Raw genomic sequence first — 144,179 nt, forward strand, 5'->3', positions numbered from 1 at the left:
CCCAAACACAGTTTGTAGGTTCTCTCTTTTTCTCTTTGTATTTCCAGGTCTGGCCCCAGCCAGACCTCAGAACAAAGGCTCATAATTCTTCAAATAAAAGATTGGATTACTTCAGCCTGATCACAGCAGCTAGAAGTGTTCAGTAAAGCATATGCTGGGGCTTCAGTTCTTCCTTCCCATGGGCCTCCTTACTTTCAGCCTGGCCCTGTCTTTTAAACTTCCTATGTATTGACTCTACCCATCCCAGAACACTGGTGGGATCAGTGTTCTTAAGGTGGCCCAGGTTATTATGAGAGGGACTTTTCTTAAGGGTGAGGGCAATGTTCTGTAAACCCCATCACAAGGTGCTATATTCCAGGTATTATAGGCTACAGATGTTTGGCCAATTAGCTAATGTGACTCACTTGAAGTGTTCATTTAATAACTTTCCATCATTGAGGAAATTTTATTATATTCTAGTTTTGTTTTCATTTAAGACTGTCACAACACTCCCATTGAAAGCTCTTTATTGAATGCACAGTCTGTTAAGAATAAGGCCATATTAATATATGATCTTATTCATATGTTGTTAGATTTGACTTTGTATTATCGAATTGTGGCTGTGCTCTGCTGATATTATACTTGCTAAAAAATGTTGTCCTATAAATCTCTGCTGGGATTGGATATATACAGATGCTATGCAGGAAGGGGGAGGAGTTTTTAAGTCTCAGCCTTCTTTAGGTTTATGTAAGATAACAAAAGTCATGTGGGTAATGCACACATAATTGTCTCAGGAAATTCTTAATTTTCTTTGTTGTTTGCTTATTGTCCCTCACACATTTCAGTTGGATAATTCTATATTTCTTGTCAGCTGATTTTTCTAAACTATAAATTTCTGGTGACTTTCATTTCCCCCTTAATCCTGTGGAGGAACAGAACTGTGTTTTACTTGATGCCTTTTCCATTCTAGGTTACACACAAAATATATACTTATCTAATTCAGCGAGATATTTTAGACCTGGGTTATGCTCCTACTATGACTGTGCCAAATTCCTTTCAGGACGTCAGACACACGCACACAAACAGATTGCAACTTGATCAGATGATTCGTCCACGCCGTGCAGCCGAGAAGAGGACTTTGGCTGGCGGGGGTTGGGGTCCCCCGCCAGCACAGGTATGTCACATACCTGTGCTGGCGGGGGAGGGTTGGCGGGGGAGGGTTGGCGGCGGGAAGGGGGGCTCGAGAGGGTCAGGTCAGGGGGGGTCCAGGGGTCAGGAACTCGGAGGGGGGGTCTGGAAATCGGAGGGAGGGAGGCAGGGAGGTGGGGTCTGGGACTCGAGGGAGTGAAGGAAGGTGGGTCTGGAACTCAAGTGGGAGGGAGGGAGAGGGGTCTGGAACCCGGGGGGGAGGGAGGGAGAGGGGGGCCGGAAATTGAGAGGGGGGAGGGAGGGAGGGGGGTCTGGAACTCAGCGGGGAGGAGGGGGCCAGGAAGGAGGGAGGGAGAGAGGGGGCCTGGAACTCGGGGGAGTGAGGGGGTGTCTGGAACTCGGTGGAGGAGAGGGATTTGGAACTCGGGGGAGGGGACGAGAGGAGACGAGGGATGGAATGCACTACCTGTAAAAAAAAAAAAAGCGGGGGGGGGGGGATGACCCTGGAACTCAGAGGGAGGGGGGGGGGGGGGTGACGGCGACCCTGGAACATGGAGGAAGGGGTGACACTGGAACTGGGAGGAAGGAGCGGGTGCCCCTGGCACACACTCTCACTCTCACACACACACTCTCTCTCACAGACACACTCGCACCCAGTCTCAATCTCTCTCTGTCACACACACACACTCGCACATTCACTCTCTCTCACATAGTCACTCTCACACATACTATCTCAAACATACACACTCCGAGGAAAACCTGCTAGCGCCTGTTTCATTTGTGTCAGAAACGGGCCTGTTTTACTAGTAAACCATAAACTACAAATATTTGATGTCAATCACAAAAAAAGTGGTGAGTGGACGTCAGTGTGTGCTATACTTTCTTTGTCACAAATCTGAATGAAATTGGATGAACAGTTCAAAAGTTATTAGAGCTGACGGGAGGCACAGAGACACAATAGATTTATAAAGTCCGATTCACTGAAGGAAAACCAGGCAACAAAGCAGTCAGGTTTTAAATATTCCAAGTCCTGAACTTGGTTCAAACTTTGTCAGAGATTGGCTCCTGCCTTTCTTTCCTTTCATTTAATAATGGGACTGATTCAAGTAACTTCAGAGGATGCATCTGTCATAAATAGTGGTAAGAGGAGCAATTTAAACACATTTTTGAAAATGACTTCTTTGTCCATTTAGTCATTTCACCATGTGTATTTTCCTTCTGTGTGGGAGATAAAGTATGTTCCTGTGGCAGACATCTGAGTAAAGTCACTCTCCTAAACTAAATGGCCTGTCACGCTTGTCCCCCCTCCCCCTCCCAATTAGATTTATATTCAATTTGTATAGCAATTCAATCTGTACAGCAATTTCCATAGCCTCAGCGTAAGACTTTTCTACCAGTTTATAGTCCTTAAAGAGGGTTGTCTGTGGTATATTCAGAGGAAGGAAGACATTGGAGCTGATAGTTGACATTTGGGTTGAATGAGCTTTGTAATTTTCTCCCCCGACATCATACATTCTGGAATTTCATTTTGTGGATTGCCAAATGCCTTTGGTTTTAATGTTTTTAGTCAATGAATGCTGTCCTGGTTTTATTTCCCCACCCCCACCCCCTCTGTTTGTTATATTGCATAGATATGAACATATGTAAAAAGTGAAATCCATCTGAAATCAGTTTGAGTGGCACATTCCATCCTTAGAAATTATAGATGTGAGCTAGACCTTGCAGTTTAAAATACATGGTGATGATAAACCACAATGTTCTCAGCAAGATTTGAGCTGCATATGGACCAGGTTCTTTTGTTCATGAGCTGTTGAATCCATCCAACAGTTTAATTGCTTGAGTCTTCTGTGAGGTTTAATCTCACATCCTTGGTTAAGGATTTCTTTTTTTCAATTGCTTATGTGCTGCAGCTTTAAACTTGCACATAAGCAATTGAAAACAAAAAAGAGATGGGTTTACAATTTTTTTCAGAGTAAATATCTGCTAACAGTGGATAAGAGGCCATTTTACTAAGCTCCACTAGTAAATGAGCTTAGCACATTCTAAAGTGGTACTTGCTTGTGTGCTAAGCCCACAACACGGGCATTCGGCACTCACTCAGTCACACCCCTTCCATATCCAACACCACACCAGAAGCCAATTTCTTTAACGAATGTGAATTTTATTTAGGACGCAGCCAGGTCCACAACAATTTATTTACCATAAACCTTCACATAAACAATCATTGATAAACATCATTGATAAACATCTCACTCCGAGTACACAGCCCTTCTTTCTTATATTACCACAGGCTGTGCCGTCCAAGCACCCTGTTCCTCCTCAGTGCTGTCTGCTATAGCACACACTGTCAATTCAAATGCATCCCGTACAAGGATGCATTTACCAGTTTAACCAAAGCTATTGGCCCCCTGGCCGTCCAAGCCAGGAGACTAGCCGTGTCCATCTTGTTCTGTAAGCCTGCCCGCATGCAGGCATACCATTTCGCTCAGTGTTGTTACTTTCAACAGCTCATTAACATATATATTGTAACTCACTTTTCCATATTATCCGCTGAGGTGCTGTGTACTCGTCGCTAATGTTACCTAACTTCCATAGCTTACGTCACTGCCCACGGCAACGACTCCTCGTTTGCCGCGGGCTCCCCCTGAACCCTGACTGCGACCTACCACTTTCTGGCCATGTGCTAATGTTAGCATTAGTGTGTGGCTACTGAATAAAATGAATGTGGGAACCCTTAACATCTTTATGTAAGAGGTGCTAAGGGCTGCTGCATTAAGGGGGCCAATGATTTGAAGCAAATGCGGGTGCTAGAGGCCAATAGCGTTGTACTAGCACCCATGTTTGCTACCACCTCATGATCAGAGCTACAATGCGCTTGTGGGATCTGATCGCAAATTGCATGCAAATGCATGCTAAACTTATTCCTCCCCAGTGCTCAGTGAGCAGCACACCAGACATTGATGTTCTGCTTACAGCAAACCCTACGCCAGCTTGGAGCTGGCATTAGGGTTTCTGGAGCATCAGGGAGGAATGAGGTGTCAAGTCCAGCATGCATTTGCATTCTAGCAGGCCCCCCCCCCCCCATCATCCCTCCAATAAAATCAAAGGCCCCTCTCAGGAGCCCTGACCCCCACCCCAAGCCAGTGACACGAGGGCTGGAAGTCTGACGGACCTCCAGTGCCCCCCCTGACATCCCCCTGACGCAAGCTCACAGGGGGCTAAGAGATGCAGTGGATCTCCAGCCCCCAACCCCCCTTGCACCAATAAAAAAAAGCCCCAGAGGCCAGTGGGCTTCAATCGCAACCCCCCCCCCCAACTGATGATCTTGCTGCCCCATTCCCTTCCCCCCCCCGTACCATAGCGATGGAGGAGGAAGTAACATACTCCCTCCTCGCTTCAGTGCTGCCTTGAAAATGGCAGCACCCAGCCCTGCCCAGTGCCTCCTGAGATACACTGGTCAGGGCTTCACTACCATATAAGCATGGGCGTAGACTGGGGGGGGGGGCGAGGGGGGGCAATGCCCCCCCAAACGCAGGGCCGACAACAGGCAGCTCTCCCTTCACCCCACCCTCTCCCCGTTCCTTCTCCTCCACCCCTGCCCCCCCCCCCGTGAGCCGGCTCTCCTCCCTCCCTCCGTATCCGTCCCTCACTGACCTGATCTTCGAATCCTTTGCCTGCCCGCTAGGCGCTAGCGCTCTCTCCCCTGCTGGTTCGCGCCTTAAAAATGGCCGCCGAGACTTTCAGAGGCGGCCTCGCGAGAAGTCTCGGCGGCCATTTTGAAGCGTGAACCGGCAGTGGAGAGTCAGCGCTAGCGGGCCGGGCAGGTGAAAAATTCGAAGATCGTTGGTGAGGGACGGATCCGGAGGGAGGGAGGAGAACTGGCTCGCTGGAGGGGGGGGGGGGAAGGAACGGGGAGAGGGCGGAATGAAGGGAGGGGAGAGGAGGGTCACTGCTGGACTAAGTGGATGGAGGGCAGGGGAAAGGAGGGCCATTGGGTATGGGGGCAGGGGAGAGGAGGGTCACTGCTGGACTGAGTGGATGGAGGGCAGGGGAAAGGAGGGCCACTGGGCATGGGGGCAGGGGAGAGGAGGGTCACTACTGGACTAAGTGGATGGAGGGCAGGGGAAAGGAGGGCCACTGGATATGGGGGCAGGGGAGAGGAGGGTCACTGCTGGACTGAGTGGATGGAGGGCAGGGGAAAAGAGGGCCACTGGGTATGGGGGCAGGGGAGAGGAGGGTCACTGCTGGACTGAGTGGATGGAGGGCAGGGGAAAAGAGGGCCACTGGGTATGGGGGCAGGGGAGAGGAGGGTCACTACTGGACTGAGTGGATGGAGGTTAGGGGAAAAGAGGGCCACTGGGTATGGGGGCAGGGGAGAGGAGGGTCACTGCTGGACTGGGTGGATGGAGGGCAGGGGAAAGGAGGGCCACTGGGCATGGGGGCAAGGGAGAGGAGGGTCACTACTGGACTAAGTGGATGGAGGGCAGGGGAAAGGAGGGCCACTGGGTATGGGGGCAGGGGAGAGGAGGGTCACTGCTGGACTGAGTGGATGGAGGGCAGGGGAAAGGAAGGCCACTGGGCATGGGGGCAGGGGAGAGGAGGGTCACTACTGGACTGAGTGGATGGAGGGCAGGGGAAAGGAGGGCCACTGGGTATGGGGACAGGGAAGAGGAGGGTCACTGTTGGACTGGGTGGATGGAGGGCAGGGGAGAGAAAAGAAATGCTGGACATGGATGGAGGGGAGGAAAGAGTGAGGAAGGAGATGAGATGAGGGAAAAGGAAGAGAGGAGAAAAACTGCACATGGATGAAGAAAATAGGCAGAAGCTGAGGACCAGAAATGAAGAAGAAAGGAAGAAATAAATAAATGGAAAGGAAGCCCTGGAAATGGAGTTAAGAGGACAGATAGCAGCAGAATCAGATACTGCACCAGCATGATCAGAAAAACAGTCACCAGACAACAAAGGTAGAAAAAAATCATTTTATTTTCATTATAGTGTTTGCAATATGTTCACTTTGAGAATCAGGTGCTCAACATTAAAAGTTTATATTTACTTATTTATACCCCCCCCCCCAGGCTCTCTCCCCGGCTATAGCCAGCTCTGCAATTTGGGGGGGGGGGGCGCAGAGGGGGACTGGGGGGAGAGCCTGTTGTTAAACATTTGCCAGCACACCACTGCCTGTCGCCAAACCCGCTGCCTCTCTGATTCAGTGGCTATCCATTGGCAAACGAACACTGGTTATTCCCAAAAAAGCCAGCTCTTGCTCCCTTCCTTCCTCCATATTAGCATAATTTGCATATACATATATGCAAATGAATATGCTAATATGCCCCGCCCCTTCCTTTGCCCCCCCAAATGAAACAGTCAAACTACGCCTATGCATACAAGGGAAACAATCCTCCCATACTTTTATCCTATTTTTTTTTTGTTACCTTTGTACCCCGCGCTTTCTCACTCATGGCAGGCTCAATGCGGCTTACATGGGCCAATGGTGGGTTAAGTGACTTGCCCACAGTCACAAGGAGCTGCCTGTGCCTGAAGTGGGAATTGAACTCAGTTCCTCAGGACCAAAGTCCACCATCCTAACCACTAGGCCACGTCCACCATCCTAACCACTAGGCCACTCCTCCACTATGATCAGAGATAATAACGTGCTTAAATTTGCATGCTATTATCTCTGATCATAGGGGTGGTAAAGCTCCGCGCTGCTCCCGTGCTATTTTTGGAACAGCGCAGGGCTTTTGATCATCTGCACCTAAGTCAGTATTATTTAGTTGGTGCATGCTAATTTCAGCACAACAGCCAAATAGAACTTCCATGCCCATTCTCTGTCCTTCACAGAGTTGAAGAAAAAGCACAAATCCAACTGACCAGCAAAACACAGTGGTGCGAGCTCCAAACAAAGTTTATTGGGACATCCGGTTTTCACGGATTTCAGTGATATTATATTTGTGCTTCCCTAGCGCACATAGTCGATTATACATGCTGCAGAGGATTTATCGACCCCTGTGGAAGGCTTTTGGCCGAAACACGGACCGTTTTGGGTCCCAATAAACTTTGTTTGGAGCTTACACCACTGTGTTTTGCTGGACACTTGGATTTGTGTTTTTTCTTCCACTCTGTGTTGACTTCTGCTTGCGAGATTCTGGAAGGAGTGGATCCCCTTTTCTTGTACTTTCCATTCTCTGTCCTTGACATACTCCCTCTCAAATAAATAAATATTGCTTCTTTAGGAGCCCTTTTACTAAGCTGCAGTAAAAAGTGGCCTGCACTAGTTTAGACACATGAAAAAATTGGTGTGCGCTGGGCCATTTTTTACTGCGGCGGGTAAAAAGGCCTTTTTTTTTACCCACTCCTGTTTGAAAATATACATGGGGTGAACAAGCAGACCAAGACTTTCTGGTTTTCTCCTTTTCTTACTGTCCTGATTCAGAGTGTCTACCCCTGCCACAGAATCAGACTTTTGTCCTCTGCCTCATGGGGGGTCCCTCAGGGCTCTGTGTTGTCTCCTGTTCTTTTTAATACATTTCTGTATCAATTGGCAACGGGTATCAGATTTTCATATTTATATCAATGACATTTTGTTGGTCTCAACACAAGATCCTTATGGCCCGAACCTCTCTGGTCCGATTGCTGTTCCCTCACTAAGGGATGCCCCTCTGTCTTTAGTACATTCTTTCAAACATTTTGGAGTCACCTTTGACTCTCAACTTTCTTTCATATCTCACATTTCCTCTGTAGTGCGCTCTCGTTTTGTATCTTTATAAACAAATTGTTCATTTCATTCATTTATTGATACTGAGGCTTGTGTTGCTCTTCTCCACATGTTTGTTATATCCAGGCTATATTGTAATATAGGTTATACTGGTCTGCCTCAGTTTCTTTTAAAAAAAAAAAACTTCAAACAGTTCAAAATACTGCTGTTCATGTCCTCTCTGGGGCTTGGCAGTTTGATCATATTACACTGCTTACGATACAATTCCATTGGCTTCCACTGATATATCATGTACAGTTTCAAATTGTAACCCTAGCACACAAGGTTCTTTATACAGGAACTTCATCCTACTTGTCAATGCTTATTGTCCCTCCCACTTATTGTGTTCTACTGTGAATCAATGATCTGTTCCTCCTGTAACATGCTCCAGGATTGAGTCTACAACTCTACATTCCCTTTGGAATTCCCTTCTTCCTAAATAACATACTGAGGCCTCTTTTCTTGTTTTAAGGCCTCTCAAGACACATTCATCGTGTTTATTTTGGATGGCCTGTGTTCAGTAATGCAGTGGTGCTCACTTCTCATGATTTTCTTCCCTTACTTTTCTTTTTCTTTAATTTGTTGGAGTTCTTTTATGGGGTTTTAATATTGATTTTATTTTGTGAACCACTCTGATTTCTATTTTGAAGAGTAGTATATCAAATGCTAATAAGATAAACTTGCTTTATTGAAACTTATGCGTTTATCATATTGATGTATTAGAATATATGATTCCTAATACAAGCATTTTTTCTGAAACATGGCCATGTCGAGTCTTTTTATTTTTCCCCCACTGAGTGCTTTGTTTCTCCAGTTCATGGATGCATGAGCTTTTCCTCTACTTCGCGGATATATATGTAGAATTTTCAATGGAAGTGGTCTTGAATTCATCCTTGTACTATCTTTGTGCTTTTTTTTTGTCATCTTCACTCTTTTGCTACATTAGGCCATTTTTCCCGTATTAAGCATGTTAGCCCTTAATGCAGTTTAGGAAAAGGGCCCCTAAAATCAAAATTCACTTATTAAGTATAGAGCTGTACAAAGAAAGGTAACAATAGTAGACAATAATTAATCAAAGATTTAAAAACTTATATTACAGAATGATAATAAATTAACCACACCTAAAAGGCTTGCAGTGTAATGAAACAGTAATAGACATGGATGGTTCGCATGGGAATGGGATTAGAAACATGATGGCAGGTAAGGGCCAAATGGCCCATCCAGTCTGCCCTCCTCAGTAACCACTAACTGCTCCTTTTCCTAAGGGATCCCACATGCATGTCCCATGCTTTCTTAAATTCTGACAGTCCTCGCATCCACAATCTCCAATGGGAGACCATTTCATGCATCCACCACCTTTTCCGTGAAAGAGATTCCTCCTAAGCCTATTTCCTCTTAACTTCATCCTATGCCCTCTCAATCCAAAGTGTTCCTTCATTTGGAAAAGGCTCACCTCTTGTACATTAATGCCACAGAGGTATTTAAATGTCTCTGTCATATCCCCTCAATCCCACCTCTCTTCCAGTGTATACACGTTGAGATTCATGAGCCTGTCCCTATATGTTTTATGACCGAGACCACTTACCAATTTTGTAGCTGCCCTCCTGTGAATATCTTTCTGTAGGTGCGGTCTCCAGAATTGTACACAGTACTCTAAATTGGGCCTCACCAGAGACTTATTCAAGGGCACTATCACTTCTTTTGTCCTGCTGTTCATCCCTCTCCTTATGCACTCAAGCATTCTTCTGGCTTTCACTATCACCTTTTCTACCTGTTTGGACACCTTAAGGTCGTCAGACACAATTACCACCAAGTCCTGCTCTTCTTTCATACACAGAAGCACTTCACTCCCTATATTGTACTGTGACCTTGGATTCTTGTAACCCAAGTGCATGTCCATGAATTTCTTATCATTAAATCTTAGTTGCCAATTGTCAGACCATTTTTCAAGCTTTGCTAGATACTTCCTCACGCCATCCACACCCTCTGGGGTGTCCACCCTATTACAGAGTTTGGTATCATCTGCAAGGAGACAAACCTTACTGGATAGCCCTTCTACAACATCACTCACAAGTATGTTAAAAAGAGCCAGCCCAAGAACCGATCCCTTTCAATGTCTTTTGGTAGTTGCAGAATTAAGGGAGCCATTATTACTGTTCTAGACGAAACCTCAAGGTATTGCTGCATTCAAGTGTGATAGAATTCCACTCTGACAACAGCAAATAACTCAGCTTTCGCTCTGAAGCAGCAGAAGAAAGATCAGAAAAGTTATTGTTCTAATTCTGTTTTTTCTGTCGATGCTCCTTGTAACCTTCAACAAATCATTTCGCCCTCCTTTGCCTCAGCTAAAATTGAGGTTGTAAGTTGCCTCGGAAAGAAAATGACCAACTGTATCCAGATATGTAATTCACCTTGAACTTCTATTTGGCAATTACTTAAGGGACCCTCCTATTAAAATGCAGTGGCGTTCCTGGCCTGGATGGCACCCGGGGCGGAGCGCCGATTCCCCCCCCCACCGGGTGCAGCGTGCCCCCCTGCTAGATAACACCTCCCCCCTTCGGCAAAATGACATCCCCCCTTGGTGCACACCGCTGTGGGGGTGCCGCGGCGCGCGCCTGCTCCTCCGAGTTCGCTAAACTTCGTTCGTTCGCTGCAGTTCCCTCTGCCCCGGAACAGGTTATTTCCTGTTCCGGGGCAGAGGGAGCTGCAGCGAACAAACTAAGTTTAGTGAACTCGGAGGAGCGGGCGTGCGCCGCGGCACCCCCCAGCGGCGTGCACCCGGGGCGGACCACCCCCCCTTGCTACGCCACTGCTAAAATGTGTTAAGTTTTGGGTTCTATAATGAAGAATTTTAACACGTGGCAAGCCCAAAAGTAATGCTGCATCAAGAAGGGGCATTCCCACTATTTTTTGTTGAGGGTTGTACATTAATATTCACATTAATGTGTGGTACCTGCTCCAAGTTAATGCAGAACCACTTAGTACCTCCTATTTATCAGGCAGTAACTGGTCTCGCGTTAACTCAATGTCAGCAAGTTAGCATGTGGTAAGTGTAATATGCTAGATGGCTAATGTTTCCATGCCCACTCTCTGCCCCTGACAGAAACATTCTAAAACATTCAGTAATGGACAGTTTAATGCATGGAAACAGGCAAACTGCTGTGAAAACCCCTTAACTCAGTTGCACTCTAGCCTGTTTCCACACACTAATCACAGTTTAAGTGTTTAACGTCTTTTAGTTAAAAGGAACCTAAATCTAAAATCTAAGATTTGGGTATTCTGGGGGTTCAACATACTTTGATTAAAGCAAGAAGAAAGGAGGTCTACTACTACTTGAGCACCAATCCCTGCTGGCAGAAAGATTCATGGGGGGAGTTATTAACATGAGCTGAAATAACCCAACGTAACAGTAACCAACATTGATAACTTTCCTCCTTATTCTCAGATAAGTTTCTTGATTTCATCTATCAAGAGGAAACAGAAAAGATAATAATTACAAAGAGAAAAAGAAAAAGCCACTTCACAATTACACCAATTTTAGTTCAATGTTTGAAATTTATTTTTGGTTAATAAATACTAGTGTGATGCTGTTTGTGACTTACCAAGTAGGTGATGCCTTTGGAGTACACCTCTTGGCTTCAATATGCCCATGATGCGGTCCTTATAAGGGCAAAACATGACTGTGTCAGGCTTCTAGTATTTCATTTATTGCTTATTGTATCAATAGAAATCAAACAAAATAAAACATGGAAAAGAAAATAAGATGATACCTTTTTTATTGGACATAACTTAATACATTTCTTGATTAGCTTTCGAAGTTTGCCCTTCTTCCTCAGATCGGCTTATTTCCGATCTGACGAAGAAGGGCAACCTTCGAAAGCTAATCAAGAAATGTATTAAGTTATGTCCAATAAAAAAGGTATCATCTTATTTTCTTTTCCATGTTTTATTTTGTTTGATTTCTATTGATAACCTTAAGAGTGGACTAACACGGCTACCACACTCCTTTGCTTATTGTAAAAACTCTCATAGCCCGCACATCACAACAATCCTGTCAGGTTCTCAAGGATAAATCTAGAATCGTGAGCCCTTGGGCTGCTGACGAGGAGTGGCAGCAGCAGGCACAAACCCACCAACTAGGACTGAACAGGATACAGGATACTCAAGCAGGATACAGGAACAATACTTCACCTGCACTTGACCGCCATTCCCTAGGGGTTGAGCCCCTAGGTGCAGGCAGCCGGCAGGACTTACTGGATGGAATGGATCAAGACAAACTTGACTAGACAGGGTACAGGATACGGGGTCTCAAACAGGCAGGAAACAAACACAAGCTTGGCTAGAACAGGGTACAAGGTACAGGATCTCAAACAGGCAGAAAACAAACACAAGCTTAGCTAGAACAGGGTTCAAGGTACAGATCTCAAACAGGCAGGAAACAAACAAACACAAGCTTGGCTAGAACAGAGTACAAGGTACAGGATCTCAAACAGGCAGGAAACAAACACAAGGTCACAACCAGAAGGGAAAGAAAGCCAAAAGCAGACAGGGAGGGAGCAATCAGGACTGGATTCAAGACAGGATTCAGGAGACTCAAACAGGCAAGGAATACAGACTAGGGACACTAAGAATCAAGGCTAAACAAGATAAGGCAGAAGTGCACTAAGCACAAACACCAACCTGGACCTTTGGCATTGCAAAGGCCATGCAGAAAGTTTCCAGGTGGCTAATAAGCCCATCAGCAGCTGAGACTCAGCTGCAGTAATCTCAAGGCAGCTAAGGGTGAGGCTAGCTGCCAAACTTCCAAGCAAGACTGGAGGGCTACAATATCTGGACCGGACCAAAAAGAGAGTCTGGAAAGTCTATGGCAGCCACCAGTTCTGACCACCAGAGGGAGAAAGGAGCACAAACCAAGAAAATAGTCACAATCATGACAAATCCTATGCAGATAACAAATTTACATACAAATCAATTACACACACACGTTGCACAAACATACGTAATCATTCAAAATAAAATTACTTTAAAATTATACACTGTAAAATAAATATGACATTCTGCAAAACAGCAAACAATAGTCTGATCTGCAACCATTGTTCAATTATCTAACAAAAGGCCTACTGAAGTAGTACTGTCTTTAACATGCTATAGATTTTATAGAATGCATTTGGGGCTCCTTTTACAAAGCCTTGCTAGCGATTCTCGTGTGGCAAATGAGAGGAAGCACAATGGAAATACTTTTTAAACAAATAGGAGGAAATATTGTTTCACTCAAAGAATAGTTAAGCTCTGAAACATGCTGCCAGAGGATGTGGTAACAGCAGTTAGTGTATTTGGGTTTAAAAAATTTGGACAAGTTCCTGGAGGAAAAGTCCATAGTCTGTTATTGAGATTGACATGGGGAAGCTGCTGCTTGCCCCGGGATTGGTAGAATAGAACGTTGCTACTAATTGGGTTTCTGCCAGGTACTTGTGACCTGGATTAGCCACTGTTGTAAGCAGGATACTGGGCTAGATGGACCATTGGTCTCACACAGTAAGGCTACTCTTATGTTCTTAAGGCCACTCACTGTCCTGGACACAGCAGATTGAATTCTACCTTTGTTCTTTCCCCATCTTCATAAATCAGTACAGCCAAGATTTTAATTTCCAATAAGATCCATTAGAATACAGCTGTTACACCACTTTTCCTATACAAGTGCTCCAATGGAGCTCCAAAGGGCATGTCTTTCCCTTTTGGGCACACCCCTTTGGGCACATGCCTGTGAAGAATTGAAGAGAAAGTCAAAGATTGGGGGGGGGGGGGGCTTTTACTAAGCCGCGTAGGTGCCTATGTGCGCCCAATGCACGCCAATTTGGAACTACTGCCCGGCTACCGTGTGGCCCGAATGGTAATTTCATTTTTTACCTGCATCCACTACATGCGCCTGAAAATATATTTTATTTTCCGGTGCGCAGCGCTAACCAGGCGGTAATGCATGCGCTGACAATTACCGCCCGGTTAACACATGAGACCGTACTGCTAAGTTAATGAGTGGTGGTAAGGTCTCAGGTCCAAAATGGATGTGCACCAATTTTTATTTTGCCACATGTCCATTTCCAGCCAAATAAAAAGGCCTTTTTTGCAGGTGCACTGAAAAATGACCTGTGCGCATCCAATACATTAATCTACACCAGCGCAGGACACTTTTCAGTGCACCTTAGTAAAAGGACCCCTGGGTGAAGTCTATGGAATTGCAAAAGGAAGTAAATCTGACAAAGTAGAAGGATTTTGCAATCCTTATCTGCTTGTATTTTCTGTTTCAGTGTAAAATTGGATTAGTTGTTAAATATAAACCTACAATTAACTATTGAATATATTGTAGAGTCATAAATAGTTTCAATTAAACTGAAATAAATCACCTCATGCAGTTGAACATATGTAGAAAAGATGAAAATGAGAAATGCAGAGATTAGCTCATTATATGTTTATATTTCGCCCATGTGTGAATACCTATGAGTTATGAGCTCTTTTTTTGTGCTTGTGAAAGTAGCTAAGTAGTCCTCCTGGTGTGATATGCTATATTTATTGTATTTTTCCACACTGAATCCCAAAAGCTCCTTTAGTTACATAAACATCAAATGAGGCAACATCAGACATTCAGAGACAATGTGAAGTCAAAGCAAAAAAAAAAAAAAAAAAGAATAGAAACCCACTGTACCCACATCTAGGTGCCCCCCGTTACCCTTTAAGGGCTATGGTAGTGTTGTACAGTTGTGGGTAGTGGGTTTGGGGGGCTCAGCACACAAGGTAAGGTAGCTATGCACCTGGTACCAATTTTTGAAGTCCACTGCAGTGCCCCCTAGGGTGCCCGGTTGGTGTCCTGGCATGTGAGGGGGACCAGTGCACTACAAATGCTGGCTCCTCCCACGACCAAATGGCTTGGATTTGGCCGGTTTTGAGATGGCCGCCATTAGTTTCCATTATCGGCGAAAACCAATGGCAGCCATCTCTAACGCCGGCGATCTCTAAGGGCGGCCTAAATGTTGGGATTTGGCCGGCCCCGACCATATTATCGAAACGAAAGAGATGGCCACCCTTATAGATGGTCGCTCCCATTCATTTATGCCCCTCCATATGACCCATCCAGTCTGCCCATCCTCTGTAACCCCTAATTCTTCCTGTTCCTAAGCAATCCCACATGCTTATCCCATGCCTTTTTAAATTCTGGAACAGTCCTCGACTTCACCACCTTCACCGGGAGGTTATTCCATGCCTCCACCACCCTTTCTGTGAAATAATACTTCCTTAGGTTACTCCTAAGCCTATTCCCTCTTAACTTTGTCGTATGCCTCCTCTTTCCAGAGCTCTCCTTCATTTGAAAAAGGCTCTCTTCCTGTACATAAATGCCCTTGAGATATTTAAACGTTTCTATCATGTCTCCTCTCTCCCTCCTCTCTGCCAGCGTATACATGTTTAGGTTCATAAGCCTGTCCCTATAATTTTTGCATTCAAGACCACTTACTAATTTCGTAGCCGCCCTCTGGACCGACTCCATCCTGTTTATATCTTTCCGTAGGTGCGGTCTCCAGAACTGCACACAGTACTCCAAATGGGGCCTCACCAGAGACTTTTACAACGGCACTATCACCTCCTTTTTCCTGCTGGTCATGCCTCTCTTTATGCACCCAAGCATCCTTCTGGCTTTGGCCATCACTTTTTCTACCTGCTTGCAAGCTTTAAGGTCACCAGACACAATCACCCCCAAGTCCCGCTCTTCCTTCGCACACTGAAGCACTACACCCCCTATACTGTACCGTTCCCTCAGATTTTGGGACCCAAGTGCATGACCCTGCATTTTTTGGGATTAAACCTTAGTTGCCAAATATCGGTCCATTCCTCTAGCTTCGCTAGGTCTTTCCTCATGTCATTCACACCCTCCAGGGTGTCCACCCTGTTGCAGAGTCTAGTATCATCCGCAAAGAGACAAACCTTACCAGACAGCCCTTCCGCAATATTGCTCACAAAGACGTTAAAAAGAGCCGTCCCTAGGACCAATCCCTGCGGTACTCCACTGATGACATCCTTTTCTTCAGAGCAAGCTCCATTTACCACCACCCTCTGTCTCCTACCATTCAACCAATTTTTTTAACCAATCAGTTACTCTAGGTCCCACACCAAGGGAGCTCAATTTATTTATCAGTCGCCTGTGCAGAACCGTGTCAAAGGCTTTGCTGAAATCCAAGTATACCACATCAAGCGCCCCTCCCACATCCAACTGTTTGGTCACCCAGTTGAAGAAGACAGTCAGATTCGTCTGACATGACCTGCCACTAGTGAAGCCATGCTGCCTCGGGTCTAGCATTCCATGTAGTTCAAGAAAGCTCACAATCCTCCTCTTTAGAAGCGTTTCCATTAGCTTACTCACCACCGAGGTCAGACTGACAGGTCTGTAATTCCCAACCTCTTCTCCGAGTTCCTTAAGCACCCTCGGGTGTATCCTATCAGGACCCATCGCTCTGTCTACTTTTAGTTTGGCAAACTCCTCACGAACACAGTCCTCCATAAACGGGTCTTGGTCTACCATACATCCATCCCCTTTAGCCTTTGTTTTCTGCAGCCCTACCCCCCGGTCTTTCATTTGTGAACACAGAGCTAAAATAATCATTAAGCAGTTCAGCCTTTTCCTTATCATCTTCCACATATTTCTCTCCCTCAGCTTTGAGCCTCACAATGCTATTATGGCACTTCCTCTTGTTATTTACATATCTGAAAAAGGTCTTGTCCCCCCAATTTTACCATATTAGCTATCTTTTCCTCCATGTGCTGCTTCACTTTCCTGATAGCTTTTCCAGCTTCTCTTTGCTGATTTAGGTATTCTCTCCTGTCTTCATCTTTCTGAGTCGCCTTATAACATGCAAAGGCTAGTCTCCTTTCCCTTATCTTTTCAGCTACTACATTAGAGTACCAGAGAGGCCTTCTTTTCCTCTTACTTTTATGTACTTTTCTAACATAAAGGTTAGTCGCCTTTAATATAGCTCCTTTCAGTCTTGTCCATTGCTGTTCTACATCCTTTAGCTGTTCCCATCCCGCTAACTGTTCCTTGAGAAATTCCCCCATCCTTTGAAATCCAGGACCTTTAATCTCGAGTGAGCCCTCTCTTCTGTTTTAATATTGAACCATACCATACGTTGATCACCAGATGCCAAATGGTCTGCCACCTTGACATCAGAAACATACTCTCCATTCATAAGCACCAGGTCCAGAACAGCTCCAACCCGCATCGGTTCCGATACCCACTGCCGGAACAATTCTTCCTGTAGGGAATCTAAGATCTCTTCGCTTCTAGATGACCCCACAGCCGGGACACCCCAATCAACATCCGGCATATTGAAGTCACCTATCAGTAGTACTTCCCCCTTCCTAGCTATCTTGCGGATATCTTCAATTAAGTCTCTATCCATTTCCTCTGACTGTGAGGGAGGTCTGTATATCACTCCGATATAGATACATTTTCCTTTCCCTCTTTCTAGTTTAACCCACAGCGCTTCTTCCCTACCCCACATGTCCTGCAGTTCTGTCACTTGGATATCATTCTTAGCATACAATGGGTCAAGGAATTGTGGAGTCTGTTTTGTTTGGGGACTTGAGTGAAAATGTGTAGCTTGGTGGCACCATGACCTGAGAAAGTTTGAGAACCACTGCCATAAGATGAGGGTATAAGAACTATGGCTGTTTTTCTGAATACCTTTCTTTGTATTGCTCCTAGTGTTTTGTTTTCTTCTCTCACCTTTTATTTTGTGGGCTAAATTTTGATGGTGTGTACTTATTTGTGTTTCTTATATAATTCCATGTTTGATGTGAGTTCCTTTCTGTAGTCATCTACTTGCATGCATTTGTTGTATGATAGAATAACATTCTTAATTTTAAAATAATGGTAGAGAAGGAGTAGGACTTCCAGGTATGACTCTACAATGCAGCTGCCACAATGAAATGGATTCATGGAGCTCAGAAAGAATAATAGAAAACTTCCTCCAAAAATGGATTGGAAGAATGGTGCTCCCTCCCCATATCATTTCTTATAAGCTAGGAAAACACATTGCTTTTAGAAAATATGGCCTTCTCACATCTTTACTGGATGGTGGAGGACTTTATAAATGGTGGAGGACTTTAGAGCAAAGGGAAAGGGAAATTGCCTTTCTGTGGTATTTTGCCACTACATTCAAGTTGACTTACATGTATATAGATGCTTATTTTGTACCTGGGGCAATGGAGGGTTAGGTGGCTTGCCCACAGTCACAAGGAGCTGCAGTGGGAATTGAACCCAGTTTCCTAGGATCAAAGTCAGTTGCACTAACCACTAGGCTACTCCTCCCCCTGGAGTCTTTGACTAGATGAATTTTCCCTAGCTTTTTATATCAGTAATTCCACCTTGGACAGCCTTAATGTTCCCTCCAATATTTTTTTATAACATTTTTTTCACATATTCAGTATATCATAAAAGTAAAGTATTTTCATTTTAAGCAACAATCATGATCCTTTCCTGCCTATTCATGTACTATTTATGATTGGATTTAAGCTGTTACTCTGTCATGTTTCTTGCAAATCTCTACATTGTTGGATCCTTTCTTTCATGTATTTCAAACTTTTTAGTCCTCCTTGATTCATAATGTTTCTACTCACATTTCTGTTGAACTCCTAGGAAACAAGAATTACCATGAATTAAAACAGACAACATGGAAAATATTACTTATACATGGTAATTCATCAATTGACATTTTTATCTGTAAGGTTACTTAATCTCTGCTCATTCTTCGTACACTGAATCCAAATTCCCCAACTCCCAAAACATCTGTAAACATTTCACATATCATCAAGAAAGACCAAACAGATTGCTGGGATGCTGTGAAGAGAGACCATTAGAACACAGTCAAGTACATACTAAAGCAGAATGGGGTAATTTTATGAAGGTTTTTCCATTTGTGAAGCCAGTTTTAGGTGCAGAAAAGGCATTTTCTGAGGCTATTTGCATATATATGTATCAGTGCCTACAAGACTGCATAGTCTTATGTGCACTCCATGTTTATGAGCAGAGACAGAGTTGCAAAGTTCACAAGTATTTTATAAATAAATGAGTATATACATATATAGCACTCCCTTGGGAGAGTCCCTGGCAGGAGTCCCTCTTGGGTAGGCTTTCTTGGCCCCTTAAGTGAATGGCACCTGTCCTGGGGAGAAGGGAGGGGAATCTTATGCATTAAAATCTTTCTGCCCCTACACCTGGGGCAGAAAGGTGTTAGTGGATAAGAGTTTTCTTCTCTGCTCTTCAGGACAGTCCAAACAAATATCACTGTGAGTTTAGCTTTATTAGGATTTCAGTCCTCTGTCATCTGACCTGCACTGTCAGGTTTCCCAGAACAGAGAAATCACTCTATATTGACTCCTTTAGAACCTGAGCCCTCCTTTGGCCAAGTCCTATAATTACATCATTTTTAGCACTGAGAAATCCCTCCAGCTCCTTTAGGATCTGAACCTTCTTTTGACCAAGACCTGAAACTGCACTGAGGAAGAAACTGCAGGGAGCCTTCTTTTGACCAAGACCTGTAATTACATCCTTTTCAGCACTGAGGAAACCCCTCTCCTCTCAGGCCGAGAAAGAGTGAGAAACTTTCCCTCATTTAACTCTTTTTGAATTCCAGCCCTTCGTAGGTTAAGATTTTTAATTGCAACCTTTCGGTTAAACCTTGCTCCTATGTTTCTTTTCTTATTTTCTTTCCAATCCAAAATCTTCTCTAGTAATAATATAATCCAATCCACCCCCATTGTCTTTCTACCTCTTTTCCCTTCAATCCCTTTCCAACCAAAACCCAAACAGATCCCCTACCTAGGGCCACCTCAACTGCCTTCTTTATCTTTCAGGGTGAGGCATTTCTCTTATCACCAACAAATGCTTCTGTTTCCACTGCACAATGTCTCTCAAATTCTATAAATGGTGCCCAAAGTTAGACACACAATTATAGAATAGGGTTGGTTACACATGTAACTTAATTAGCTAATCTTCAAATCCTTGCTCAAAGCCCACTTCTTCAATGTCGCCTTCGGCACCTAACCTTTTACCTCTACTCAGGAAATCTAGACTACCCAGCTTGACATTTTGTCTTTTAGATTGTAAGCTCCTTTGAGCAGGGACTGTCCTTCTTTGTTAAATTATACAGTGCTGCATAACCCTAGTAGCGCTTTAGAAATGTTAAGTAATAGTAGTAGTAGAAGTAATTAGCTAATTGTCACTTAATTGGTGATAAGCACCAATAATTGGGCTTAACATGTACTAACTGGCACAAATTTCTAGTTAGGTGTATAACTGATTTTATGCCCCTAATCTATAAACTGAGTGTCTAATTTCTATGGTGCACAACTTCAAGGTGTATAGGGGGGTAAAAGCCCCTGCTACAATATAACTATTGGATTACAGAGCTTAATTATGCCAGACCTGTGGTACAACTTATACAGATCACAGAATATACAGTGCTCTATGCTAAAATAAAGAAACACTTTTGGCTGGGCATGCCTTTCTGAAGGAAGGAACCTGTGACCCTGTTAGAATTGTTGAGATGGCAATCTGGCTAATGCAAGACAAAGTAATGTGGGTAACTGTAATATGGACACGTGGAGGGGCATAATCGAACGGGGCGCCCAAGTTGTCATGAGGGTGTCCTTGCAGGACGTCCTCGCAAAGCGCGGAGAAACCCATATTATCGAAACGATAGGCATCCATCTTTTGTTTCGATAATACGGTCGGGGACACCCAAATCTCAACACTTAGGTTGACCTTAGAGATGGTCGTCCCCGGTTTTTGACGATAATTGGTTAATCTCTGTTTTCACTCCCCTATGCAGCCGTCATTGGTATACACTGAAAAACAAGCAAAAAATTGCAGCTGCTTCACATTGTCATTTAAAAAACTGTTGTTCCATCTGAAACAAGTCTAAAGCTCTTACAACTGGATAGACAGTGCCTTAAAACTTGCAGGACAAAAGGAGGGGGGGAAGACAAACACACCCTGCAACTGGGAGGGAGGGAGGGGGGACCCTGTAACTGGGAGGGAGGGGGGACCCTGGCACATACTCTCATTCTCATACACACACTCGCACACAGTCTCACTCTCTCTGTGTCACACACACACACACTCGCACATTCACTCTCTCTCACACAGTCACTCTCACACACACTCTCTCTCAAACATACACACTCCCAGGACAGAAACGGGCCTTTTTTACTAGTAACTTAATACATTTCTTGATTAGCTTTCGAAGGTTGCCCTTCTTCGTCAAATCGGAAATAAGCAAATGTTGGTAGATGACAGTATATATGAGTGAAACATCAAAGCATTTCAGTGACAGTCTATATGCATGAAGACAGGAGGGCAATGACAGTACATCTGAGTGAAACAACAAAGCATTTCAGTGACAGTCTAACAGGATGGGGGTGGATAGGTGAGAGCCAGGGAGATAGGAAGGTGACAGAGCAATACAATTTACAAAGCAATACAATTTTATGCTTTATAATGACATACAACCCAGAGCTAGAAAAGTTAAGAAAAATCATAAGAGATCTGCAGCCTCTACTCGAGGAGGAATGAATTACTGAAAGTGATATTCCCATCCCCACCAGTGCTGGCCTTCCGACAGCCATCCAACTTAAAACACAAGCTAATTAGAAGTAAGCTCCCAACACAGACTCAAAAGGAAAAGAATGGCACACAATCTTGCAATATATCCAGCTGCAAACTATGCCAAAATATCTTACAGGACCCCACGGTCATTCACAAAGGAAAAATATTCAACATTAAGGAATCTTTCACATGCTCATCTTCCAATGTAGTATATATCATTCAGTGTAAAAAATGTGATGAAGGCTGCTACATTGGAGAAACAAGTCAGATGCTAAAGAAGAGATTTAATTTGCATAGACATAATATGAAAAATGCCAGTACCAACAAAGATGTCACGCCTGTGGGACAACACTTTACAAAACCAGAACACTGTACCAGTGATTTTATGGTAAGGATCCCAAAAGGGAACTTTAAAACAATACAGGAACGTAAGACATTTGAATCAGAATGATCAAATATTTTCTACCCCATTATAAAGCATAAAATTGTATTGCTTTGTAAATTGTATTGCTCTGTCACCTTCCTGTCTCCCTGACTCTCACCTATCCACCCCCATCCTGTTAGACTGTCACTAAAATGCTTTGATGTTTCACTCAGATATAATGTCATTGCCTTGAAAATTGTCAGCCTCCTGTCTCCATGCATATAGACTGTCACTGAAATGCTTTGATGTTTCACTCATATATACTCCGACCAGGAGTACCGAGTTAGCTTCCCAAATTGTCTCTAGACTAATCGTGCTCCCTTCCTTGGAGCACAAACTGGCAGTAAGCTTCTCTCTCTCTCTCCTGCAGTGACTCCTCGCCACTCATCCACCTGGACTAGCGATGGTGAGAAGAGAATTCTCCCCCTGAGAACCGTACAGCAGCCACACACCTCATTAACCCAGCCTCATTGAAAGGAGGAAAGACAAAGAACTACAGAGCGGGAACTCGCTTGAAAGACTACCACGGCCGGAATAAAAGACTCTGCACCACTCGTGCTTTCAGAAACAGTAAGCTATCTGCTTATCTAGGCTCTACTCATACTTATTTACAACATTAAGTTACCACCTAATCCTGATATGCTCATGCTATGAGCCGTTTACTTCCTTCTGATATGCTTCCAAACACAACACTGTAAATGCTACATTCATGCATATCTTTGAAAACAAACTATTTGCTATGCTCATGCTTAATAGGACAATATGATACCTGCGTCCGTTTGAACTGCTCTCCTTATATAACGGCACACATCTGCTAATCCTAAACACAGTAAAAAGCCTTGCAGATGTTCTACCTCTTAATGCCTTCCATTGCCTGCCTTTAATGATCTGCTAAACATAGAAGTCCAAAAATGCATTCTAACAGCCTATTAGATACAATGCTTTTAATTGCTGCTGAACGCTATGCCCTAGAAATGATTGCTACACTCTGACTGTATGACTACTATGTTTGCTACAATCACTGTATTAAGTAACCCAAGAATTTGTCTAACCTATATGTCTCAACTCCATTGCTTTCAGCACCTGCTTACAATTGTTTCTAAATGTATTGCTTTTAATGCCTGATAATAACTGTTTCCAAGTGCATTACATTACATTATAAACATGAATACCAACCAGCTACTGATAATAATCTACCTCATTCCCATAATCTACCATGCATGGACCACCTTCAACATCAACACCAACCCAACCACAATTCACCAGCTCTATGTACAACCCATTAACAATTCACCAGACCAAAAACACAATAACCAACCAAAAGGAAAACCCCCCACATACGAACACCACCAACAGAAAGAGAAAAAAAACAACAATGACAAACTCAACCGCCGAGGAGGCAGACAACTAATAAAAATAAACACATCTAACCTCCCAACAGAACCATACCGCTCAATCCGCATAGGATACATCAACGCAAGATCAGCAGTAAGCAACTCTGTAGACATACTAGACTGGATCACCACAGAGAAACTATTCATCACGGAAACATGGTTCCACAGCCCAACAGACCCCGCCATCATAGAGACATGCCCACCAGAATACAAAATTTCCCACTGGACAAGAAAGGGAAAAAGAGGCGGCGGAATAGCCATAATTTACAAATCCGAGTTCACCATCGCAACCACTGGTGAATCCACCTCACCACAACTTGAAATCGCCTCGACAAGAATCATTCATCCGAACCTATAAGGACACCTCAGCGCAATCTTATTCTACAGACCACCAGGAAAATGGAAAGACTCCCAAACGCAACTCATGGACTTCATTTCCAACACATGTGTCTCTGCCTCAAACATTCTCATAATAGGAGATATCAACCTACACCTCGAAGACGACACCTCAACAGGCACACAAGAATGCAAAGAATTCTTAAAACTCTGGGATTTTCACGCACCTAATATTCAACCAACACATGTAAAAGGACACACACTAGACATCATTACACACAAATTCGACTCAGACTCTAATCTCCTAATTACAGACACAAGATGGACACCCACACCATGGACTGACCACCATAAAGCAAATGTCTCCCTCCACTGGCGAAAAATACACAGAAACGCAGTCAACAAACATGAACGAACAACATACACCACGAGAGGAAAAATAGACCCCACAACATTCTGGCAACAGGTCTACCAAAATGAATGACCAACAAATACAGACACTATACAATTCCTCCAAGAATGGGATGACATATGTAAGACAACATTAGACACAATTGCCCCAATCCAAACCAGAACATCACATAGAAAAAAAACAAATCCATGGTTCACCGAAGAGCTGAAAGAACTCAAAACGCAAGTCAGAAAGCTAGAACGCGCATGGAACAAAAAGAAAGATGAACACACTTTGAATGCCTGGAAATCATTCCGGAGGAAATACAAATACACCATAAAACAGACTAAAAGACTACACTACAAAACAATGATTGGACCAAACTACAAAGACACACACAAACTCTTCTACCTTGTAAATAAATTGCTAGACACCACACCAGTTACAAACAACAACAAAGATACACCAGGGGTCGACGACCTCGCGAAATACTTCAAGGAGAAAATTATACAATTACGACTTAAAATACCCACCAGCCCTATTGAATACGCCACACTCCTAAATTGTCTAGACCCAGAAGACGGAATATACCCAGCAGACAGGATCTGGACCGAATTCGAATTACTGTCAGAAGACCTCATCTCTAAAACGCTCAAAAGATTCGCCAAATCCCAATGGAAACTAAACGTCTGCCCAAACAACCTCATGAAATCAGCTCCTCAACAATTCATAATAGACCTAATGAACCACCTGAATTTCATGCTACAAAACGGACTTTTCCCAAAGGAAAAAGGAAAAATTTGACTCACCCCTATACCCAAAGACACAAAGAAAAATGCAAACGAAATAACTAACTACAGACCAGTTACATCTATACCACTAATAACCAAAATAACAGAAGGAATGGTAACCAAACAACTCACAAACTATCTCGACAAGTTCTTAATACTGCATGATACCCAATCAGGATTCCGGTCTAATCACAGCACAGAAACAGTATTAACTACCCTAATATCCAAATTTAAGCAAATGATCGCAACTGGCACCAATATACTCCTCTTACAATTCGACATGTCAAGTGCCTTCGATATGGTTGACCACGGAATCCTATTACACATACTTGAATATTTTGGCATCGGAGGCAATGTCCTAAACTGGTTCAAGGGGGTTCCTAACCTTACGCTCATATCAAGTCACATCAAATTCAATTACGTCAGCCACATGGACACCTGAGTGCGGAGTACCGCAGGGATCCCCCCTCTCGCCAACTATTTTCAACCTACTGATGACTCCCTTGGCAAAACTTCTATCAATTCATAACCTTAACCCTTACATATATGCCGATGATGTAACGATATATATTCCTTTTAAACAAGACATTAATGAAATCTCCAACGAAATCAACCAAAGTCTACACATCATGAACACCTGGGCAGATTCATTCTAACTGAAACTGAATGCAGAAAAAACTCAATGCCTCATACTTACCTCCCAATACAACACGAAGAAATTTACCGCTATCAACACACCTAAACTAAATCTGCCAATATCAGAAAATTTAAAAATCCTTGGAGTCACTATCGACCGCCACCTAACACTTGAGACTCACGTGAACAGCATAACAAAAAAGATGTTCTACTCCATGTGGAAACTGAAAAGAATAAAACCATTCTTTCCAAGATCTGTCTTCCGCAACCTAGTGCAATCACTCGTACTCAGTTATCTGGACTACTGCAACTCACTATACACAGGCTGCAAAGAACAAATATTGAGAAACCTTCCAACAGCCCAGAATACAGCAGCCAGACTCATCTTCGGAAAACCAAAATACGAAAGTGCAACACCCTTACGTGAGAAACTACACTGGCTCCCACTCAAGGAACGTATCACCTTTAAAGTATGCACGTTAGTTCACAAAATCATTCACGGTGAAGCCCCTGCATACATGTCAGACTTAATAGACCTGCCACCCAGAAATGCCTAAAGATCATCCCGACCTTTCCTGAATCTCCACTTCCCTAAGTGCAAAGGCATAAAGTACAAAGTACTACATGCATCAACCTTCTCCTATATGAGCACGCAATTCTGGAATACACTACCACGCAACCTGAAAACGATCTACGAATTAACCGACTTCCGCAAACGATTGAAGACTTATCTCTTTGAAAAAACTTACTGCAAGGACCAAAACACATGAACTCCATACACACTGATAGAAATGCATCAATACACTCTCTTCTGAATTCTCTTTCCCTGTATTCTCTCCACACCTAAAATCTACCCACAGATAAAGTTGTCATACCCTAATGCCTTCTTACTATTATTCGATCATCTTATCATTTCCCCAATGCCACATTCCATAATTTCTATGCCCCAAAGATGTTCTAACTTGACTTTACTTTGGAAGGCTAAGTGCTTTGAAAATATGCCTGTTTGTCTTCCATAACTCTTCACAATGTAACTTTGTCTTCCATAACTCTTCACAATGTAACCTATAATCGCATTGTAACAAACTGTATTTCCATCATTCACAATGTATTGTAAGCCACACTGAGCCAGCAAATAGGTGGGAAAATGTGGGATACAAATGCAATAAATAAATAAATAAATACTGTCATCTACCAGCATTTGCTTATTTCCCATCTGACGAAGAAGGGCAACCTTCGAAAGCTAATCAAGAAATGTATTAAGATATGCCCAATAAAAAAAGTATCATCATATTTCCTTTTCCATGTTTTATTTTGTTTTATTTCTATTGATTACCTTTAAAAGTGGACTAACACGGCTACCACACCTCTCTACTGAAAAACATCCAAAACCCAGTAATGAACATGGCCATTTTCAAACCAGAAAAATGCCCATATTTTTGTTTTGAAAATGGCCATTTGTTAGACATTTTTGTGCTCAGTCCCCCTGTAATTCAGCCAGCGGTGGTCAGAGTTTTATTTTTAAAATGCTGATCATTTCCGGCTAAAATTATACCCCAGTATTCAATGCCAGACCATTTCTGGGCACCAGCACTGAATATCAGGGTATAATTTTGGGCGGGCTGGGTGTCAGAACTTATGTGAGCCCAGCTGATTATCAGGCCAGGACCACATAAGTTTTTAAAAATTTAAGCCCCCCCCCTCCAGAATCCCCTCCCCACCCCCAACAATGCCCCTCTTTCCCTCCCTCCCCAAGCCCAGAGACAGAAGGATCCCCTGGAACCTCAACCCCCCAGATGTCCAGGTAGGCCCCCCTGTGCCGATCCAAAATGGCTGCTGTGACCTCTCGTGGCAGCTCATGGTACTGATGAGTAAGAGTTTGTGGGGTGGAATGAAGAGGAACAAGTATGGTGGTGGGATTATATAGAAGAAAGAAGGGAAGTGGCTGCACTAACCCAAAATTACATCTGCTCCTGAGTAGGCCTAAATGTCTACAGCTTCAGTCTATATATGGAAAGTCTCAATAATCTTCAAATATGGCAGGGGTAATAATACACATCAACAACAGCAACCCAGTGCTCAAAGTAAAACTTTTAAATTCCAAATATGTGGATGCAACACCTCACAAGCCATGAGAGAGCCTCAGCAGCGACTTGTTTCACACAAGGAGTAGTAACTTTCTTGTGACTCGCCTAAATTGTCATCGGCTCAAATATATCATGACATTTTAGAAAATTCCATATATTCTTTATTATTCCATTAACTTTAAACTCCATCAAAACTTCTTACATGTTTATAAAACTTATCTGATTCATATTCATTGACTGAACTCTCGCCAACATGGACCATGTTTTGCCATACTGTTTCAGGGCAAATGGTCCTAAAACACAATAATGTAATTAAAATCCACTCATACTAACTTAATAAAATCACTAAGATATTGATGGAAATGATAGCAACCCACATACCTTACATATGATGCCACTTTGTCTCGGAGTCTGCATTGCATACTCAATATATAAATTAAAAATTCCACTCCATTATATAATGATATTGGCTCTGAAATCATGTCCCCTGACACTCAGACCCCCTTTTACTAAGGAGCACTCATGTTTTTAGCGCGTGCCAAAAACGTGAGCGCACCTTAGTAAAAGACTCCCACAATCTCCAATCCCCCTACTCAAGTTCACATTAGAGATGCCTAATCGATTTCCAAATTTAACTTCTTAAGGAAAACTGTTCCCAAAGAGAAAATCTCAAACTGCTCTCTAAAATTTAGCAGCTTTTCCATATCACCACCTTCCTACATAACATACATACATCACAACTCTGCCCAACTCATCAAAACCTCTGCCCAACACATATACATTGATCGCACAAAATGGTGTGCCCACTTTTTATGCACGTATACCTGCAAACAATTTCCATAGGCCTATTACCACACGTAAAATTTTGTGACATACCGAAAATGCTTTATACAATTATCCCCACATTTTTTATTTATGTCATTCAATAATCTAAAGTGCTTTGTATGGTTCTAATACAGCAAATATTCACATAAATCTAAATCAAAGAGAATAAATCTGATTTTTTTTTAATTAAAAAAATATGAGTCTGATTCAAACCAGGTGTATGCAAGTTTTATCATGAACACATTTGCAAAATGGAAAGCATGTAATCTCCTTTAGGTCAAAGAGTGTATGTTCATAGAATAGGCTAAGGCATAACAATGTGTTAAAAAACAAAACATTTTTCTTACTTAAAAAAGATACTTTTCACTGGGTACTAATAGGTATATCAGCCATATTTCAGTTTTACCAAACTGCTATCAAGCAGTTGTTTATGAATTTTATGGGGAGTAGCCTACAATATAAATGGGTGTCTCATGCAACAGATGATGTATGTGACTTGCCCAATGTCAAAAGAAACATTTGTGGGAAAGGTAGATTTGAACTCCATTTCTCAGCCTGCTGTTCTCACCACCTTACTAGGCCAGTTCTTCCTCAGAAGAGTATTACTAGATGAGACTTCGGCACTAAAGGCCATGACAGATCATCCAGTCAACGTGTAAAGAATTTTTTTCTTGACTGTCTTGCTCTCCTTTTAAAAACCACTCTCTGAAATTTAGAACTGTGTCCCAGTAGGAGATCCACCCATATAAAGGGAAGATAGCCTGGGCTTTATTTGTATTTATTAGATTTGTATTGAAACATAGAAACATACCAAAATAATTGCAGATAAAGACCATATGGCCTATCCAGTTTGCTCATCCATGCCATCAACTATCCCTTCCTCTCAAATAGGGATTCTATGTACTTGTGCCAAGCTTTCTGGAATTCAAATACAGTTTTTGTCTCCACCATCTCCACCAGGTCATTCCATGAATTCACCACCTATTCCATAAAGTAGTATTTCCTTACGTTACTCCTGGTTCTGTCCCCTTTTACCTTCATCTTATGCCCCATCATTCCAGAGCTTCTTTTCAATTGAGAGTTGTCTCCTGTGCATTTATGCCATGGAGGTATTAAAATCTATGCTATCTGCCCTCTCCCGCCTTTCTTCCAAAGTACACATACTGAGATCTTAAAGTCTGATTCCAATTAAGAGCACTGATCATTTTAGTAGCCACCCTCTGGCTCTATATTGTTTATATCTTTTTGAAGGTGCAATCTCCAGAACTGTACACAATACTCTAAATGAGGTCTTACCAGAGAATGAAACACCTTCTTTTTCCTGCTGGGCATTCCTCTCTCTATGACCCTAAGCATCTTTCTGGCTTTTGCCTGTACCTTTTTAGATCACCATGTAGGATCATACCCACCAAGTCTTTCTCCTTTTTTGTGCACAAAAGTACTTCACCCCTAAACAGTACCAATCCCTTGGGTTTTTGTAACCCAAAGGCATGACTCTGCATTTTTTTAGCATTAAATCTTAGCTACCAAATTCAGAGCTATTCTTTAAGCTTCACTGGGTCCCTCCTGAGGTTATACACACCATCATGGATATCTACCTTTTGTAGATTTTGATATCATCCACAAAGTGGCAAACCTTTCCAGACAGCCCAGCAATATTGCTTATAAAAAGTATAAAAAAGAACCAGCCCAAGAACTGAACCTCGTGGCACACCACTGGTAACATCCCATTTCTCAGAGTGTGCTCCATTTACCACTACTTTTTGTCATTTTCCACTCAACCAGTTACAAACCCAGTCAATAACATTAGGGCCCAAACAGAGGGCACTCAGTTTATTTTTAAGTCATCTGTGTGAAACTGTGACAAAGATTTTGTTAAAATCTAAGTACACCATGGGGCTTATTTTCAAAGCACTTAGAGTAAAAGGGTTCAATAGGTTCATATTGGGCTTATTTTCAAAAGAGAAAAATGTCCAACAAAAAATAGTCTAAAAAGCAGATAGACGAATATCTCTCAGAAAAACGTCCAAAGCTTATAATCAACCAAAAGATAAAAATTGCTAGTTCTTTGAGAGTAAGACATCTCCACATGTGGCATTTCAGAGGCGTGACTTGGGGCTGTCTTAAGGAATGAACGTCTCCAGCACATAACGGAGAGCAAAATGGTTTTCCTGTAGCAGGAAAGAAAAAGGAATTAATTAGACCTGACATAAAAGCATCTGGGGAAGAGCAAAACTGTCTTTAGATCCATTTGTCAAATGATGGAGTTGTACAGTGGAAGAACTGTCAGTTTGAAAGTTGAGAGTTCCTGAGTGCTATGTTACCATTTGTCTGTTTGCCCTAGTCTAAACTTTGTCACCCTTACATTCCCTGACTTGCCTCCTCTGTATCTCATCTTTTCAGTTCCTTGCTCACCTCCGCTAGCCCCCCAGCCACAACTACCCCTTCCTCTTCATATTCTCCCTCCCCCAAAACTCACTGTCCCCGAGTCCACACACCTTTTATTATACCCCCTTACCTGTTTGGTGTCTCTCTATTCTTATTGCTATTTTTGTCCCATGTGCTGCTGCTGCTGTGTGTGTGCGAGAGGAAGGTATTAAGGTAGCATTAAGTGAAGCAGTATTAACAGCTCATTTGCCAGTTAGTGCACATTATCCACTGTGCACTGACTGCAATGTACATGCTACACTCAGTCTCTGCTCATTCTCCTCATACTCCCCACCCCACCTTGCTAAACAGTTAGCACCAGACATGTGGAGGGGCATAATCGAAAGGGGCGCCCAAGTAGTCATGAGGGCGTCCTTGCAGGATGGCCCCGTAAAGGGGCGGGGCAACCCGTATTATTGACACAAGATGGGCGTCCATCTTTCATTTCGATAATACGGTCGGGGAGGCCCATATCATTAAATTTAAGTTGACCTTAGAGATGGTCGTCCTTAGGTCATTTTTGAGATGGTCGTCCCCGGTTTTCGGTGATAATGGAAACCGAGGACGCCCATCTCAAAAACAACCAAATTCAAGCTATTTGGTCGTGGAAGGAGCCAGCATTCGTGGTGCACTGGTCCCCCTTACATGCCAGGACACCAACTGGGCACCCTATGGGGCACTGCAGTGGACTTCACAAATTGATCCCAGGGGCTGAGTCCCCCAACCCCCCCCAAAACCCACTCCCCACAACTGTACACCACTACCATAGCCCTAAGGGGTGAAGGGGGGCACCTATATGTGGGCACAGTGGGTTTGGGGGGGTTTGGAGGACTCAACATTTACCACCACAAGTGTAACAAGTAGGGGGGGATGGGCCTGGGTCCGCCTGCCTGAAGTGCACTGCACCCACTAAAAACTGCTCCAGGGACCTGCATACTGCTGTGCTGGAGTTGGATATGACATTTGAGGCTGGCATAGAGGCTGGAAAAATGTTTTTTAAATTTTTTTGGGTGGGAGGGGGTTGGTGACCACTGGGGGAGTAAGGGGAGGTCATCCCCGATTCCCTCCAGTGGTCATCTGGTCAGTTCGGGCACCTTTTCGAGGCTTGGTCGTGAAAAAGAATGGACCAAGTAAAGTCGGCCAAATGCTTGTCAGGGACGCCCTTCTTTTTTCCATTATTGGCCGAGGACACGTATCTCTAAATCACGCCCCAGTCCCGCCTTCAGTACGGTGCCGACATGCCCCCGTGAATTTTGGTCATCCCTGCGGCGGAAAGCAGTTGAGGAAGCCCAAAATCAGCTTTCCATTATGCCGATTTGGGCGACCCTGAGAGAAGAACGCCCATCTCCCGATTTGTGTCGGAAGATGGGCGTCCTTCTTTTTCGATAATTCACCTGATAGCACACCAGCCATTTTAATGAACACACTTTAGTAAACATACCCTTAGGCAGTGTTCTATAGTAACTGTTTTTAGGCTTTTTCTACCACCCCAAAATTATAATATACCAGCCACCCACAATCCGGGATGAAGAAGCCTAAAAACATAACTAAGATGGAGGATCATTTTCAAAGCACATAGAATTACAAAGTTTCATAGATTACTATGGGGCTTCTTTTTGAAATGAAAAAAAAAAAAAACATTTGAAAAGTGCCATAAAACAGCATTTGGATGTTTTACTTGCCAAAAGGTTCAAATCGGCATTTTTGAAATGTTTTGGTATATGGTTCATTGGCACTGCATGCAAATTACAAGGGGGTGTGTTGGGGGTGGGATTTTGGGCATCACTAAAACTTGGATGTTTTTCTGCCATAATGGAACAAAATAATCTAAATGTTTTAGGTTAGACCTATTTTTATAATAAATAAGGAAAGGTGCCCTAAATGACTACTGGAGAGATTAAGGCATGAGCCCCCTTACGTCCCCAGTGGTCACTGAGCCCTCCTACTCCCCCAAAATGTGAAAGAAACAGTACATAGCAGCATCTATGATAGCTTCAGATGTTATAGCCAACACTATTAGAGCAGCAAGCAGGTCCCTGGAGTAGTCTAGTGGTCAGTGCAGTGCACTGCAGAGAGAGGGACCCAGGCCCATATACCACTCTTAACTGTTACACTTGTGGTGGAAAGTGTCAGCCCTCCCAAAATGACCTGAAAAGGTAAAGACACAGAGCAGAAAAGCTGGTTACAAGCGGTATTTCTGAAAATGATGTTTTGCGGTTTCAAAAATGGTCACATTTTCTATTTGGATTTGGGACATTTAGCGCAAAACGTCCAAAGTCTGACTTAGATGTCATATTGAAAATGCCTCCTCATTATTTATTTATAAAGACAAATAGATGCCAGTGTTGCCTTTATGAAATAGGCACATGTGTTGCTGCTATATATTCTTATAGACCACATCAGCATTATTCAGATAGGGCTGGGCAGGTGCATGGGAAGCCCCAGCAGTTATCTGGGTTACTGGCTGATAACCATCTAGGGATCCTTTTACTAAGGTGCGGCAAAAGGGGGCCTGTGCTGGTGTCAGTGTGCTTTTGATGCGCGGTAAGGCCCCCTTTTACCACCGTGGGTAAAAGGCTGGATTTTTAAAAAAGAAATAGCCACGCAGCAAGTAAAGCACTTGCCATGTGACCATTTTGCCAGGCAGTTCTTACCCCCACCCAGGGACATAGCCAGACTTCGGCGGGAGGGGGGTCCAGATCCCGAGGTGAGGGGGTACATTTTAGCCTCCCCCGGCGCCGCCGACTCCCCCTCCATTGCCGACACCCTCCCGCCTTTGCCAACACCCCCCCCCGCCGCCACCGACACCACCAATATCTTTGACCCCCCCTGCTGACGACCCTCTCGACCCTCCCTCCCGCCGCCAACACTCCCCTGCTGTCGCCATCGCGAATCTTTGCTGGTTGGGGACCTCAACCTCCCGCCAGCTGAGGTCCTCTTCTTCCTTCATTCTGTAGGACGTCAGACTCAGAAACAGAACGAAGGACGAAGAGGACCTCGGCTGGCGGAGGTTGGGGACCCCCGCCAGCAAAGGTAGCAGACGGCGACGGCAGGTTGGCGGCGGGAGGGGGGTCGAGAGGGTCATCGGCAGGGGGGTCCAGGGCCAAATCTACAGAGGCCCAGGCCCCCATGGCCCCACGTAGCTACGACCCTGCCCCCACCCATTGAAGTGGTGGTAAGGGCTCCCAGGGTAATCAACTGCCTGATTACCACCAGGTAAACACTGGTGCTATAAAAATAAAAATATTTTTATAGCACTGGAAATGGCACGTGCTAGGGGTGGGAACTAATGCCGGGCTGCTGCGACTGGTTCAGCGAGCGGTAAGCCCGCATTGGGCTTACCGCCACTTAGTAAAAGATCCCCAAGATAAGGTAAACAAAAAATTGCTCTCCCAATTTTACCTGGTTTGCTATGCAGATAGAGGTTTGACTATTGCTTCTTTCTGGATAGCAGTACCATTACCTGCTCTGCATGGATACCCAGCACTGCCTGTAATCTGCTGCAGCTAAAGTTTAAAAAAAATGCTGACCATGGTGGTTGAATACTAGCCTGAGAGAATTTATACATATAAATAATGTCAAGGATTCTAAATTTCACTCCATAATGTTTTAATTTCTCATTGGATTGTAGCCCTATTGCGAGGGATGGAACTAAAAATAATTATCATAATACTCATAAACCAATATCCCCTCACAAAATGGAATTTACAGAAAAATAGAGCACTGATGAGAAATGTGAATTCTTGATTAGCTGGCTTCCTAACTGGAGTTTCTGTTGTCCTATCATCAAGCACCTTTTTTTTTACATAGATTTTTTTTCATGTATTTCTCAGATCTACAAGACATACATTCTAGAATGAAAGGAAAACAAAAGTTTAACTTAAAGCATGAAAACATGATCTGGAATTATTCCAATTCACTACCTATCCATAATCGGTTTGGAGGTAGAATCTGGACAGCTATTTAAGACATATTACCACATTAGGGGCAATTATGGCCTGTTCTTAAGGTAAAATATCCTCCTGGACAGGACATAAATTATTTTATCTAGGAAGTTTGTGAATGATACCTGGGGGCTCTACTACATGTTTCTGGTTTGGAAATTGTCAAACAGCAGTACCAAACCCATTGGGTTTTGTTATATATTAGGAACTTAAGGGGAGAGGGATTCAGTAAATACTCAAACTTGACAAACACTCAACTGAAATACCATACAGCGATATCCTTCCTAAGAGAAATGGGAATGTCATAAGTCTTTCATTTATTCTGACCATAATATACTGCATTAGATTGCTGTGTTGGAAGTGAATAACTCAGCAGTGCTTTTTCTGGTGCAGAACAGACTGCAAACTTACAGAATGGAGCCCAGATCAAAAAACTGCAGTAAACATTAAAAACTAGAAAAATAATGTTTGCAATGTAACATGGAGGGGCATAATCGAACGAAAACGTCTATCTCCATGGGCGTTTATCTCCGAGAACGGGTCCGTGAAGGGGCGGACCGAACAGTATTTTCGAAAAAAAATAGACGTCTATGTTTTATTTGACAATTTGTGAGCTGGGCGTTTTTGTTTTTCAGTGATAATGGAAAATGAAAGCACCCAGCTCAAAAACGAATAAATCCAAGGCATTTGTTCGTGGGAGGGGCCAGGATTCGTAGTGCACTGGTCCCCCTCACATGCCAGAACACCAACCGGGCACCCTAGGGGGCACTTTTACAAAAAAAAAAAAAAAGTTAAAGAGCTCCCGGGTGCATAGCACCCTTCCCTTGTGTGTTGAGCCCCCCAAATCCCCCTCAAAACCCACTGCCCACAAGTCTACACCATTACTATAGCCCTAAGGGGTGAAGGGGGGCACCTACATGTGGGTACAGTGGGTTTGGGGGGGTTGGAGGACTAAGCATTAAGCAGCACAGTTGTAACAGGTAGGGGGGGATGGGCCTGGGTCCACCTGCCTGAAGTCCACTGCACCCCCTAACAACTGCTCCAGGGACCTGCATACTGCTGCCAGGGAGGTGGGTATGACATTTGAGGGTGAAAATAAAAAGTTGTGAAACATCATTTTTTGTGGTGGGAGGGGGTTAGTGACCACTGGGGGAGTCAGGGGAGGTCATCCCTGATTCCCTCCGGTGGTAATCTGGTCATTTAGGGCACTTTTTGAGGTCTTATTCGTGAAAAAACAGGGTCCAGGAAAAGTGCCCTAAATTCTAGCTACAAACGCATACTTTTTTTCCATTATCGGTGAAAGGCGCCCATCTCTGTTCGGGTGATAACCATGCCCCAGTCCCGCCTTCACCACGCTTCCGACACACCCCCGTCAACTTTGTACGCTTCCGCGATGGAGTGCAGTTGAAAACGTCCAAGTTCGGCTTTCGATTATACCGCGTTATTCGTTTTTGTGAGATAAACGTCCATCTCCCGATTTAGGTTGGAACTTGGGCGTTTTTCTCGTTCGATTATAAGCAGGATGGTATCATATAGTAACATAGTAAATGACGGCAGATAAAGACCTGTACAGTCCATCCAGTCTGCCCAACAAGATAAACTCATTTTACATGGTATGTGATACTTTATATGTATACCAGAGTTTGATTTGTCCTTGCCTTTCTCAGGGCACAGACTGTAGAAGTCTGCCCAGTGCTGTTCTTGTACTAAGTTCTGAAGCTAACATCGAAGCCCCTTAAAATTTACACTCCAGCCCATCCCTATCTATTCAGTCACAATCAGGGTGTAGACCATAGAAGTCTGCCCAGCTCCCGTTTTGTTTCCAATTACCGGCGTCACCACCCAATCTCTGCTAAGATTCCATGGAACCATTCCTTCTAAATAGGATTCCTTTCTGTTTTTCCCATGCATGTTTGAATTCCATTACCATTTTTATCTCCACCACCTCCCGTGGGAGAGCATTCCACATATCCACCACCCTCTCCGTGAAAAAATACTTCCTGACATTAGTCCTGAGTCTGCCCCCCCCTTCAACCTCAATTCATGTCCTCTAGTTCTACCATCTTCCCGTCTCCGGAAAAGGTTCATTTGCGGATTAATACCTTTCAAATATTTGAACGTCTGTATCATATCACCCCTGTTTCTCCTTTCCTCCAAGGTATACATGTTCAGGTCAGCAAGTCTCTCCTCGTACAGTTTGCAACGCAAATCCCATACCATTTTTGTAGCTTTTCTTTGCACTGCTTCCAGTCTTTTTACATCTTTAGCAAGATATGGCCTCCAAAACTGAGCACAATACTCCAAGTGGGGCCTCACCAACGACTTGTAGAAGGGCATCAACACCTCCTTTCTTCTGCTGGTTATGCCCCTCTCTACGCAGCCTAGCATCCTTCTGGCCACAGCCGTTGCCTTGTCGCATTTTCTTCACATTCAGATCCTCCGACACCAACACCCCAAGGTCTCTCTCCTGAGTCGAGCTTACTAATCTCTCCCCTCCTATCCGGTATCTCTCTTTTGGGTTTCCGCACCCCAAGTGCATCACTCTACACTTCTTGGCATTAAATTTTAACTATACGAAAAAACTAGAAACCTCAATAGATTGACTTACTATCCAATATGTTACTTCTAAATCGCATGTGCTCTAAAGTAGTGTACAATAATATATAATAGTGCTCAGAATTAAGTGGATGAGTTAAGCCATTAAACAACTTCTAACATCACACTGATAACACCATCACCGCACTATCAATCCCTCCCTTCCTACCTACATAGAGAGCTGGAATGTGTGAAATGCATAAAATAATAGACGTGGTATCATATCACCCCTGTTTCTCCTTTCCTCCAAGCTATACATGTTCAGGTCAGCAAGTCTTTCCTCATATGGTTTGCAACACAAATCCCATACTATTTTTGTAGCTTTTCTTTGTGCCGCTTCCAGTCTTTTTACATCTTTAGCAAGCATGAGAGCGTGAATGAATTGGCAAAGGGTTTACCACTAACATTAAGCACTGCTTTGTAGCATGAGCACCAGCAAAGAGAAAGAAAAAGAAAAAAAGAAATAAGAAAAGGAACAGACGGGCAGCCATTTTACCCGCTGGTACACCTAGCACCTGCAAAGGAGTACAACTGATACAGAGGAGCTAAGTATTACGTATAGTGGTATACCGCTCATATTGGGACTAGAGAATATTCACCACGTTCATTATTTTATGCATTTCACCCATTCCAGCTCTCTCTGTAGGTAGGTAGGAAGGGAGGGATTGATAGTGTGATGATGATGTTATCAGTGTGATGTTACAAGCTGTTTAATAGCTTAACTCGTCCACTTAATTCTGAGCACTATTATATGTTATTGTACACTACTTTACAGCACATGTGATTTAGAAGTAACATATTGGATAGTAAGTCAATATATTGAGGTTTCTAGTTTTTTCGTATACTTAGAATACAAGAGAAACCGATCGATAAGGGATCCCCAGTATATCCTGATTAATTAAATTTTAACTGCCAGACCCTCGACCATTCTTCTAACGTTCAGAGATCCCTTCTCATCATTTCTACTCCTTCCAGGGTATCCACTCTATTGCCTATTTTCGTGTCATCCACAAAAAGGCACACCTTTCCTTCCAACCCTTCAGCAATATCTCCCATAAATATATTAAGCAGAATAGGCCCCAGCACCAACCCCTGAGGAACTCCACTGCTCACCTTCCTTTCCTCCGAGCGGATTCCATTTATCACCACCCTCTGCCACCTGTCGGTCAACCAGTTTCTTATCCAGGTCACCACTTTTGGTCCTAAGTTCAACCCTTTCAGCTTATTCACAAGTCTTCTGTGGGGGACCGTATCAAAGGCTTTGCTGAAGTCCAAGTAGATTACATCTAGTGCACATCCCTCATCCAGGTCTTTGGTCACCCAGTCAAAAAAGTCAATAAGATTTGTTTGGCCGGATTTTCCTTTAGTAAAGCCATGTTGCCTCGGGTCCTGTAACCCATCGGTTTCTAGAAAATTAACTATCCTTTCTTTGAGCAGCAACTCCATTATTTTTCCTACCACTGATGTGAGACTTACCGGTCTGTAGTTTCCCACTTCTTCCCTGTCTCCACTTTTGTGAAGAGGGACCACATCCGCTCGTCTCCAATCTTGCGGAACCTCTCCCGTCTCTAAAGATCTATTAAATAAATCTTTAAGAGGTCCCGCCAGGACCTCTCTGAGCTCCTTCAGTATCCTGGGATGTATCCCATCTGGCCCCATAGCTTTGTTCACCTTTATATTCTCCAGCTGTTTATAAACTCTTTCTTCCGTAAACGGCACAGTATCCACTCCATTCCCAGACATTTCCTCGGCAGCCAACCGCAGTCCTTCTCCAGGATTTTCCTCCGTGAACACCAAAGAGAAATAATTGTTTAGCACGTTCGCTTTATCTTCATCACTCTCCACAAATCTACTTTATAGAGGAGTCTATTCAGCACATTTCTAGCATTTTATTAACCTGCTGGGAGTTCTTCCCTTTCTACATAACAGTATGCAAATGTTATTTTACTGCAAGATGTCTAGCTGATAACATGCCTTTGGTTTCTTTAAACTTTTCATGCTCCACAGCAATTAACATCAAAGTCAAGTGAGGGCAGCAGTTTGTTTTAACAATACACCTTCCTTCAGCTCAAGCAAAACCAAAGGACAAACACTGCTGGGACATAAGCTTGTTTGTATAGTAATGCTAATGAATAATTCTATTTCCCTACTTGGTGGTTGTGGTGGAAATACAGTGTACAGAGCTAAGCTGATAGCTTATTATCAGATTTCCATCAGGTGGTTTCACTGGAAAATGACTGAGCTTGGTTTTTCCATAGCCTCTTTGTAAAGCTTTTATAAGTGCAGCTTCTATATATGCATGGATGATGTTATTTGACATTATAACATAAACAGCAAATTGGAAAAATACTTCTCACTATTATTTCATGAATATATATCATTCTACTAACAATTATACTATACAGTATCAGTATGCACACTCTTCTCTCATATAGCTGTCTTCAAATCTAGACTAAAAGCCCAACTTTTTGATGCCACTTTTAACTCCCAACCCTTACTCCTTGTTCAATATCCATATTTTGTCATTCCCACCTTAGTAATTCCCTTATCTCTTATTTGTCCTGTTTGTCCTAATTAGACTGTAAGCTGTGTAGAGCAGGGACTGTCTCTACATGTTCAAGTGTAAGTGCTGCGTATGTCTTGTAGCGCTATAGAAATTATGAGTAGTAGTAGTATCTGTAGAGATTGGCAGATTCCTAAATCATATACTTTAATAATAATAGGTGAACCTGTGGGAGGATCTTTATTGGACTCAATCATGGAGAAGATCCAGTGATGTCTACAAACCCACATGCTGACCCAAAGTGAAGGGAAGGGAAGTGGGAAGAGCTTTCACTTCTTACGCTCTGTAGATGGGGGCTACAACCACATTATAAGAACAAAAGAATAGCCATACTGGGTCAGATCGGTGATCTAGCTAGCCCAGTATCCTGCTTCAAACAGTGGCCAATCCAGGTCACAAGTACCTGGCAGAAACCCAAACAGTAGCAACATTCCATGCTACCAATCTGAGGGCAAGCAGTGGTTTTCCCCATTATCTCAAGAGCAAATTATTGCCGTTTTTTCCACAAATTTGTCCAAACTTTTTTTTAAACCCAGATATGCTAACCACCGTTACCACTTTCTCCAGCAGTGAGTTAAAGAGCTTGACTATTCTTTGAGTGAAAAATATTCCTTCCTATTGTTTTAAAAGTATTTCCATGTAATTTCATTGAGTGTCCCCTGGTCTTTGTACTTTTTGAAAGAGTAAAAAATCAATTCACCTTTACCTGTTGTACACCACTCAGAAATTTATAGACCTCAGTCTTATTCCCCCTTAGTCATCTCTTTTCCATGCTGAGAAGTCCTAACCTCTTTAGCCTTTCCTCATATGAGAGGAGTTCCATCCCCTTTATCATTTTGGTCGCTCTTCTTTGAACCTTTTCTAATTCCGCTATATATTTTTATGAGATAGATGACCAGAATTGAACGCAATACTCAAGGTGAGGTTGCAACATGGAACCATACAGAGGCATTATAATATTATTGGTCTTATTTCCAATATCTTTCTTAATAATTCCTAGCATCCAATTTGATTTTTTGGCTTCTGCCACACACTGGGCAGAAGATTTCAGCGTATTGTCTACAATGACACCTAGATCTTTAGGTGCTACCTCTCAAAGTGGACCCTAGCATCAGGTAACAATGATTTGGATTTTTCTTCCCAGTGTGCATCAATTTGCATTTGTCCACATTAAATTTCACCTGCCATTTGGATTCCCAGTCTTCCAGTTTCCTAAGGTCTTCCTGCAATTATTCACAATCCACATGTGTTTTGATAACTTTGAATAGTTTTGTGTCATCTACAAATTTAATCACCTCACGTGTTCCAATTTCCAGATCATTTATATATATGTTAAATAGCACCTTTCCCAGTACAGATCCCTGTGGTACTCCACTATTCACCCTCCTCCATTGAGAAAAATGGCCATTTAACCCTACCCTCCTATCCCATGACTTTTTAATTTTCTCAGGAGTCTCCAATGAGGAAATTTGTCAAAAGTTTTCTGAAAATCTAGATACACTACATTAACTGACTCAACTTTATCCACATGTTTATTCACACCTTCAAAGGAAGCAAATTGGTGAGCAAGACTTCCATTAACTGAACCCATGCTGACTCTGTCCCATTAAACCATGTTTGTCTATGTGTTCTATAATTTCATTCTTTATAATAGCTTCTACTATTTTGCCTGGCACTGAAGTCAGGCTTACTGGTCTGTAATTTTTACTGGATCACCCCTGGAACCCTTTTTAAAAATCAGCGTTACAAGGGCCACCCTCCAATCCTCAGGTACTATGATCAATTTTTTTTTATTGTTTCAATTATAATTAATAAACATTCTTATCAAGCCGACACTTGTACAGAAAAGTATACAATTCAATAATAATTAATAAACAAAGGAATATTATGAATAGATACACTCAAGTCATTAAGTCTTTAGATCCAAGATTGTCTTATAATGGAGTTATTTTGTAGAAAACATTTCAAGGAAGTTAGAAAAACCTGTCTAACATCAAAGCGTCTCATATTAACAGAGCTCAAAACAAATGTCAATAAACATTAACATTCTCTTAACTCCATAGATCATTTGGTTACAAGAAATTCTGTAAGCTGTGATGGCTCAAAGAAAACATATTTTACTGACTGGTACCGGACTATACATTTACATGGATACCACAAATGGAAAGTAGCCCCAATCTGAAGAACTCCTAACTTAAGCAATAAAAACTGCCTACATCTTTTCTGAGTCTCTTTAGATACGTCTGGAAATATATCAATGAATTCTTTATCTTTATTCTTAAAGAACATTTTCATGATCCATACTTTATCCGAAGTTAGCGCCACAGTTGCCAATAAAGTAGAAGGAACTGCCAAATCAGAGTCAGAAGACTCCAAAATTGCTGACACATCCAAAGGGGGTTCAGCCTGTTGAGTGGACAATTGTGCTCCTGTTGGCTTACTTGGTAAATAGTATACTTGAGAGAAAGAAGGAATAGCATCATCATTTACACCCAAAATTTCCTTTATATATCTGTTCAACATTTCCCTAGGTGTAATCGATGGCACCCTGGAAAATTTCAAAAATCTTAAATTGTTAGATCTCAGGGAATTTTCCAGGGATTCAATTTTCCTTCGCATATTCATATTATCTTTTATCATAGTTATTTGAGTTTCTTGAAATTTTACAAAGTCCTTCTCCTGGGTCTCTATTTTCGCTGTAATTTTCTTCATGTCAGTACTATGATCAATTTTAGTGACAGGTTACAGATCACTAACAGCAGATCAACAAATTCATGTTTGAGTTCTTTTAGTACCCTAGGGTGTATACCATCTGGTCCAGGTGATTTATCACTCTTTAACTTGTTGCTTTATCTCAGTATATCTTCCAGATAACCCCTTTCTCTCTATCGAAGTGGAAGCACATGTTCAGGTCAGGCAAGATCCACTCTCCTTGCACTATCAGGTAAAGGTATCGCATTGGTTCAACAATCCCAAATCTGTCTGTGTAATAGGGCTCCATCACCATATCTACTTGTGCACATGGGGGTTCCTATTCCATGACCTCTGCACCAGCTTCTATCTATTCTTTGGGACAAGGGTTTCACGGGTCCAGAACATAAAAAAATTATAGCTAAAATCTGCTCTGAAGATTTGCACAGTCTGTTAACTTATTGTCACGAAATGCCTAGCTATCGTCCTGGGGTTAAGCCACAGCCACTTAGAGGGTCTATTCCCAGCGAAGCTCAGGTCCACCTGCACCTATTGCTCATGCTGTACACTAGCACCCTCCTCCCACCAACTGGGTCACAACCACCTCTGGGTGAGTCTCTCGCTCTCATATTATCCCCAGTGATTTCTAGGTCAGTCTGAGTATTGGCCAGTGCCTGGTTAACTTCCAGGTCAGTGGAAACACCTGGATATTCAATGCCGTGAGATGCACATGCCCCAGCATTGAATATCTGGGGTTAGTTCAGGTCACAGCTGTCAGCGCCTTACAAGCTGCTTACTGCCATAAGCCGAATATCTGCCCCTACATGTCTATTCACTATTTGATTAATTGAATTTATGTACATTTGGAACTCTGCACATCTGGGTTTACTCCTGCCCTTTTGCATGTACTGTACATGTTTTTCTGAAGTTCACATTTGGGCTGGCCCTTTACAGGAGGGAATGAGGGTGATACCTCCTCCCCTTAATTCTCCATTGTTTATGTTCCTCTCCAATGCAGAATTATGTGATGATTGTGTCCACCATGTCTTATTAGAAACATTTACACATGTAGGGTAGCAAAATGGATGACATACCCTCATATGTGCCGACACTTACACATGTACATTGATATTTTATAATTTTGTGCCATCACCAGTGTACGTTGATTTTTCAGAACACACATATATATCTGTTCTTACACATGTAAATAGCCAAGTTTCCTTCATTGTTTTTTTTTCCACATTTATCATTGTGAAAAAGGTGCTCCTGACACACGCATCACCACATGCATGTGCATTCCTGCATGTATTTAAGAATAACTCCGGATGTGTCAGTTCTGATTTCTGTGTTCTATCTAAATTAGAGCTCCACATCAATTTTGTGCATTAAAATGTTAAGATGTCTCAACAAATCAAATCAAATACTGATGAACGTGCATCCCTTCTTTCTACTGTAAATGTTTCTACAGTTCAGTGAATAGAACTAAAAATGTATTATAGGGAGGGGTCAACAAATTTGACTTTATTATGGCATGTATAATCATTACCAGTCATTAAATCTGTTTCTTTAAACACACTTCTGCCGTTTTGCATATCAAGGTTCACAAAGCATTTTAATGTGGTGGAGTGCCAGGATCAGATTCCACTGTACATGTGACTTTTATTTAAAAGACACATACTAAGATGAATCAAAGTCAGAATTAGAGCTAAACATGTAATTCTACCAGTTAACTCATGGCAAAGTATTTCATTTACTAACTATAAACAAATTATACATGTTAAATAAACTTTTCCTCATACCAAACTAATTAACGTGAAAAAAAGGACCTGTTTCTAATAAAGTGTTGTGTAAAATGAGAACGTTTCACATGATCAGACTTACTCTTGTTTTTTAGGGCTGCTTTAGTTTTGCTTGTGACTTTGCAATTTCTTGTTTGGTTTCCCAATGAGCTTTGGTCCAGAAACAACAAATGTTTCCCATGTGGTGTACTCATGCAATCAATTCTGAAGTCATTTATGGAAGTGCTCTGGTGGGTCTTGTACAGTATTTCACGGAAGCCTTTTAGATGTATCTAGGAAGCATAGGAAGACCGAGGAATCGATGGCCTGATTCTCTCAGGATATTTTCCCATATTATGCAATAAAAATGTAGTGCATAGGTTCCTCAGTGTGCAATAATTCTACAGTTGATACATTCTAAAGGAGAACTACCTGGGAAATGAATTTAAGTGGGCAAATAATGGCAACCTTTTATATTTACATAAATATCAAACTGACTCATATTCATTCATTTTTTTACATTATAATACCCTTGCAAAATCTTTACACCCTTGCACATTTTTCACATTCTGCTGTCTAAAAAAATACAATTCAAAATGCATTACATTAGTAGATTATTTCACTGATCTATACAACACTTCCAATTTGAGGGAACAATTATATTCATAAAGTAAATCAGAGTTAGTAGTCAAAAAGACTTGATTGCCTAAACCTTCACACCCTATGTCTTAGCAAACCCAAATTAGCTGTTTGCAAAAGTTGCCTTACCAAGGCCTATAAGTTAAGCATAACCCACTTCAGTCCAGTCACAGTGGTTGAACACATTGGATACTTCTGGATCAAAGTCAAGCAGTTTCTGTGGTATGAATTGAATCTGAAAGCAAAAGTCTAGAGATGCTGAGTGAATTTTGAGTCAGTGATACAATAATTGAAAGGTACAGATTGGAGGAACTCTATAAGAAAATTTTCAATCACCCAGATATGCAATGCAGTTTGCACTGAGCTAACCATTTAAAACCAATCACTTGTCTATATACCTACATTTTAAGTGCCAAAAAGATGGCCAGATAAATCAACCAAACCACAATAATGAATATCAGGCTTGCTGACCTGTTGGGTGTCTACCTTTGAAAATATCTGACTGAATGGCAATATGGTGCCCAGCTTGCTTTGAATATTGCATGGGATAACAAGGAGCTATGCAAGAGATAACATGGTCACACTTTTGAACCTACTCAGGCAACAGGCCCAAAATAGGGCAAGAACCAATATAGGCAAGGACTGCCACCCCCATGTATGTGGGGCAGATAACATGATACCCAAATTTCAGTCCTCATGTCTCCAGGTTCCATCACCATCATACCCGGGTACATGGTGTATGGTAGCCAGCTCTCTGTAAGATTATGGTAACTGGCTACATATAAAACTGGATATATCAGCTACATAACCAGGTATGCACTGCAGAACCTGTTTGCCTTTTTGCTAGCTACCTCTGTGGTTAGCAGCTGCAGAGCAGAAAGATGGCTGGGAGGAAGAGGCTCCCAAATTTTACTCAAGAGGAGGTAGTGGAGTTGTGCAGGATAGTCCTTTGGCATGAGTGGAAATTATACCCCAGAAACCGGAGGGCTGGCCTGCAAACCTCCAATAGAAGCTGGATAAGGTTCTAGAGCCACCTTGAGAGGTAAGAAATAAGTACATAAGTAATGCCATACTGGGAAAAGACCAAGGGTCCATCGAGCCCAGCATCTTGTCCACGACAGCGGCCAATCCAGGCCAAGGGCACCTGGCAAGCTTCCCAATATCCCCACACTCTTTGCCTCTGGTGTGTATGTAGGCCTCACAATGCCCTGGTTGTGGAAGTCATGGTGGACCAATTAATGAAGAGATTTTCCTTCCCAACTTCCATGATTTCACTTTACATTGTCACTATAGAAGATTGTCTGATCCTGAGTGCACAAACCTCTGATGAAAACAAATTATGACACTCTAACTGTGGAGCTTGAACAGTGGGTCACAAATGGGCTGGGAAGAAAATGTAAGATTTCAGCACAGATGTGTACAACTTAGCTCATCAATTAGAGTCAGAAATGTAGGCTTACAAATGGCAGCTGATAATTTAGGATCCTCACCTCTCTTCTACAACTAAGATGAAGTGCAACAGAAAAGTCAGGCACCAAAATCAGCTTCCTAATGATGGAGTTCCTAATGATGGAGGCTAGCCTGGGTGCTAAAATGTTCAATCCCAGCTGTTTCTGAATATTGGAGCCATTGTGTGCAAGTGGAAGCCATCGGCTAACTGCTTCTGCCCCACCATTATGTCCCCTCATTTGTGTGGCTGGACAGGCATCCTTGGCAATGATCTAATATGTTGTACATGCTTGCCAAAGCCGTGTGGATCCCAAACATGTGTGTCTGCCTTTCAGCAGAGAGACCACCTTAAACCTTATGACTGCCAGAGGCAGGCATACATGCACAGATAGAAAGGGTACAGACCAGGAATGAGAGTGTGCTGCAATGTGCAAATTAGCCACAAGCACACTAGACATAACACTAAGCTCTTCTGTACAGCCTTCGGCTGATGGGTAGAATATCATAAGGGATGCATGCTATTGCTCATCAGTGTGGGCCAGCAAACATGGATGAGAGGTGGTGAGAATAGAGGTCATGGAGGCAGACAGGTGACACAGGATTCTGGACACAAGGTGCAATCTGTGCTGTTCTGTCCCCAAAGACAATATGGTATGAGGTGCAATTTGGAGGGACTGCAGTCCATTTTCACTAGAAGAACCCCAGCTCTGGCAAGAGGTGACTGGGGAGAGAAGTAAGGGACTGATCATGTATGTTTGCTAAAGGGAAAGGGGATGGGATCTCATATGCTGCATTGCTGTAGTTCCAGAGTCTTTATATATTATATGCATATACTTATTTTCTACCTAGGGCAATAGAGGATTAAGTGACTTGCCCAGATTCATAAAGAGTTTATGGTGGGAATTGAAACCAGTTCCATAGGCACGCCATATAAAAGGTTTAGGGAGGCTTTCAGGCTTATTTTCGAAAGAGAAGGGCACCCCTCTTTCGACACAAATCAGGAGATGGGCGTTCTTTTCCCAGGGTCACCCAAATCAGCATAATAAAAAGCCAATTTTGAGCGTCCTCAACTGCTTTCCGTCGCAGGGATGACCAAAGTTCACGGGGACGTGTCAGAAGCATAGCGAAGGTGGGACTGGGGCATGCTTAACACATGGGCATCCTTGGCTGATAATGGGAAAAAAAGGGCATCCCTGAAGAGCACTTGGCCGACTTTACTTGGTCCATTTTTTCTTGTGACCAAGCCTCAAAAGGTGCCCGAACTGCCCAGATTACCGGAGTGAATCAGGGATGACCTTCCCTTACTCCCCCAGTGGTCACTAACCCCCGCCCGCCCTAAAAAAGAAACTTTAAAAATATTTTTTGCCAGCCTCTATGTCAGCCTCAAATGTCATACCCAGCTCCCTGACAGCAGTATGTAGGTCCCTGGAGCAGTTTTAGTGGGTGCAGTGCACGTCAGGCAGGCAGAGCCAGGCCCATCCCCCCCACACCTGTTACATTTGTGGTGGTAAATGTGAGCCCTTCAAAACCCACCACAAACCCACTGTACCCACATGTAGGTGCCCCCCTTCACCCCTTAGGGTTATGGTAGTGGTGTACAGTTGTGGGCAGTGGGTTTTAGGGGAGGTTGGGGGGCTCAGCACCGATGGTAAGGGAACTATGCACCTGGGAACAATTTGTGAAGTCCATTGCAGTGCCCCGTAGGGTGCCTGGTTGGTGTCCTGGCATGTGAGGGGGACCAGTGCACTACGAATGCTGGCTCCTCCCACGACCAAATGGCTTGGTTTTGGTCATTCTTGAGATGGGCGTCCTCGGTTTCCATTATTGCTGAAAACCAGGGACGACCATCTCTAAGGTCGACCTAAATGTTGAGATTTGGGCGTCCCCGACCATATTATCGAAATTAAAGTTGGACGCCCATCTTGTTTCGATAATGCGGGTTTCCCCGCCTCTTCACGAGGACGTCCTGCGAGGACGCTCTCTGGAAAACTTGGGATCCCCGTTCGATTATGCCCCTCCATGTCTCCCCAGAAGCAAGAGGGTTGTCCACAATCTTTGTTCAGCAGCCCCACCACATAGCAGAGCGAAGCACTAAAGAGCCCACTACAGACACTGTCTTGGGCTGCGGTCAGCTCTCCTTCCCTCCTGCTCCCCGGGGTCCGCTGGAGCTGCTAATCTGCATAGATCACTGCCGGTAGAAGCACTGCAGCGATTGAAAGGAGCAGCCTCAGTTCTTCCCTGTGATGTGTCCTGCCAACGTGGAATAAGAAGTTGCATCAGAAGAGGCGAGATGTGTCACAGGGAAGAACCGAAGCCCCGAGGCTGTTCCTTTTAATCATTGCGGTGCCTCTACTGGCAACAAAAAATGCAGGTTAGCAGCTCTAAAAGACCCCGGGGAGTGTGATGGAGGGAGGGAACTGGAACTGTGGGGGAGAGGGGAGAAGGAAAGGGTAGAAATGCTGGACCTGTTGACAAGAGGAAGGGCCAGAGAGGTTTTGACTGGGGAAGGGAGAACTAAGGACTGCTCTGCTCCATGGGGTGTTAGAGGAGGGAGGGAAAGAAGTGGTACTGAACTAGAAGGAGGGAGGGAGAAAAATAGATGCTGGACCAGCTTGGGGGGGGGGGGAGTAGAAGAGAGAGAGAGAGAGACACTGGAAGAGGGGAAGAAAGGGAGAAAGATGCAGGAGGAGGAGAGACATTGGAGACACTGAACTGATGGGCCAATGATCAGAAGCAAAAGCAGGTGCCAGAGGCTGTTAGCCCCATACTAGTGTCTGCATTTGCTACCACCCCATGATCAGAGCCCCCAAGTGTGTGAAACAACATGCTCGCGGGCTCTGAACACAACTAGCATGCAAATGCATGCACAACAGGGCTCTTAGCACAAGTAGCATGCAAATGCATGCTAAACCTATTCATCCTCAATGATCAGCAACTAGCGCACGAAAGATTGGCTCACTGGCCGCAGCAAACACTACACCAGCTCGGAGCTGGCTTTAAGGTTTGCAGACCATTAAGGAAGAATGATGAGCCCTATCCAGCATGCATTTGCATGCTAGCAGGCCCCCATTCCCCCCAATGCAGCAGCAGCCCCCTGGCCCAGAAACCCCCAGCAACAGGGGGCTGGAGGTCCGGCGGACCTCCCAGAAATCCTTAACCCCTCCCCCCAGGATGTAAGGCGTCAGAAACAGCTGATCACAGCAGGAACATCCTTGAATGAAGGCGCTACTCCGGCGCTGAACTAAAGAAGACTCTCTTCGGCTGCAGCAATAGAGGTATCTGATGCGGCGGCGGGGTGGACGTGGCGGGGGAGGGTTGGTGGCGGGAGGGGGGTTCAAGGGGATTGTCGCCAGGGGGCCAGGGCCAAATCTACGGGGGCCCAGGCCCCCTCAGGCCCCATGTAGCTACGCCACTGCTTTGGTCTGTCCCAGTATGGCAATACTTATGTACTTATGGTGTTTTAGGACCTAGAGATTTATTTACAGTGCTGCCTTTTCAAAAGTACAGTTATTGCTTTTGAGTCCTGGGAGATAGTGCTATTCTAGTATGGTGTGGGAGTTAGTGCTATTCCTTTATGAGTGTGTTTTGCACAAACTTGTGTGCAGTTTTGCAGTGGAGGGGCTGTTGGTTGGCCTTACTGAGATGGCATAGTAGCAAAGTATATGACGGCAAATCAATGAAAAATATAATTTTAGTTTGTCATTACATTATTCAGGGTTTTATAATTTAAATTATGAGACACTGCCTCTTGAGGGAATTGTTTTCATAGCTGTCTTGGCTGAGGGCAAATGGGATTTGAGAAGAGAGGCAGGCTGACTGCAGGCCTCTATGGAAGCATAGGCATCATCAACGAACACTTTTTTTTTCAATCCACTTGAATTCAGTTGCCTAAGAGATCTATATATATCTACTGAAGTTTACGCTGTTTAATTTTCTTTCCACTTTATTATTTGACATTTACTACATCTATTTTGCTGACCTTTCTTTCTGCTTGAAACTATGGAGCTCATTTTAAAAAAAGAAAAGTATCAAAAAAGTGGCATAAATCTGCATTTGGATGTTTTTTTTTTCTCACAAACCAGTTTTTAGATGTTTTTCTATGAAGTCCATCAAATCACAAGGGGGCATGTCAGGAGTGTGTTGAGGATGAGATCTGGGCATTCCTAATACATGGACTTTTTTCTGCCATAATGGAACAAAACAAACACATCCAGGGCTATAAGTTGAACGTTTTGGTCTAGACCTGTTTTATTAATGAATAAGCCACAAAAAAAGTGCTCTAAATGACCAGATTACCACTGGAGGGAATCAGGGATAACCTCCCCTTACTCCCCAGTGGTCAATAACCCCCTCCCACCTCCCAAGAAATGTGATTGAAAACATTACTTACCAGCCTCTATGCCAGCCTCAGATGTTATAATCAAGTCCATTAGAGCAGCATGGAGGTCCCTGGAGTAGACTAGTGGTGGGTGCAGTGCACTGAAGACAGGTGGACCCAGGGACCCTACATCTACTCCTACCTGTTATAATTGTGGTGGAAACTGTGAACCCTCCAGAGATGAGCAGAAACCCACTGTATCCACATATAGGTGCCCCTTCACCCATAAGGGCTATCGTAGTGGTGTACAGTTGGAGGTAGTGGGTTTTGGGGGCTCAGAAGACAAGATAAGGGAGCAACAGTGAGATGTGTACCTTGGAGCAATTATTTGAAGTCCACTACAGTATCCCCTAGGTTGCCCCATTGCTCTCCTGGGATGTCTGTGTGGCCAGTCTACATTCCAATGGCTTGATTTTGTGCGTATTTCATTTGGACTTTTTTTTTTAATGGACCAAAAAGATAAACGCACAGAGCCCAAACACATCTAGCAAATAGACATTTTTCTGTTTTGAAAATGGCTATATTCCACACTTGAATTTTGGACATTTTTAGCAAAATATCCAAAGTTGGACTTAGACGTCACGTTGAAAATGTCCTTCCATGACTTCCAGCAGACAGTTCGATGTCAACATAATCTTTATTAAACAAGCACCAATACAGGACCCAACACAGGACTGTGTTTTGGTGGATGAGACCACCTGCCTAAGGGGTCAACAGCACTGTATATAAAAAGCACATAAAAAAAAAAAATAACAAAAGATGACCAATAAATAACATAATACTTAAGTCATCACTAACATTGGTATAAAATCACGTCAAAGCTATTATAAGCATAAATACAAATATCTAAAAATGTAAAAAGGTATTGCATGCAAAAAATAAATACATACATCTCATCCGCCAAAACATGGCCCTGTCTTGGGTCCTGCATTGGTGCTTGTCTAATAAAGATTGTGTTGACATCAAACTGCACACTGGAAGTTATAGTGTCATTCCCTAATTCTTCCTTTGCACTTTGGACATGTTGCAGGGATCCTTTTCCTGTTTTTGGTTTTGCACCCGATGATTATAGACTTGGGTGCTGCTCCTGGCCCAGCCCAATTTAGCCTCCCCAAACAGCTGAGCCACCAACTGCCTATGCCCAGTTCCCCTGGTTATCAGGTGAAAACACTAACCATTAGGCTACTACTCCATTTGGGTATTGTTATAGGTTTTGGTTGGTTGTCACTGGAAGGGTATGTGTAGCTGGATGTCCACTGGCACAAGTGGCTGCCTCATGGCCCACAGATGTCTCAGCTACATTGGGGATGTGGTATATGGTTTTATGTGTCAAACTTGGTAATCTAAGAATGTGAAAATATGCCACACTGCGTGCATGTGATGAAGTTAGGCCCTGCCTATTTCTATGTTTGTGCAGCGCTGCGTACGCTTTGTAGTGCTATAAAAATGCTAACTAGTAGTAGTAGTAGTAGATGGATCATTAGGCTAGGTCAGCTGCTTTTAAGGAGCCATCCTTCAGAGAAAGCACTATATCATATGCAAACACTTAACATTTTGTTCTTTGATGTTTGTCCACAGAGGCTATAGGTGAGCAGCGGGGGTGGCGAACCAGGCAGAAGTATAAATGCAAAACCATATTTAAATCCTGTTCAAACACAAAATGTACAAAGTAGCACAATCTGAGACATATTCCGGAGAAGAGTCCAAGATAGCAGATACGTCTAAATTAAATTGTCCATTATCAGCCAATACTTTAGCTGGTCAGTAGAACAACTTATTAACTGGTGGAATTGACTCTGCTAGTAAACTCAAAACCTCAGTCATATATTTTTTAAGGTATCCAAAGGTATACCCTTTGGAAAATTAAGTACATGAAGATTCAAATGCCTAAATTGGTTCTCAAATTGCTCCAGCTTACGATGAATCACAATTTAGTCTTTAACCAAAGTCTGTACCACCTCTGAAGATAGGTCACATAAATAGCAGGCCTATCTTAACTGCTAAACTTAGCTGGTTAGCGCTGAATATTCACACTTAACCGGCTAAGTCACATGACATAGGGGTCCTTTTACTAAGGTGCGCTGAAAAGTGGCCTGTGCTGGTGTAGACGTGTGTATTGGGCGTGCGCAGATTCATGTTTTAGCATGCCTACAAAAAATGACTTTTTTTTTTCTTGGCTGAAAATGGACGTGCGGCAAAATGAAAATTGGTGCGCATCCATTTTGGGCCTGAGACCTTACTGCTACCCATTGGCTTAGTGGTAAGGTTTTATGTGCTAACTGGGCGGTAATTGTCAGCATGCATACAGTGCCAATTACCACCCAGTTAGTGCTGTGTGCCAGAAATTTTCCAGGGTGCATAGTGGGCATGCATACAAAATGAAATTACCACCCAGGCCACTTGGTATCTGGGTGGTAGCTCTGAACTGGTGTGTGTTGGGCGCACATAGGCGCCTGTCCAGCTCATTTTTGAAAAAGAAGGGTGCCTATCTTTCGACGCAAATCGGGAGATGGGCGCCCTTCTCGCAAGGCCGCCAAAATCGGTATAATCAAAAGCCGATTTTTTGACACCCTCGACGGCTTTCTGTCGCAGGGATGACCAAAGTTCACGGAGGCATGTCGGCATGGTAGCGAAGGCGGGACTGGAGTGGGACTGGGACGTGATTTGGAGATGGGCGTCCTCGGCCAATAATGGAAAAAAGAAGGGCGGCCCTGACGAGCACTTGGCCGACTTTACTTGGTCCATTTTCTTTTCAGGACCAAGCCATGAAAATATGCCCGAACTGAGCAGATGACCACTGGAGGGAATCGGGGATGACCTCCCCTTACTCCTCCAGTGGTCACTAACCCCCTCCCACCATAAAAAAGCAGGTTAAAAATATTTTTTTGCCAGCCTCTATGCCAGCCTCAAATGCCATACTCAGGTCCATCACAGCGCTTATACAGGTCCCTGGAGCAGTTGTAGTGGGTGCAGTGTACTTTAGGCAGGCGGACCTGGGGAGGGGGTTTGGGGGGCTCAGCACCCAAGGTAATGGAGCTATGCACCTGGGAGCAATTTCTGAAGTCTACTGCAGTGCCCCTTAGGGTGCCCGGTTGGTGTCCTGGCATGTTAGGGAGACCAGTGCACTACAAATGCTAGCTCCTCCCACGACCAAATGGCTTGGATTTGGCCGTTTTTGAGATGGGCGTCTTTGGATTTCATTATTGGTGAAAACCAAGGTCGGCCATCTCTAAGGTCGACCCAAATGTTGAGATTTGGGCGTCCCTGCCCGTATGATTGAAACGAAAGATGGACGCCCATCTTGTTTCGATAATACAGTGAGGGACGCCCCTTTACAGGGCCGTCCTTAGAGATGGGCGCCCCCGTTCGATTATGCCCCTCCACGTGGCTTAGTAAAAGGGCCCCATAGTCGGTTACCCCTGGATTCTATATAGCGCATTTAGAGATCTGCGCTGAAATCCAAGTGTATTCTGTAACAACTTAATTAGCTTAACAAGCCAATCAGTGTTGATAACAGCACTTAACAAATAATAATGAATACTAATTGGTAATAACTGGAATTTATACACAGAACTCGCTAAGCATATACTGTAACGCACCGCACCTAACTTCTAATAAGTGCAGCCCAAAAGGGGCACGGTTATGTAGGCGTGGAAATGGGCATTCTGTGGACGTTCCAAAATTTACATGCATAGTTATAAATTATGGCCCAGTGTGCCTACATCTACCTGATGGGATTTACACCATATTTTTGTTGTTGTAAATGGATGTTCATAGTTTTAGGTGCTGGGAAATAGACTAAGCTTATTGTATATACCGCACCTAAATCTAGGCACCACTTATAAAATACGTTTAGGTGAAAATGTTTTCTACACGTATCTTTTAGACACAATATATAGAATCTCTCCTCCCCCCCCCCCCCCCCCCCAACAGAGATAACTGGCTATCTTGTGCTGAATATTCGTGGCTAGCCATCTAAGCACTATTTATCTGGCCAGGAACCATTCCTACCCAGTTAAATAGCACTGAATATCAGGCCCTGAAATTATAGAATTAAGGGTTTGCATATAGATGTATATTTGCAGGGTGAGTATACGTAGAGATGGAACAGTAGTTGGACATAAGCAGGGGCTCCCACTTACTTGTGTAACTTACAGAATAATTTGAGGTCCATACAGTGCAATTTTTCTAGCAAAAAAGGTGCCGGTACTCAAGTGCCAGGCCACCCTTCAGGGGTGGGATGATCACTGAGGGACTCACTCCACAATAGCCAGACCCCCTGCAACCAGTCACAGAATCTATGACCAAGGCAGAATTGGTGTCTTGAGCCTGAGCTCTTTCATTAAAACTTGTGGTCCATGGGTCAGTTTTCGGAGACACTGGAAAACGTGCCAGTACTCAGTACCCCCGAGTACCCCCTCAAAAAAGTCCTGGGTACATATGTCTCTATCACATGTAGGTGCCTGCACATACACATTCTAAGACTGTTAAAAGTACAGGCACCTAGATGTAAAGCACACCAATACCGGGTTATACGAGTATTCTACAATGGAACCTAGGCACCTTCATTCTGTTATAGAATAGCCATACTGGGTCAGACCAATGGTTCATCTAGCCCAGTATCCTGCTCTTAGTACACCACCTCAGGGCACCTAAATGGAGACACCTAGTTATACAGTTGTGTACGCACAAAAACATTATCAAAGTTACCCCCTGGTATGTTTGAAACTCTCTAAATAAAACAACGAAGAATGTGGTAAACAATGAAGAAATAGTTCCTTGATTTTTCCTAGTTCCCAAAGTCATTTCCAAACAGTGCAACACTATTTCCTACTACTATCAGCCCTTATGGTCAGAAATGTTTGTCTCATTTATACATTTTTTTAACACCTATTTCAAATACTTTGGGGAAATGCATTATTATGGAGTTGAGCATGTGTCATTGTTATGCCTTCCATTCCCTTTGGTATTCAATAGAATTGTACATCTACTTTGGCTTTGACTCATGCTGAGGCAAGATCCCATCACTGTAACTGGAAAACATCTGCAAGGGTGGAGAAAGAGAACCATAATGAAAGACAAGAGGGTGGATGATGGAAAGAGTGAGGGTGAAATCAAGTGGTTTAATAGTGAACATAACTCTTCAACACAACATTCCATTTCTAATTGTCTTAAATTTTCCTTCTGTCTTGCCAGTGTGATATTATCCCAGGTCCAGAGTATTGTTGCCATAAATGGGAATGATGAGGTAATTCTTAAATGCACAAAGGAAATAGAGCTTAATATCTATATGGAAAGGCACTTGAAAATGCAGCCATTGCAACCTCACCCACGCTCACGGGATTCGATAGTTACAAAGATTGTATGCACGGTGATGCCCTCAGATTGTCTTAAGATATTTTTCTATACCAGTAAAGCTTTCTCAGCTCATACATGGGGTTATCTTCAAGCAACATATTCATTTTATATTATTCTCTTAAAAGTTCAAAGATTTTTCCTGTTAATTATGGAGGGTCATATTTCTAATTTATTCACAATTTTATTTTGGCACTCTGATACAAAAAATTAAATTACTTTTTGCATACAGTGATTGCTTATAGATTGCAAGTATAACTCCTCTTGGAGCTTATTAATACCTTTGAAAAAAGTCAATATAATGATGAGAGAGTAAAAGGAAGGATTCAATTGTGAAGTATTATGATGGTAGACTTAATTGTCTGTTTAACTTCCAGAAGCTCAAAAGAATAAAGCTCATGTAATTACCAGAATCACACATTAAATGGAGGCAGTCAGGACAGTAAGAAAATAAGGAGAGTAAGGAAGGCTGATATGAATTTTTCTCAGATGTGTGAAATTATGACACTGAGAGGTGAAAAAGGGAAAGGGAAATGGGACTTGATATGATGCCTTTCTGTGGTTTTTGCAACTACGCTCAAAGCAGTTTACAAAATATATACAGGTACTTATTTGTACCTGGGACAATGGAAGGTTAAGTGACTTACCAAAGTCACTGCAGAGGACAGTGACCCAGCATTAGGCGGTCACAAGCACAAACGGGCGGTGGCCCAGCACAGCAGGAATAGGAGGTAGGGGGAGGGTGAAGGGAAGTATAGAAGAGCTGCAAGCACAGGCAAATTAGGAAAGGGATAAGTAAGGGGGAGGCACTAAAGAGTAGAGCTCCTATAGGGAGGCAGGTAACAAGACAGGAAGGCTGGGAGGTGGAGAAAGGGGTGACCTCTGGGAGCAAGAAGGACAGTGTCTGCAAGGTGCACTCACCATTTTAGCCTGCTGCTCCCACAGCTCTCCCACCCCACCCTCCCCATATCAAGGAGGTACGGACTTGTCGCAGCATTCCACCGGCGTTGGGTCCTAGCCTGAAAGAGTACACAGCACTATGTTTCAGACCAAAGCAAGGTCAAAGGTCATATGGTTGTTGTCCCATGCTAGCAGTGGCATGGATGATGTCTAAGATCAAGGGCAGTTCCCCTCTTGTATGGAGGGGGGCCAGTGCTAGATTAACAGATGATCAGCGGAGCCTACCTCAGACTTGGATGGAATGGGGAGGCTGAAGGCATCAAGAAAGAGTGTCAACGGGTATGAGAGGGAAGATGCTTTTACGGGAATCCCTTGAGCAAAGCTGTGATGTTAGCGCCTGGGCATGTTGGCGGTATATGCCCTAGGTGGAGCAAAAAGCTATAGCATGATTATGACAGAAAAAGAGAGATCTGTGTGACTCAAAAAGGCTAGGCCACTTGCCTCAAATGCTCTAGATAGAAATCAAGTCATATATTTGATTGTTTATTACTGTAAAATGTATGCATGATTGGAAATTGCTTGCTATTGTGAATAATTCATAGATATAAATTGTAGAATGCAGCGGCCACAATAAATTCCACTCTTTCGGATAGCTGGTCAAGTGTGAATATATACTGTGTATGGTCTGGGCTGAAAGGAGAGTGCTGAAGTGCCACCTGCCTGATTTGTGGGAATTGAACCCAGTTTTCTAGGATCAACATCCACTGCACTAAACACTAGGCTACTCCTCCACCAGAAATGGTCGGAGAGTGAGAAAGAAGAAACACATTAAAGGCTAGATTCTATATATGGCGTCTAAAGGTCAGCGCTGAAAAAGCACTATTCTGTTGGCTGTGCATAAAGTTAGGCGTGGTTTATAAAATAGAGCATACGCCTGGAATTCATACCTAACTTTAGGCAAGGCCATTTTCACCAATTGAAACATGGTTGAAATGTGCGTGTCTAAATTAGGCAGTATCCCCATTATTGTATAACAATGGGCATAAATGATAAGAATGGCCCCGTTCTGCCCATGACCTTCCTATTTCTGCTTCCCTTTTTTTTTCACTCACGCCTAAAAACTTAGGCATGGACCCCAAACCTAAAAGCCAATTATTGGCACTAATTGGCTAATAATTGAATTAAATTTCACATGCAAATTGGGTACGTGGCCAAATTTGCACAAGCAATTTGTGGTGAATTAGGAGGCAAATACATTTTTGGTTTGGTGTTTTTCAAATAAAGAAATAGAAAGGACCATTGATAGTTGACAGGGGTATAGGAGGCAGACAAGTTTAGAAACGAAATAGTTTGCATAGAATTAGCTAAACAAAAAGTGGATGCAGTAATACAGGTGCTCTTTCACTAAAGTGTGGTATGTTTTGCGACATTTATCACAGAAAACATATAGTAAATGCAGAGGGCATGTTCAGCATCTGCCCTGCATTTACCACACAGGGCAGACACTTCCTGCACTACCACTGCATGTAAGACAGTACAGAGCCAATCATAAATAAATAAAAAGGTGTGGTGAAGTGGTGTTCTTCCCCATTTCCGCATCTATCCCCCCTATCCCCCAGTCATACTTCCAAACCATCCCACAGCACCCAATTCCAATCCCGTACCCCTAATCACTACATCATAAGCCCCCCCATACCTCTGAGACAACATTAAGACTTCCACACTCCCCAATCACAACATCAAGGCTCTCCCCCCCCCCCCCCCCAACATCCCAGTCTCCTGACACACTAACTCTGCCCCTGCTAGGAAATCCTTGCCCAAGCCTACCCTCTTACTACCCACCAACACTACCCCCCCCCCCCCCCAGGTCTCACCCTGGGGTCCGCATTGGTGTCTTAGTGGTCCCAGGTGGCAATGATCCTCCTCTATCTCTGCCCTGGTCAGCACTGAATCCAAACTGGTGCCGATGATGTGGGATATTTTTTTTTTAGTTCCAAACATTATTTATTGATTTTCGTACAGATCTGAAAATAAGAATCTTACAAGAGACGGTCAAATTATATTTTCTCCCAAACATCTTACTTAAATTCACTAACTTTAGCAATCTCCTCCCTAACATATACCTTATATGCATCCCACACCACATGATAGAAGAAAGACTCATCCATATTGACAAATAGTCTACTGTCCACTTCATCAGAGACTCGACATAAGAACATAAGAACAGCCATACTGGGTCAGACCAATGGTACATCTTGCCCATTATTCTATTTCCAGCAGTGGCCAATCCAGATCACAAGTATCTGGCAGAAAACCAATTAGTAGCAACAGTTCATACTACAAAACCTGAATCATCTAGGAGGGCACTTCTATTGGATCCTTGAGGCAATCTACTTCTCACGTTCTTTTTTCCAAACAAATTCCTTTTACCACCACCCTCTGTTGCCTGTTAGTCAACCAATTTCTTTCTGCTGGTTATACCCCACTCTATGCAACCAAGCATCCTTCTGGCCTTGGCCACCGTCTTACTAAAGTGGTTTTTTTTTTAACCATGAGATCCTCAGATATTATCACTCCAAGTTCACTTTCCTGGTCTGTGCACATTAGCCTATTACCACCTATTGTGTAGAGCTCAGTTGGGTGTCTACATCCCAAATGCATCACTCTCATTTCCTCACATTAAAGCTTAACTGCCAGATCACTTCTCAGGATTTCCACTCGCTCCTAGGTGTCCACTCTGTTGCCAATCTCCATGCCATCTGCAATACATATAGTTTTCCTTCTAACCCTTCAGCAATAATGCTTATAAAAATATTGAACAGAATCATCTTCAGAATGGATCCTTAAGGCAATCCACTTCTCAACTTTCTTTTTTCCAAATCAATTCCATTTGCCACCACTTTCTTTTGCCTATTAGTAAACCAATTTCTGATCTAGTTAAACTCTTCAATTTATTCATAAACCTGCTATGATGAAGTATGAAAATCTTTGCTAAAATCTAAGTAGACCACATCAAACACATGTCCTCATTCCAGTTTGTCATCCAGTTAAAAAAATGAGTCAGATTCATTTGACAAAATCTACTTTTGGTAAAGCCATGTTGCCTTGGATCTTGCATCATTGGATTGTAGAAAGGTCACCATTCTTTTCTTTAGCAGAGTCTCCATTATCTTTCTCACCATCAAGGTTAGATTAACGAGCCTGTGGTTTCCCACCTCTTCTCTGCTACCACTTTTGTGATGAGGGACCACATCAGTCTTTCTCCAATCCTGTGAAGCATCCTGTTGTTTAAGAATCTAATAAACACAACCTTTAGAGCAGAACTTCCCAAACTGTGGGTCAGGACCCCCAAATGGAGTCACAAAATGTGCATTTGTGATAAAGAACTCCATGGCTGTCCAAAGGACATCATTGACCCACCCCACAGGGGGACGGGGAGAGATCACTTACTTTCTACAGCTGTAAGAATGGCATCACAATCACAAAAAGATTGATAAGCACTGCTTTTGAGGATTCACCAAGACATTTCTGAGCTATCTCAGTATTCTAGGATATAGTTCACTTGGGTCCCATGGCTTTGCCAACTTTCAGTTTTGCAAGCTGTTCATAAGCACTGTCTTCAGTGAACAGTTTGGTATCTCACGTCATCTCTATAGGTATTTTTGTCAATCATCTACAGACCTTCTCCAGGGTTTTCTACAATGAACACTGAGCAGAGGTATTCATTTAGCATTGGACTTCAGCACCTTTAAATCTCATAATTCTACCCCTGTCTGTGTTTTTGCCATCTTCACTTCTTACTTGGACTCTTTCTGCTTTATGTGGTCTTCTCATTGGTGTTCCTCCCTTTGTGATTTGTGTTTTGTGAACGCTACCTTTTTTGCCTTGATTTTTGCAGCCACTTCATTGGTAAACAGTAATAACCCCCTTTTCCTCTTGCTTTGATGTACTTTTTTATATATATAAAGATCAGTAGCCCTTTTTATAGCCTGTCAGTTTAGTCCACTTTTTCCCACTTCCTTTTTTCCATTTTACTTCCCGTCTCCTCTTTCAGGTACTTCCCCATTTTACTGAAATAAGTGTGTTTGAAATGTTACTAAACTCCATCTTAGTTTTTATATCTATCCACACTGTGTAGTAATCAATGCCAACTAGATGGGGTGCCCACTCAGACATTAAACTCCATTCATGAGTACTAAATCCAGTGTTGATCCTTCCCTAGTGGTTTCATCATCAGTTATCTAAGCAAAACTCCTTGTAAGGTGTCTATTATCTACTTCTTTCTAGATTTTCAGGTGGGATATTCTAATCTACCAGATGTGGATTGAAGTCGCCTCTCCTTTCATTCTTACTTTTGCAATGTCACAGATCAGATCTCTGTCCAGTTCTTTAGTCTGAATCAGAGGTCTGTAGAATACATCACTGTGGTTGAACTTACAATCTTCTCTTTCCAACACATTCCACAGGGCTTCTTCTTCCCCCACCCCCTGCATTTCAGTTGCCTTAATGTTGTTGTGATGTAAAATACTATTCATTCTCCTTTTTTTTGCCATCCCTGTCTCTCCTGAATAGATTATACCAGGGTAGGGTGATATCTCATTCTTGAGACTTATTGAACCATGTCTCCAAAACAGCCACAATGTTCACGTCTATTTCTATATTAAGACTTCCAGACCAGGTATTTTATTGCCAAGACTGTGAGTATTTGAGCTCATAACCTCCTTCCAATTTTTAGATTGTTAACTTTTATTATGTAAAGTTTTTTTCTGGATTCCTCTTCCCTTTTCTCACTGCTAAGTGTATTGAGATCACCTCTCTTGTTATTTTCCCACCACCATGATGGGGTGACATCTTGAAATTGTTTTCACCCACCTGCCAATAACTTCCTCTAATGTAAATGCTTGTCCACATATTATTTGGAATTTTCACTTAGGATTCTTTATATTAGACCTCTCCTCAAGTCACTTCACTGGCTTCCTATCTGTTTCTGCATACTGTTCAAACTCCTCTTATTGACCTATAAGTGCATTTGTAATGGTATCAGTTCAATTGTCAGAATTAAATATGCAGCAGAATTATTGAAATATATGTAGCATGATGTTGTGTTGGATCAGATACATACATACATATATATATATATATATATATATATATATATATATATATATATATATATATATATATATATATATATATATATATTTGTGCAGCTTTAAAAACATATTGAAACTGCAGCAGAAACTGGCTTTCACTCCAAGCTCCTTCCTCCTCCCTTTTTTTCTGGGAAACCTTTGGGAACACTTAACAGAGACAAAAGGGCACTACTTCACAGAAATATAAAACTTCCTTCTCCTCCCACTTGAAGGAAGGTGGATACCTGAAGGCTCATCAAGAAGCCATAAACCACTTGCCACAGAGGACTCAGTGCTCCCCCTTCCTCCCCTTTAACAAAAGACTAAGAGACTATTTCAAAGTTTTAAATTGACTCTCTTCCTCTGATCAAAAAAGCCTAGCTGATCAACAAAACAAAGATCAAAGGTAACCAGTAGAGGCAAAGAGACAGGCAGGTGGGAAAGGTGTGAAATCCAGCTACTAAAGACAAAGGACACCTGCTAGCCGCCCCAGACAAATCTTATCAGAGTATCTATCACAGAGATTCAAGCAGGAAACCTTGCACTTCAATAAACCATTTGTCAGCAAAATCCTGACAGCAAGTCTTGTGATGTCATAAGACATGAGACCAAGATACCACAATGCTTTGCAAATGCCCAGGGGTCGTGTGCAAACCAGGAAGCCAAGACAGAGATTCACGTGGCATGTCTTCCTGCAGCTTGCAAGATATAAAAGATAGAAGCTGTTCCAGACAAGCAGATGCTTCCCTTCAACTGCAACACAGATTCTTCTCTACAGCTTCTTCTCTCAGACCCATCTCTGCAGAAGTCCAGATCCCTGCTATGAGGACCTCTCCTAACCATGTGCTTACCTCAAGCTGCTCATACTTTGTAACCAGGACTTGTAAGTAACATAACTTTTGATCTAGATTTGCTACTTTATTTAAGCACAGATTATCTGTAAAGATCCCTTAAAAAATTATCTCTTGTTTGTAACCTTATTTATATGATTGCATTAATCATATTGTAACTTAATAAACCCTTTTGAAGCTAAATATATATATGGTATGTTCTTTCTTAAACCTGGTAATGCAGGTTAATGCAATCCAATAAATATATTTAATTCCTTTCATTCAGTGTAATTGTAGATCTTGTTGCTTTAATTGGCAACTGGTGGAGAATTAAAAAAAAAAAATATATATATATATATATATATAAAATTATAAATATTAGTGACTGCTCTAGCTATCCCCAAGATAAATCACTTTTTGTAACACATTCACCCTGCAGCTCCTCAGTACCTCTCCACTCTCATCTCTCCCTACATTCCTCCCCAGGAACTCCGTTCACTGGGTAAATCTCTCTTATCTGCACACTTCTCCTCCGTTGCTAATTCCAGACTCTGTTCCTTTTATCTTGCTGCACCTTATGTCTGGAATAGACTTCCTGAGCCGGTACATCAAGCACCATCTGTGGTCGTCTTCAAATCTAAGCTAAAAGCCCACCTTTTTGATGCTGCTTTTAACTCCTAACCCTTATTCACTTGTTCATAACCCTTATTTTATCATCCTCACTTTAATATTCCCTTGTCTCTTGTTTGTCCTGTTTGTCTGTCCTAATTAGATTGTAAGCTCTGTCGAGCAGGGACTGTCTCTCTTCATGTTCAAGTGTACAGCGCTGTGTACGTCTAGTAGTGCTATAGAAATGATAAGTAGTAGTAGTAGTACTTTTCCAGTCACAGAAAGTTGTCATCCATCATTAAAGTAAGGCATCATGTTGTTCCATCAATTTCCCCAGCCACATATATATCTAAAACCTTTTTGCTTATACCAGGGTTTGAACCACACGTTAATGCTGACTGTGTTCATAACACAAACAGCTAAAACTTCTGAAAATGCTATAGAATTGACTGTTGGAGTAGCCTAATGGCTAGTGCAGTAGGCTGCAAACTATGGGAATAGGATTTGATTTCCACTGTGGCTCCCTTGTGACCCTACAAAATGTAGATTATGAGTCCACTGGGAAAAGATAAAGTATCTGTATATAATATGTAACCAGCTTTGGCTCTACCCCAAAAAACATTATATCAAGAATTTTATTTTTATTTATCTATTTATTGCATTTGTACCCCACATTATCCCACCTTTTTGCAGGCTCAATGTGGCTTACAGAGTGTTGTTATGATGCAGTCATTACATGATCTTAAATACATAAGCTGAAAGTAAATGAATTAGATGCAAGGTCATTACATGATTTTAAACACATAAGCTGAAAGTAGATGAATTAGATGCAAAGTGCCAGAAAGGTGTTGTGAGAGGCATTTTTGATGCACCTGAGTGATCTGAGGAATGATTTAATAAGGATGTCTTTCGTAGGCTTTGTTGAAGAGGTGTGTCTTCAAAGATTTGCGAAAGCTGGTTAGATTGTCCATATTTTTCAGGGCCATGGGTAATGCGTTCCAGATCTGTGTGCTTTTATACGCAAAAGTGGTAGCGTATGACTGTTTGTATTTAATTCCTTTGCAGCTGGGGAAGTTCAGATTGAGGAATTTGCGGGCCGATCTTTTGGCGTTTCTAGGTGGTAGGTCCACTAGGTTTAACATATAGAGTGGGGCGTCTGCGTGGATGATTTTGTGGACAGTTGTGCAGATCTTGAACTCGATTCGTTCCTTGAGTGGTAGTCAATGTAGTTTCTCTCTTAGAGGTTTCGCCCTCTCGTATTTAGTTTTTCCAAAGATGAGTCTGGCTGCGGTGTTCTGGGCTGTTTGGAGTTTTTTAATGGTCTATTCTTTACAGCCTGTGTACAAAGTGTTACAGTAGTCCAGATGACTTATTACTAATGACTGTACTAGGGTATGGAAGATGTTTCTTGGGAAAAAAGGTTTTATTCTCTTGAGTTTCCACATTGAGTAGAACATTTTTTTTCATTGCATTCTTCACGTGGGTATCTAATAATAAGTCTCTCTCCTATAATGTGAAAATTGATTTGCACTGAAGATGTGCTTTTTCTAGTCAAGCCATTTGTTCTCAAATAATATCAGTTTTATAGTCCTTACTTTCATCTCTAATTTCATTCACAATTTGATTTGTGTTTCTGCTGCCTGAGGATCCAGGGAGGCATTTAACCTTTTTAACTGTGATTTACAGTTGATTCCTTTCATGATGGAGTCTCCCAGCAGTAGCAGTTTTCTGTTTAGGGTTCTTTCGACATTACTTGAGAGATTTCTGGTACATTGGGTACAGCTCTTCCTTAACGAGATCACTTCAAAATCTATTCTTGGAGCATCAATGTTTTCCAAGGCAAAAAATACATTTTTCAGTAGTATCCTTTGTGGGCTGGTTTTTCTCTGTAACAGGTCATACTCTGCCACAGCCCACAGTAATCTGTTTATTTCTGGGTTATTTGATTCTTTGAAGGAGTAGGGGTGGCTTACCTTTGTGTTAAATCCTGGGAAAGGCCCTTTTTATTTCAAGCAGTTCTTCCTTCATTTGACTCAATTATTTTTTTCAACGCAGAGAGTTGGAGACAGATGGAACAAGCTCTAAGGCTTCAAATAGACTGCTTTAGGATTAAGGCACCACCACTATTGCATTGAATAATAGTCATTTTTAAAAATACATTTTTATTAGATTATTGGATTTGATACTGAGCATTTATATTAGTAAAGGAGAACCATTTAATTGAAAACAGAATGGCTATATGTTAGGAAGAATATATAAGAAAATTCAGCAATGGGGTGGGTGGGTTGAGGTGTAAGGGTGGGTTTTTAAGCAGGGCTTTTTTTGAGGGGGTACTTGGGGGTACTGAGTACCGGCACCTTTTCCATTGTCTGCTAAAATTGACCTATGGTCCCCAAGTTTTAATGAAAGAGTTCAGGCCCTACACACCAATTCTGCCTTGTCATAGATTCTGTGACTGGTTGCAGGGGGTCTGGCTATTGTGGGATGGGTCCTTCAATGATTACCCCACCCCTGAAGGGTGGCCTGGCATTTGAGTACCGGCACCTTTTTCTCTAGAAAAAACACACTGTTTTTAAGTGACCAAAACCTGTAGACCTTCTCTGGACTGAAAGCAAATTTCTTATCTATGAATGCCAGTGGAAAGGTAGATCAGAAATTTTCAACAATTCAAGAGCCAAGAAATTTAGCAGTTCGCCAACAGATTGCAGTGCAGAGGACAAAAAAAATAGTTAGAAGGCTTGTTCTCTCAAAGAAAAGCAGGGGAGAGAGATATTAGATGACTAGCAGACTCAAAAGAGTCTACAGGGAGCAGAAATCTGAAAGCCAAACTTAGCAGTGTGGAGATCAATTGTCTTCTTGTAGTACACCATCCCTCGCATTCTATAAATGGTGCTAAAAATTGCATGCATAAATTTGGATTTGTGCCCAATTTGTTCATGCAATTTAATTATTACGGGGTCCTTTTACTAATCTGCAGTAAAAGAGGGACTGTGCTAGCATCAGTGCGTGTTTTTAATGCACACTGAGACCACCTTTTACCACAACAGGTAAAAGGCTGTTTTTTTTCTGGAAAAGAAATGGCTGTGTGGTAAGTGAACCACTTGCTGTGTGGCCATTTTTGGGGAGAGCACTTACCGCCACCCATTGAGGTGGTGGTAAGGGCTCTCGCACTAACCCAGCGGTAACTGGATAGCGTGCGGCATTGCACAATTACTGCCGGGTAAGCACCGGCACTATAAAAATAGAAAATATTTTTGTAGTGACAGAAATGACACGCGCTGGGGGTGGGAACTACTGCTGGGCTTCTGTGGTAGATCGATGGTAGTTCCAGATTGGAGCACAGCAAATAAAAGGGCCTCATAATGAACCAATTTAGCTCTGAAAATTTGGCCCTAGCAATCAACTTTTGGTGCTAATTGGCATTAATGAAAATTGATCTGAATAAATTTACATGGCCAGATCCACCTATAAAATGTATACGTGGCTCCAAAAAGGGGGTGTGGCCATAGGAGGATCATGGGTGGATTGGGGGTATTCCCACAGTTTATGCACGCTGTTATAGAATAAAGGAGATGTGTGCCTAATTCAGGCATGGGGAATGACACTAGGGTTTCACTGATGTAAACAGTGACATCTAAAAGTAGTCATGGTTCCTGGTGCTACTCTATAAAAAGCATCTAACTTTGAGCGTCATTTATAGAATAGCTCTTTTTTTGCTCCAATTTTTATAGGTGCCATTTACTGAATTTAGTCCCATATGTGTGAGAAAGATCTCCAAATCAGATTTAGCTTCTGTGTGTAGAGACCATTCCCTAGGGATATGGAAATGTCATCAGAATGAATACATACCATTATTTTCTGAGACCTGTTTACTCTGTCAAAATTAAGGCACAGTAACTGCAAAATACTCTGCATGTTGGGCATGCCTCAGAATTTCCCTATTAGTTAATGCACAGAATTGTATTTTGATGCATGTTAACTGAATAGCACCTCTTGGGGTGGTATTAACTATTCTGCATTATCTTCTGCATTAACACATAATACATAACTATTTCTGTGTCTACACTCCCCACCTCTACCTTGCTCATTCCATGCCCCCTTCCTCTTCAGTTGTTACGCAGAAATTACTACACTCTAGCATGCATTAAGCCTATGCACAAATGTCCTTAACTACTCCTATATCCAACGAATTATTGAACAGAATTTTTTTTCTTTTGTTAGGCTGCCAGAATTGTTTAGCTTATCTAGAGGCATGGAAGTACAGCGCTGCATATGTCTAGTAGCACTATAGAAATGAGTAGTAGTAGTAGTAATTTTAGAATGGGAGGCCAGGCAGATGTCTATATTAAGCCTATTTTATAAAGACACCTAGGCACACATGTATCTATCAAATTGCCAACCAAAAGCAGCCACAAATATTTATTCCTGCAGAAAACTACATACAAATGTTCATAAGTTATCAAGAATGACCGAGAGGTAAAAGGGGCACTCATGGAAGACAAAACCATACCAGAGAGATTAAATTAATTCTTTGCTTCGGTCTTCACCAAGAAAGATTTGGGAGAGACACCAGTGCCAGAAATTGTATTCTGAGCTGACCAGTCAGAGAAACGGAATGAAATCTCTATAAACCTGGAAGATATAATAGTGTAATTTGACAAATTGAATAGTAGTAAATCACCAGGACCGGATGGTATTTATCCAATAGTACTGATAGAATTGAAAAATGAATTTGCAGAATATATAATTTATCTTTAAAATCAAGCACAGTACCGGAAGATTGGGGGACGGCCAATGTAACGTCAATTTTTTAAAAAGGTTCCAGAGGTGATCAGGGAAAATATAGACCTTGAGCCTGACGTTGGTGCTGGGCAAAATGATAGAGACTATTAAAAAGAAAAGAAATTACAGAGCATATTCAAATAAATAGATTAATGAGAAAAAAAAACAACATGGATTTAGTAAAGGGAAACCTTGCCTCAACTATCTATTGCATTTCTTTGAAGGGGTGAACAATCATGTGGATAAAGGTGAGCCAGATGATATTGTGTATCTGGATTTTCAAAAGGCATTTGACAAAGTACCTCTTGAAAACTCCAGAGGAAATTGGAAAGTAATGGGATAGGAGGTAGAATTTTAAACCTATTGTGGATTAAAAACTGGTTAAAAGATGGAAAACAGAAAGTAGAGTTAAATGGTCAGTATTCTCATTGGAGAAGGGTAGATAGTAGGGTTCCCCAGGGGTCTGTGCTAGGACTGCTGCCTTTTGACATACATATAATGATCTAAAGATGGGAGTAGCTAGTTAGGTAATTACATTTGTTGACGATACAAAGTTATTCAAAGTTGTTAAATCACAAGAGGATTGTGAAAAATTACAAGAGGACCTTACAAGACATTTAATGTGAGCAAGTGCAAATTGATGCATATGGGAAAGAGGAGCACGAATTATAGTTATGTAATGCAAGGTTCCACATTAGGAGTCACTGACCGGGAAAGGGATCAAGGCGTCATCGTTGATAATACCTTGAAACCCCTTGAAACCCTCTTCTCAGTGTGCGGTGGCGGCTATGAAAGCAAATAGAATGTTAGGTATTATTAGGAAAGGAATGGAAAACAAAAATGAGGATGTTATAATGCCTTTGTATTGCTCCATGGTGCGACCGAACCTTGAATACACTGTGCAATTCTGGTCACCATATCTCAAAAAATATATAGTGGAATTAGAAAAGGTACAGAGAAGGGCGACAAAAATGATAAAGGGGATAGGACGACTTCCCTAAGAGGAAAGGCTAAAGTGGCTAGGGCTCTTCAGCTTGGAGAAAAGATGGCTGAGGGAAGATATGATAGAGGTCTATAAAATAATGAGTGGAGTGGAATGGGTAGATGTGAATCGTTGTTTACTCTTTTCAAAAATACTAGGACTAAAGGGCATGCAAAGAAGCTAGAAAGTAGTAAATTTAAAATGAATTGGACAAAATATTTCTTCACTCAACATGTATTTAAACTCTGGAATTCATTGCCAGAGAATGTAGTATAAGCAGATAGCTTAGCAGGGCTTTAAAAAAGGTTTGAGTGGCTTCCTAAAAGAAAAGTCCATAGACCATTATTAAAATGGACTTTAGGAAAATCCACTGCTTATTTCTAGAATAAGTAGCATAAAATATATTGTACTGTTTTGGGATCTTGCCAGGTACTTGTGACCTGGATTGGCCACTGTTGGAAACAGGATACTGAGTTTGATGGATCTTCGGCCTGTCCCAGTATGACAACACTTATGCACAGAAACATTGTGGTCTCTGAACTAAATTAGGGACATTTAGGAGTCCTTTTACTAAGCTGCAGTAAAAGGGGGCCTGCTCTAGCATCAGCATGTGTTTTTGACACACGCTGATGCCCCCTTTTACTGCAGCAGGTAAAAAAGCTGTCCATTTTTGAAGGAAAGAAATGGCCGAGCGGAAAGTTAACAACTTGCTGCATGGCCATTTGCGGGAGAGCTCTTACCGCTACCCACTGAGGTGGGTAATGCTACACTTCTTAGCATTTTCAGACCATTCTTCAAGCTTTGCTAGATCCTTACTCATGCCAACCACACCCTCCGGGGTGTCCACCCTATTACAGAGTTTGGTATCATCCACAAAGAGACAAACCTTACCAGACAGCCCTTCCACAATATCACTCACAAAAAATGTTAAAAAGGGCTGGCATGAAAACCAATCCCTGTGGCACACCACTGATAATGTCCCTTTCCTCAGAGCAAGCTCCATTTACCACTACCCTCTGTCTCCTCCCATTTAACCAGATTTTTAACCCAGTCAGTCACTTTAGGTCCCATAAGACATAATCGCCGATTTTGGGTGCCCTCCACTGCTTTCCGTCTCGGGGACGACCAAAGTGCACAGGGGCGGGTTGGCAGCGTAGCGAAGGCGGGACTGGGGCGTGCTTAACACATGGGCATCCTCGGCCGATAATGGAAAAAAGAAGGGCGTCCCTGACGAGCACTTGGCTGACTGTACTTGTTCCATTTTTTCTTGCGACCAAGCCTTAAAAAGGTGCTCGAACTGACCAGATGACCACCTGTGGAATCAGGGATGACCTCCCCTTACTCCCCCAGTGGTCACCGACCCCCTCCCACCCAAAACTTTTTTTAAAAATGTTTTGCCTGCCTCAAATGTCATACTCAACTCCATGACAGTAGTATGCAGATCTCTGGAGCAGTTTTAGTGGGTGCAGTGCACTTCAGGCACTCGGACCCAGGCCCCCCCCCCCCACCTGTTACACTTGTGGTAGTAAATGTGAGCCTTCAAAACCCACTAGAAATCCACTGTACCCACATGTAGGTGCCCCCTTCACCCCTTATGGCTATGGTAGTGGTGTACAGGTGTGGGGAGTGGGTTGTTTTGGGGGGTTTGGGGGGGCTCAGCACACAAGGTAAGGGAGCTATGCACCTGGGAGCAATTTGTAAAGTCCACTGCAGTGCCCCCTAGGGTGCTCGGTTGGTGTCCTGGCATGTTAGGGGAACCAGTGCACTACGAATGCTGGCTCTTCCCACGACCAAATGGCTTGGATTTGGTCGTTTCTGGGATGGGCGTCCTCGGTTTCCATTATCGCCGAAAACCAGGGACAACCATCTCTAAGGTTGACCTAAATGTTGAGATTTGGGTGTCCCCGACCGTATTATCGAAACAAAAGATGGCTGCCCACCATGTTTCGATAATACGGGTTTCCACGCCCCTTCACAGGGCCATCCTGCTAGGACGAAAACTTGGGCACCCCATTCGATTATGCCCCTGCACGTGTAATTAAAATCTGAAATTCGTTGCCAGAGAATGTAGTAAAAGTAGTTAGCTTAGCGAGGTTTTAAAAAATGTTTGGATAGCTTCTTAAAGGAAAAGTTCATAGACCATTATTAAAATGGGAAAAATCCACTGCTTATTTCTAGAATAAGCAGCATAAAATGTATTGTACTTTTTGGGGATCTTGCCAGGTACTTGTAACCTGGATTGGTCACTGTTAGAAACAGGATGCTGGGCTTAATGGACCTTCGGTCTGTCCCAGTATGGCAATACTTATGTACTTATGTAAATATATACCCCAGGTTTTCATGCAGCTAAATATAGCCTACTACTACTACTACTTATCATTTCTATAGCGCTACTGGATGATCGTAGCGCTGTACACTTGAACATGAAGAGACAGTCCCTGCTCGACAGAGCTTACAATCTAATTAGGATAGACAAACAGAACAAACAAAAGATAAGGGAATATTAAAGTGAGGATGATAAAATAAGGGTTCTGAACAAGTGAACAAGGGTTATGAGTTAAAAGCAGCATCAAAAAGGTGGGCTTTTAGCTTAGATTTGAAGACGGTCAGAGATGGAGCTTGACGTACTGGCTCAGGAAGTCTATTCCAGGCATATGGTGCAGCAAGATAAAAGGAACGGAGTCTGGAGTTAACAGTGGAGGAGAAGGGTGCAGATAAGAGAGATTTACCCAGGGAACAGAGTTCACGAGGAGGAATGTAGGGAGAGATGAGAGTGGAGAGGTACTGAGGAGCTGCAGAGTGAATGCACTTATAGGTCAATAAGAGGAGCTTGAACTGTATGCGGAAATGGATAGGAAGCCAGTGAAGTGACTTGAGGAGAGGGCTAATATGAGCATAATGACCCTGGCGGAATATTAGTCGTGCAGTAGAATTTTGAACAGATTGAAGAGGAGAGAGATGGCTTAGTGGGAGACCAGTGAGAAGCAAGTTGCAATAGTCTAAGCGAGAGGTGATAATCTCTAAAGCAGAGCTGAAAATCGGTGGATAGCTGGTTGGCTATCAGTTAGTCACAAACCAGCGATATTCAGTGGGATATAGCAGGCTATCCCCCCCACTGAATATCACTGGATAGCTGGTTGTGAGGCATTTAACCAGCTATGTGCCGATGCTGACCAGTTAAATATTTTTGAATATCGGGGGAAGGATATTTTTGTAAAACATCCTATTGAAGATGACCTCTTCAGGGTATAGTGTACTATACTATTTATAAATTCTTTTGGCTATTCTTGTATATTATATTTTTTTAAATCACCATAAAAGAACACAAAGAGTATCATAGAACATTTGTCTAACCCAATTTAACCTTAGGGCTGTCTTTCTTGAACCGACAAGACAAAGGGGAGCAGAATAATTGAGAAGTTCAACAAAAGGAAATTGCAGGAGTTAAAAAGTTCCAGTGTCTACGAGTCGCTCTAAACGTAATAGTACACAAAAAAGGTCAGCCTGTGAGCCAAAAGGAAAATTGGACATAAAACACACATTTTCATGAAAATACTTGTTAAATTGGTAACATCCCTATAATCAGAGACTGTGATTACATTATCAACTTGAGGACTGAAGACAGGGTTATTTGTTTTGACAAAGGCTGGTGAATCGAAAGATACAAATTGAAAAAGGAGCAGAACTGCATAGCCTGACCTTTCAAACTAGATCCGTCTGAACTAAGAACTCCCCAAAAGTTTATTTAAACTACTCAGGGTAGAGGTTTTTGCCAAGAAAAGAAGACCTTTAATAACATTTGCTATTCCAAAATTATGAAAGACAATGGTTTGGGAATTAGAGTCTGCCCCTTCCATCCTAAACTAGAGATAACCTGGAATGTCTAGAGATGTATTGTTAACATCCAAGGAATGAGCAGTGTATAAGTTGACCTCATTTGTACCTGTTCTTATTTAAGGTAATTAAGAATGAAGTGTTGAGAACTTTATAAACCTGATGACATGATTGTTTCCAAGTACAAGAACCATTACAAGAGGGATTAGTTTCTTGTGCGTGGAGGATGATTTCACTGCTATTTCAGTTTCAACAAAACAGATTCAAGCTGCTCAGCTTCAAATTCATTTTTAGCCTGCCAAATGAAACACCGACTACAATGAATGAATATTGAGTGTGCTAACCAATAGCAAAATGAAAGGGTCTATATAATACATTTGCAATGAATATATTCACAAACCCATGTGGAGATGTATAAACATCTTCAAAGTAGTTACACACTGATCCCGGGTAAAGCTCCAGATTTTGTCCAATTGGTTTCATGAGCAATACTTTTCTTTTTGAAGTTGATTTTGAATGTTTGAAAATCTGAATTAGATTTCGTTAAATACTGCAGGTAGATTTACTTCAGAGTTTTCAGACTTAAGAATAAAATATTTGTAGAATTTTCCCAAATGTTCTCCCATATCTCGTAATAAGAATCAAACATATCCTCAATTTGAAGTCTTTTTTTAGAAACTATCTCCATCTGTCAAGTCATTAAAAAATGTTTGGCTCAAGTTCTCAATAAAACTGTAGAAAAAGCCACTTCCCAGACTCTTAAACTTTTATTGAGGCCCCAGATATCTAAAGCTTCTCCCCCATAGCGCCTAATCAGCACAACACAGGGACTGAGCAATGAGGGGCCAGTGTCATGTTATCGCCTCTTTCTGACTCCAAGTCAGATGCAGACCCTATACAATTTGTATTCTGTTTAATTTTACCTTGAAAACATTTCATTCAGGATGAAAATGCAACTTGAACTTTGACAAGGCCGATTTTATATTGAATGAAGTTTACCAGGATATGATGCTGCCTGGATTTTCAAGTGAAGCCTTGTTTGTTTGTTGACAATTCCAGATTAGTGCCTGTTCTGGTTAGAAGATATGAGGAAATGCATCATTTCTTTTGCTGTTCCTAAGGAGTGGAACAAATTACCTGGACCTCTGAGGACACAGAAAAATTCTAGTTTGTTTAAGAAATTGCTGAAACAGAATTTGTTGGCGCAAGCTATACAGTGATCTGGACAGCAGTGGACATGTTATGCTGATCTGCTTTGTTGTTTTGTTTTGTTTTTTTTCCAAATATTTTATTGAATAATTTTCAGTAGTAACAATAGAAACAATGGAACAATTAAGGAAGAAAGGGAACGAAAGTAATACTGATAGTATGCAATAGCAAATAGAGAGCATTAGATGCAAAACTTTTCAGTCAAAACAAGTAGACAACAAGTCAATTAAAGAGATTGTAGATAATGTTCAAGTGGTTCCCATAACTGCTTTTGGGATAACACAATACGCTGCTTCTCCGCTAATGCAAATTCCATTTTTTGATATTGTAGAACTGAATTCCACCAAAAGTGAAGGTTGAGCAAATGGACTGCAAAAAGTACAAATGAGATTGAAGTGGATAGAGCACCATTCACGGAAGAGAGTGTGTATGAACAGCTTGAAAAACTAAAGGTGGATAAAGCCATGGGACCGGATGGGATCCACCCCAGGATATTGAGGGAGCTCAGAGAGGTTCTGGCGGGTCCTCTTAAAAATTTGTTTAACATATCCTTGCAGATGGGAGAGGTTCCGAGGGATTGGAGAACGGCGGAGGTGGTCCCTCTTCACAAGAGAGGTGATAGGGAAGAAGCTGGAAACTACAGGCCGGTAAGCCTCACTTCAATTATTGGAAAAGTAATGGAAGCGATGCTGAAGGAAAGGAAAGGATAGTGAATTTCCTGGAAGCCAATAAGTTGTAAGATCCGAGACAACATGGTTTTACCAAAGGGAAACCGTGCCAAACGAATCTCATTGAGTTCTTTGATTGGGTGACAGGAGAATTGAATCAGGGACGAGCTATGGACGTACTTAGATTTCAGTAAAGCTTTTGACATGGTTCCCCACAGGAGGCTCTTAAATAAACTGGATGGGCTGAAGATAGGACCCGAAGTGGTGAACTGGATTAGGAACTGGTTGACGGACAGAAGCCAGAGGGTGGTGGTGAATGGAATTCGCTCGGAGGGAAAGGTGAGTAGTGGTGTGCCTCAGGGATCGGTGCTGGGACCGATTCTGTTCAATATATTTGTAAGTGACATTGCCGAAGGGTTAGAAGGTAAAGTTTGCCTATTTGCGGAAGATACTAAGATCTGTAACAGAGTGGACACCCGGGAGGGAGTGGAAAACATGAAAAAGGATCTGAGGAAGCTAGAAGAATGGTCTAAGGTTTGGCAATTAAAATTCAATGCGAAAAAATGCAAACTGATGCACTTAGGGAATAGAAATCCTCGGGAGATGTATGTGTTAGGCGGGGAGAATCTGATAGGTACGGACAGGGAGAGGGATCTTGGGGTGATAGTATCTGAGGATCTGAAGGCGACAAAACAGTGTGACAAGGCGGTGGCCGTAGCTAGAAGGTTGTTAGGCTGTTTAGAGAGAGGTGTGACCAGCAGAAGAAAGGAGGTGTTGATGCCCCTGTATAAGTCGTTGGTGAGGACCCACCGAGAGCATTGTGTTCAGTTTTGGAGGCCGTACCTTGCGAAGGATGTAAAAAGAATTGAAGCGGTGCAAAGAAAACCTACGAGAATGGTAAGGGATTTGCGTTACAAGACGTATGAGGAGAGACCTGATGACCTGAACATGTATACTCTGGAAGAAAGGAGAAACAGGGGTGATATGATACAGACGTTCAAATATTTGAAAAGTATTAATCCGCAAACGAACCTTTTCCGGAGGTGCAAAGGCAGTAGAACGAGAGGACATGAAATGAGATTGAAGGGGGGCAGACTCAAGAAAAATGTCAGGAAGTATTTTTTCACAGAGAGAGTAGTGGATGCTTGGAATGCCCTCCCGCGGGAGGTGGTGGAAATGAAAACGGTAATAGAATTCAAACACGCATGGGATAAACATAAAGGAATCCTGTTCAGAAGGAATGGATCCTAAGGAGCTTAGCCGAGATTGGGTGGCAGAGCCGGTAGCGGGAGGCGGGGATAGTGCTGGGCAGACTTATACGGTCTGTGCCAGATCCGTTGGTGGGAGGCGGGACTGGTGGTTGGGAGGCGGGGATAGTGCTGGGCAGACTTGTACAGTCTGTGCCCTGAACAGGACAGGTACAAATCAAAGTAGGGTATACACAAAAAGTAGCACATATGAGTTTATCTTGTTGGGCAGACTGGATGGACCATGCAGGTCTTTTTCTGCCATCATTTACTATGTTACTATGTTACTATGTTAAATGAGCAGATTTCCAGTTGAGTAGAATATGCTTTTGAGCAATAGTGAGTAAAATATGCAACAATTTTGCTTGAGAAGACAACATATTTACTTGTTGCGCACACGATTTAAAAATTACTATTGTTGATGATAGAGTGCAGTCTGTTTGAAGAATTTTCTGAATTATGGGCCAAATTGCCTGCTAGAATTTGAGTACAAGGTCGCATTCATATAACATATGAAGTAGAGTTCCTGACTTTTGATGACAGTGCCAGCATTTATCTGAAGAGATTAGAAATACTCTTGCTAGTTTACGAGGAGTCCAATTGACCTTATGATATAGAAAATACATAGACTGAAGAACAGAAGCTGCAGACAATGGCCTCATAACTCTTGACCAGAAAAAGGACCATTTCACATCGTCTAGAGATTGACCCATGTCCAGCTTCCAGTTGGCTTGAAGAACTGTATTGAAATTAAAGGAGTGTTTTATCAATATCTTGTAGATCCATGATGCAGTATGACCTTCAACAATTAGAGATTGTGCAGTGTTGAATAGTGAAGGCTGTAGTGCAGACAATAGAGGAAATAATGGAGAAGCAGCAATACTATGAGTTATCTGTAACCACTTGAAGTATGCAGAGGAAGGTAAGGAAAATTGTTCCTTAAAATCAGTAAATTGTCGAAAGGACTTATCTGTGTGAAGTATATCAGAAAGAGTCCTTATTCCCTTATCAATCCATTCTATCGAAAGGAAGGGAAGTTTGTTAATTCGTATATGCGGATTGTACCATAATGACATATATAAAGAGTTCGAGACTGGCACAGCAAACAGTTTATCTAACTCAAGAAGTGAGTGCCACTTCAGGCACAGGCAGCTCCTTGTGACTCTGGGCAAGTTACTTAACCCTCCATTACCCCATGTAAACCGCATTGAGCCTGCCATGAGTGGGAAAGCGCGGGGTACAAATGTAACAACAACAACATTTCACAGTAGCAGACAGTATAGGATCTATATTCTGGGAAGGAAAAGAAGAAGAGGATGGTAACATTGGAAGTGTGAATGGATGCATCATAGCTTCTTCAAATAATAACCAAATTGGTGTATAATCATTTTTTTTGAAAGATCCATTTACAGCCCTGTTGGGATATAAAAGATCTGTGGTAACTATTAAAATCTGGGAATAGAACACCCCCAGTGTCCCTTTTACCATTAAGTTTTTTAATAGCGATTTTAGGGGATTTGTTTTTCCATTAAAAAACAGATAGCAACTTATCTAGCTGGGAAAAAAAATGAAGAAGGAAAAATTAGGGAAAGCATACTAAGAATGTAATTAATCTTAGGAGATATCATCATCTTAATTGTTTCTAGACGGCCCCACCAAGACAGAGAGAGAGAGGGTGCCAAGAGTGTAGTAGCTGTTTTAGGAACTTTTAATATTGCTTCCATATTATAATGAATGATGTCTCTCAAAGAGGTATATAAATCTATTCCTAGATATTTGAGCTTAGGTTTAGCCCAAATTAATCCAAATGAGCTTGCAATATGTGGGAGAGCATATGAATTTACTGCCAACAAGGGAGGCTCAAGCGCTATATTGAAAAGATACGGAGAGAGGGGACAGCCTTCTGTAGTTCCTCGTTTAAGAAAAATGTTTTTTTGATAATGAATTGTTGATAACTATTCTAGCAATGGGATAGGAATATAGAATTTTATTTATAAATTCCTGGGGACAACCAAACCAATCTAAAGCAAGAAACAAATATTCCAATTCTACCCCGTCGAAAGCTTGTTCTGCATCAAGAGTTAAAGCCACTAAGGGTTCATCATGGGAATTTGCCAAATGAGAAATGTGAAGAAAGAGGCATGTGCTATCACTAATAAGCCTACCTGACATGAATCCAACTTGATTGGGACTTATAACATTGGAGATAATTTGTTTAATTCTATTGGCTAGAATTTTAGCATAAATCTTATAATCAACATTTAGTAAGGACATAGGGTGATAGTTAAATACTAGCATGGGATCTTTATTTGGTTTTGGTATGACAGTGATAATTGCTTCAGAAAAACGACAACCAGAGACATTATCTGGAGTTAGAGCATTAAATAGTGAAATAATCAAAATTTTAAAGAATTCTATTGGAATTCCATAGGGACCTGGTATGTTTTTTTGAGGGGTTTCTTTAAGTTCTTTATAAAATTCTTGTTCTGAGATTTGTTCCTTAAGCTATTCTATATCAGTATGAGACCATTTGGGACCTTTGAGAGTAGATAGGAATTCAAATGCCTTGTGTTGAGTGTTCATTGATTCAGATTGATAAAGATTAGAATAAAAATCATGGAAGGCTTTGGAAACCTCAGTATTAGATGTAGTAATAACTTGATTGGGTAGTTTGATAGCAGAAATTTGAACTTTAAGTCTTTTTCTTTTGAGGTAGTTAGCCAATAGTGTACTACTCTTCTCTTTTTCAGCATAATATTTAGAATGCATATCAACAATTTGTTGTCCAGCTTTAAGACTAAGTAATTTATTCAATTTGTAGTTTAATTTATACAGAGAATTGAGTAAGGAGGCATGTCCTAATTTTATGTAATCAGTTTCAATATTTGTAATTTGTGATTCAAGTTCATCAATAGAAATCAAACAAAATAAAACATGGAAAAGAAAATAAGATGATACCTTTTTTTATTGGACATAACTTAATACATTTCTTGAGTAGCTTTCGAAGGTTGCCCTTCTTCGTCAGATCGGAAATAAGCAAATGTGCTAGCTGACAGCGTATATAAGTGAAAACATTCAAGCATTACTATCACAGTCTGACAGGGTGGGAGGATGGGAGGATGGGGGTGGGTCGGAGGTATGCATGGGGACATCAAAGCATATCATTGATATTCTAACAGGATGGGTGTGGATAGGTGAGGGGTGGGGTGATCAACAGAGACATACAGCTTTATGGTTTATAATTGGTTAGGAACCCAGATCCTTGTTAAGTCCTTTCTGTTGGGTGTTAAAATATTCAATCATTCTGACTTCAAAGGTCTTATGTTCTTGTATGGTTTTAAAGTTACCTTTCAGTATTCTCACTGTGAAATCACTGGTACAGTGTCCTGGTTCTGTGAAGTGCTGTCCCACTGGGGTGGCCCTACTGGCTGTATTGTTCATGTGATGTCTATGTAAATTGAATCTTGCCTTAAGCATCTGGCCTGTTTCTCCAATATAGCATCCTTCGTTACATTTTTTACACTGAATGATATATACCACATTGGAAGATGAGCAAGTGAAAGATCCCTTTATGTTGAATATCTTTCCTTTGTGGATAACTGTAGGGTCCTGTGAAATATTTTGGCATAGTTTGCAACTGGATAAATTACAGGGACGTGTGCCCTTCTGTTCCTTTTCAGTCGGTGATGGAAGTTTACTTCTGATTAGCTTGTGTTTTAAGTTGGGTGGCTGTCGGAAGGCCAGTACTGGTGGGGATGGGAATATCTCTTTCAGTAATTCATCCTCCTGGAGTATAGGTTGTAGATCTCTTATGATTTTCCTCAGTTTTTCCAGCTCTGGATTGTATGACACTACAAGAGGGATTCTGTCTGTGGGTTTTTTCTCCTTGTACTGTAGCAGATTCTCCCTGGGTGTTTTGAGGGAGGAGCAGTGGTGTGCTGGAGCCGGCTCGCACCGGCTCGCAAGAGCCGCTTGTTAAATTTTGACAGCTCTTGCGAGCCGGTTGTTGTTGGGGGCGAGCCGGCTCCATTGCGGGAGGTAAGCATGGCAGGAGGGCGCCATCACTGGCCATGCTTACCTCCCCTGCCGCTCCGAAGCATGCACAACCATGTCCTTCGCCCCCCTCCGTCTTTTTTGAATTACCTCCGTCGAAGCGCCGCCATTTAAAGCCCTGCTGCGTGCTGGCTGGCCATCTCCAGGCTTCCCCTCCTTGATTCAGATGATGTTCGTTCCTTAGTCCCGCCTTCGCGAAAAAGGAAATGACATCAGAATGAAGGCGGGACTAAGGCACGAACATCATCTGAATCAAGGAGGGGAAGCCTGGAGATGGCCAGCCAGCACGCAGCAGGGCTTTAAATGGCGGCGCTTCGACGGAGGTAATTCAAAAAAGACGGAGGGGAGGGTGGGAACGAAGGAGCGGCAGGGGAGGGAGGATAATCGCTGGATGGGTAGAGGGGGGCAGGGGAGAGACCTGCTGGGCATGGGTGGGTAGAGGGGGGCAGGGAAGAGACTTGCTGGGCATGGATGGGCAGAGGGGGCAGGGGAGAGATTTGCTGGGCATGGATGGGCAGAGGGAGGCAGAGGAGATAATTGCTGGGCATGGATGGGCAGAGGGGGGCATGGGAGAGAATTGCTGGGCATGGATGGGCAGAGGGAGGCAGGGGAGAAAACTGCTGGGCATGGATGGGCAGAGGGAGGCAGGGGAGAGAATTGCTGGGCATGGATGGGCAGGGGAGAGAATTGCTGGGCATGGATGGGCAGAGGGGGGCAGGGGAGAGAACTGCTGGGCATGGATGGCAGAGGGAGGCAGGGGAGAGAATTGCTGGCCATGGATGGGCAGAGGAGAGAATTGCTGGGCAGAGGGGGCAGGGGAGAGAAGAGAATTGCTGGGTATGGATGGATAGAGAGGGGCAGGGGAGAGAGGAGAGTTTCAGGACATGGATGGCAGGAAGAGCAAGAGAAGTTCTGGACATGGATGGAGGGGAGGGAAGGGAGAGAGAAGAAATGCTGGACATGGAGGGAAGATAGAGGAAGGAGATTAGATGAGGGAAAAGGAAGTGAGGAGAGAAACTGCACATGGATGGAGAAAATAGGCAGAAGCTGGATCCACTGTACAGTCAAGTATGTGGAGGACCAGAAATGAAGAAGAAAGGAGGAAAGAAAAGAAATAAATGGAAAGGAAGCCCTGGAAACGGAGTCAAGGGAACAGATAGAGAGCAGCAGAATCAGATACTGGACCAGCATGATCAGAGAAACAAAGTCACCAGACAACAAAGGTAGAAAAAAAATAATTTTATTTTCATTATAGTGTTTGGAATATGTCCACTTTGAGAATCAGGTGCTGAATGTTAAAAGTTTATGTTTATTTACTTATTTATGGCATTTTATCCCATATTAAACATGAATTAGATTGGAACCTGGGATCATTTAATTTTTTTTCCTGGAGAGAGTAATGTGTTGGCCGCTGCCTCCCCACCCCCCCACTCCCCCCCGGGTATAGCCAGCTCTGCAATTGTTTTTTTGGGGGGGCACAGAGGTGGACGGGGGGCGCAGGGGTGGACGGGGGGCACAGGGGTGGACGGGAGGGGCGCAGAGGCGGATGGGGGAGCGCAGAGGTGGACGGGGGGGGGCGCCGAGGTGGACCAGGGAGAGAGCCTGTTGTTAAAAATTTACCAGCACACCACTGGGGAGGAGGCATTATTCTTGGAGATTATTTTGGGGTTGTAGCCTTTCTGTTTGAAGGATGCAGTCAGGCTTTTAAGGTGTCTGTCTCTGTCCCCTGGGTCAGAGCAGATACGGTGGTATCTTGTGGCTTGGCTGTAAATGATGGATCTTTTTGTATGTGAAGGATGGAAGCTGGAGTTGTGGAGGTAGCTGCATCTGTCTGTGGGTTTCTTGTATATAGATGTTTGTATACAGCCATCACTGATTGAGACCGTGGTGTCCAAAAAATTGACTTTTTCTGGGGAGTAGTCAATTTTGAATCTGATTGTAGGATGGTATGTATTGAAGGCAGAATAAAATTGTTTCAGAGTTTCTTCACCCTCCGTCCAAATCATAAAAATGTCATTGATGTACCGGTAGTATTTTAGAGGTTTGGTCTGGTGTGTATTCAGAAATGTCTCTTCCAGCTCAGCCATAAAAAGGTTGGCATATTGGGGTGCTGTCCTGGTGCCCATCGCAGTGCCCATTATTTGCAGATAGATATCATTGTTAAAGCAGAAGTAGTTGTGAGTTAAAAACTGACGAAGTTAGCTATTATACAAGCAAGAAAACACTTTTAAAAAACCTGTTACTAAACATCAGCAATAGAGAAAAACTCGATTTTTAAAAAAACCTATGAAAAACACAAGCATATCACAAGAGGTTAATACACTTTAGATATACGTGGAGGGGCATAATCGAACGGGGACGCCCATCTCTGAGGACGTCCCTGTGAATGGGTGGGGCATCCCGTATTATTGAAACAAGATGGATGTCCATCTTTCGTTTCAATAATACGGTCGGGGATGCCCAAATCTCAACATTTAGGTCGGCCTTAGAGATGGTCGACCTAAATATTCAGATGGTTAACCTTAGAGATGGGCGACCTCGGTTTTGGCCGATAATGGAAACCGAGGAAACCCATCTCAAAAACGACCAAATCCAAGGCATTTGGTCGTGGAAGGAGCCAGCATTTGTAGTGCACTGCCCCCCCTCACATGCCAGGACACCAACCAGGCACCCTAGGGGGCACTGCAGTGGACTTCACAAATTGCTCCCAGGTGCATAGCTCCCTTACCTTGGGTGCTGAGCCCCCAAACCCCCAAAAAACCCACTCCCCACAACTGTACACCACTACCATATACCTAAGTGGGTTTGTGGTGGGTTTTGGAGGGCTCTCATTTACCACCATAAGTGTAAGAGGTGGGGGGGGGGGGGCTTGGTTCCACCTGCCTGAAGTGCACTGCACCCACTAAAAACTGCTCCAGGGATCTGCATACTACTGTGATGGAGCTGGATATGACATCTGAGGCTAGCACAGAGGCTGGCAAAAATGTTTTTAAATGTTGTTTTTTGGGTGGTAGGGGGTTGGTGACCACTGGGGGAGTAAGGGGAGGTCATCCCACATTCCCTTCGGTGGTCATCTGGTCAGTTTGGGCACCTCTTCGAGGCTTGGTTATTTAAAAAAAAGGGACCAAGTAAAGTCGGCCAAATGCTCATCAGGGATGCCCTTCTTTTTTCCATTATTGGCCGAGGACGCCCATCTCTTAACCACACCCCATCCCACCTTCAGTACCCTGCCGAAACGCCCCCGTGAACTTTGGTCATCCCCGCGACGGAAAGCAGTTGAGGACGCCCAAAACTGGCTTTCAATTATGCCAATTTGGGCAACCCTGAGAGAAGGACACCCATCTCCCGATTTGTGTCGAAAGATGGGCGCCCTTCTCTTTCGAAAATGCCCCTGATAGTAAAGTAACTTAAGTGTAGTCGTAAACCATACTAATTTAGAATGATACAAGAATGACTCAGTGTATTTTAAATACTATCTGATAAACTACAGAAATTAAGTGATTTTTATAAGAAAAAGGAAAGAAACAAAGTACGTGTCCATTCCTGTAGATTGGAGGTGGTCCAGAAAAAGCTGAAGTTGATCCGGGGAATTGTAAAACTTTGTAGAATTATATATAGTCACTGCCATTCTGCTTTGTTGTTTTGTTTTAAATGAATCTGTATTATTTTTGTCTTGAATTGTTTATATGTTTTATTATGTATGTGTTGAATTGTTCACTGCTCTGGTTAAGGGTGGTATACAAATGGAATAAAATGAAAAATGAAGATTTCAGCAGCATCAGGTTTCTCATAGGGGTGAATGTATTGATTTTTCTCATTAAGCCTACTGACATCTGCGAAACTGTGAGAATACTGAAAGTCAATCTACTTAGGATCCCCTTCTTCATAAATCAGCTTATGATTCTGGCATTCCATACAACCCCAGTTCTTCCATAGACAACATGAAGGGTTAATGACATGCAAAAGCCAACCACGAAATAGAAATTAGGTAATACCTGCTTCTATAAAGACTGAAGCCCATCTGACACGGGCCCTCGTGTTCCTGCATTGGCAGTCTGGTTGCAAATTCAGCATTTCCTGCAGCCCAGCTCCTCCTGATGACATATTAAAGTGGTTAATGGTAAGAAGATATACTCTGTGGGCGAGGATAGCATGTTGATGCCTGAGAGCCCTGTTTACTAAGGTGTGCTAGCGTTTTGGTATTTAAGGGGTCCTTTTAAAAAGACGAGTTGAAAAATGGCTTGCAGTAGTGTATGCGTGGGTTTTGGGTGCACGCTGATCCATCTTTCAGCATGCCTGTGAAAAAGGCCTTTTTAAAATTTTTGAAGAAAATGGACGTGCGGCAAAATGAAAATTGCCGCGCGTCCATTTTGAGTCTGAGACCTTACTGCCAGCCATTGACCTAGCGGTAAAGATTCATGCGGTAATGACCTACGTGTGCCAAATGCCACTTGGCAAGTGTCCGTTACGCGTGCCTGAAAATAAAAAAATATTCTCAGACACACGTATCGGACGTGCACCAAAAGTGAAATTACCGCAAGACCCACGTGGCAGTCGGGCGGTAACTCCCTTTTGGTGTGCGTTGGGCGCATGTAGACGCTCACGCAGCTTAGTAAAAGGACCCCTAAGTAATTAAGCTAAATGAGTAAGTTAGGGGTGTGTGTAAGATGGCAAGCAATGTAGCTTGTTTCACAGCTTGCGATTCCTATCTGACCTTACAAACTTTAATTTAATAGGAGATGACAACCTGAGTGTAGGCACAATTACTGACATGCACTCCACCTAGCCAATAGACAGTGCACCATATCTCCAAATATCTTGAAACACCACCAGACACCACTTACATACTCCTCTGGAGCTTGTAAAGGTTCGCTTTCCTGAAGATAGAAAAGCAGTTGAAGTTCAGAAAAGCAAAGATGCTACCCAGAGGCCCGCTGACATTTTAAGGCAACTAAAGCCTTTTGGGGAATTGTATATGTAGCAAACACAATCAGGTTTTTATTGAGAGCAACACGTGTTGCCAAACAAGTTGTAAATTGTCTTTTCCCAATAATTAATTAAACGAAGAACTAATCATCAGTTCTGCGGTGCTAGAGTTAATGTATCGTGACAGTCAGACAGTCCACTGGTCCAATCATATTTCTGTTCAGGGGAAGTGCAATTCAGTCCAGATGTGATTTTGATTAAAAGCTTACAGAAGATGGTGGGGCATCATTAAAGGATAAACTCCCGGGACTAAAAAACAAAGTCTTTTATAATTTTATTGAAAAAAGAAAATGAAAAACATCTGCTTGGAAAATGGTCATCTTTCTTTTCTTTTTTTTTTTTAATTTGCAAAGTCTGCAAGTAACTATTTATTTATTTGAATTTTTACCAACAGAGCTGTTTAAGTCTCCCAATGTCTTCAATACAACTTTACCAGACAGTGTTTACTATGAGACAAAACCATGTCATCTACTGCATGAAATAAAGAGAAATATTTTTTTTCTAAAGTATTTTAACAAAACCTCGTAACAGAACCAGTACTAGGCTCTGGTAACTTCATGTCTCAGGGGTGTAGGGAAAAGCATAAAGCGAAGTTGATGTTGACTACCAAAGAAGTGTGATATCTAAACAAAAAAATGTACATCTAAGAAGACCTTGCAGTTGATGTTAAAGGGATCTGAAACTTTAGAAGTATTGCTTTACTGGATTAGTCAGTAAAGACTAATAGACTTGAGTTTGATTCTTGGGCTCAGCTTCTGCTCATACTGGGGCTGCTAATGCTGTATGCTCAGTGCTCACAGGCCTTAGGTGAAGGACATGATAGTAATTTTTTAACAGACACACCTAAAATACACATTTTTAAAATAAACAAACAAACAAATAAACAAATAAATAAATAATATCTGTTCCCCAGATTCTGTCTACCCTATCATAAAATAACAATGAGAAACAAGAACCTGAATGGGCCTATTTATTAAGCTACCCTAGCTGTTTAACACTGAGGATACTGTGCCTTTGCTGTTCGAAGTTGAGAAGTGACTGTGAGAAAGATATCGTTTTGTTTGCTTTTTCTATTGGCGGCAGACATTGCTTTAAGTAGATGATACAATCTAATATCCTTGAGAATTTTACTGCCAACAGTCCAGGACACTCCTGAGGCAGCCCTTATTGGCCGAAACACAGCTGTGCCAAGTCTTGGTTGTTGTACAATAAATTCATGGACCCTTTGAAGCATTGTCTATTCATTTTTGAGTCATCTTCACTGTTTTCCTGAGTGCTGTTTAGACTTGTTTCTTCTGTGTGTACATTGACACTTAAAGTTACACATAAGTTCAGACTTAAATTCTACACCAGCAACTGTTCACATGATTGCCATAATAGAATTTGCGCAGTGCACTGTCTCGTGGAACTCAACTTCAGGCACCCTTTTGAGAATAATTTTTATTTGGTGGCTTTGATAAACCGCCTCTTGTCAAGGCAGCAGGGCAATGTACAGAACCAGATAAATTTGAACAGACAGAGCACAATTCAGTCATAGCTAACAAGGCACATGTGTCCCGTAAAGCCTAGGGTCCAATCCACAAAATAATAAGAACTCGTAATGGTCACTACCTAACTCTTCCTTTCTATGATTCCCTAATGTGTCTATAACACATTCAATATATTTGCGAGTGATATTGCCGAAGGGTTAGAAGTTAAAGTTTGCCTATTTGCGGGTGATACTAAGATTTGCAACAGAGTGGACACCTGGGAGGGAGTAGAAAGCATGAAAAGGGATCTGAGGAAGCTAGAAGAATGGTCTAAGGTTTGGCAATTAAAATTCAATGCGAAGAAATGCAAAGTGATGCATTTAGGGAGTAGAAACCCACGAGAGACTTATGTGTTAGGCGGTGAGAGTCTGATAGGTACTGAGGGGGAGAGGGATCTTGGGGTGATAGTATCCGAGGATTTGAAGGCGACGAAACAGTGTGACAAGGCGTAGTGAGAATGTTGCTAGGCTGTATAGAGAGAGGTGTGATCAGCAGAAGAAAGGAAGTGTTGATGCCCCTGTACAAGTCGTTGGTGAGGCCCCACCTGGAGTATTGTGTTCAGTTTTGGAGGCCGTACCTTGCGAAGGATGTTAAAAAAATGGAAGCGGTGCAAAGAAAAGCTACGAGAATGGTATGAGATTTGCATTCCAAGATGTATGAGCAAAGACAGGGGTGATACAGACGTTCAAATACTTGAAAGGTATTAATCCGCAAAAAAATCTTTTCCAGAGATGGGAAGGCGGTAGAATGAGAGGACATGAAATGAGATTGAAGGGGGACAGACTCAAAAAAGATGTCAGGAAGTATTTTTTCACGGAGAAGGTGGTGGATGCTTGGAATGCCCTCCCACGGGAGGTGGTGGAGATGAAAACGGTAACGGAATTCAAACATGCGTGGGATATGCATAAAGGAATCCTGTGCAGTAGGAATGGATCCTCAGAAACTTAGCCGAAATTGGGTGGCGGAGCAGGTGGGGGAAGAGAGGTTGTTGGTTGGGAGGCGAGGATAGTGGAGGGAAGACTTATACGGTCTGTGCCAGAGCCGGTGATGGGAGGCGGGACTAGTGGTTGGGAGGCGGGAAATACTGCTGGGCAGACTTGTACGGTCTGTGCCCTGAAAAAGGCAGGTACAAATCAAGGTAAGGTATACACCTATGAGTTTATCTTGTTGACAGACTGGATGGACCATGTAGGACTTTTTCTGCCGTCATTTACTATGTTACTATGTTACTATCCACCTTATAATTGAAAGAGAAAAACGCCTAGATTTCGACCCAAATCGGGAGATAGACGTTTATCTCACAAAAACGAATAAATCGGTAAAATGGAAAGCCAATTTTGGACGTTTTCAACTGCACTCCATCGCGGAAGCGTACAAAGTTGACGGGGGCGTGTGGTAGGTGTGTTGAAGGTGGAACTGGGGCGTGGTTATTGGCCGAGGAGAGATGGGCGCCTTTCGCCGATAATGGAAAAAAAGTATGCGTTTGTAGCTAGAATTTAGGGCACTTTTCCTGGACCCTGTTTTTTCATGAATAAGGCCCCAAAAAGTGCCCTAAATGACCAGATTACCCCCAGAGGGAATCGGGGATTACCTCCCCTGACTCCCCCAGTGGTCACTAACCCCCTCCCACCACAAAAAAATGATGTTTCACAACTTTTTATTTTCACCCTCAAATGTCATACCCACCTCCCTGGCAGCAGTATGCAGGTCCCTGGAGCAGTTGTTAGGGGGTGCAGTGGACCTCAGGCAGGTGGACCCAGGCCCATCCCCCCCTACCTGTTACAATTGTGCTGCTTAATGCTTAGTCGTCCAACCCCCCCAAACCCACTGTACCCACATGTAGGTGCCCCCCTTCACCCCTTAGGGCTATAGTAATGGTGTAGACTTGTGGGCAGTGGGTTTTGAGGGGGATTTGGGGGGCTCAACACACAAGGGAAGGGTGCTATGCACCTGGGAGCTCTTTTACCTTTTTTTTTGTTTTTGTAAAAGTGCCCCCTAGGGTGCCCGGTTGGTGTCCTGGCATGTGAGGGGGACCAGTGCACTACGAATCCTGGCCCCTTCCACGAACAAATGCCTTGGATTTATTCGTTTTTGAGCTGGGCGCTTTCATTTTCCATTATCACTGAAAAACAAAAACGCCCAGCTCACAAATTGTCAAATAAAACATGGACGTCTATTTTTTTTGGAAAATACGGTTCGGTCCGCTCCTTCACGGACCCGTTCTCGGAGATAAACGCCCATGGAGATAGACATTTTCGTTCAATTATGCCCCTCCACGTATAACACATGAACCTTATTTGACCACAACATCATTTTGTATTTGTTTCTCTACCGAAGCTGGCGAACGCCTTTACGGTACTATGTAAGCCACATTGAGCCTGCAAATAGGTGGGAAAATGTGGGATACAAATGCAACAAATAAATAAATAAAGTAAATAAACTTAAGAACATAAGAATTGTCATACTGGGACAGACCGAAGGTCCATCAAGCCCAGAATCCTGTTTCCAACCATGGCCAATCCAGATTACAAGTACCTGGCAAGATCCCAAACCAGTACATTTTATGCTGCTTATCCTAGAAATATAGGAGGAGCAATTATTACTCTGTCAGCAATATATACTATATATAAAAGGCACTACCAACGTTCTAAATGAAGCCTCCAGCCGGAAGTGTGAAGGGGGAGAGATATCCGGTTTCCCCATGAGTGTCTGCCCGCCCTCGCTCTCTGTGTAACGCAAACAGTGAAGGAAAACACAGCAAAGCACAAAATCAAATAGCTCTCTCTGTAACAGTGAAGGACTCAGAGGGGGGAGGGGAGAGAGGGCAGAAGCCCTCACCATCTCTGTAACACAAACACAGCAGAGCAGGAAACTTAACACTGAAGGACTCGACTCCGAGGGGGGAGGGGACAGAGAGCAGAGGGAAAGAGAGAGAGGGCAGAGGGCAGGGACACACACACTCCCACATGCACACAGAAGAAACCCTTGCTAGCCCCCGTTTCATTTGCATCAGAAACGGGGCTTTTTTACTAGTTATTTATAAGGGGACGTCTCATTTTGTCACGCAGGCACTTAATGTCATGCTTTTATCAAGCCTCTGCAATTGTGACTGTTTATAATCATAGACTGCCCCCAACCTCCAACAGTGCACTAAACTTACTTGCTATAAATATCCTTTACTGTGCTTTTAAATACACATTGAGTGAAGAAATATTTTCTCCAATTGTTTTAAATTTACTACTTTGTAGTTTCATTGTGTGCCCCCTAGTCCTAATATTTTTGGAAAGGGTAAACAAATGATTCACGCCCATCCATTCCACTCCACTCATTATTTTATAGACCTCTATCATATCTCCCCTCAGCCATATTTTCTACAAGCTGAAGGGCCCTTGTCCTCACTAAGCACGCCGGAAAATAATTATTATTTTCAAGTGCACGGCGCTAAAGAGGCGGTAAGAGGCATTTTAGTTGCGTAGACATTATCGCCCGGTTAATGTGTGAGACCTTACCGCTAAGTGAATGGGTGGCAGTAAGGTCTCAGACCCAAAATGGATACGCACCAATTTTCATTTTGCCGCTCGTCCATTTTCGGCTAAAATTAAAAAAAAAAAAAAAAGGATTTTTTACAGTTGCACTGAAAAATGGATCTGTGCTCGTCCAAAAACACGTGTCTACTCCAGCACAAGCCATTTTTCGGTGCACCTTAATAAAAGGACCCTTGAATCTTCTACAGACAAAGTACCTGCATGTAATATGTACACTGCTTTGGTTGTACCACAGAAAGGCAGTATAGCAAAATTCTAATAATAATTAAAAAAAAAAAAAAAACTTCTTCTTGGCAGCAGACATGCAAGATGGTGTATAAAGTTTTTAAACAATATTAAGATAACAAGTAATAGTGGATGATTATTGCTTCTATCTATAAAACCTTAGGTCCAACCTTAGGAACTCAACTGAACCCCTCCTCTAGATATATGGATGCATTTTAGCAATATATAACAAAGGGAACTCTGCACTACTGGTGCCTTTAGCAGTTCTATGGTGCCACCCCCTGTACCGCTGATATTTTCCAGGTCCTGCTTCATTACAAAAATGGACATAGGAGGAGATTCTATATATGGCGCCACTGTGCTGAAATCAGTGCTGACTAAGCATATTCTATTATCGGTACCTAGATTTAGGCGACGACTAAAGAATATGCATAGTTGATATTTCAGCGCCAATATCTGTGTGCATCCATTTATAGCAATGAAAACCTGGTGCAAACTGGGCCATGTTCTAAAACTAGGTGCGTAAGTTTTGGAACGTCCATGAGAAGCCCTTCTTCCTGCTTATAACCACAACCCTTTTTGCCTCCTTGCGTTAGACGTTCGGTACACAATGTTACAGAATATGCTTAGCGAGTTGTGCACCTAAATTCTAATCAGTGCCAATTAGTGCTCATTATTGCTTCAGTGCTAATATCAGCGTCCATTTGCTTGTTAAGCTAATTAAGTTACAGAGGGGCATTTTCGAAAGAAATGTCCAAGTTGCAAGTTGGACATCTTTGTAAAACGTCCAAATCCGGGGGTGGGTAAAACCGTATTTTTGAAAAAAGATGGATGTCCATCTTTCGTTTCAAAAATACCAAGGATGTCTTTGGATTTGGACATCCTTAGACATGGATGTCTTTGACTTTCGGCGATTTTCGAACCCAAAGAATTCCATGTCTAAAACGTCAAAATGCAAGTCATTTGGACATGGGAGGAGTCAACATTTGTAGTGCACTGGTCCCCCTGACATGCCAGGACACCAACCAGGCACCCTAGGGAGCACTGCAGTGGACTCCATAAATTGCTCCTAGGTACATAGCTCTCTTACCGTGTGTGCAGAGCCCTCCAAACCCCCCCAAAAACCCACTACCCCCAACTGTACACCACTACCATAGCCCTTACGGGTGAAGGGGGGGACCTAGCTGTGAGCATAGTGGGTTTGTGGTGGGTTTTGGAGGGTTCGCTGTTTCCTCCACAAACTTAACATGTGGGGGGGGGGGGGGTATGGGCCTGGGTCCACCTGTCTGAAGTGCACTGCAACCACTAAAACTGCTCCAGGGACCTGCATGCGCTGTCATGGACCTGAGTATGACATCTGAGGCTGACATAGAGACTGGCACAAAATATTTTTAAAGATGTTTTTTGAGCGTGGGAGGGGGTTAGTGACCACTGGGGGAGTAAGGAGAGGTCATCCTCAATTCCCTCCGGTGGTCATCTGGTCATTTCGGGCACCTTTCTGTGCCTTATTCTTTAAAAAAACACGTCCGGGTGAAAACGTCCAAGTAAGCTCCTTTGAGCAAGGACTGTCCTTCTTTGTTAAACTGTACAGCGCTGCGTAACCCTAATAGCGCTTTAGAAATGTTAAGTAGTAGTAGTAGTAGTTTTACTTTAGGACGTCTCTGCTTTTTTCGATTATGGCTCAAAGATGTCCAAGTGTTAGGCACGCCCAAGTCCCGCCTTCACCATGCCTCTGGCATGCCTCCTTGAAATTTGGACGTCCTTGTGACGGACTTCAGTTAGAGACGTCCAAAATTGGATTTTGATTATACTGATTTGGACGTCTCTGGGAGATTTATGTCAGAAGATGGACCTCCATCTCTTTTGAAAATGAGCCTGACAGTATTATAGAATCCATGCCAATTTTGGCACCTAAATTTAGGCGCACTATATACAATCCAGGGGATGGTGACTGATGGCTGATTTTCCTACTTTTCAGCTAACAGTACGTGTCCTGCTTTTTTCCTTCTAAAGTAGTCATGCTTTATCTTATCTGGGATGGCTGCTGGTAATCCTTTTGCTAGTTCCCACAAGTTCCTGGCTGCTACTGCCAAGTTCAGTGCTTTCTCCCTGCACAGTTTTTCATTCCTTATTATATTCCCACCTCTCCCTTGTAATATGATGGATAATGTTACAATGTACAGTGCTACAACGTAGAGTCAGTTTCGGCACCACACCTTTACCCAGGGATCAAGACGTCAGCAATCTGAAGTTCTCACGATGCTTCACACAATAAGAAAACACTGACATAATCTGTCAGACTTCCTTCAGATACATAAACTCTGAATAATTACTTGCTTTCTGTAGCCCTGTAGTTTACTTTACACTAGCTTAATTAAGCATTTGGTATTACTAAATTTTGGACCTTGTTTACAAAGGTGTTCTAGTGTTCATTAGAAGAAAAAAGCAACACTGGGCCTTCAGACCTAGGACAACAGGAGTACTTTATTAATCAATGACCCGACACGGGCCGTGTTTTGGCGCCAACAAAGGCGCCTGCTTTAGGGGTCGATGTGCTGATGCAATGACGTGCAGATGACAAAACACGATTGCCTTAAGGCACTGAGAGGTTATCTGCGATCGTTTGCAATGGCGAAAAACGCTGATAGCGCTAGCTTCAACAGAAGTACTTTCTCCTGTGTTCTAATTAATCTCAGCGCTTTCCAGCGCAATAACACAAGATTAATTAGAACACAGGAGAAAGTACTTCTGTTGAAGCTAGCGCTATCAGCGTTTTTCGCCATTGCAAACGATCACAGATAACCTCTCAGTGCCTTAAGGCAATCGTGTTTTGTCATCTGCACGTCATTGCATCAGCACATCGACCCCTGAAGCAGGCGCCTTTGTTGGCGCCGAAACACGGCCCGTGTCGGGTCATTGATTAATAAAGTACTCCTGTTGTCCTAGTTCTGAAGGCACAGTGTTGCTTTTTTCTTCTGATTTGTCTAATTGTATACTGTAGTGCCCTCTCTGTCTGTATTGTACTTGCTAGTGTTCATTAGCGCATGCTTACTGTAAAGGCACCTACCATATTCCTATGGATGCCTACACAGCATGTGATAATTTTTAGCATTCACTAAAGCTATAATGCTATTGGTGGCTTTGTAAACAGAGCTCTAAGGCTTTTCAATCAACAAAGTGGTTTAAAATATTCAATCATTAGGAAAAAAAAACATATTTAGAAAGACGGAAATAAATTAAAAAGGAAAGTGTACAATTCTGCCTCGAGAGAAAGGAGAAAAAAAAAGAGGAAAAAAAAATGAAAGCAGAGACACCAATTCGATTCTCAATTCCCTAAGCTAGGATGGCTCAATGAATCTCCAAAAGCTTGGCAAAATAGCAAGGGTTTCAATTCTGCCTTACAGGTTTCCTCTCTTAAATCTGGGGGTAAGGGGTTCCAGTACTGAAAGATGTAACATGTATAGATAACTTATCTAGGTGTGTTTGAAAATTGGTTTCGAACAAGTCTGAGGCACCAAAAATGATGGGAAATGTTTCTGTATTTTTATGCCACATTTTCTTGGTCTCAGACTGCATTTCTTGATACTTGAGGATCTTCCCTCTCTCTCAACACAACCCACAGAGCATAATCGCTGGGGACTGACACTAGGTCCAGATTTCTTGCATATAGCTTGTCATCTGTCAGGATGGGGTTGTCCCAGGTGATCATAACCTCTTTGTTTATTTTCTTAGGGCCACGATCCCAATGCTTTTTGGTACATGGATGCTATAATGTTTACAGAGTTTCCAATGAATGAGATATGCTTAAGAGGAGTCCTTAGTGGAGTGTCTTATGTACTATTGTTAAGATACACAGCAGCACATAGCACTGATATTCTTGATCAGTGAAAGAATCTTAACACTGTTCGCGTAAAGCCCCCTGTAAGAAGCACCAAGACAGCAATGATTCAACAACTGTTCTCTTTATCTCAGTTGTCTTCTTCTTAATGCTTTATTTCTCCTTGAAGTCTGAAGAGCTCAAAATAGTGCATCTGCCATGTCTGCACACAAGTGACTGCAAAAAGGTGGCAGTGCAAAATTCTATTTTACTTTCAGTTTAAGATAAACTGAGACTGGCTGTTTGGGCACTTATTTCCATTTGCAGAATGAAACTGCAGAGCAATCAGGATAAGAAAAGTATTCTCTCCAACAGATACACTGGCAGAAGCAACTTCAGTAGCATTCTGCACTCTTTAGAGTTGTGTTTTCAATAGCACCCACTTGGTTCACCAGCCTGCTTATTTTCGAAGGAGAAGGGCGGCCATCTTCCAACACAAATTGGGAGATGGCCAGCCTTCTCCTAAAGCCGACCAAATCGGTATAATCGAAAGCCGATTTTGGCCGGTTTCAACTGCATTCTGTCGCACGGCCGGCCAAAGTTCAAGGGGGCGTGTCGGCAGTGTACCGAAGGCGGGACGGGGCGTGGTTAAGAGATGGCCATCCTCGGCCGATAATGGAAAAAAGAAGGTCGGCCCTGACGAGCATTTGGCCGGCTTTACTTGGTCCCTTTTTGTTCATGACCAAGCCTTGAAAAGGTGCCCAAACTGACCAGATGACCACCGAAGGGAATTGGGGATCACCTCCCCTTATTCCCCCAGTGGTCACCAACCCCCTCCCATCCTCAAAAAACATTTTTCAAAATATGTCGTGCCAGCATCTATGCCAGCCTCAGATGTCATACTCAGGTCCATGACAGCACATGCAGGTCTCTGGAGCAGTTTTAGTGGGTACTGCAGAGTACTTCAGACAGGCGGAACCAGGCCCATACCACCCCTACCTATTACATTTGTGGAGGAAACAGCGAGCTCGCCAAAACCCACCACAAACCCACTGTACCCACATGTAGGTGCCCCCCTTCATCCCTATGGGCTATGGTAGTGGTGTACAGTTGTGGGGAGTGGGTTTTGGGGGGGGGGGGGTCTCAGCACCCAAGCTAAGAGAGCTATGCACCAGGGATAATTTTGTGAAGTCCACTGCAGTGTCCCCTAGGGTGCCCAGTTGATGTCCTGGCATGTGAGGGGGGGGGGGGATCAGTGCACTATAAATGCTGGCTCCTCCCATGACCAAGTGGCTTGGACTTGGCCAGGTTTGAGATGGCCGCCATTAGTTTCCATTATTGGCGAAAACCAATCGCAGCCATCTCTAACGCCGGCAATCTCTAAGGGCGGCCCAAATGTTACATATCATGCTTCAAAAGCACTATTTTAGAGATGGCATCAGAGAAGGAGTAGGACATCTCCTGCCTAGAGTACACTGGACCACCAAGGACACTGGTGGTAGGTCTTAAATGATAGTGGGGGAGGAGGGCTTTTTGGGGTTGGAGATATCATTGGGGTGGGGAATGACTTGATTGAAGGCGGCGAATTTCATAGGCCCTTCAAATTACAGCTGGACTTACCACACAGACACTCTATCTGAGATCAATTTCATACGCCTTTTTTGTCACTAAATACAATTTCCCTTAAGTTAGTCACTCTTCATTTCTAATTCTGTATTAGCTGTCAATATGTCTTACCTCTGCTTACACCTTATGCTATTAAGAAGTTTTAATTGTATTGTGCTGACAAATTTGTAACATATTATGCCATAATGCATACCATTATTGAATATTTTTACTGCTGTAATTGTCTATCTCCTATGTTGGCTTCTTCTTCCTTTACACCACCTTGAGTAAATTTCTTCAAAATGACAGGAAAGAAGTCCTAATAAATGAACAAATAGATTTTAATCCTAGAAGGCCCATTCATGATTTGAATATGTAAATACTGACATTTTATTTAATTATTTATTTTTATTAGGATTTATGTACTGCCCTTTTGAAGGAATTCACTCAAGGTGGTGTACAATAAGAATAAATCAAACATGAACAATAGGCAAATATGGCAGTAAAAATATTCAAATAGCAATACAAAGTATGGCATAGTATATACTACTTACAATGTCAACACAATACATAATACAACATTTTAATTGACAGTGTAGGGTATAAGCAAAGATGGAACATATAGATAGGTAAGAGAGTAAGAGGAGTTAGAAAATAAGGTGACTAATTTAAAGAAAGGTGCACATGAGGTCAGAAAGATGGTTAAATATTATCTCAGCTAGGATAGGAGTGGATAAACATGTCCCGCTGCAGTATGTGCAGCCCGTGTCATACCTTTTGTGTGTGTGTGAGTGAGACTAACACGCTACTTACTTCTTCCATTAAAGGCCTGGTTTAAGAGCCAAGCTTTCATCTGCTTCCTGAAGTAGAGATAGTCTTGTATTAAGCGGAGTCTTTCAGGTAGTGCATTCCAGAGTGTGGGGGCTACTCCGGAGGAAGCTCGCTTGCGGGTATCACATTGTGTACAGTACATACTTAAATAAATGTATAACAATTTATTTTGGAAAGCCACGATTTACATGTGCAAATCACAAATACCCAATACTCAAAGAGATTCGGATGTTTAACAGCTGCTGCTAAATAAATAAATATCCTGTCTATTGGTGCTGAGATGGGACCTGTCAGTGCTATAAGGAATCTGTACATGTGATATTTTTCTGTGGGGTGGAAAAGAAGAAATGTGTAAATTGATAAATGTTGTGTTTATCTAAAAAGCCTTTATAAAGTTAGTAAAGAAATAAGACAGGTAGCTAAGCTTTCTGCTAGTATGTAAATAAATCAATAAAGGCAAGTAGCTCGTTAAGCCAATTAAGTTACAGTATGCATGTTGTTATAGAATACGCTTGGATTTCAGCGCAGAACGCTACGCACGGTATATAGAATCCTGGGGATTGTTCCTATTGTACAGTTCAAAGAATATTCAGGAAGAATAACTTTAACATTGCTTTTGATTCGTAACCACTTGTAACCACTCGCCTCCACCTACCCTCCTCTCCTCCTTCCTGTACACATTAATTGATTTGATTTGCTTACTTTATTTTTTGTCTATTAGATTGTAAGCTCTTTGAGCAGGGACTGTCTTTCTTCTATGTTTGTGCAGCGCTGCGTACGCCTTGTAGCGCTATAAAAATGCTAAATAGTAGTAGTAGTAATTTTAAAAGAGCCACAATGCCCTCTGCCAGCCACGACTCACTATTTCCCTCACCAACTACTTTGGTTTCCACTTGGCAAAAAGGTTGCACTGGAACAAAAACAGAAGTATGACAACATAAATTGCAATTTGTGCCTTGTTTATCAGCATTTGCCATGGCTTGGCAATCCAACTTCTTTTTTAAACAATCGTTGTGTAAATTGTGATGGAGAGGAGGATCTGATTTAAAGAATCCAAGTACAGCTCAGGCATACGATTTCCAAGTTACGTATGTTTCCTTATTTTGTATAAAAAACCTTGAAAATATGCATGTTCAGAGCAGAGCTGTATTGGATTAATATTTAAAATGATTGGCTGCTGAGAAAACATGATTGTATCAGATTTGGACTCACAATTCAAGAGATATCAACCGTGTTTTTCCCCTCGTACTCCAACACTCCTCTCCTCCTGGGTGTCTGCACCAACATGCACATGTGACATCCTCTCTCACCCCAGCTGTTGGCAATATGGTCCCTCAAGCCTTGCCACACAAAACAGAAGATGGGATAAATACCACATGGGAAAGTTACATGCCAGCTACCCAACAACGTCTGACCTTACATTTTTGCAAGACAAACAGAATGAAAACAAGGAGCCTAACCATGTACGATTTAAAAATAATCTGACTTTTTGAACTTCATAGTTTCATTGCCATCAACTTGTTTAACCTCACGGGCAGTCTTTAGTAAAAACGTCATTGTTGTCTGATATTTCTAAGTAGACAAAAGCCAGAACTGCAGAAGAGAACATGGAAAGTCATATTGTCAGAAAGTGATTTTTTTTTTTTAGCCTTCAGTTTCAGCATGTCGTTTCTACTGAGGAAGGAATGATTTTAGAATAAAGAGTATAGAAAAAACTTAAGCTGTACCTCAATGTTAACTAACTAGCAATGCACGTACTACTACTACTACTACTATTAAACATTTCTATAGCGCTACTAGACTTACGCAGTGCTGTACAAATCAACATGAAAAGACAGTCCCTGCTCAACAGAGCTTACAATCTAAATTGGACAGACGAACAGACAGCTAGGGGTGGGGAAATTGCAGTGGTAGGGGTGATAAGTGAGGGTGTTGAGTAAGAGAATCATGGTTAGGAGTCGAAAGCAGTAGCAAAGAGGTGGGCTTTAAGCCTAGACTTGAAGACAGCCAGAGACTGAGCCTGACGTACTGGCTCAGGGAGTCTATTCCAGGCATAGGGAACAGCGAGATAGAAGGAACCGAGCCGGGAGTTAGCAGTGGGGGAGAAGGGGGACGACAGGAGACATTTACCCAGCGAACGGAGTTCACGGGGAGGAGTGTAGGGAGAGATGAGAGCGGAAAGGTACTGAGGAGCTGCGGAGTGGATGCACTTGTAGGTCAAAAGGAGAAGTTTGAACCGTATGCAGAAGCGGATAGGGAGCCAGTGAAGCGACTTGAGGAGAGGGCTAATGTGAGTATAGCGACTCTGGCAGAATATAAGACTCTGGTGGAATATAAACCTTTAAATATTATGTAATGGATAATGAAATTACCCAGAGAGAGGAAAACTGCCGAAATGATCAAAGGAAAAGCGATTGATTGCCCCATGGAAAATTATCCATATAAATTTGCCCTTGCATTTCATGTGAGTACTTTTCAAGGCAAAAGTGTATGTGTAGATTAATTATTCTAAACTATGTCTATAGATGCCTCCCCACCCTTAGAAAAACTCTTGAAACCTATAGGTAGAAATATGCATAATGGCCAGATTCAGGGGTCCTTTTACAAAGCGGTGGTAAGCCCAATGTGAGCGTACCACTCGCTGAAACAGAACTACCACCGGGCTACCGCAGCAGCCCGGCGGTAGTTCCCACCCCAGCACATGCCATTTCCAGTGCTACAAAAATATTTTTATCTTTGCAGTGCCGGTGTGTACCCGGCAGTACTTAGGAAGAGCTGTGAACTGCCCAGTTACCACCTAGTTAGTGCAGGAGCTCTTACCACCACCTCAATGGCTGGCGGTAAGTGCTCCCCCTGAAATTGCTGCGCGGCAAGTGCTTTACTTGCTGTATGGCCATTTCTTTAAAAAAAAGAAAGACCTCCCTTTTACCCACTGCGGTAAACAGGGACCTCAGCGTACATCAAAAACACACACCAATGCCAGCACAGGCCCCCTTTTGCCGCCGCTTTGTAAAAGGATCCCTCAGTAAATTACACCCAAAGTTAGGCACCAGAAAAATCCATCCTAAGGTCGTATTCAGCAAAAAGGTGCATGGCACAGATCGCCATTTGCTGACACCGTTCTAGCGTGGATTTTGCACCTAACGTTCGGCGCCAGCATTTTTGCCTGCTTAAGCCTGGAGTCAGTGCTGGCACCTACTTTTTGGCAATCGGTCGTGCAAATGACAGCATTCTGTAACATTGCGTCTAACTTTTAGGAATGCCTGCTGACCCACCCATGCCTCTCTCTCATAGTCATGCTCCTTTTGAATTGCGCACTATAAAATTTAGATGCAGATGTGCACGTAAATACAAATGGTTGCCAATTAATGTCAGTTATTGATTGTTGACGCCTCATTAGCTCATTAAAGGGTCCTTTTACAAAGCCATGGTAAAAAGTGGCCTGCGGTAGTGTGGGCACATCTTTTATGCGCGTGCTGGGCCATTTTTTTTTACTGCAGCTGGGGAAAAGGCTATGTTTTAATGGGCCTCCGCTAATATTAAAACTAGCGTTGGTCTATTTATGGCCAGAGCCCTTACTGCCACTGATTGTCGTAGCGGTATGGGCTCACGTGCTACCTATGAGGTAACCATGCAGTGTACGCCAATGCGAGAGTTCTGCCGGTTACCGCCGGGATTGCTACCCATGGTAGAAAATAGAAAATTATTTTCTACCATCATTAAAGCTAGAATATGTTTTAGATTAGGAGATAAAGCTTTATGGCATATACTCTTTTCCAGTTTTGTTTTAACGGTACTTTTTTCAGTAAAACTGGACCAGATTGGCTGCAGAATCAGTAATAAAATTCAGTCTTATCTTTATGTGGTTCACCTTATGCAATTAAGAGATGAATCTTACACTTAACCAAATAAGTGTTAATCGACTGCATATGCCCGGATATTCAGCGCAAGTACCCGGACACAGCCCAAAACTGATTATCTAGGAATAATGCTGGTGGCAGCCCAAAAACAAATACTGACCACTGCCTACCGAATATTTACTATTGCGTGTCTTGTTCCATGCCAGAGTTATATAACTGTATCAGATCCTCCCCTCTTCCCAACAATAGAGACGGTAATCTTTGTTGAGCCTTCCACCTGTGCTAGAAAGCACTGATAACAAGCAGTAACTGTCTGCAGGCTAACCCCTGTTTCAAAGGAGATGGGCAGTTCCTGACCTTGCTCCACATATTCCATGAAATCAGAGTCTAATAGAAAGAGGTTGGGAGATTCCTCCTCCATCTCTCTTCGTTTTGTTTGTTGTTTTTGTTTTTTGGTTTTTTTTTTAGCTGTTTCTGATTCCTTAGGCTATTTTGATGTTTTCCCTTGGAGGGTCACATCTATCTATCTATCTATCTATCTATCTATCTATCTATCTATCTATCTATCTATCTATCTATCTATCTATCTTGCAGCCAAAAAAAGCACTATTCTATAAACCATGCTTAAAGAGTCTCTTTTACTAAGTCGCGTAGGTGCCTAAGCATGCCAATGTGTGCCATGTTGGAGTTACCGTCCAGTTAAAGTGTGGCCCTTGTGGTAATTTCAATTTTGGCATTGTCCACTACCCGCGTTTGAAAAATATTTTTTATTTTCTGACACGCGCCAGCTACGTGCGTCAAGAGGCATTTGACGCGCATAGACCATTCCTGCCCAGTTACCGTGTGAGACCTTACTGCTAGGTCAATGGCTTGCGGTAAGGTCTCAGACCCAACATGGACGCACAACAATTTTCATTTAGCCGCAAGTCCATTTTCGGCAAAAATTTTAAAAAGGCATTTTTTTGTATGACAATAACAAATACGTTTGAAGTTTTAAAACAACTTTAGAAGTGAAGCCTGATGATGTATACCGTGTTGTAATTCATGCTGACAAACTTCAAATGGCCACCATAAAGGTTGATATAATACATCCATGGTAAATGACATTTCAATTATCAAGGTAAGTAATCAATTTGATCTGCGAGATATCATTTAAAAAAACAAAGGACAGTCAGCTTCAAAGGGTGTCTGAAACCCCATAGGTCTTATGATGCTTTACAGTATCCTTTAAGTTTTTGGCAAGGACAAGATGGGTATCATTTTGGAATATCAAAAGTATAATACACAGACTGGTCAGCCTAATAACATAAAAAAGGTAACGGCTCCAGAATTCTACACTTATCGTCTAATGATTAGAGAGGGACAAGAAAACTATATTTTAAAGTGCCGACCATTGTTTTATCAGTTTGTGGTCGACATCTATGCAAAAATCGAAAGTGAATGATTACTGTTTATTTGAATCAACCAAAAGAAACTTCAAGTTGATGAATGCATTCACTTACGTGATTCCAGAACTCATGATGGAAATATTAATGCCTTCAACGTTTACTGGTAATCCTGTTATTTGCATGAATATACACAAGATGCTGTGGTGTATATTCGGAATTATGGATGACCTGACCTATTTCTTACATACTGCTATGAAATCTAAATGCTCCAAAGCTGTGTAATGGCAACGCTTAGCTCTTAAAACTCTAATGCCACATGTTATTGAAGCTACAATCTTGACAGGTTGTGCCAAAGGAAAGCATGTTTTTATACCTAAAATTCCTCTTATTCCATCTGACTATCTGCAGTTTCCAGTTCAACCAGACTTTGCAATGTCAATAAATAAGGCTCAAGGTCAAACGTTAAAAGTCAGGTGTCAACTTACAAAACCCATGTCTTTCATATGGCCAGTTATATGTCGCTTGTTCATGAGTTGGCTCAAATAAGTCTTTATACACATAAGCTCCAAAATGAAAAACAAAAAATATTGTCCATCTAAATGTGCTCGAATGAGAACTTATTACAAATTATATTAAATATATTTAATATTTATCTACTCCTGTGTATTCTATTTCTGTTTGTACAAATAAAAAATATATCTATATACATATATCTACACCTATTCTTTGTTTTATTTCTCACGTTAAAGACATCAAACAAAATGTATCAGCAATCATAGAGTTAAAAATTCATACTTATACAATGTTATTACCCACAAATAAACCTTGCTTTTCTCAGTTACAAAGTACTAACCTATCACTGAGCAACGCCAACAGGGACAGCTAGTTTCAATAAAATCTAATTAGTGCCAGTAATTGGTTGTTAAGCCAATTATCAGCCCTAATTCTCATTATTCAATTAAATTATGCATACAATTTGGGTGCTTGGCCAAGTTTTCACACACAATTTTTAGCAACTTTTATAGAAAGAGGGAGATAATTTTGTTCCCTCATATCCCCTTTCCTTATTACTCTGAATTGTACCTAGTCTCCTTTTTTGGTTTATTTTTTCCTTTTTTCTATTTTTTTAATGCCCCTTTATATTTTTTTATTGTTCTAAGCTGCTTGGATTGTTTTGATATGCAGTATATTAAATAAAGTGGTCAGAGCGCATGAGGTTTCTGTCAATTACATCACTCAGAGTAACACATTATGAGGAAATTAGACATTCCTTTTCATTTTCCTGGTCCATAACAGTGGAATTGAATTATAACATTTCAAGTTGCTGATTGACACTAGGGGCCCTATTTACTAAGGTGCATTAGAGTTTTTAGCACATACTAAAAATTAGCGCACACTAACGCTAGAGACACTCATATATTCCTATGGGTGTCTCTAGCGTTAGTGGACACTAAAAATGTTAGCGTGCCTCTAGCACAGCTTAGTAAACAGGGCCCTAGTGCTTTTAGGAAGCATTTGAAAACATTTTTATTTCTGAAAATCTATGAAGGAGCAAAATATAACTCATGTTTTCAAATGACCTCATTTAGGGCACATGAAATCAAAGAAGGTGGTTGTATGCCTACTTTCAAGGTTAAGGGCCAGATTTATCACAGAGCAGGATCGTTATTACCATTACCTAACGAATGACTTGTAAACTGATGGTTTTATATGATTGTATATTTTTAGTTATGATTATAGCAACATCTATTGACATCTATTGTGAATGTTTTCATGTTCTTCACCTTGGTAAAGGTGAAATATAAATCAATGGCAATAAGTATATTGTATTGTATAATACGGCTTATATTTTGCTTTTAACCCTAAGGATGCAAGGTGGATCACAAATAAAAAAATCTTCACATAAAGGGGAATTAACAGCTGTTTCCTTATATATCTTGAAACTAAATAAATTTACAATTGTTGATCTAAAAATAAATAAGTTTTAAGTGTCTTTCAAAAAAGATAATAAGATGAAATTTGACAGATTTGATATGGAATATTATTTCAAATTTTAACACTTAGGTAAGTGAAAGTTTGATGCCAGATAGACTTAAAACATTCCTACTTCATGGAAAATCTAAGTTCAACCTCTGTATACTTCTTCAGTTTGACCTATTCATTCAAAATAGCAAACATTGTACTATATTTTCTGAATTAAGTCCATATAAACTTTTATAAACCATGCAGGATATTTTTAATGGAGAGACAAATCTGTTTTAAGCCTGTATAACTTGTTCAAAAGTTCATGAAACTTTCCTATCGAGAAAAACAGAAGTATTTGCGACAATTGCAATTTCCTACGTATTTTCAAAGAAAGAAAACATTACAGAGAATTGCAGTAATCTAGATAATAATCTAGATAAATTTGTGTTGCATAACAGTTATAAGATTATCATTAAACCCTGTGAGCTTTAGAACTAAGCAACGCAAATTTATGAAAATTTTCTTTGTAAACTCATTAATCTGAAACTCAAAAAGTCAAATTTGAATCTAGCACCATGTCCAGAAATCTAGATTTATTTTCTATTTTAAGAAATTCACCTGAGGATAAAACAACCTCATTTAATGTTTGTAAATTGCTTGTTTTTCTGTTTATTTAATCTAAGAAAATTAATATTTGTCCAATAATCTACTACAGTAATATACTGCTTCACACATAAAGTTTCCTCAAAGGTACTTTGGGCAAAGAATAAAAATATCATCTGCATATGCACTTCAAACTGTTTTAGTGCACCTTAAATGATCAGTTAGGGTTTCTTTTACAAAGCTACACTAGCGATTCTTACGTGGCAAATGAGAAGAAGCCCGTTCAATTACTATGGGCTTCGCTAGCATGGCTTTGTAAAAGAAGCCCTTAGTGCATAATAAATCAATGTAACACACACAGAAAAATTTTATGTCAATATTCACCCAGCAGCAGTCAGCGTTTTTTAAAGTGCTGTCCATCACTGGCTGAATGAAGTCCAGATAGTCAATGCTGAGTCATGTCCATTGAATATCCAGGACTCTCCAGGCTTCTGCTGGCTGCCAGATCTTATGCAGGTCCCATCTGATATTCAGCCAGAACCTACTTAAGACAATTATGCAAGTCCCAGCTGAATATTGGCCTGACCTCACATAAGGGAACTGCCCTGCCTGGCTCATCCAGATATCCCCATTGAGATCCTCTCCCCCAGTCATGGACTTTTCTGATTCCCTCCACCCTCTCCTGATCCCTCCAACAAGTGTCTACCATCCACCTGCTCCTCCCTCCACAAAAGCTGCCCCATCCTGGATCTCCCAACATGCGTCCCTCCCTCCTAAGGTGTCCCCTACCCACCCACACATAGGTCTCCCTTGGACTATCTTTATATTTCTGGTGGTCTAGAGGGTTGCTGGTATAGAAGAGAAACCCATTTGCTCATGCCCATGCACCACCAGTTGTAAAATAATTGCCACAACCTCTAGCAGTAGACTCAAACTATAGTCACAGCAGATATTTTACAACTAGGGGCAGTAGGGTCAGAAGTGAGTGGAATTACTACTACTACTACTACTTAGCATTTCTATAGCGCTGCCAGGGTTACGCAGCGCTGTACAAGTTTGAATTCATTCTTTCCCCAAATACCTCCCCCTTACAGGGATACAAAGGGAGGCATGGGGTGGGGTCTATGAGAAGAGGCTCCTAGTTGAGGAGTCCTTTATGGGTATGTTCTTGGGGAGGTGAAGAGGGACAGGTCAATTCTCAACAGGATAAGGAGAGGAATACTGTGGGGTGGGGGGGGGGGGGGGGTCAGGAGAAGATCCATGTTAGGCTGCTACCTCTGGTTGATATTTAGTGTTGGTGCCCAGATAGCTAAGCAGCCAAAGACAGGACTACTTTTTATGTGATCCAATTGACCAATTAGGAATCTGGGCACAGACCTGATAGACTTACCACCCAGGAATGCTAAAAAACCATCCCGCACATTCCTCAATCTTCATTTCCCCAACTGCAAAGGTCTAAAATACAAACTAATGCATGCGTCAACCTTCTCCTATTTGAGCACACAATTCTGGAACGCGCTACCGCGCAACTTAAAAACAATCCACGAACTAACTAACTTCTGCAAACTACTGAAGACACATCTCTTTAACAAGACATATCACAAAAAGTAACAAATGTGAACCCCTCCACAGAAATGTCTCATAACATTTGCTTGCCATACTAATATCATGCTTTTTCACTATCTTGTTACCCAAAATCCTCTGTAATACTAAATGTTTATTTCTTATACTTCTCCACCATTCATGATGTATTGTAAGCCACATTGAGCCTGCAAAGAGGTGGGAAAATGTGGGATACAAATGCAATAAATAATAATAATAATAATAATAATAAGACACTGAATCTGAAAAACTGGGAGGAAGATACCAGATAAGCTAGAGGAGTGGTGAAAGAATATTAGGGGAAGTGGTGTTTTTCTTGCTTTTATCTAACCCTCCCCCCCCCCCCAGCTATTTTAATTGTTTTATATTGGGGTATTTCATCACTGTTCATTCTTTAAAATCTAAAATCAGAAGCCCTAGTCATAAAACAGGAACCTTTCTCTTAGGGGTCCTAAACACATCTAAGCAAGGACAATGCTAAGATGTAAGCTCTTTGAGCAGGGACTGTCTTTCTTCTATGTTTGTGCAGCGCTGCGTATGCCTTGTAGTGTTATAGAAATGCTAAATAGTAGCAGTAGAAAACAACACCCAGTAATGGAAGTTAAAGACTAGCTCTTCCACCAGATTGATTCACAATAAACGTTCTACTCTCTAGTATTTCAAACGGCATCAATAGAATACAAATATTTTTATGATGGTAAACACTTTGAAATCCAAGTATCCAGCTGATATGTATCTAGTAGAGGACCAGCGTAAGATCTGAGGCCTTGTTACTGTTACTGGTCTAGTTGTTTGGAAAAAAAAATGAAAAAAGAAAGAATAGTTTGATGAATGAACTTGGGATCAGCTTTAGCAACTTTAACAGTTTGCTTCTAAAAATGGAGAACATTGCATCTTCTGGGGTATGTCTCCTATTATAGTCCATGTAAACTGAGCTAAAGTTTATATTTTAAAATATTACTGCAGTAGAAATATTCATATTCTTCTGATAGCAACAAAAATTAAAAAAAAAGAAAAGAAATTAAAAGTTTGATAAACCACTGCTTGGGATTTTTTAAACACTGCTATTGACTTATAGCTCATTTCTTTTGAAATGCAGCTTATTTTGTTCCCCAGCATGTTGTGCACATTTGATTTAGTGTGCTTTTTAATTTTTTTTTTTCATAAAGTTACTTCCCACTTCTTTCTCTTTCCTCCCCCTTGACTATCCTTTTGACTTGAGAAGAGAACCCAGTTTATGCTTAGCCAAGAACTGACTTGTGAGCTAGCTGTACCGATGGACTGGTTTACATCAAAAATAAAAAAAGAAACACGTGTGCTATATTCTTTATAGAAAACAGACCTTAGTGAAGCTGTTCCAGACAGATAGAGTGTATTATGCCATTTAAACCGATAATGCTGCAACAGGGATGTTAGAAAGAAAACGTGCCTGGGATTTTATGGATCTCCTGTTGAAGATCCTCAATTGCTGAAAAGGTGCTGTGGGATTTAAGAAAGGTTCTATAAAACACTGCAGGATTCTGTTTCTGGAAAGTAGTCTTTCTTCACATTGAGAACTTTGAAAGGAAAGAAACTGCAGTGTATTATGGAATATTCTGAATGCTTACGTTCATGTACAGTGAATGATTACTGAGGGATGGTGTTATATGGGTCCTTTTACTAAGCCGCGTGAGCGTCGATGCGTGCCCAATGTGCGCCAAAATGGAGTTACCGCCTGGCTACCGCGTGGCTCTTGTAGTAATTTCATTGTTGGCCCATGTCTGATATGCGTGTCCGAAAAATAATTTTTATTTTCGGACTTGCATATTGGATGCACGCCAAATGGTATTTGATGCGTGTAGGTCATTACCGTCCGGTTACCGTGTGAGACTTTACCGCTAGGTCAATGGCTGACGATAAGGTCTCAGACCCAAAATGGACTCGCAGCAATTTTCATTTTACCACACGTCCATTTTTGGCAAAAATTGATAAAGGCATTTTTTACAGGTGCGCTGAAAAATGATTCTGCATGCACCCAAAACACATGCCTATGCTACCACAGGCCATTTTTCAATGTACCTTTGAAAAAGGGCCCCATAGTTTGTACATCTCTCCAAACATGATCTCAGGAATCACATATCTGTGCAGTAATCTCAATAATCCTAACATGATATCATATTTCAACAGTTGTCTGATCAGAGGATCAAGATGTTGCTCACCGTCAGTGGTGTACCAAGGGGGGGGCGGTGGGGGCGGTCCGCCCCGGGTGCACACCGCTGGGGCGGTGCTGCAGCGCGCGCCTGTGGGCTCCGACTTCGCTAACTTCGCTCATTCGCTGCAGCTCCCTCTGCCCCGGAACAGCAGGGGCACCAGGGAGAGGCTACAATACTACGACATCAGACTGAGGCTTGGATAGTCTTTGGAAGGAGGCTAGAATGGTGGAACATCAGAGTGAGGCTTGGATAATCTATGGAATGAGATTGGAAAACAGAGAAACAGGTAGCAGAGGCATCAGTACAAGAGGGACACAGTGCCAGGGAGGTGGTCTGGAGAAGCCGTAGAACCCAACCACTGGAAGGAAAGGTGAGTCAGGATGTGGGGATATAGCCACGGCCATGACAAATGTGTAATTACCTTATTTCCTGAAAAAAACCCCACCAAACTCCAAAGATAGACAACAAAACTCAAAACGTTATGATATACATCCAAACTTCAATATTTTTTCAAATTTCAGGCAACAATTTAAAAAGATTGCAATGTTAAACTGTAAATCTTTGTCCCACCGATAGTGACCAGCGTTTTGCTAAATGCTGCATCAGGGAAACAAAGCCCGAGATGTGAAGCAGTGTGTATGTATTAATTTTGGTCATGTTCCCTGATGTAGCACTTAGAGAAACTCTGGCCACCTTTTCTCCAATATAACTAAAACGGTCTTGTCACCTCTCTTTATATCTTCAGCCATTTTTTTCTTCTGCCTGTGCTTTTTCTTGCTTTATTTTCCTCTGTGCTTTTTTTAGTTTAAACTGGTAATCTTTTCCGTGATCCTCTGATTGCGTCCTTGAATGCAGCCCCATTTGCCTTTATTTTTTCAGCCACTTGTTTGGAGAACCATGTGGGCGTCCATCTTTCGTTTCAATAATACAGTCAGGGATGCCCATATCTTGACATTTAGGTCATCCCTAGAGATGGTCGTCCTTAGACTTGGTTGTTTCTGATTTTCGGCGATAATGGAAACTAAGGACGCCCATCTCAGAAATGACCAAATGCAAGCCCATTGTGGGAGGAGTCAGCATTCGTAGTGCACTGGTCCCCCTGACATGCCAGGACACCAACCGGGCACCCTAGGGGGCACTGCAGTGGACTTCAGAAAAAGTTCCCAGGTACATAGCTCCCTTACCTTGGGTGCTGAGCCCCGCAAAATCCACTACCCACAACTGTACACCACTACCATAGCCCTTACAGGTGAAGATGTGGGTTTTGGAGGGCTCACATTTATCAACACAAGTGTAACAGGTGGGGGGATGGGCCTGGGTCCGCCTGCCTGAAGTGCACTGCACCCACTAAAACTGCTCCGGGGACCTGCATACTGCTGTGATGAACCTGAGTAGGACATTTGAGGCTGGCATAGAGGCTGGCACAAAAGATTTTTAAAGTTCTTTTTTAAGGGTGGGAGGGGGTTAGTGACGACTGAGGGAGTAAGGAGAGGTCATCCCTGATTCCCTCCAGTGGTCATCTGGTCAGTTTGGGCACCTTTTTGTGCCTTGGTTGTAAGAAAAACTGGACCAGGTAAAGTCGTCCAAATGCTCATCAGGGACACCCTTTTTTTCCATTATGGGTCGAGGATGCCCATGTGTTAGGCAAGCCCAAGTCACGCCTTCGCTATGCCCCCATGAACTTTGGTCATCCCCGCGACGGAAAGCAGTTGGGGATGCCCAAAATCGGCTTTCAATTATGACAATTTGGGCGACCCTGTGAGAAGGATGCCCATCTTCTGATTTGTGTTGAAAGATGGGCATCCTTCTCTTTCGAAAATAAGCCTGATAGGTTTCTGTTTCTCTTGTTTTTGTTTACTCTCCTTGTATAAAGACCTGTTGCCATATTTATAGTAGTTTTCAGCTTGGACCACTTCTTCTATGACTAACCATGCCATCAGGTCCATCTTCAGGTATTCCCCCATTTTACCAAAATCAGCATGTCTGAAATCCAGCACTTTGAGTTTTGCGCATCTGTGCTCCACCTTTGCTCTTATATCTGTTATCTGTGTTGGACTTCCTGTTCCGGGGCAGAGAGAGCAAGGAACCAGCGAGGCACCGACACCCCCCAGCAGCGTGCACTCGGCGGATTGGCTCTCCCACCCGCCCCTCACCGCCTTCCAGGTATGTTCTCGCGGCGGGGGGGTGCACTACGGAGGGGGGAGGGTGTGTCGCGCTGCACCCGGGGGGGGGGGGGTGCAGCGGCAACCCGCCCCGGGTGTCAGCTGCCCTCGCGACGCCACTGGGGGATGGAACTCCTTTCATATGAGGAAAGGCTTAAGAGGTCGGGGCTCTTTAACTTGGAAAAGAAACGATGGATAGGGGATATAATAGAGGTCTACAAAATACTGAGTGATGTAGCTTGGGTAAACTTAAACTGATTTGTTATACTTTCAAAAAGTTCAAAGTCTAGGGGGCACTCAAGGAAGTTACATGGTGCTACTTTTAAAACAAACAGGAGGAAATATTTTTTTAACTCAACAAATTATTAAGTTCTGAAACTCATTGCCAGATGATGTGGTATCAGTGGTTAGTGCATCTAGGTTTAAAAGGGGGTTGAACTTCTTCCTGGATGTAAGGTCCATAGTCTGCTATTGAGATAGACATGAGGAAAGCCACTGCTTGTCCCTGGGATTGGTAGCATGAATCTTGCTTCTATTTGGCATTCTGCCGGGTACTTTTAACCTGAATTGGCCACTGTTGGAAGCAGGAAACTGGGCTAGATGAACCATTGGTCTGACCCAGTATGGCTATTCTTATGTTCTTATGATGACATCATCATCTACAGTAAGGACTGGAGAACCCACATCATCCAGGTACAAATAGTACTGGATAGTTTACAGACTGCTGGATTGATGGCAAATCCTAAAAAGTGCTTCCTGGAGGACAAGAAGTCCAATCCCTGGGTATTCAGTCAGGAAAGGACAAGTAAGACTTCAGATCCAGAAGGTAGAAGTGATCACCCAGGTGCCGGTACCCCAGACCAAGAAGCAGGTGCGAGCCTTCCTATGGCTTGTTGGATACTGCCGATGATTTATTGCAGGGTTTGCTGAGAAGGCGGAACAATTAACCCACCTCCTGCAGGAAAAAAAAACCCCAGAGAATGTAAAATAGACATCAGAACTGGATACTGATTTCCAGATCCTGAAGGAGGACATCTTTTTGGACCCGGTGCTGGTCAGCCTGGACTTCAGCCATCCCTTCGTGGTACAAATGGAAGCATCAGAGGTCAGACCTGGGCTCATCCTTGCCCAAGAAGTACAAAATCTAAAGCACTTCAGAAAAAGGGTGCCCTAGTGCCTGTATTCAGAACTCATGTTTGGATAGTGTTCGAAGGAATCTTGGTGCATGCCCTGACTGAGGACTGTCCCTGCTGTATGTAATAACCAGGCTAAGGCACTCATTTTAAAAGCATGTGGACATCTCAAAAGGCTAAAATGGATGTCCATGTGCTGGGAACATTCAAGTCCTGATTCTGCAAAGGCAGAATAAGGACGCCCATTACTGCAGTACATCCAAATAGTAAAGGGTTATGTTCTGGACATGTTTTGGGGCAGTGGAAATAAATAGGTGAGAAGTTTCTCAGGTGTATGCAAATAAATGCTCATGGTACCAGATCACTTCCCTGGTTCTGGATATGTTGAAAACACAAACTGATCAGTCAAAAATACATTAATAAGTTTGGATAATAAGTTTGGATAATTTGAATTTACTGTTTGAAAAACACCAGTGGGAGAATTAATTCTTGTTGTGTATACTTTGGAAAACTGAAGTAATTTGTCGACTCTAAAGACATGCAGTGAGAATTGAGTGGGAGTATAGAAACACACCCAAAATCTGGCAGATTACAATTATAACAAAATGGTGCAATCAAGTCTAATATAAAGAAAACACAATTGTCAAGAGTTCACATGTGAACTTTATCTCATGAAAACCTGTGATTCTGGCTTCTGTTCTAGTTCTTGTAAAGATTTATTGAAAAGGGCTTGATATTTACTCACTCCCCATTTAGAATGATTAAATAAAAAAGAAATATCAGTATTAAATTAATCAAAAATACAGCTTCAGTGAGGCAACATGGTTTCCATATTTTTTTCAATGGCCAGTCTTGTGGCTTCCTTGTAGAAATCTACTTGACAAATCAAATGTGCTGCTTAACTTTTCATATCCTACCTTATCTTAGAATGGTCTTCAATTCCCATTATGGCTCCTTGTGACTCTGGGCAAGTAACCTCCCATTGCCAAACACACAAAAATCTAGATTGTGAGTCCAGTAGGAAAGAGAAGGTACTTGCATGGATATGTAATTTGCTTTGGATATACCACAGAAAGGTAGTGTATCAAGTCCATGACACTTTTGACCCTTTAATAACCAGGAATGGACGCTGGAGTGGAGAAGTAGCCTAATGAAGGCTTCCAAGATGACGCTGTGAATAGACGCACCTGTGTTTGCTCCTGGAGGTTGCTGTGTTTGTGAGTTTCTGTCGGTGCCTCTGTAGCCTCGTTAACCATGGGGAAGCGGAGGGGGAAGGTAAAGGAATTTCCCTCGGTTCCTGTGACCTCCTCGACGATGAAACAAACAACCCTGCAATTTCCCAGGCAGCAACCGGGTCCTCAGGGAACTTCGACCCCCACTGCAGCTCTCGGCCCTTCGGAGTCGATTGAGAGTGGAAACGGGGCTTCCTTGAGCCCTATGGAGCGAATTGCACCTCCCCAGCCTGGAAGAGAGTTGCTGGCTGTTCAAACAGAGACAGACGCCGAAGTGGCCCAGCTGGTCCTGTCTGAGGGTGTGACTGCAGCAACGGAGTTAGATTCTCAACTTTGGGAAACATTACTACAACAGGCTTCAAAGGTATTGCCTCAAGCTATTGTTTCCAAGTTAGCTCGGGCTGATAGTCTATCTCAATCTCCTCCTGTGGCTAGTGGAGTGATTAGACCAGCAATTGTGACGCTGGAGTCACTATGGGACATGGTTTACAATATCCAAACCTCTATGCAAACTACTTTAAAGCAGAATTCTTCTGATATTGAAGTTCTATCTGAGGCTGCCCTGCTTCAAGCACAAGTGACTGCACAGCAAACCCAGAAATTGGAATGTGTGGATATCAAAATTCAAGAAATGGGATCTATAGAAACAGCTTTGGTTAAAGACAATAATTTCCTACATAAACGACTTGAATACCTTGAAAATCAGACTAAAAGACTTAACCTTAGGTTTCTTAATTTTCCCAAATCGCCGTTAATTTCTCCTTTGGAGATGGTTAAAAAATATTTGGTGGACATCCTGGGAATGGACAAGGACTCACTCCCTCCCATTACACGGGCTTATTACATCGGGAGTACTGGAGTGGTGGTGGGAAACCCCCCCGTAATAGGGGAGGGAATGAATCTTACCTCATTCCTAGAAAGCTCATTAGAAATAGTTACTCAGAGGTTAACTCTGCTTGCCACTTTTGCGTTGGAGCCTTATAGGAATGCTGTACTACGGCTTTCGTTGAGACACTTAGAAAATCTGTTTTTGGGCTCAAAGGTTCGTATCTTTCCAGATCTCTCACGGCCTACACAGATGAGACGAAGGGCCTTTTTGGAACTTCGCCCCAGGGTGGTGGCATTGGGAGCAAATTTTGTTTTGCGATTTCCTTGTTTTTGTAATGTGATGCTTGAGGGTAAACATTTTCAGTTTGTAGATCCAAAACAGTTGAAAGAGTTTATTGATGCAAGAGTTGATGTGAATATAGTAAACCTTCCCTAATTTAGCAGGCTGGGGTCTGAACCAGAGGACGCATCTATTGATTATTAATTTTTGTATTTTTTCTTCTTTTTTTAATTTCCTTAATCTTGGAATCAAATTTCTTTAACTTGTGGACAAATGGGCTGTAAAGATATATATTTATCATTTTTGTTTCCTAATGTTAAATAATGCCGATTGCATATTCACTTTGTGTGGTGATATATTGGAAAATTTAAATAATTAAAAAAAAAATAATAACCAGGAATGTATATTAAAACATAAATAAACACTAAAGTTAGTCACAAAATTCTTTGTATATTGAAAATAAATAAGTAAATAAATAGATATTGTTCTGATATATATATATAAAAATACTATTCTATTCCCTTATAATGATGAACAAAGTAGATCTATCTAATTGCCTTTGTAACAAATTTAGTCCTATGGGCCCTGCTGTAGATAACTCGAGCTAACCTTTAGTAAAAGACCCCCCTAGATGAGTTATTGGAAGAACATGTAAATAAATGAAGGATGTAAGGAAGAGCTAGGCCATTTATTATAAAAATATATATATATATATATATATATATATATATATATATATATATATATATATATATATATATATATATATATATATATATATATATATATATTTGTAGCATTTGTACCCCACATTTTCCCACCAATTTGCAGGCTCAATGTGGCTTACATTTGGCAAATGGCGATTGCCATTTCTGGGTAACAGAGTTACAAATGGTATAGCGTTAAGGTGCATACATACATGATGTCATTCATGGAACAGATCATGGTATGTTTACATACCATGTGCATATATACATGGTGAAGAAGAATACATTATGGTATTGCATAAAGGTTCCTGAGTAACAAGTGGTGTAACGTTAAGGTGCATACATACACAGTAACATACATGGACCAGGTCATGGTATATTTGTATACCATGTGCATACATACATGGTAAAGAAGAATACATTATGGTATTGCATAAAGGTTCCTGAGTAATAGATTGGATTGTGACATACATTAGGTCATCTACTACATATATATATATATATATATATATATATATATATATATATATATATATATATATATATATATATATATATATATATATAATTTATATTGTATTTCTAACCTTGTGATCAACTAGTATAGTTGATATAGAATGAGTGTCACTATCAAATTTATTTGCCCTAGCTATCAGCTTAGCTGCAGTGTTTTGCGGGAACTGAATTCTATAGCCTAACTCAAGAACTCAGAAATGTCCTGATCTGTTGAGATCTACTGTAGATATCTCTTGATCTATAGCAAAGTTGTAACGGTACAGCTTGGAATTCTGTAGATCAAATTATAAACTTTGATGGGAATATTCATTTTCGCAAAAAAAAAAAAAAAAAAAGGGATCTTGAACTAATTTGACATCTACACTGCCTTGAGGGAAGAATTCTCAGTTATAGTTAAAAAAAATACAGATCAACATTAAAACCACATGCAGTTGTAGTGGATGCTGACTGCACAAGTTTTTCTTTTTGTTTGTTTGTTTATTTTTCAGTTTGAGCTTCAAAGAACACATACATTTTGGCTCTTCAAGTTGCTAAAGTTGTTATACAAGAAGTGGGACTTGGGTGGACCAAAAGCTGTATGAAAAGTGATTTAGAAAACAGTGACAGTGAAATTCAGCCACTATCCTTATAATGTATGAAGTTAATTTTATAAATCTTAAGTCCAGTTTACACACACACACACACACACACACACACACACACACACACACAGAGTACAGACCTGTGGTGAAGAGGTGCTGAAAGGAGAGCTGCTGTACCCTGTGGCTGCTGAACAATGCAGAGGGGAGGGGGCCCCCCTGCAGGAGGGCCCCAGGCTGAAAGGCCTAGCACACTTGGAGCTGAGAAATACTATGAAGGGGAGGCTTCCTCCACCCAAGCCCCAAGCATGCAACCAGGAGAACCAGGAGAGCCCAGGCCTGTGGACGGAGGAAGGACCAGAGCCCAGCAGCGCTTGCTGAGGAGCCAGCTCACCCTGACTGTAAGTCCTGGCCATAACATTCCTAAGCTGGGTGAAGAACAGGGGGCAAGAAGGCAGGGCCCGGGTTCCAGAGCAGGGTTCTCTGCATCCAGTATCAGAGGAGAGGTGGTGGAAGAGAATAGCGGAGAGTCTGAAGAGGACGTTAGTGAGGAAGAAGAGGAGGAGAAGGAATCCAGGCCTAGGGCCTGGCAGAAGAAAGAGGCCCAGCATATGACTCCTGAAGAGGTAATTAGATCAGTGAAGAAAATGAATCGAGTAGAAGGTGAAATAGAGGTACTGAGGAAGCGGCTGAAGCTAGCAAAAACTATGTGTAACCTGGCTTCCACTGGCCCACGAGACAAGTATGTTAAGGGAGTTGAAGCGCTCCAGAAGCGGCTTACAGCAAAACAAAGGCAGCTGCAAAAACTAAAGAACTGCAGAGATAATCCCCTTCGTGAGGTTTTCCTGAACAGGGAACGCATGCAGCAGACCCAGACGCAGTCCCAGATCCAGCAGGAAGCAGAACCCAGAGACACACAGGACTCCGTGGTTCCAGACACCCCAGAGGCTATGCTGGAAGGGACAGCAGGGGAAGAGAAACAGCAGCAGCCAGAAGGAGGGAAAGACAAGACTGACACAAATAATTCCCAGTTATCACCAGTATTTTATTTCCTACAGGATTCCCAAGAGCTAGGTGCTCCATCCACTTACCAGCCTTGTAGAACAGAGGCTCCTAGTCCAGTTGTGGCAGGTACTGTGGATAAGGAGGGGCTCCAGCACTGCATGCAGCAAGAGAGCCTGGCAAGTTTGGAACACAAAAGAGCTATGAAACTGAAAAAAATTCAAAAACGTCCCTTATACTTAGAGAGCTGGCAGGGCATAGCCGAACCCACAGAGAAGAGCTCAGGTTTGCTGGGAGAGACAGAGAAGAAAGACAGCCTGGAGAATCAGAACAGTTTGAATGCTGAGGAGAATCAGAACAGTTTGAATGCTGAGGTAGGAGAAGAATCACTACACACTGAGCAAGTACAGAAGTTACCAGGAACAACGGGAGGGAAAGTAGAGCAAAAACAAGGGGTTTTGCAGATGGAGACAGAGACTAAAGAGGATGGGAAAGTACAGGAATGGAGTAGTGGAGTACTACAAGAGATGGAAGAAGCTGAGAGCAAATATGGTGGACAGAGGGCGGGAACATCGTGGGAACACCACAGTCACTCATGGACAGAATTGATAGGGCAGACCTCTGAGCAGGGCTGTCCAAGAGCTGCCATCCAATCTCAATCAGAAGTGCTGATGACATCATGGGGGAAGCTCAGTGACAGGCAGGGGCTCCCAATAGATTCTGCCACTCAGAAACAAGAAGAAAGAGCAGAAGGGAGCTTCTCAGAAACTCATGCCCATCAAAGCAGGAGTCCCAGAAAGGAGAGAGAGAATTGTGGAGAGTGTCAGCTGCACCAGGAGGCGGAGCCAAGACCCAGATCGAGTGAGACAGGGCATGGAGGAGAGTGTCAGCTGCACCAGGAGGTGGAGCCAAGACCCAGACTGAGTAAGACATTGCCAGAGACAGAGAGAGTACATGAAGGAGAGTGTCAGTTGCACCAGGGGGCGGAGCCAAGTCCCAGACCCAGTAAGACAGAGCATGGAGGAGAGTGTCAGCTGCACCAGGAGGCAGAGCCAAGACCCAGACTGAGTAAGACAGTGCCAGATACAGAGAGAGTACATGAAGGAGAGTGTCAGCTGCACCAGGAGGCGGAGCCAAGACTCAGACTGAGTATGACAGTGTCAGAAACAGAGAAAGTGCATGGAGGAGAGTGTCAGCTACAAGAGGAGACAGATCCCAGACCTGGTCTGAGTGGGACAGTTGCAGAGCAAGGGAACGAGTGCTGGTTGGGAACAGCAGCAACTGGCAAAGGACTGGAAGTAGAATATTGCAGAGGGGGAAGAGACAGAAACAGCACAAGTGAACTGAACATAGTGGGGTTAGTGGACATGGGAGAGGAGGGAGGGGAAGAGAGGGGGAGGGGAGGAAGGCAGGAAGGGAGTGGGGAAGGGGGGAGCATACTGGTATCAGCCCCTTTATCCTTTGCAGCAGTAGTACGGGGAGGAGGGGCAGAGACAGGGAAGGAGGAGGGGAGGCAGGAGTCAGACATGGAGACAAGGGGAAATCCATTTTCTGGTCCGTTGTGGGGTCCCGGGAGCGGTGTTACCCCAAAACGTCGAAATGTTGTCCAGCTGCGTTGGGTGGGCACAGGGGTAGCACCACCTAGAGAGGTTGTTTTAAGAATGGTATTCTCCCTTGGCTTTATCCCTGAAGATTTGTATGCATGCATACACCCTGTGGGAATCCCTGAATATGATATTAGTTTCTTAACAGGGCGAGGTTTGGACCTGTTTTGGGAAAAGTACACAGAGGTGCAGCATCAGGGTAGATGGGTGGATTTTAAGGCTGTCCCCATCAGTAGACAGGACGCAGTCCAGATTACCATTTTGGTACGTAATGAATCTCTTATGGCTGCAGACCTGTCATACTGGTTGGGACGGTATGCCGAAATTAGGACCCCATTAAGCAAAATACCAGACCAGAGTCGTGTGTGGGCGGGGGGGTGGAGTGCCCTTGTAAAATTAAAACAGGCAGGCTATGTCACCCAACATATACCTTCAGCCGCATACATTGGAAGGGATCGAATTCAATGCTTTTATGCAGGACAACCCAGACAGTGCTACAGGTGCGGATCTTTCCGTCACTTAAGCATGTCATGTACAGTGTTAAAGTGCTCGCGATGTGGTAGTACAGATCATGACACCAGCGACTGCACTACCATACGCTGTAACCTGTGTGGAGGCTTGGGGCACCCTTTTAGCAAGTGCCCACAAGCATCGCACAATCAGGTAGAGGAAGAGAGGAGGGGGGAGGAAGGGGCACAAGCAGAAACTACAAGGATACAAGGACAGAAGCGGGAAGCATTAAAGGGATTAATGGATAAATCAAATACCACTATTCATACAGAGGCAGGCACTAAGGGAAAGGGAAAGGGGGAGAAAAGGGCATCAGGTTTGGATCACATTCAAAGAAGGGGTATTTGTGAAAGGATGGAAGAAGGAGGTGGGGAGAAGGGGGGAGAAGAAGGGGAAGCATGGACCCTGGTAGGGAAACATGGAGGGAAGGGGGGTCGGAGGAAGGAGGGGAGGGGGCTAGCCCGAGCGGGGAGAACAGATATTCTGGAGAAGAGCCAGAGTAATCGATATGCAGTGTTTCAGGTTTCAGGTGAAGGAGAGGGTGATCTTGAGATGAATCCACCCCAAAGGGAGGTTTTGGAGGAGAAGAGGAGGGAGGGGAGGGGAGCAAGGAATGAATCATCTGAAAGACTTAACAGAGAGGAGCCAGCAGTGTTACCCCCAAGTCTAACATCACATCCTACTAGTTTAACGAAGGGCCTCATGCAGGAAATAGAGGAGGGTAAGGAAGGGATGAAAGGGGAAAGGGCTGGTCCAGAGGAAACCAAGAAAAAAAAGGGTAGAAAGAAAGCCGGGGAAGATGACTCAGAGTGGGAGGATTTGGAATTAGAAGAAAAGATAGAGGATCCTGAAGAAATGATGGGGGCAGGAATATCTGTGAAGAGGGATTGCGGTGAAGAGATGAGGAGGGGTAAGAAATTTAAGAAATAAACCATGGCTGCCTTGTCCTTAATCTTTGCAACTCTGAATGTAGCCAGCATAAAGGCAGAGAGAACTAGATTTGTCGCCTTTAGCGATTTGACCCAGTGCAAGGTAGACTGCATCCTGTTGCAGGAGACTCATTTGGATTCTTTGCAGCTCCTGCACCGGGCCAAGAGAGATTGGAAAGGGGGGCCCTCATTCTGGTCTCTGGCCAAAGAAAGATGCGCAGGGGTGGCTATTCTTTTTGCCACCCGAGAAGTGGAGATTACGAGGGAAATAGAGGTGGAGATAGGGAGGTGTGTTGTCTTAGACGTTTTCATTAGAGGGGTAGCAGTGCGAATCATTAACTTTTATGGGCCCCAGATTAGTTGGGAACGCAAGCAGCTGTTGCTCCGGGTGAAACCGTATTTATATACAAGCAAATTGGTGGTATTTGGAGGAGACTTTAATATGGTCTTACAGCAAGCAGATAGAAAGGGGTCCAGGCGTCAGGTGGGTTATGACAGCCTCCAGCTGGCAGCAATTGTAAAACAGGCAAGACTGGAGGTGGCGGGAGGGAAGGGGTTCACTTTTAGAAGGGGAGACACGGAGAGCCGTATTGACTGGCTCTTTGTAGGCGGGTTGGCTAAGTTTCAGGGGCAGCCGAATAGATGGACGGAATATTCAGATCATGCCTTAGTTTCCACAGTCTTAACAATATGCGAAGGGGCGCAGAAAGGCCCAGGATTTTGGAAACTGAGTGCAAAGTTATTAGAAGTAGAGGAAAACAGACAAATATTTGAGGGTTTTTTAGCAGACCAAGAAACACTATGGGAGGTGATGGATGATAAGGGAGCCTGGTGGGACATGGTAAAGGGGCGAGTCAAGGCCCTTTTCCGGTCCCTAGCCAGGAAGCAGAGTCTGGGGTTACAGGCACAGTGCTGTCGTCTTCGTAAGCAATTGGACCACGCGGTCTCCAACCATCTAGAGAAGGGAGAGATAGAAGCTTTGCAGGCCCAGTTGAGGCTGTTGCAATATGATCGATACGCTGCTTTGCTTCTGGAAAGGGAATATGGGCATCGGTATTCCCCGGATCCTTTCCAGAATTGCAAGGTAGCAGTAGGACACAAGGTCATTTATGCTATGAGAGATGAAGCAGGGCAGCGATTGACGAACCAACGTTCAATCGAGGCCAGGGTCATTCGGTTTTACACCCAATTGTGGGGGAAAGAGAGCTTGGTTTCTAACTTCATGCTATCATACGTGCAGAGTGCCCCAGGCTTGGAAAAGGTTTCGGAGGGGGAGATGGAACAACTGCTTAGGCCCATTACCACAGGAGAGGTAGATGATGCTATTGATACGCTATCAGCACGTACAACTCCGGGTCCCGATGGGCTGACCCCAGAGTTCTACAAAAAATTCCGTGTGGTCCTGATTCCAGTGTTAGCTGCAATTTTTAATAATTGTTTGCAGAACGGGCGTTTGGCCCCTTCACAGCAGTGTTCTATTTTGGTTCTCCTCGCAAAGAAGGGAAATCTGGAACTTATCGAGAACTGGAGACCCATAAGTCTTCTGAATGTAGATAGGAAAATAATGGCCAGGATTATTTACAACCGCCTGGCTGGGGCAGTGGGTGGTCTCTTGTCCTCAGCACAGTTTTGCTCGGTGAAGGGGAAAGGGGCAGTGGAAGCAGTTTGTACCATCCGTGAAATAGTGGAAAGGAGTCAAGGTGGGACAAAGGGAAAGTATTTGCTGACCCTTGATCAGTCTAAGGCTTTTGACAGGGTGTCCCAGGAGTACCTATGGCTAGTGCTTCGGTGCTATGGGATACCCGACCAGTTTATAGGGTGGATCCAGACTTTGTATCGCAATGCAAGGAGTAGCACTCTAATAAATGGTTGGGTGGGCAAGAGCTTTGCAGTGAGGTCAGGGGTACGGCAGGGGTGTCCCCTCAGCCCCTTGCTGTACGTCCTTTCCTTAGATCCTTTCCTCAGAAGGTTGAGTGGAGGGTTTAGCGGTCAACTAGAGGGCATCTCTTTGGGTTCACACACATGGCGATGTGTCGCCTACGCAGATGATGTCACAGTAGTAATCAGTAGCAAGGAGGAAGCCGAGCGAGTTCAGACCTGGATGGCAGAATACACACAGGCTGCGGGGGCCCAGATAAACCAGGATAAGAGCTCCGCAATTTGGGTAGGACAGGGCAGACCAGCTTTCAAACTTCCCAGTCAGTACCCAGTAGCAAGGGATGAAGTACGGATCCTGGGTCTCTGGGTAGGCAGACAGGACTATAATACGATCAACTGGGAGAAGGGGCTGGGGAGAGTCGAGGAAAGGGTGGCCCAGTGGAAATCATATAAGTTGCGGTTTGTGGAAAAACTGCATGTCATTAAGACCTATCTGATACCCCTTCTCCTGTTCATATCCAAGGTCTGTTTACTGCCTATATCGTTACATGCCAGAGTATACAGCTTGTTTTTCCAACAGCTATGGGGGAACAGGATGAATATTATCCGGAGGGAGGTGACCTATTTGCCCAAAAGGGAGGGGGGGTTGGGAATGGTCAACCCTGTGGTACATTTTAGTTGTTTCTTTTTCCAACAAAATCTGGGAGGGGTCTTGCGGGAAGGGAGGCCGGCTTGGGCAGACTGCATGGCCTCCTGGCTTCAGCGGTACTTGAGGGATTGGGTGAGGGGAGGTCAGGCAATGCCCCTGCGAGGGAAGGCGGGATACTTGCCACAGTACATCTCACCTCTGTTGAGATTGGTGAAGAGATGGGGTATCACAGTACAGGAAATCCAGAAGGAGGACAGGAGGCAGCTACAACACCGCATTATTCAGACACACTTTTCAACACGTCTAGCCTTGAGGGACTGCCCAGGTCCACTACAGGAGGAAGGTCTGGCTTTCCTCAATTCATCACGCCTCCCCCGGAAGATTGCGGACATGGCCTGGCTGACTTTCCACAGCCGGCTTTATGTTCGAGCTAACATGAAAAATAGAAACAGCAATGATCGTAAGTGCCCGAGGGGGGAGTGCGTGACGGAGGATGAAACAATGGACCACTTCCTCCTCAAGTGCCCGTTCAATCAACAAGTCTGTCAGGCAGTAGCCCGCCAATTAGGGATTCCTTTCTTCCACCAGCTATCTTATGCAGAATGGGCCTATGGAGGGTTTCCAAAAGGAAAGGGGTGGTGTAGGGAGACACTGTATATCATCGCTGCAGCCCTTTGTTACTTCCTGTGGCAGGCACGCTGCCAAGCTTCATTATATCGGAAGTGGCTGTCTGTACAGGAGGTGGCAGGGGATGTGGTACATTTTGTCCAGCAGCTGGCAGTGAGGGAGAAGGAGCATTGTTCTGGACTACAGTGGGCAAGGCATTGGAGGGGTTTTTCGTTTCAGCCTCCCTGAGTGGGAGGGTTTGTTGAGGGGTGGGGGTATTGGCCAGTAAGGTTTTATTTATGTATTAGTTAGCGGGTTTTATTGCTTGTTTTATCGCTTGTTTGTATGCTTGGTTTGTCTTGTTGCAAGTTTCAATAAAGACAATATGACACACACACACACACACACACACACACACATATATATCAGACGTATGAAAAATGGATTAAAAAATAGCAATTTTACACATGCAAACTAAGCTTTGCACATGGAAACAGGCCCTTATGAAATTAGGGAATGCATGTGTACAAATATGGATGCCAACAAAAGCAATTATACTTTTATGTGATTGGAATATAGATATTCTGAACATAAGAGTAGCCATACTGGGTCAGACCAAAAGTCCATCTAGCCCAGTATCCTGTTTTCCACACAGTGGCCAAGCCAGGTCACAAGTACCTGGCAGAAACCCAATTAGTAGCAACATTCCATGTCACCAATCCCGGGGCAAGCAGTTGCTTCCTCATGTCTGTTTCAATAGCAATTTAGTGGCCCCTTCCTCCCTCCCTTCCTTCCCTCAACCGAACCCTTTCCCTGAGTTAAAAAAAAAATCCCTAGTGTCTAGTGGCACCCTCTGTACACTTCTGGGTCACTACTTTTAAATGAACAGGATTAAATATTTTTTCACTCAATGAATAGCTAAGCTCTGGAACTCATTGCCAGAGGATGTGGTATCAGTGGTTAGAATATCTTGGTTCAAAAAAGGTTGGGACAAGCTGCTGAAAGAAAAGTCCATAGTCTGTTATTGAGATAGGCATGGGGAAAGTCACCACTTGTCCCTGGAGCAAATAGCATGAATTTTGCTACCATTTGGGATTCTGTCAGGTACTTGTGATCTGAACTGGCCACTGTTAGAAGCAGGATACTGGGCTAGATGGACCATTCGTCTGACCCAGTATGGCTATTCTTAAGTTCTGATTTTACCAGTGGTAATTCCACAAGGCTTAAACCCTAGATTTAGCCCAGTTACATAAAGATGACACATCAAGCCTCTCTGTTAGCCAGTGTGTGTATGGGGGGGGGGGGGGGGGGGAAGCAATAACAATTCCCCTGAATCCATATAAGCCATTCTGTAGAGCACCAAGGAAGAGGGCTATGTACTGCAGCAGAACTGAAGCTACACAGAAAAACATGAAAAATCTAATGAAAGTCATCAATCAAGGTACCTCTTTGTCAAGCTACAGACTAAAGACTGAGATTAAGGGTTTTTTTTCCCATTGGCCAAGAATGTGCAGGTGACTGTAGCATGCGATACATTTAGGACCAAATTCTATATATGGCGCCAATAAAAAATGAGCACTAAGCATTCTTCTATAAACAGTAATTCAGGTTGGATGCCATTTATATAATAGCACCTAGCACCAGGCTCCGTGCCTAAAATTTAGGTGCAATCATCAGGTTCTACCGATGATTTTAATGACAGGTTATAGATCACTAACAGCAGATCAGCAATTATTTGTTTGAGTTCCTTCAGTGCTCTAGGGTGCATGCAGTCAGGTCCAGGTGATTTACTACTCTTTAATTTGTCAATTTGGCTCAGTATGACTTCCAGGTTCACCAAGATTTCTTTCAGTTCCTCCGCATCATCACCTTTGAAAACCATTTCTGGTACAGGTAGATCTCATACATCTTCTTCCATAAAGACCGAAGAAAAGATTCATTCAGTCTCTCCGCTATGGCCTTCTCCTCCCTGATTGCCCCTTTTGCTCCTTCATGATCTAACAGTTCCATTGATTCTTTCTTAGGCTTTCTGCTTCTGATGTACCTGAAAAAGTTGTTACTGTGAGTTTTTGCCTCTGTGGCAAGTTTCTCTTCATATTTTCTTTTAGCCTTTTTTTTAAATTTTATTTATAATTTTCAAATAATACAAACCATGAATATACATGTGAAGAATGTTAGAAAAAAAATTACAGAATATCTCCAAACCTTTAACAAAATTAGGTAATAATATTTCTCACTTTGACCACCATTTGTCAGACAAGATACTAGGAATATAATAATTTTTTTTTTAAAGGAATTATTTTCTTACAAATAAATTAAGAGGAAAAGATACATAAACCAACTAGCCGATATTACTAGCATATCAAACTGTGTGAAGATTCAGGTGGTTCCGATACCACCACTCGCCTCTTTGGCAACTATCCATTTCTGCAATTTTTCAGGGACAAGAAACACATAATTAACATCATTTAGAGATACACAACATCTACAGGTAAATTTCAATACAAAAGATCCACCTAATGCGAGTATTCGTGGTTTTAACACCAAAAATTCTCGCCTTCTTTTCTGCATTTCTTTATTCAAATCAGGAAAAACTTGAATCTTGGCCCCTAGGAATAAAGCTTTCATATGTTTAAAGTATAAATGGAAAATGTTATTCCTATCCGGTTCCAGCGCAAAAGTCACTAGGAGGGTAGTACGGTGAGTTATCACCTCTAAAGAACTTTCCAGAATTTCTGTAAGGTTAAGTCAAGATTTGATTCCAGAAATATATTGGGCTCTGGTAATTGGGGGATAGCCCTCTACCGGTATTCCCAGGATTTCACTAAAATACTTCTTCAACATATCTATTGCTGGAATCAATGGAGATTTTGGAAAGTTTAGAAATCTTAAGTTATTTCTCCGTCCTTGGTTATCAAGAAATTCTAGCTTCCTAGCTAGAATTTCCCTTTCCTTAACCATTACTCCTGTTAAGTTCTGCAGCTTTTGTGTCTCTTCTCCTAGTTTCTCAGTTTTTTTCTCATTTTCTTGTAGTCTCCCAGATAAGGCAACTTGTTCTTGTTTTAAATCTAAAAGGTCAGTTTTAATGGAGTTTGTTACCTGGGTGAGGGTGGTAAGGTTGGTGTTAATTCCCTGGATAGCTTCCCACAGCATTTCCATTGTTATACCAGCAGGTTTTAAATCCACTCGACTCCTCATAGAAGCAGCCTCCAGAATTAAAGGAGATGTCGGGCTTTCAGCCCTTGTACAACCAGTAGTGTTCCGTTCTGGGGTCGAGGTAGCGACAGGACCTCCTCCTGCAGCTCGTGATCTCACCAGTTCGGAAGGATCATCGTTCTGCTTCCCAAGCAATCCTATACTGCTTCCGGGTCGCGGGGGAGCTGTAATGTGAGGCGGGCTTAGCGAAGCCGTCTCTATGCTATGGTCTGTCTGACCAGCATCAGATCCCGTCAGTGTTGGCGTCTGCAACTTCAACGCCTGAACTCCAAATTGTTCCAGCGTCTTTTGCTGGGTTGCCGGTTTCACGGGGTCGGAGGAAGCTAAAACCTTGTCTTTCCCTTCCTCTTCCCCATAATATCAGTGGGGAGAGTGCTACATCCCAGGTAGGACCACTGAAAATCAGGAGCTCTCAGACGTACGTCCTCTCACAGCGCCATCTTGTCCCGATATGCCGCCTTTTTTTTTTTTTTTAAATCAATGGTTTGCATCTAACTTGCCAGTGCTTATGCTGCTTCTTATTTTCATCATTATTGTCTTTTTCCCGTTCTTTGAAGGAATAGCCTCTTTCACTTTACCTTTTAAGCATGCTGGCTCTCTTTTCCTCTAATTTCCACCTTTGTAAATGCATTTTCTAGTCTGGGCTTCCAAGATGGTATTTATAAACAACATCCATGCCTGATTGAAAGTCCTAACCTTTGCAGTTGTTACTTCTACCTTCTTTTTAACCATTTTCCTCATTTTATCGTAGTCACCCTTTCAAAAATTTAAGTGCTGCTACAGTAGATTTCCTTGGTGACTTCACTCCAGATATTAGCACATATTTGATCATGTTATGATCACTGCTTCTCAGTGGACCCAACACCGTTACCTCTTGTACTAAGTCCTGCATTCCACTAAGAACTATATCTAAAACAGATCCCACTTGTCAGCTCCTGGACTAGTTGCTCCAAGAAGCAGTCATTTATTACTTCTAGGAATTTTACCTCCCTAGCTCTCCCCAATGTAACATTTATCCAGTCAACATTGTGGTAGTTGAAATCAAATCAAACATTATTATACTGTTGCCCAATTTGCTGGCTTTCCTAGTTTCTGTAAACATTTCTTCATCTGTTTGCTTATTTTGTCCTGGCGGATAGTAGTACAGTCCTACCAGAGTACTCCTTCTTTCACACATGGAATTTCTATCCGTACGGATTCCATGATGCTTTGTGTTTCATGTTGAAAGTTTATTTTGTTTGACTCAATTCCCTCTTTAACATATAGTGCAACTCCCTCCACCCCACCCCTTCCAATTTAATTCCTGTTTGTGAGACTGTTTCTTCTAGAGCAGTGCTTCCCAAACCTGGTCCTGGAGGCACCCCAGCCAGTCAGATTTTCAGGGTATTCACAGTGACTATTCATGAGAGAGATTTGCATGCACTGTCACCACTGCATGCAAATCTCTTTTATGAATATTCATTGTGGATATCCTGAAAACGTCCAGGACCAGGTTTGGGAGCCATTGATTTAGTGAATGCTTGCTTTCCCTTGATTTTCATAACTTTTTCTACATGCATGTTTTAACTTGAAACAAAATGTTTCTCTTTTCTGGCCCTGGATGAAGGGATAAATCAGCAGCACTGTATACTTTCTTCCCAGAATCACATGAAGACCATAACTTTGCAAGAACCATGTGTCTAACAGGCATGCCATCCTATTGTTTACAGCCATAAAACAATGCAAGAAGAATGTGGACTATGTAATATTCCATTCTTTTATTGAGACCTCTTGCACAGTAATAAATTGTCATGGTTCTACAGTACTAACAGATCTTTCAAAGAATACCATTAACTCACACCATGAGTCTGTTTCTAATACCCGTAGGGTTTCTGTCATTAACCCAACTTTTTCATGAGAATAGGTCTTTGAAAAATGGGTGGAACTTGGTGAAAACTAACATTTGTATTTTAAAAGGAGAAAAAGATATGACATATTATGGAACTCATTTTTGGAAGAGAAAGAAGTCCAAAAATTGCCATAAAGCAGCATTTGGATGGATTTCTTCTCAAAACGTCCACATTGGAATTTTCAAAATCTTTTTTTTTTGCAGAAATTTATCTATGCAATTCTATGCAGTGCATCCAAATTACAAGGGGGCATGTTGGAGGTGGTCTTAGGCTGTTCCTAACACTTGGAACAGCCATAATGGAACAAAACAAAAATGCCTAGGGCAATAATGATTTGGTCTAGATCTGTTTTTAGAACCAATAAGGCACAAAAGGGTGCCCTAAATGACCAGATTACCACTGGAGGGATTAATGTATGGCATCCTTTACTCCCCCAGTGGTCACTGACCCCCTCCCACCCCCAAATGTACATTCCACCCTCTATGACAGCTGCAAATGTTATAGCCAGCAGATCCCTGGAGTTTAGTATAGTGGTGGGTGCAGTGTACTGTAGACAGGAGGACTCAGACCCATATCCCGCTTTACGTTATTGTGGTGTAAAGTGTGAGCCCTCCCACACTCACCACAAACCTACTGTACACAAATATAGGTGACCCCTTCACATATAAGGGATATTATAGTGGTGTACAGTTAGGGATAGTGGGTTTTGCAGGACTCAGCAGGCAAGATAAGGGACCAATAGTGAGATGTGTATCTGGGAACTTTTATATAACATGCACATCAGTGCCTCTAGGATGCTCCATTGCTCTCCTGAGATGTCTGTGTGGCCTGTCTCCTAAGAATGTTGGCTCCTCCTATATCCCAATGGCTTGATCTTGTGCATTTTTCATTTGAACTTGTTTTTTTGAAAATGGACCAAAAGATAGATAGATGCAGAGCACAAAAACATCTTGCATTTGGCCATTTTTGGAAAAAAAAAAAAAGACATTTTGCTGTTTCAAAAATGGCCATATTTCCTATTAGGATTTGGGAGGTTTAATGCAAAACGTCCAAACTTCAACTCAGATGTCATATCAAAAATGCCCCTCCACATGTGTTTTAGGTGTTAGTCACAGATTTAGGGGCATGTTTATTAAAAAGTGTTAAGTGTTTGCACCTAATCCCCCTAATTCTATAAAGTTGCATGCATAGTTTCTAGAACAAGCACAATTGTGTTCCTAACTTAAATATTTAATTAGGTGCTAATTTGCTTATCCTAGAAATAAGCAGCGGATTTTCCCCAAGTCCATCTTAATAATGGCTTATGGACTTTTCTTTTAGGAAGCTAGCCAAATCTTTTTTAAACCTCGCTAAGCTAACCGCTTTTACTACATTCTCTGGCAACGAATTCAATTACACGTTGAGTTAAGAAATATTTTCTCCAATTTGTTTTGAATTTACTACTTAGTAGCTTCATTGCGTGCCCCCCAACTGACTATACTTAAGTGTGAGCATTTATAGCAGCCATTTGGCTGGTGTAAGTGCTTGAGCCTAAAGTTAGGCACAGAAATATGGACTTATGCTAGTATTCTATAATGACAGTTCTGCATGACAATACCATTATAGAATTCACGTTTAGCACACATCATCCTTGCATCTACATTTGGTGGCCTTTTTTGAATTATCCCCATTGCAGGTTAACAGCCAAAAGTGACGTGCCTTAAGGCAATGACTCTGCATTAATCGTCGAGGGCATGTCCAACATAATCCCTGCAATTTCCACACAGACAAGTTCTCTAATGCACGTTACTTTCAGGTTCTGTAACAATACAATGAAGAGGGGAAGAAATTCTTTTATAGGTATGTATAAAAGAATCTCTTTCCCTCTTCATTGTATTGTTTGATTTTTATATTTTAATGGTTTTGTTTTTAATACTGTATTTTCCATTATTAAAAGATAAATATGTGTTTATAAATTTTATATGTGGTAACTTTAAATTTTATATATGGAAATATTGTATGTGATGTTTTGTGATATCAATGATGTTTATTAATATTTGGTTTGTAGATGACATCATGTATGGCTATGTATGTTTGAACATTTTTAAATAATAATTTTTAAATAATTGTTTTTATATTTGTTGGATCATGTTATGACATAGATATTATGTATGGCTATATATGTTTCTTATATTCTTGTTTTGTTTTCATAGTTTGTACCCCTGACGCAGCCTGAGGGCGAAACGTGGCCACGTCGGGTATTGTTCCAATAAATGCATTGATTCCACTCTGCTTTGTTGTTTTATATATAAAAACCTTTACAGGCACCAAAAATATAGTAAAAACACATACAACTGATGCAAACTTGAATTCTGAATAAAATGGCATATGATATTGCAATATTTTCCACCTTACAATTGGGTAGAAAGCTGGTCAGAGATCATCATTATCGCACAGGTGATGCAGAACTTTTTCACAGCACTGTAGTTAGTACTGGACCTAGCTATTTTAACATGGGCTAGACATAAGCAGGGACTAGTGTTAATGGTTAGTCTGTATTCAAACCCAAACTAACTGCTTAGCAAACCTTAGTAAATGTGCCTTTAGAGTTTTGTAGATCTTCTGGGATTAGCAAGACCTTTTCTGATTTTGCAGGCATTTCACTCAAATAATTACGATTGTCTTGGTTCTAAAGCCCCCTCCAATAAAAATGATACATGTAACAAAAATAGACATAATAAATAACAAAAAATACAGATAGAAAGTTCCATCTAGCTAGCCCATTCCTGATGCAATACTAGACAACACACACCGAGTCTAAGGCTGTGCCTTGATTTTCTCACATTTCATGATCCTCTTCCAATTCTATTGTCTTCAATTCTATTACATTATAGGACTCGACTCCCTTTTCTTGTGTATTGTTTCATGTATCCATTGATTGTTCTGCCTGCTTTTCATGATTATAATTTTACCATCAGAAAATACATGCATAATCTAAAGCTATGTGTGTCCAATCTTCTTCCTCACTCTGTGATTGCTCTAGGTACAAAACACAGACAAGTTGTACAATGAAGCACCCACATCAACCAACAAAAATGCTTGTTTACCAGCAGACATGGTTTCAATCGTCCTCTTAGTAATTTTGGATAAAATATACAAATAAAGGGAGCAATTCTAGATCTAAGCAACTCTTTTTAGGGGCCCAGTGCTGTACATTGAAAGCCAATCTTATAATGGCACCTGGGTGCCTAGATTCCATTATCGATTACTGGTGTGACCCTACATCAACACACCTTAAATCTATGTGTCTTCAGTTACTCTAGCCATTGATCTAGCTTAGCTTCGGGCATCTAAATAAGGCAAAATCCCACGTAACTGTAAGTTGTGCATTTGAAGTGTCTCATTAAGTGGCGTCCTCTACTTCTCCTTTTACCCTATTTGTTTCTCCTCGGCTTCCATTTTTGTGTGTTTCTCTTTTTCCCTTAGGGGTCCTTTTATAAAGGCACACTAGCATTTTTAGTGCACACTAAAAATAAGCACGTGCTTACTGTTAGAGACGCCCACATATGTCTCTGGGCATCTCTAGCATTTAGCATGCGCAAATCCTTAGCGCACACTAAACCGCTAGCGTAAAAGATTACCTTAGTGAGGGTGGTTTTTCTTTTCTATCATTAATGACGTTCTTTTCCTGTTTTCTATTTTATTAGCCTGTACACTGCTTTGCTCTACTTTTGCCATGGCAGCTTGAGCAGTCTAGAAAGTTTGAATAAACCATAACCATAGGTAGCAGCACTGACCATACCCCTCATGTTCCACCCATGTAAACGCTCCCCTTCCATTTATACCTTGTACCACTTACGTCCTTAGAGACTAGCGCTTAGCCATTTTACCACCACTTACACCTGTAAGTGTGCACTTACCCATGAAAGTGCTGTTACTCTGTAATCTGTACATTTATGAATACCAGTGGTACATTAATGCAGGCACCCACTTATAGAATTGTCCTTTGAGAAGGTAATATATATGTATGCAAATCTGGTCAAGTGGGCTTTTATTCTCAAAAGCTCAACCCTCAATAAATTAGTTGATCCTCAGCCTGTGTCATTTTTGCTACTCCAGATTAATTATTATTTATTTTGTTACATTTGTACCCCACATTCTCCCACCTATTTGCAGGCTCAATGTGGCTTACATGGTACCTTAACGGCATTTGCCGGTTCCGGTTTGAACAAATACAATGCAATATTGTGGTAGAGTAAGGTTTACGTATGGTAGATTCATGGGGGAACTTAGAGAGAAGAGGGGGAGTTAGGATATGTCCATTACGGTCTTTAGTTTCGTTATATCGCAGGTACCCAGGTTTTTGTGTTGGATCGGTGGGGTAGGCTTTTTTGAACAGGTTGTTTTTAGAACTTCCGGAAATTTAGGTGGTCGAGCGTAGTTTTTATTACTTTTGGCAGTGCATTCCATAGTTGTGTGCTTAGATAGGAAAAGCTAGATGTGTAAGTTGATTTGTATTTGAGTCCTTTGCTGCTCGGGTAATCTCCTGTAAGACTGACCATTGAATAGGTAGTACTAACTGTATATAGATGGCGTTAAAATTGCTGTATTCAGAGGGGTAGTTAAAAGGCTGGCCAACCATTATGCAAGACTAGATGGTTTGCCTTTACAGCATCTTCTGGGGATCGGCTGTAGTCAAAGCAAAACCATTTATCATGAGAACCACACAAACTCAAAGAGCCACTGATGTGCACTTTTACGTGCAGTAAGGTCAGCGTTTTCAAACGGCCTATTTAACTGGAGGAGTAGCCTAACAATCAGTGCAGCAGCCTGAGAATCAGGGCAACTGGTTCAATTCCCACTTCAGCACCTTGTCACTCTGGGCAAGTCACTTAACCCTCCATTGCCCCAGGTATGAAATGAGTACCTGTATATAATATGGAAACCACTTTGTAACCACAGAAAGACAGTATATCAAATCCCATTCTCTTTACCTTTAAGAGCCTAAAGGATCATGGTAGAATCAAATTCTACTGAATTCTATACAGCACAATTACTGTAACATGCTCAGAATATTGAGCATGCAAACTATAGCTACGTTAAAAATCACTAAACAATATTCATATTATCCCAAACACTATAAATCGAATCACTTTTACATTTAATCAATACTCTCAAAGTGTGCCCATTAATAAAAAAAAAAGGAGTTATTAATGGGCACACTGTGAGAGTATTGATTAAATGTGGAAGCGATTTGATTTATAGTGTTTGGGATAATATGAATATTGTTTATTGATTTAATCCCCACACTAATTCTACATGGTCCCTTTAAATTAGATTGCGTTAAAAATCACAGCATTAATTAGCTGCTCACTATTCTGTGCTAATTTTTCTGACTGGCTCAGGCACTGACAGGAAAGTTGATGTTTTTTTTTTAACATGCACTGGCCCGAATCTCCCTCTAACTCCTCTCTCCCCCGAACATCGGGCGACCCCCTTTTCCTCCTTCTCCCCCCCCCCCCCCACTGAACATCAAGTGACTCCCTCCTGCCTTTAAAAAATATTCCCTCCTGGCCCCCTTCACAAAAGGCCCTGGTGGTCCAGTGGACCCCTAGACTGGCCAGACCCTTGACCCTGGTGATCCAGCGGGACCCATGGCTTGACCAGACCCTCTGCCCTTGAAGTCAGCACTGGTGGTCTAGGCCCTACTCCCTCCCCCCGCCCCAGCCACCCCAGGCATCCTTCCCTTCTCCCTCTAAGGTGGCATCATTCAAATGACAGCGCCCTGTCTCACCTGTTGCATTCTGGAATACACTGGGTGGGGCCTAACACCCCCACCCCGGCATACCTCTAGATAGCAGGGAAGAGGGAGCAGGGATCCTTCTATCCCTGAGGAAGGCTTTGCAGCCGAAACAGCCTGTGTTGGGTTAAGATTGTCTATGCATTTTATGTACCTTGGTGAATATATATATATATATTTTTTTCTTTTTATTTATTTATTTTACTTTTTTGGCAACATTAAACTTCTGGATTTATTTTTGGTTGTCTTTGGAACTTCATTGTGTGGCGTCTTCCACCCCTTCCCTACCTGGGAAAATTGACCACATATTAATGGCCTGATGCTCCTGGGGAGGAAACATAATGCCAGCTTTCTGCAGGAATAATGCATTTGCATACATTTAATCTATTATTAGACAGCCTGTGATAACCTAAACAAATATCCTTGAATTTTATAAAAGTTGCTATTTATTTATTTATTTAGCACATTTATACCTCACTTTTTCCCACATTTTTGCAGGCTCAAAGTGGCTTACAATGCACTGATAAGGCTGTCGCGAGACCAGTGGTTATACAAATACAATTAAATTAGATAGGATAGAAGGAACAGGGTAAGAAGGAAAAAGGGAAAGGGTAAAGAGACTAAGATAAATTTGGGCGCATTTCCAATTTGCACATGCAAATTGATTGAATAACGAGCCAATTAGTGCCAAGAATTGGGCCCTAACAATCAATTATCAGTGCTAACTGGCTTCAATTAGAAATTACACATGGGCCTAAAAAGGGGGCACAGCCATGGGAGGATCATGGGCATTCTTTATGTGCATTGTTATGGAACTAAGGGGATCAGCGTCTAATTTAAGTGCAGGGATTTACACCAAGGATTTGTTACTGTAAATGGTCATGCTCCAATGTTGTTGTGGTTCCCAGTGCTAAGTGCTATTCTATAAGCCTTATTTTAAGTGCTGCATATAGAAGAGCGCTACACGCTATTTTTTTCTGGAGTGGAGGAGTAGCCTAGTGGTTAGTGCAGTGGACTTTGATCCTGGGGAACTGGGTTTCATTCCCAATACAGCTGCTTGTGACTCTGGGTAAGTCACTTAACACTCCATTGCCCCAGGTACAAATAAGTACCTGTATATACTATCAGGCTCATTTTTGAAAGAGATGGACATCTATCTTTTGACATAAATTGCAACATGAACGTCATCTCCCAGGGACGTCCAAATTGGTATAATCGAAACCCGATTTTGGACATCTCCAACTGCAGTCCATCAAAAGGACGTCCAAATCTCAAGGGGGTGTGCCAGGTGTGTGTTCAAGGCAGGACTTGGGCGTTCCTAAGACATGGACATCTTTCAGCGATAATGGAATAAAACAAAGACATCCAAGTCAAAACTTAGACATTTTGAGCTAGACCTGTTTTTATAACAAATAGCTGCAGTAGGAATTGAACCCAAGTCCCCAGGAGCAAGGTCTGCTACACTCATCACAAGGCTACTCCTCTACTCCACACAAGAAGTGCCCCAAATGACCAGATGACCACTGGAGGGACTCGGGGATCACCTCCCCTTGCTCCCTCAAATCACAAAACATTTTTCCAAACAGCACTTTCAAAAGGAAAAGATAGACTTTTTTTTTGTAGAAAATGTCCTTTCCTGTTCTGATTTTGGATGTTTTACTGGTAGCATTTTTATTTAATCTCACTTATATTTTTAAATATGCTGGCTTGTGCAGCATATGGATGTACACAGAGGAAGTATAATAATGGAATAATGTTTCATTGGTAGAGTAGTAATTTGTTATAAATAGTAATCAGTGTGTCACTTGGAGGAGCTGGTTCTAGGGACATGAATTAGGTTGAAACCTGGGAGCATTTAAAATCATTTTTTCCTGTGCCTAGATCAAAAATAGAAAGATGATTTGTGGAACCTTGCTCCTCTTGTTTTATGGAATACAGTGGTATATTATAAAAATGCACTTATAATATTGTTTATTACTACTATTTACTACTGGCTGATATACAGCAGAGGTTAACCAGGTTGACTTTATGTTTTCTATTTTCTCTATTATTACCCAAATGTGAACAAATTATAATGTTAATTAATACATTTTGGGTGTTACTGAATTCTATTATTCTGTATCGCTGTATTTCCAGTTTTTGCACAGTGTACGTCATCACATGGACAAAATATAAGAAAACCAATGGACTGCATTAGGGGCATATAGCCCATTTAGTTATGTTTAATCAAATGAGAAATCTGCATGAATGATTCCATGTGCCCCAATGAAAGGAAAGATTAGTTTTACTTCCAATCTTTATAACATCAGGCTTCCCATGGCAGATTACAACAGCAGTTAAGATGAACCCATCAGTAAACAGGATATCCTCACTGAAATTTGGTCATGTATTACTGTTTGAAGCTGTTTTAGTGATATTCAGTTTTTATTTCATGATAACATAACTTTTTATTGGTCTAACTTAATTTATTTTTAATTAACTTTCGAAGGTGGCCCTTCTTCGTCAGATCAGAAATAAGCAAATTTTGATAAGTAACAGCATATATAAGTGAATCATCAAAGTATTTCAGTGACAGTCTGAAAGGATGAGGGAGGGGTGGGTTAGGTGAGAAATATAGAGGGTCCAAAGGGGGCTGTTACAGAAAGTGGCATTTTCAATATGTCTAAGTCAGACTTTGGACATTTTGCAGTAAACATCCTAGATCCGAATAGCAAATGTAACCATTTTTGTAAAAGCGAAATGTCTGTCTTTTTTTTATATACCGTTTGTAACAAGTTTTTGTGCTTTGTGCATTTACCTTTTCAGGCCATTTACGAAAAAAAAAAAAAAATGCACAAGTGAAAATCGTAGAGAATCAAGCCATTGGGATGTAGGAGAGGCCAGCATTTTTAGCAGACTGGCCCTCCAGACATTCCAGGAGAGCAATGGGGCACCCTAGGGGGCACTGCTGTGAACTTCATATAAATACTCCCATGTACACATCTCACTGTTGGTCCCTTATCATGTCCACTGAGCCCTCCAAAACCCTCACAAAACCCACCACCTCCAACTATTCACCACTACAATAGCCCTTATGGGCGAAGGGGGCACCTATATGTGGGTATGATGTGTTTCTGGTCCATTTTTTTTTAGGGGGGGCTCACAGTTTCCACCACCAGTGTAACAGGTGGGGGGCGGTATGGGCCTGGGTCCACCTGTCTACAGTGCACTGCACCCTCCATTGCACTACTCCAGGGACCTGCATGCTGCTCTAATAGCAGGCTATAATATTTGAGGTTCTCCGAGAGGCTGCTGAGTACTATTTTTATTCACATTTGTAGGGGGTTGGATGGGGTCAGTAACCACTGGGGGAGTAAGGGAGGGCCATCCCTGATTCCCTCCAGTGGTCATCTGGTCATTTAGAGCACTGTTTTGTGTCTTATACGTTAGAAAAACAGGTCTAAACCAAAACATTGACATTTTCACCATAGACACTTTGATTTTGTTCCATTATGGTTGTAAAAACATCCAAGTTTTAGGCACAGCCTAAGATCATCCTAATACCACCTTTGAAATGCCCCCAACACACACCCTTGTGATTTGGTCGCACTGTAGATGAAATGCATAGATAGACATCTGCAAAATTGGTTTTGAAAATACCGATTTGGATGTTTTGAGAAGATATCTGTCCAAATGGTGCTTTATAACACTTTTTGAACTTTTTCTGAACGAAATGAGCCCCACAGTAACCCATGGAACTTTGTAAATCTAAGCACTTTGAAAATGAGCCTTATAGACAACAGTGAAGTTATACTACTCTGGGCCATGGCAGCAGAATTAATTATGATTCATGTCAGTCAGCCTTGGAGAAAAATGCTTTAGTGAAGAAATGAGTTTTAGCAACAGCTTTGAAGTTCTTAAGTGATAATTAGGATTGAAGTTCAAGAGGAGGAGTGTGCCAGAGGGTTGGAGCTAATAGTAGGTTCTAGCCAAGTGTGAGTGGATTTAAAGATGGGCTTCACTAGAGTATAGGTGGCAGTCTTAATATTAAATATGTGGCATGTTGCTGCCTATGAGTAACCCGGTTCTGCTATCCTGGGTTAGAAGGAGGCTCAAGATACCAGCAGTCACTTACTTAGGTCCAGGTTCCGTCAGCAAAACCACTCAGAAACCACACGACACTCAGAAGGTTGAAAGTAACTGGAACATTTATTTAACTAGTTAACTGATGGTTTCACTGCATTGATCTTTATACAGTTCAGATGTAAATCATAATTGCTTTTAAGATGGTCACAAACAATAGTACATTTCTGGGTTAACACATGTGCACAACCCTCAGGCCTGTGCTGCAGTCTAATTGGAACCCAGAACACATTTCACTCTCCTGATGTACTTCAATACCATCTGGGCTAGACTCAATGTAACTGTCTTTTCCCTTCGGGCTGCCACCCCGAAGGTCTCGCCTCGGCCAGGTGTAGACAACACTCCACCTGAGCCCCGGTTACGGCTGGACTCCCCAATCCGCCAAGTTTCTGATTCCTCAAATGGCTTATGCAATGTAATAGCTCACTGTCTATGGCTTCAATCTGCTGGTTACAGCACTACAGGACCCCCCCCATAATTGCAATTGGTCACCTGGCAGGGGGTTATAAGTAACACAGAACTCAGGCAACCAAGGACCTAGTTACTCAGTCAAGAGACAGAACCAGGGACAGTTCTTTTCTCTAAGCTACTCCTTTTATAACATCTGAGCTCCTCCCAGGTCCTCCAGTCACTCTCCTGATGATCTGATGCCCAGGGCTCACTCTATCATGTTCTTAAACAAACCATGGGTTATATATGGTCACCAGGATGAACTTAGTGTCTGTGGATATCACTTAGCTGCAACATTATTAGCCAGGCCAGCATACCAACTGTGAAATGTGCTTCCCTGGCAATTATGTGTCCCTGCCTGTGATATATTTCATAACCATTAAACAGACCATGAAAATATACCATAATATTGACAGGATTTCTGTGCTGTCATTATTGTGTTGACATTTGCCTATAATATGGTCCACATTGAGTGGCCTATGAGATGTGAAGGGCAGTCATATATTGTAAAGAGCATGTAGGAAAGGCCCCAAAGGAACCCTGGGTTAGGCCAGAATACCCCCGGTATAGGCAGGCATTCCCCAGGAAAAAACTAGAAATAAGGAACTACAACTCCCAGCATGCCCCAAGGGAGACCGGGGATAAGAGAAACTATGTGCATTCCCCGGAGTCTCCAGAGGAGGGCCGCAGGGGAAGGAATAAGGCTGATTCTCCAACCTGGTGGAAGAGGTGGTGGAACAGGTGGGTGGAGAAAGAAGAGCCACCAAAGAGCTTTAATGAAAGAAAGGGTGAGCAGCTGGGAGAAGGGTGGGGCGAGGAGAATATGGATTGGGCTCCTGAGGAGAGAGAGGCAGAGAGTGAACCTTGCCCTATGGAGTTGACTGAACCGGAGAACACCCTGGAAGAGCCGATGGACTTTTCAACTCTGGCTCAGCGAAAGCCAAGGAAGTAGCGGGGCCAAGCCGGGTCATGCGGGAGGAGGTCAGGTAGGAGTATGACTGACCAAGAGGGTGGGACCCTAGGCTTTGAGCCCGCGCAAAGCCATTATTGTGTGTTTTGAAAGCCTGGCTAAACTGAGCTGTGTTTTGGAAGGCTTGGCTAGAACTGAACTGTGTTTTGAAAGCCTGGCTAAGATTGACTTGTGTTTTGAAAGCCTACCTGGACTGAGCTATGTTTTTGAAGCTTGGCTAAAAATTGAACTGTGTTTTGAAGGCCTGGCTAAACTTGAACTGTGTTTTGAAAGCCTAGCTGGACTGAGTTGTGTTTTTGAAGCTGGGCTAAAAAAATTGAACTGTGTTTGGAAACCAGGGCTGAATTGCGCTGGGTGTTTTTTTTTGCTACTCTCCGGGGGACCGGGAGAGAAAGCAGCGGTGGAAGCCTGCATGGTGTAGCAGTGTTTGTGTTTTGGAGAAGCAATTGGGAGAAAGAGGGACGTTCCTCCTATTCAATAAAAAGCTTCCTTATATTTGTTTTTTGAGACAAAGGGGAGTCATACAGGAGTGTGTGTTTTTTTTGTTTTTTTTTTTTGTTCTTGGAAGAGCTGCAACCCAGGAGGAAAGAGGATCCACTTTACAATATGCACGTGCTAATGTAACAATACAGACCTCATAACAATTCCAGCCATGTCCCTCTACTAGTGCTGAAAAGCTATAGGTCCAGAAATGCAGCCACTTTGAAGTGTTGTCCCTTTTCTGTATCTTGCCTGTTTCAAGCTCCTGTTGACCAGCCTCCACCTGAGCAGGGCCAAAGGAAGGAGGGAAAGAAAAGAAAAAAGGGAGGGTAAGAATGTAGGCGAGGAGGAACATGATGCTGAGGAGGAACAGGAAGCACAGAAGAAAGAGAAGAAACAACAGAAAACTCAAGCAGTCCCTAAGGCTCTACAGTCTGTGTGGGACATTATACAGTGCCTGAAAGAATGCCATGTGATGGGTCTGGACTGTTTATACTGCCTGTATTGGAGAATAAAGTAGATGTTTTTTGAAGACATTTGGCTTCTGGTAGTTCTTGGAACTACACTTCTCCCTTACACTCTGTGCTTATCTGTTTGATTGATGTGGAGGCACTCATCCTCCTTTTTTTAAAGACACTGTTGCCACAGTTGTGGTGGTGCTTTAGAGGGTGACAGTAGAACCATGCGCACTCACTGCAACTGTTCAGTAGTTGGGAGCATGTAGCACTGTTTATAATTATATTATTTATTTTGTATATATATTTTATAATATTTTGTTATTAAATACTGTTACTTGTTATTATGTGCTAGCACCTTTTCACAAGAGGTTGCTGACCTGAAAGCTGTATTCATTTCCATAGTTTAAGAAACAACATAAGAAAATCTGACATGAAGAAGGTGATCACGATATGTGATCTCCATAGTCTAAAACCCAAGAAGCACAAGCAATGTAAACATCATGACAGGGTAGCTGGGATAAACATCAGTGATGAGACCTTGGCATCGCTGACCATCTGCGTTCTTAGGGAATGAAAGGCCTTTGTGTTAGAACAGTCCAGAGAGAAGGCCACTCATAAGGGGGGTAACTGCCCTCATTACCTCAAAGTGGTCTGTTTACTATATGTGTATAATCAATTCCCCTCAACCCTGATGGAAAATAAGCCTTCTCATAAAACTTAGTCTTAGTTGCTGTCTCTTCAGCACATCTTGAGTGATTTTGCTAAGAACCATAAATTGAGTGATGGAGTGTGAGGTACCAACTAGCTGATATTGCTGTGGCCACTTGAATGGACTGGATGGTCCCAGTTCTGGAAACAGCAAGAGCTATCGTGATCTTTGGATGTACTAGCAAGTCCTGTCCCTTCTGTGTGTCTACGTTCAGCAGAGGCTTTAGCTGCTGGCAGAGATGGAGAATGGCCTGCTTGTCAAAGTGGAGTCTCTATCAGAATAATTCCTGTGAGAGGTCCAAGAACTAGGTCCTAGGCTTGTAAATACACTGATATGGATGCCTTCTGCTGGTTCTCTTCCATGGCTCTGCCTCCTGAGACCAAATGCCTAGAGAGACAGACCTTTCTTTCCTACCCAGCCCTATACAGAAAAAAAAAACCTGGTACCCAACGCAAAGGTATAGACTCTTGCTATGTTTTAAAGAAGAGTATTTGGGTATTTCCTACAGCCCATGTGTTTTTTATTTGCAAATATGACAAAATAAAAGCTTCTTATGGCATTTCCAAATGAAAACCTCATGGCTCTAACTCTGAAATACAGCATAAAGTGCTGCTCTTGAGGTATTTTGGAAAAAGAAATGGGCTTAGGGGAAAAAAAAAGCCAAAGAACAGAGAAAATGTTTTTTGGCATGCATACTCAGTTCTGGATTATATTATTTGAATCCCTGAAGGAAACACTTTACAACAGCCTTCTCTACCTGCCTTTCACACAGGGCTTTAAATATTAAACTGCTTCCAACATTCCTTAGAATCCTGGACTATTGGTTCTCAATCTAGCCTCCTCTCTCCAGTTTTAGGTTAACGTACATTCTATTTCGCTATAGAATAAGATCTAATTGAAAGCCCTTTTATGGGCATCTTGGTTATAATCAACTGCCCCCCCCCTCCCCACGAAATATATAGAAAAATAGGCCTTGCTAGTAACCTATCAAGGGACCAATCTGGTTTTCTGGTTGGAATCATTAAATAAGTGACACCTTAAGTGACTTACAAAGTCGTTCTCCACAGGGTGCTCCTTCCCATTTTATAGACTCCATGCCTCCACATTATGTCAACACTCAACAGCCAGTGTTATATTTTGAACTTACACTGGGGATTCTTCTACGGAAAATAAGCAACCTAAAACCATGAACAGTTTCCACGAGGGCTACAGAAATGTCAGCTATGGGGAGGGGTGCACTTCTCTGTAGTCAATAAACTCTCATTACACCATGCATTGCAGGGTTGGGCCCAGGCTTAATGATAACAACGGAACTCCTTTCCGTCCAGCTCAAAAACAGCTCTGGCTCCATGAAAGCAAGGCTCTGTTTTTACTGCCGTCCTTAATTGATTGCTTTGTGTCATTCCAAGGCCAGGAAATCACAATTTTGTTTCCAGAGCAACATTTGTCAAAGCACCTCAAAAATGAGTGCTCTGTATCATTTTTCTGTTGATTTCCATGCGTTGATTTCACAATGTACAAAAGGGCTCCCTTGCAGGAAACCTGGTTCAAGCCTTTTCTGCTCTTCAGATAAGTCTGGGGAAGGGATTCCCAGCAATTGCTGATAATCAGTGTCAGCATGCTAACCTACAAAAGCATGTGTGTCAGATTATGGTTGGAATGATGATGTATGCTTCTCAGTCAGTAGTCAGTAAAATCACTGGTTTAGACAAGATTGTGGTTGAAATTGAAGAAAGGTTGTGGGTAGATTTAAATGCATGCCCCTGGCATTTCTGTCTCAAATCCTCCTGTCAGTGAGCAGGAACAGATTCTGACTGGACAGGAATCCTAAGGAGTAAGAAATGGCTGGTTGACTTTATAAAGAGATGAGCAAATTATTATTTAGTAATACTTTATATTAGTGTGATAAAATATGTCCCATATACTTCACTTGGCTAGTCAGTCATCTATAAAAATGTTTCAATGCATTGTACGAACAGCATTACCATAATATCTTTGTATTGTACTGACATTGTGAGTATCATATCTATATTATATAACTATTTTTCCAAGCTGTCTACAGTATATTATGGGATCATTTGTACTGTGCTGACATTTGTCATTTTTCTGTTATGTGACTGTTTTCTAGTGTTATTCAATGTGTATATTTCTGGTACTGTATCATTTTAGTCCCATTACTAGGATTCAATTTGTCATCTCCAAGTTTACCTCATTGGTTGTATTTATGTGTATATTTGATCATTTTACTGTTGTTATGCTGTTATTTTTAAAAAAAAAATTTTTATTATTTTACTTAATTACATTCACATTTATCACACAAATGTAAGGAAATACAGAAATTAATATAAAAAGGAAAACATTTTCTCTCAACAATATATATTTACATAATTGTCCACAATTGGAAGATCCAAGATCAGGAAAACAATCTTAAAGAAAATAAGAAAAACTCAAAATGGTTAATCTTACATTTCACATTTTCTGAGGGAGGAAGGTTAATCGGTTATTGCAGCTGGTACAGTGGTAACTGAAGGAAGTTGCTGCAGAGGATTCTTCATCTGTTTCCACAAACTCTTATAATTTCTTAGGTTCAAACAAATAAGTAATAAGGAAATAAAACACACAATCGCGCTAGGAAGGTCCCACCTAGGGCAATGATTCCTGGCTTAAAGGCCAAGATCTCACACCTCCCAGTTTGTGATTCCCTTGATGTGTCAGGAATGTTGTTATGCTGTTAATACAATTGTAAGTTTTGTGTCAAGCTGTACCTGTTGTCCACCACCATGGGCAAATCTCTTCATAAAGCTGGTAAATACATCCAAATAAAGAAATAAATAAATATGCAGATTGATTCCCTGAGCAGGT

This window comes from Microcaecilia unicolor, chromosome 1, assembly GCF_901765095.1.
Source record: "Microcaecilia unicolor chromosome 1, aMicUni1.1, whole genome shotgun sequence".
Classification (NCBI taxonomy): Eukaryota; Metazoa; Chordata; class Amphibia; order Gymnophiona; family Siphonopidae; genus Microcaecilia; species Microcaecilia unicolor.